This window comes from Phalacrocorax aristotelis, chromosome W, assembly GCF_949628215.1.
Source record: "Phalacrocorax aristotelis chromosome W, bGulAri2.1, whole genome shotgun sequence".
In the NCBI taxonomy this organism is placed as follows: domain Eukaryota; kingdom Metazoa; phylum Chordata; class Aves; order Suliformes; family Phalacrocoracidae; genus Phalacrocorax; species Phalacrocorax aristotelis.
In genome coordinates this window covers 30113161-30229997 of record NC_134310.1, presented here as the reverse complement: position 1 = coordinate 30229997, position 116837 = coordinate 30113161, and the positions used below count along the sequence as shown (strand labels likewise).

Genomic DNA, 116837 nt, shown 5'->3' with positions numbered 1-116837 from the left:
AGCCCTGGGAAGCAAAGCTCAGAGACACTCCCTCCGAGGGTCTCCCCTCCCTGAGCGTGCTGGTGGATGGGGCGTAGGGGAGGGGGTGAGACGCTGAAAACTGGGCGCTGGTGGGAATCGCCCGCGTAACGGGTCGGTAACAGGTCGGTGACTTCTGGAAGGGTTTTGGTCATTGTGTGGAAATTGCAACTGCAGGACAAATTTGCAGTTGTTTAGTCGCTGATTGATGATCCCAGCTGTTGATAAGATGCGTTAGCAATTATTTACAACTGATGAGGAAACTGCTACCGAGTCCTGCAACTCTTTTATTTGGGAGGTGGGTCTAGACAGCCCGGTGGGGCCCAGCCCCAGAGCCAGACGGAGCTTGGCTGCCCGCAGAGTGGAGCCCGTGGCCCCGGACGGGGCATTTCACACCCCGGAGGGAAGTTCCCTTCCACGCTGAGGATGTGGATGCATTTCTCCTTGCCCTGTTTTATGGTTGGAGGACAAGTTGCCACTTGATCAAATGGGTGCTGGGTGCCTGTGGGATGGGGAGGGAAGGATCAAGGATCCGGCTCCACTGACTTTGTCCCTCTGGAATTCCCTGACGCAGGAACTGAGGAAGCTGAACGTGGCACCACTCGTCGGGATGCAAATGGCAACGGATATTAATGCACGTGGAGATAGGGGTGGCCTGCTGCCTGCCGCCCCAACACCTCCAGCACGTAGCAGTCGAGAAGAGCCCCCCACCCCGAGCCCCTTGGCTAATTGTGATGTGTTTGTGCAGGGAGAGGTGACTCAGGGTGAGGACCCTCTGTTGCAGGACCACCTTGTCCCTTAGGCTGAGGGAGCCCAGGCAGGTAAAAAGCTCCATGTTAGAGCTGCGGCTCCTCTGGCACTTGGCCTGTTCCCCGTGACCTGCAGGCTCTGGGCTCACACAGAATCTCCTGCCCAGACCTTGACCCTCCGCATCCCTGATGCTGAGCGTGGAGAGGGGGTCCCACGCAGGAGCCCTTCTCTGGGGCTTGTGGTTCCCGCTGCCCCCGGGCAGCCCTGTACCCTGCCTTCAGCCCCGGCTGCAATTCCTCCCCGTGGGGGACACGAGGGTGCCTGGGCAGATGCACCCTGTCTCTGCTGTCGCTCTGGCGGGGCTGCACGTCCCAGGAATTGGGTTTCGGGCCTTGGCTGTCCCCTGCCTGCCTGCTGCCTCCGAGGGAGCTGGGTCTGGTCGGGAACAAATTTGAGTCACCCTGGGAAGCCAGCAGCCAGGAGGATTTTCCCACGGTGCTGCGGAAAGAAGCCAACTGCACCCTCTTCCGAGAGGACTGACGAAGAGGTGACACCTCCCGAATTAGTATCGATTCATCATTAGACAGAGCCTGCTCCCCAGGCAGCCGGGCGGGCAAAGCGGCCATCCCTGCTCGGGGAAAGCGGAAGGGAAAGAGGGAGGGCTTTGGCCAAGGGCAGCAGAAAATATCCCGGGCCTGTCGTTGTCCAGGGTTATGGGGTGGGCTGGGAGGCTCCTCCAGCAGCTCTGAGTCGCGATCCCACCTGGGCTGCACTGTGGAGGGGGACACAGAGGACTCTACGATCCCTGACCAGGGCTCGCGGGAACCCATGGGTGCCTTGGCCTCTGCCACAAAGTCTGCGGGTGTTTGGGAGCAGAGGCGGCGTGGGGCTGGTGGTCGCCCTGCCAGCCGGGGCTTGGTGGGAAAGGTGAAAAAACCACGGTGCTGCTCTGGACCATGCTGGTGTCAGGAGGAGGGGAGCAGCGGGTGCCACGTGGGAGCCACCCGAGGCCACGGTGCCCGCCAGTCCCGGGGCAGGGAGCGCTCCCGGCAGCCCATGCGGATGCAGCGGAGGTTAGTCAAGGCCCGTTCCCGCAGCACCCGGCGCTGCCACTCGCATCGCCCGGGCCATGGGTGTTGGCGCTGAGCTCACGTCCAGAGACGTTACTTAATTCAGACAGAGCCACCGTGCCAGGCGCTGGCAGGGGGCGGCTGCGGGCTGCGGTGGTGCAGCTGCCGGCGGGCTCTGGCACGGGGGTGTGTGTGTGCGTGTGCGTGCACGTGCCCCGAGCGCGCGGTCTCAGTGGGAGCCAACGCGCCGTACGGCCAGACTCGCCCCGTGGCACCAGCCGGGTGTGCAGGCGCCGCGCCAGCTGCGCAGGGTCCGGTTCCCATCGTGCCTGGGCGGTCAGCGGGGAAAGTTGCCCATCGCCGGGGCCGGCCCCACAGCGGCGTGTCCTGCAGGGAGCACTGAGAGCTCTGGGCAAACTCTGCTGGTTTGCTGACACGGGACCTGCAGCATTCACATCAACCCAGACACGCAGGTGTTGCTGCGCGCCGCCGTGGCATTGCACGGGCGTGTTGCCGATGGCGCTGCCCCTCCGTCGGCGCTACGCTCGTCGTGCTCTGCTGAAGCCTGGGGTCTCTGGCTCATCGTGTGTCCTATCGATGAGCACGCAGGGATGGACGGCAACGCTTCCCTCTTCAGCCCCACACGCTCCTGCCTTGCGGGGCCGGGGGCAGCCAGAGCTTTTGGCAGGTCCCGGCAACGTTTCGTGCAGCTTCCATCTCTGCTGCCAACTCCCTGGTGACTCGGGCAAGTCGTTTTCTAAAAGGTCTTGGCCTCTGGGCCCTGTGCTCTTAAATAAAGCAGTCACTGTAGCTAAAGCCCACTCGCTGCCTGGCCCAGCCGTGCCAGGCAGTGGATCCGGGGGCGGCTCTGAGCACAGGCTCCATCCCAGGCTCTGCCTCGAGCCCTTGAAAGCACAAGCACCTCCTGGAGCCCAAGCAGCTTTCCAGCATGGTTCCTGCCAAGTGAGAATAACTGGTGCAGCTGGTCTCCCCGCTCCCCTCCACCCCACATTATATATAATTGCCTATTTTAATTAATAAATTGGAGGCCACTCAAAGGAAAGCGGCAAGATTTGTTACAAACACTGCAGGGATTGTCTGCCAGCCCCGAGCCAGTCATGTCACGGCGGATTTGAATCGGTCTCCCTTTGAATTCACTCACAGACAGATCAGGAGATTTACATCGCCCACCTCATCTCCCTGAGCCTTGCACCTCCGGGCTGCAGGTCCAGATCCTGCCCCGGCAGTTATCCAGCAGCTCCTGATAACCTGCGAGCAGCGGGCACGGGCTGAGCCCCGTCCTCGCCACCGCCACGCCGACCGGCTGTGAGGTCTAAGGGGTGCTGGTGGCGTGCGGTCCCCGGCCGGCTCCCTGCACAGCTCTGATCTGGATCCGGGATTTCACGTGCAGGCAGGGGCTGAGGCAGGGCAGCGGCGTGGCGACGTGGTGCCTGTATCTTGCGGCACCAGCTGCCCCGCCGCGCCACCCCGGCGGGGAGCCCACCTGCCTCTGGGAGCGTGACGGCGCAGAGGCTCGGGAACTTCGGAGTCTCGGGGGACTGCTTTCAAGCTCCACCAAAAAATTCCCTTTTCTTTTTCTTTTCTCTTTTTGGATTCCTTGCTTTTCTTACGCTTGATTTAAACCATTGTTTTACAAGGGAAATTTTAATGTGAAAAACATGTTTTGTTTTTCTACTAACTGCAAGTCTGGGCTATGTAAGCAATCAAGCTTCTCCTCTGATGAGGGCTGCGGGGTGGATGGGGACTCCGCGGGGGGATGTGCCCTGTGGCAGCTCTGCCCTTCGCTGGCCAAATCTCCGGGAGCCAGGGACCGGGATCCTGCGGAGCCGCCAGGCTGGCGGGGCCGGGATGCCCCAGCGCGGCTCGGCTCAGCCTCAGCCCCAGCAGCTGTCATCACCGCAGCTCGTAGTGGAAACCTCCTTTTGGCGAGAGCTGGTGCTGCGAGGTCAGGCTGCGGGAACGGTGTCGGCCTGCCGTCATCTGCAGGACCCGTGTGGGATCGGCCCCTCCAGCTCTGTCGGATGGCTTCTCCCCTGACTCAGAGGGGTCAGGCTGGGCCCTCGGCGGGAGGGTTATGATCATCCCTCGGTGACCACTTAGCCTGCGCCCCGCTGTGCGGTGTAGCCTCTTGCCTTTGCTTTCCCAAGCACGCTGCCATCATCCTGGGCAGCGCTGCCCCAGCCTCCCGCAGGAGCCCTGGGCCTTGGTGTCCGTCAGCCCCTGTGCCGTCACCCGTCGGACTGGCAGCGGGATGTGGCTGCAGGGGCTGCGTCTGGTGATGGGGTCAATGGGCAGAACGAGGCCAGCACCTCCCACCCCTTCCCAAGCCGAGCTCTGCCCATGATGAGTGCTGGATTATGCTGGCGGGGCGCTCCAGGAGCACTCTGGTGAAGACACCCTGGGCAGGAAGGTGGAAGAAATGTGCTTAGGTGCCGGGCTGAGCCTGCATCATCCATCTGGCTGGTATAGGAGGAGGGTGAGCAGCAGCCCGGCTGTCCCATCCAGATAACCAGCACGTTGCTGCTGGACCAAAGATCAGCGGGGCAGACATTGCCCTTCCTGGTGCTGCTCTTCCTCCTCCAGCAGCACCTCTCCGCAGCCTCTCCGAGGAGCCAGAGAGGCTGTAATGACCCAGGTTTCACCAACTCCCAGTTCCTCTGGACCCAGTTCAGCCCCACACGATTTCATTACATTTTATGGTGCTGCCAGCTCTTCCCTCGAGGCTCGGTTTGGTCCTTCCTTCCACCGCGGCAGAGGAAGCATTTACACTGGGGAAACCGCACGGCTGGCCTGGCCGCTGACTCACGGCTTGTTTACACGGCATGCCCGTGAAAGTTACTCAGAGAAGTGTGTCACGCGTGGCGGAGCCCGGCCACATGAGCCCGGAGACCCGGCAGCCCTGCAGCTCCTGCAGGTTCGGTTTCAGAAAGCTTGGCTGAGCAGGGGGCGGCCAGGTGCTCCCAGGGAGGTGCTGGGCACACAGGTGATTCCTGCTGCAGCTCTCCCCCGGACACTTGAAGCAGCATCCTCTGCCCCGTGGGGCAAAGGACCCAATTTGCTCACAGTGTTGTCCTCGCGCCTGCCCCGATGGCCTCCTGGAGGACAGAGGTGCACAGCCACTCTTCCCTCTGCGTTTGTGTACACGGGTCGTTCTCCTGCATCACCTTCCGTGTGAAGGTGTTCCCCGCTTGGAAGCACTTGGTGTGGTGGGGAGTGACCCTGGCAGCAGCGTGGGGCTGTGCGGGGCTGAGCAGCAGCGGGGAGCCCCACTCTCCTCCCTCCCCAGCCGGAGCCGTGCCCTGGGTGCAGCCAGCACCTTCCCTCTCCGCTTGCGGTGCTCCCAGCTCAGGCTGGACCCCGGCAGGTCACCTGTGCCGGCATTTGGGGCTGCCGACACGAGCCCCATGGGCCGCGGTGGAGCCCTGCCGACCTCTCGCCCCGGCTCCCCCCGCGAGGCTCAGACAGCCACGCGGGCAATAAGATCGTTTTGTAAGGAACTCATTAAGGCAGCTATAAATCTGTGTGTGCACAGACAGGAGAGATGAAAACCGAGCCAACTGCAGGCCATAGACAAGAGACATCTGTTCTTTCACTGTGAGGGGAAACACACTTTGTCAGACCCAGCTCCTTCTCCTGGGCCAGGCAGCAGGGTCCTGCAGGATGGGACAGGACGGGATGGGACCCCACTACTGCCTCCCGGCTCCAGCCACTGCTTTCCCTCATCCCAGCCTTCCCAGTCTCAGCTCCACGCTGCTTGCACCTCCTGGCTCTGTGCACCAGCACTTCCGTGGCAAAGACAGAGCCCAGAGCATCTTCCGTCCAACACAGGGCAGAGCTGGGGACACCAGAACCAAAGATGCTTGGAAGGAGGTGTCAGGCGAGGGTGGCTCTTGCTGCGGGGAGCCAAAGCCCTGGAGAGGGGGAGGATGGTGCTGAGGAGGGGAGAGGGAGCAAACCTGCTCTGGGATAATGCTGCCTGCAGCTCTGGGCCCTGCAGTGCACAGGGCAATGCCAGGTGCCAGCAGCAGGAAGGGGGTCTGGGTCTGCCCCCCAGGCACCCCCTGAGGCCCGGCCGGGACCCACCACCCCAATGGAGAGGCGTGGAGGGCCCCGAGCTGCAGCAGCAGCGGCGGTGAGGTTGGGGAGCAGCTCACACTCAGCCGAAACCACAGAGCTGAGAGCCATCGGACGGACTCACTGGCTGGGCGTGCGGAGGGGGCGCAGGCAGCAGAACAGATCTGGGCTCTAATTAAGCCTTTGACACAGTGCCTCGTGAAATCTTAGCCGAATAATTAAATCCAATTGCCTGAGATACGAGCACTTCTACAATACACTGAAAACTGGCACAGAGATCATCACCAAATGGCAGGGAGTCAGGCTGGGGGGTGCAGGGGGGCAGCGGGTGCCACGTCGTTTAACCTCTTTCCTGCCGGCAGCCTGGAAGCCGAGGTAAAGGGTGCGTAAATTAACCACCCATCTGATGCTGCATTAGGGGCGAGTGGGGAGCCCGGCGGGGAGGGGAAGGGCATGCTGCAAGAAGCCGTCCCGCAGGTCCCGCAGCCCGCTCCTCGGTCCGGGCGTTCGCAGGGTGCAGTTGGGTTGGCAGAAAGGCATTAGCCAGAGGGATGAGTTTGATCAGGAGTCAAACAGGCCGGGTGATCAGATTTGGAGGGGCAGGTCTTGGGAAGATATGCAAGCCTCCCACCCCCCTGCCCTCCCCACACGCAAGCTTTCCCGCCCTGCCCTCCTTCATCTGCAGAAGTGGAAGTGTCCCAGGAACATGAAACGATTACTCGGCGAGGAGAATCCAGCTCAGCACTTCTTGGCATTTGTTCACGGCTTTTCATCTTCAAAGCTCCTTGCAAACATTAGCTAACTAATCCCTGCAACCTTCCTGTGAGATAGTGCAGGATCAAGCAGAGGAGCATTATCTCGCCGCAGCAGATGGGGAAACTGAGGCACGGAGCGGTGACGCTGCTGCCCCGGGGCGCGGGGCGAAGCTACGTGTCAGCGCTGGGGGTGGAGTGCGGCTGGCCGGGCCATTGAGGTGCGGATCGCACCGCTCCACCACTCTCTCCCCAACGCCAGTGATGCAGCTGTGAGCCATAAGCATCTCTCCAATTTACCTGGCTGGAGCCATGCGGACACGGCAGAGAAAATCCAGCCCCAGGGTCAGAGCTGCCGGCAGCAGCTCTGTGCCCCGAGGGGCAGCCCCCCACCAGGGCGGAGGGGCCATATGCTGTGGGGCTGCGGAGCCGTTGCCGCCCACAGCACCGAGGCCGTGCCTTCAGCTCTCTCCCTGCACGGGCGACTTGCCACGTGGTCCGAGGGATGCTCGTGGAAGGGGAGGCTGGGGCTCAGGGTTGAGCTTCACCCAGTTCCCGCTTGCTGGGCTCTCGCTGCGCTTTGGTGCTGACTCTTGGCAGATAATGAGCTGGCCCTGCTGCGCCGAGCGTGGGCCCCATCCCCGGGGGTTTCTGGGTTCTCGTGGCCTCATGGCTACGCCTGAGCTCGCGCAATGCCTTGGGCTGCGGGGATTCCCAGCTGGCAGCCCCACTCCCCGCGGGTGCTGCTGGGGTGTTTGGCAGCATCTCTGCTTGCACGGCAGAAACCTGGGAGTCCCGCTGCCATGGGGAGCATAATGGGGCTGGGACCGCTTTGCTCCGAGGGGCAAACGGCAACCAAAACACATCCAGGGACCTGCCCAACGCACGCCGTCAATATGAAACCTCTGCTCTTTGCCTGTGCCCTGACCTGGGCTCTGTGAGAAACACTTCTCAGTTGAATGTCTTGTTGCAAATTGCAGCTCTAATTGGTTTAGCAGAGTTTAATTAGGCTGAACTGATGAGAGAGGTGAGATTCTCTCCTTAAAGGAGTCCAGCATTTCAGGAGGAGAATGAAGCAGCCAGGGTTTGGGGGAGGGAGGGAGGGGGGAGGAGGAGGAGGAGGAGGAGGAAGAAGATGGTTGGCTCTTGAACCTCAGCCTGAAATCTTGCGGCAGCCCGAACTGTAGGGGGAAGCCGCCTGTCCCAGCACAATACCAGAACCCAGACGGAAAGGTCAGATGTGAGGCTGCCATTCACTGGGGCTGCAAAGAGCTCCTTTGTCCCCGCGCCAGCTCCTCCCGCCGCCCCCAGCACCCTGCCCGGCCCACGGGCTCCTTTGATTCTCCTCGGGTGCCGCTGCCACGGCAGGGCTGGTTTCTCCACGGTTCCCAGCCTGGCTCCTCTCCCCCCTCGCTCTGCGGGTGCCGCTGGGGCTCGGTTACCACCCGGGCCGTTTGTGGGAGCGGAGGGGAGCGGGGAGGCAGCATCGCCCCACGTGCGGCAGACTGGTTGGTGGAGTTTTGCTCCCAGCTTTGCCTGAGAACCAGCCTTGGCCCCTGCCTCAGGCGTGTCCGTGGGCAAGTTGCTTCCCTGCCCACAGCAGGACAGCACTTCCCAGGGCTGCCGAACCCAGGGCAGGGGGCGAGTGGAGCCCCTGCCATGGCTTTGCTGGGAGCAGGGCAGCCGCGGCAGGGCTCCGAGTCTCTGGGCACCGGCAGGCCTTCTCGAGGCAGCGCCGAGTTACGCCGGCTCTGGGGAAGCAGCCTGACCCGCTTCCCTGCCGGCCTCCAGGCTCCTCCTGCCCCACGTCAGGCGGAGCGGGAGCCCGGCTGCTCCCTTCCAGATGCAGCAGTGCCTGCTGCTCCGGAGCGAGGTCCGACCCCTTCCCTGCCAGAGCCGGCCGGTTGTGCAATGCTGCTTGCAGCCAGGGAAAATCCCTTCCTGGCCTCCACAAGCTCCTCTTGCATCCCGGAGCATGTGAGTGAGTGCATCACCACCCGCTCACTCATTGAAATCCAGCTCGGGGATTTGGCTCCCCAGCCCTCTGCCCTTACATGGGCAATTGCTCCGAGGCTGGTGGGACGGGGACGGGAGCAGCGCTGCCCAGCCCGGGGCCAGCAGCATGCCAGGAGCCTGCGCAGCTGGGGGCTGCCGACTCCATCCTCCCTTCTCGGGACAGCAAACCCTTCGCTGTCCCTCATGGCGGGACTCCCTCCCCCATACACACGCCGTCCGGAGGTACCGTGGCACTGCAGGGCCCGAGGGCTCTTCCACCAGAGCCCTACAGATTACACCAATGCCACCTGGGGTAAAACCCCAGACCTCCCCATTCCCATCCCCTCCCTGGGGGTGCAAAGGGCTGCATGGGGAGAAGAGGAGGAAGATCCGCCTTGGTGGAGGGCCAGCCCGCTGCCCTTCCCTGGGACTTGCCCTTAGGACGGAGAGAGGAACAGGGACACGGTGGTGGCAGCGGACACAACTGCTCTGCCTGCGCTGGCTGCTGGCATCTCACCCTGCTCCCCCCCGGTCGTAGGAGCCGGGCTGCTCCGTGTCTCACTGGACTAAAGCTGCATCCAGCCCCATCCTGCGCCAAACCGAGCTGCTCATGCTGTGCTGGCACCGGCTCGGAGCGAGGAGGCTGCTGCCGGGCCGGAGGGGTGGTGCAAGGTCCCCCGGGCCCTCCGGCCGGGGCCCCTCTCCTGAAAGAGCCCGGCTCAGTTCTGCCGAAAACATGACCTCAGCTGAGGCCAGTGCAAAGGGTAAAACGTTCCTCAGCTGCACAGCCGGGAGACAGACACACAAGTTCACGGGGCTGGAGAAGGGCCCTGGGCTGCAGCAGGAGCAGGGACAGGCAGACCCCCATGTCCCCAGCACTCTGCCTGGGGAGTGGGGTGACAGACGGGGGGCCCTGACTGTGCCCTGACACCCCTTGCGGGTGGGTGGGCACTCTCTGTGTGGTGGTACCGAGCAGGGAGTGAGGCCAGGCAATGTCAGGGAGCCAGACCCACCTTGCCCTGGGCTCCCCACAGCCTGCAGCCCCCCTGCCCTCCCCAGTCCTGACGGGAACCCCCAAAGCCTGGCAGCACTGGCAGAGCCGCAGCTCACCAGCCTAGGCCAGGCCGTGCAGGGTCCGGCACACGATCAGGAGCCGGGATGGAGCGGCCCTCGCAGCGATGGGGACGCATGGAGAGACCAGTGGCAGTGTGTGCCATGAGGGGTGCGTGCCCCTCAGCTCCTCTCCTCCCCCTTCTCACCTTGCGTGGCTTGCCCGGGTGAGGGCTCACACAGCTCGAGGCAGCGGGACCCAGCAATGCCTCGGTTTCCCTACTGGTGTGGTGTGGGTGATGCTGGGCTGCCGGCAGAGCTGCGCTGGCGTTTAGGGATCAAAGATGAAAGGCGCCACATGACACAGACCTTACCATAACTCTGCTGCCAGACGGGGCTGCTGTGGGGAGGAGGAGGAGGGTGGGAGGAGGCACACAGAGGGTTCACGCGAGGATGGGTGGGTGGGGAAGGAGCGGCGTGCGGGAGGGACAGGGTCGGGCGGGGGAGCTGCTCTGGGCAGTGCCCAGGCCCCAGCGGTCCCCCACGCCCCGGGGTCTCCCGGGACGCGTCTCTGCTCTCTCTGCCCCGGGCCTTGTGCCGCTGCTGGGCTCCGCCACCTCCGCACCCCGAGCACGGGGCTCACCCCCAAACCCGCCCCTCCCCATCCACATCCCGGTGCGATCTAGCTGCGGGGGGCCGGCCCCCCGCTCGGGCTGGAGGACACACGGACACATCGCCACCACGACACCCGCCCACCCGGCACTCGCAGGCGCTGGCGAGGAGACCCTCGCTGCCCCCCCGCTCCCACCCCTCCCCCCGCGCTCTCATCGACACCCCCGCACCCCCCCCTTGCACCCGAATTTCCATCCTCACCCCCCTCCCGCTCCCCTCCCTTGCACTCCAACCCTCAGCACCCGTCCCCTCGCCCCCCAACTTCCACCCCCGCCCCGCTGCCCCCGCCCCCGGCCGCGGCCCCCCCGCCGCCGCCCCGCCCGGTGATTCACGCCGCCCCGCCGCTTTATAGCGCCGCCGGCCCCGCCGCCGCCGCACAGGCAACAGGTCGCCGGAGCGTCCCGGCCCCGTCCCGGCCCGTCCCGCCGCCCCGGCCCGGCCATGCCGCTGCGGCTGGCGCTCTGCCTGCTCGCCCTCTGCAGCCCCGCCGCCGCGCACGGTGAGTGCCGCCCGGGGGGGTCCCGGCGGGGGGGTGGGGGGGGGGCACCGGGGCAGCCGCTCCCGCCTGGGCCACTCGCCCTTCCGGCCGTCGGTGCCGCCGCCGCGCCCCGGCCCGGCCCCACCGACAGGTGCTTGGGACAGGGGCGGCCCGGCCCGGGGTCCCGGCGCCGTTACCGGGGCCCCGCCCCGCCTCCGGGCGCCGCTATCTGCTCCCCCTGCCCCGGGCTGGGGGGTGCGGGCTGCGGGGCCGGGCTGGGCTCCTTCCCGGGAGGCTCTCAGGTGCCCGGTGCCACTCGGGTGGCCCCTGTCCCCCGGCTGTCCCTCCCCGGGGCAGTCGCCTCCATCAGACTCGGTCCCGGGGCTGCCGCAGCGGGAGCGAGTGCCCAGGGTCCCGCACGGCCCCGCTGCCACATCCCGTATCGTGGCAGTGCTGGTGCCCGACCCCGACATCCCGCACCCCTGCATGCCCTGGGATGGGGGCGACCACGGCAGCAGCCTGGCTGGCCCTGCCAGGCCCCCCACATTGCTCCCAGGGCGCCTCTTGGGAAGGGGGTCCCTCTCCCCAGGCTGGGGGGCAGGAGAGCTGTGCTCTGGAGCTTTGTGCGCTGGGTAGGAAGAACTGGGAACGGCGGCCGATTCATGATCTGGGTGTGGAGTTTGCAGCTTGAACCCCTCCCGGTTCGGCTGACAGTGCTGGCAGCACTTGTGGGCGCTTGGGAGGTGTCCGGGCTCTTCGGTAGCTGTTTCCTCGCAGGGAAGCCATCCCAGCACCCAGGCCCGGACCCCGGTCCAGAGCTCCAGCAGCCCTTTCCAGCGCTGTGGAGCCGTGGCTGCTGCTGCCAGCGTCGGCTCTCCCGCAGCGGTGCTGGAGTTTCCGTCTTCCCCCCACGCGGTCCCGTTTCTCTCCATCGCTCCCTGCCAGCGTGGGCAGGCGCCACGCTCCCCAGATAGCGGCAGGTCAGGATGCCCTAACAGGCGGGGAAGGCTCCCGAGAGGCCCCTTGTGCTGCTGCAGCCCCCGGGATCGCATTTGGCATCGCCCCAGCCCACGGGATTTCCGCTTGCTGCTTCGCAGGGTCAAGTACAAGTGCTGGAAGGCCCCAGGCAGGGACACGCTGCATCCCCCCCTGGCCAGAGCCCGGATCCTCCAGCCATGCTGAGCATGGGAGCGCTGCACCCTCGCGGCCGAGGCTCTGAGGATGGGGTGCCCCTAGAGCCCTGCGCTGCCCTTCTCCAGGCTGCAGCTGCCTGGCTCCGCTTGCAGGGCGGGTGGGCTCCATCCTCCCAGCCTGAGGCACATCCCCTGTCAGCGTCCCCACACCGCAGCGTGGCTCGGGAGGCGGCGGGTGCCCCAGTGCCACTGCCCGGGGCTGCACCCCAGAGGCTGGGCGTGTGGGCAGGGGGTGTGTGGATCTGTCCTGTGGCGGGTGGGATCGCTCTGTGTGCGGCTGTGCCCGCGGGTGGCAGTTGCGGGGTGAGCATGGTCCAAAGCCAGCACGTGGCTCCCAGGGAGCTTGGTACTGTTGGGGAGCTGGGGCCACGGGCTCCTATAAAGGAAAACTAAGCTTGAAAGAGCAATTGGACAAATCCATGGGGGATAAACCCACCGATGGCAGAGGTGTGTTGCCTGGCCGATGCTTCCAGACATGTCCAGGCCGCTGATTGCCGCAGCCCAAGGGTTTGCTCCATTCACATCCACCCTGCGGAGCTGCGGCTGGATGTAGCCGGGCCTGGAGCCCCACATGCTTTTGGCTGAATGAAAACTGGGTGCATGGCGGGGGGTGGGTGGGGATGACACACACCTGGGGTCCGAGGCGGGTGCTGACCTTACTTTGGAGCAGGGTGAATCCCTACTTTGAAGGGGAGCAACTCCAGCCTGGCACCGGCAGGATCTGTCCCTTCCCCCATCCCTCCCTTGCATCTTTAGCTGTTTAACAAACCTCAAACGCAGCTAATGAGAGCATAAACCCAAATAAGCGTCAGAAGAGGCTGGTTTGCAGAGGCGGAAATTGCAAAGGAATCACTCACAAAAAAAAAAAATATAACTGATTCGCTCGTGGGGTTAAGGAACAAACAAGCTTTTGAGTCAGAGGGATCTGATGCCGCTGGGCTGGCCCCGTCCCAAGGGCTGTGTCAAGTGCCCTGTTCTCCAGCCGGTGCCTCGGCCTCTCCTCGCAAAGGCTGTGGGTGTCAGGCCCCCGCACTGGGGGGACAGTGCCCAGCCTTCCGTGGGGCTGCTGGCACGTGCTGCTGGGGGTCTAGCACTCGCAGCCCAGGTGCCCGTCAGCCCTGCTTCCCGTGTCCCTGTGGGGAGGTGGTGGGGGCTAGAGCCTCCCCTCTGTGGGGTCAGGCAGGAGTTAGGCAGCGATGCAGGGAGGGCAGGGCAAGCTGCAAGCCCACACCCTGGCTTGCCAGCTGACCATCTCCCAGAGCATCGGTTGTGAGTGCAGGGATAACTGATGCATCCCTGCAGTCCCAGTGCTGGGTTTCACGCATGTTGCCAGAGGAGCCGGGCTGCCGGGACCTCGGGGCATTGGGACAGCAGTGTGGGCACAGACCTGCCGCACTGTGCCGGGGGCCCACAGGGACGCCTGCTCCGGGACAGCCCTTGTGCCACAGGAGAGGTGGGAGCCAGCATGGAGCCTCTTTAAGTTCCCAGCTTGTCCCACGCTGACCATTCCCGGGTACTGGTGCTGTCCCCATGCCTCTGCCCTGCCGGTGGCCTGGCCATGGCAGGGTCTGGCTGCCCTTCGCGTGGTAGCACAGCGCAGCGGGGGCCCCTCACCCTCTACCCTCTCCGCAGGTGGGATCTGCTGGCTGCAGCAGGGGAAGGAGGCCAAGTGCACCATGATCCTGAAGACGGGCGTGACGTGGGAGGAATGCTGTGCCAACGGCAATGTGGACGTGGCTTGGTCTAATTACACCTACCCAGGCAACAAGATCAGCCTGCTGGGCTTCCTGGGGCTGGTGACCTGCCACCCTTGCAAAGGTGAGCGTGGCTGTGGGGCGAGTGGGCTGCGGCAGGGCTGAGCTCTGCTCGGGGAGGATGCTCGGAGCCCACAGCTCCGGGTGAAGCAGCAGCGATGGGGCTGGGCTGCCCCTCCCCAGGCAGGGCTGTCCAGTGCCCTCCTGGGCTGTCTGGGATGGCACAGGGACCCCAGGGACTGCTGACCCCATGCTTCTGCTGCTGCAGCTCTGGGACAGATGCTGCCAGGGGGCCAGGGCTCATGGACAGCCTCCATCCCCTGGCAGCTCTCACTATGTGTATCTTTGTATCCCCACTCTGGAGTGGGATGCGTGACCTGGGGCTTGGCTGGGCAGCCCGAGTGGAAGGAGTGGAGCTGGGGCTCCCTGTTCCCAGGTTAATGCTGCTGTGCCTGGGGCCTCCGGCCCCTACCCTTGCCAGGTCTGCTCAGAGGGAAACTTCTGAAGTTTTTTTTAAGGAAAAAAAGATCTATTTCTCTCCCTCTGCTCCCCCTGCCTCCTCCCAGCATGTGTGTGAAATGGCTTTATGTAACGGGCAGTTCCAGAAGTGGAAACTCTCCAGCTGTGAGTTCCAGCCCCGCCAGATGTTTTGGCGTGCACCAGAGGCACGGATCCCCCAGTTGCACTTGCGTGGCCGTGTGAGAACATGCTCGAGGACCTGCTGACCATAGTAGGCAGGAGCAGGTCTTTGGAAGGTCACGTTGTTATTTGCTTAAAGCTGGCGGGGAAGGCTCTTAAAACCACTTCTCCTGACCCCTCTGCACCCCTCGGTGCTGCTGCCCTGGCTGCTCCTCCGTCCTGTCCTGGCGAGGCTCGGGGTCACACGCAGCTGAAGGGTGAGTGAGATCCTGGCCCTGGCTTTCTGCCCCGTCTCCCACCATGGGCTCAGCCCCGTGGCAGCTGGGCAGGCTGGCCCTGCTTGGTGGGTGCCAGGAGCACCGAGACCCTCTCCAGGGGCTGGCCAGGGAGCGCGGCTCCCCCCCTGCCTGGGGCAGTGTGGTGGGGATGGGCAGCCCTCATCCCAGGGGTCTGCCCTCATCTCTCAGGGAGGCTGGGGGATATGGGGGGCTCTCAGTGGCCACAGACAGCAGCGGGCACTGGGGATCATCGCTGTGTGGGAGCAGAACCTTTGCTGAAATTGCCGGAGAGCCTGGCCAGCATGTACACCGCAACTCCCCACCCTTCAGAAAGCCCCTGACTGTCCCATCCAGATGGAGCTGGTGCTGCTCCCCACCGGGCTCGAGCGAGCTGGAGGCCTTGGAAAAGGGTGGATGAGAGGAGCTGTGCTCCCACTCCCCGGGCTCGCAGCGCCAGGAGAGGTTACTCCAGGATAAAGTGGGCTGCAGCCACCAGCCCTGCGCCAGCAGCCAGGGCGGCCGAGCCCCGCGGGAAGGTACTGGCCAGACCCCTGGGGCTCCACAATGGGCCTCCGGTGGGGAGGCAAAATTCCTGGCTGCAGCTGCTGGGGACACAGCGTCCCCCCCGGGGACCTGGCGCAGGGCGGGAGAGCCGGGCTGTGGGGTCGGGGTCACGGACGTATGGCCCCGCCGCCTCCCTGCCTTGCTGAGGCAGTCTGAACGGACGGACCCTGCCATGCAGCATCCCAGAGCAGAGGGCGACGAGGGTCCCGCTTGTTCCAGCAGTCCTGGGGCACAGGCCATGCCCCTCTGTCCCAGGGTCTCATCCCTGTGGCTTTCAGCAGAGATGCTGCTGGGGCTCAGCCTGCTGCTCTCCCCTTCCCTTGGACAGGCCCCAGCTATGGAAATTAGGGAGCAAACTGGGAAACTGTCTGTTTCCCACCAGGGAATTTCCCCTGGGGAGAGCTGGGCCAAGCAGACGGGGAATTTCCCCTTCCTCCTCCCCCTCCTGCCCCCCTCCCCCCCCCCCCCCCCCCCAATGCTGTCTCCCAAAGTGACCCATCTCCTGCAGGGAAATCCCCCTCTGTACCTCCCAACAGCTCCCAGCACACACCCTGTCTGCGGGAATCCCTCCTGCTTGGGGGTGAATCCCTGCCTCGGGAAGTTTCTGGGGCCTGCCTGGCCTTCCTCCCTGGGGGTGCTTATGGAGCCACATCCCTGCATCCAGAGGCAGCCCTGCGCCCCCCAACTCCTGGCATCGCTCGTGTACCAGGGGGCAAAGGGTCCATTTGGGGTGAGGGCTGTATATGTGCTTGGGGGGAGCGAGGGGCTTCCGGCTGCCCCAGCCAGTAGCCCCTGTCCCCACCGTGGGCTGGGTGCTGACCCCTTTGCCTCTCCCCATGGAGGCACCAGCATCCAGGATGGGCCCCTGGTCGGAGCCAGCGGCCCCTCTCCATCCCCGCCAGCGTGGGCACGGCCCCGGGGCAGTGCCGGGAGCTGGCAGGACCCTCTGAACCCGGCCCCCGTGCTGGCCGGGAGGCGACCCGGGGGACAAAGCGGCCGCCTGTCTGGGGATCTGCGCTCGCTGCTGCGTACCGCTCTTGTGTTCAAGTCACGGAGGCCTGGAGTGAAACAGGGCTGGGTATTGTCTGGTGGAAGCGGAGTTCTTGATTGCCCAGACAACTTGCGAAGCCCAGCTCCTTCTGGAGGAGCTGGGGCCTTACGGAGATAGATTTTTTCCATTGCACAAGAAAAAGAAATGTCTCCTTCCAAAAAAATAAATACGTAGAAATGAGTTAGCTGGTGCTGAGCGGAGGGCCGGGGCTCTGGCTGGGGCGAGTGCTGGACGATCGTGCGGAGCTCAAGCCAACGACCTGCTCCTTGGTGGAGCTGAGCAGATCCAGATGCTGCTCAGGGCAGCTCGGCGTCAGCATGTGTGTTGTGACCCCGGGAGGGATTCGGGACCCTGAGGGCTGATGCCAGGCCCGTCCTGGTTGGTGCTACGCGGTGTGGCCATGGGGTTGGGGTGCAGGCCAGCCCGGGCAGGATGGATCCTTCCCTCGTGGGTGGCAGCCGTTGCCGCTTCCTCACGTGCTGCTCCCCTCTGTCCCCAGAGAGCTGCGAGGGGGTGGTGTGCGGCCCCGACAAGGTCTGCAAGATGAAGCACGGGCGTCCCCAGTGCGCCTGCGCCCCCGACTGCTCCAGCCTGCCCCGCAAGCTGCAGGTCTGCGGCTCCGACGGCTACACCTACCGAGACGAGTGCGACCTGCTGACGGCCAAGTGCAGAGACCACCCTGACCTCGAAGTGATGTACCAGGGCAAATGCAAAAGTAGGTCCGGTCGTGCCCCCACCCCGTTTCATTCCGTCCCCATCCCCTGTGGTCCTTCTGCTCCCAGCTCCATGTGGGACTGGTCCGAGCTGCGCCCATGCGGAAGGAGATGAACGGCAGCGTGGGTCCCCAGGCCCACACGCTCGCCGGCTCTCCTGGCGCACCGCAAGCCGCTCTGGTGCGCAGAGGAAGGGTCGCCCTGCCGTGTCGTGCTAGCACATCCAGGCACGTCCTCCCCTCTCCCACCCGGGAACCCGGGCCTCCCCTGTCCTCCCCACGCTGTGGGCAGCGTGTCCTGCCCCGAGCACCGGCTGCTCCCATCGTCCCGAGGCTTCAGCTCCACCAGCACGGCACCGAGGGTTTGTAACCGGTGCCGGTCCCTGGCTGTGCCCGGGGCGGGAAGGTCTGCCCCGGCGCAGAGCTTTGCCTGCGGCACACGGGGCTCTGTGCCTGGCGAGGGAGCGTCGCTCCGCAGCCAGCCTGGCGCTGACGGGCAGCTGTGGCCCCCAGCCCGCAGGGGAGTCACGTCCCTCAGCGTCGCCCTCGTTGTGCTGCCCGCAGCCGGCTGGAGCGGCTCCGAGCTGGCAGCCGCCCGGCTGGCACCCGCCGGCTGCCCACGGCCCTGGCCCGGCCACCGCGGCGGGGACGCGGCAGCGAAGCCGCCTGTGATGCCGACGCAGCCTGTCAGTGCTACGGGGGTTTAGCCTCACCGCGGGCTGAGGAACAACAGTCCATCAAATGTCACTTACAAACATCGAGCCCCTTTTTTTGTTGTTTTGTTAAAGAGAGCAGCAATCCTCCTTGCCCTGCCAAGAACTGTCAGAATTATTATGATTATTTTTGCCAGCCCTCCTCTCTGAAACGCTTTGCCTGTCAGGCTCTGGATTGCACAGGGAAATGCAGGGCAAGAAATGTGAGTTGCGAACTGGGAGTTGCAGATGCCAAATCTCCTTCCAATCCAGCAGGGAAAGAGAGGAAGGCGGAGGGATGGCGTTATGAAGTGTTTATGGTGTCCGGGGAGTGCTGTGGGTCCCGCCGTGTCCCCGCTGCTGCTGCGGGGTTGTGCCAGGGCAGGGGGGCTGGCAGGCTGCGTAGACCCCAGGGTTTTGCTGCGGGATATGGGGGTGCATGAGCCCCCTGCTCTGTGCCAGCCCAGCAGAGCTCTGTGCAGGGCCTGATCCTGTCTGTGCAAGCTCCTGCTGCCCCCCGCCCCCGTGCGCCCTCGCTCGCAGGGCTGGGTCGAGTCCAGGGTGACCCTGCCCTTCCCCTCTCGCCGGGGCGCGCGGCGGCTGCCAGGCTGGCCGGAGCGGCTGCGGCTCCCTCTGCCAAGGCACCTGCGTGGGCTGTGCCCCTCTTGCCCCAGCGAGGTCCCACTGTGCCAAGCCAGGCTCAGCCCCACGCGCTCAGGCTCTGCAGCCGGACGTCAGCTCCCCCTCCCCAAGGGCTGCGGGGCCACGCTGACCCTCGCGCCTGCGACATCGGCCCCTGCCAGCTCCTGTCCTCAGCTGTGGCGGCGGTGGGGGAGCTTGGGACCCTCCGCCCTGGCTCCACTCTGTCCCCCGGTAGCTAAAGGGGACCCGAGCTGCCCGGGTTTCCCTGGGATGATGCGTGCTGCCCACCGGGGTCAGAGGAGCCGCAGCGGGAGGACGGCTGTCCCCGGCTCACCTCGGCCGGGGAGGCTCAGCCACGGCTGCGTGTGCTTCCCCGCAGAGTCCTGCTCCAGCGTGGTGTGTCCCGGCACCCACACCTGCGTGGTGGACCAGACGGGCAGCGCCCACTGCGTGATGTGCCGGACGGCTCCCTGCCCCGAGCCCACCAGCCTGGACCACGCTCTCTGCGGCAACAACAACGTCACCTACCCCTCGGCGTGCCACCTCCGGCGGGCCACCTGCCACCGCGGCCGCTCCATCGGCGTGCGCCACTACGGGAGCTGCTCAGGTGAGCGGGGCGTCCTGGGGGCGGGGGGGAGTGGGCTCGGACCCCCTGCGCCCGGCTGCCCCTCACGCCCCCCTCACCGCCTCTCCCCCTTCTCCCGCTCTGTTTCCAGCTGCGGCCAAATTCTCGTCGGAGACTGGCAATGCCGAAGAGAACTACGTGTGAATCCTCCCTCGCCGCAAGGCTGGACCCAGGAGACAGGGGCATTATGTGTATATTGTACAAACCGTATACCTGATATTTATTAAGATAAAAAGATCCTTATTTATACCTGTGTATGTTATGCAGTTGCAGGGGGCCCGATTCTTGGTCCTGCCAGCAGGGGAGGGGGCTCCCAGCCCGTGTGGCTGGAGCGATGCCGAGCCACCCCAGGGATGCTCCGGTGCCTGCAGAGCTCTCCACCGGCCGGCGCCCGCTCCCGGCACTCGTACAGCCCTTCCTCATGGCCGGCACGGCGCTGAGGGGGCATCCGTGCTGCCGCGCGTTTGGCCCCCCCACGTGTCCTTGGCCGGCAGCCCTGGGCCTATTTATTTTTGGATTGAATTCTTGGTACTCTGCTGACGTTTCTGGCCAGGACCTCGAGGTCTAGAGGGAATCTGCGCTTTTGCCTTCCCCAGAGGGGCTCAGCTCCAGCTGCCAGCAGCAGGAAAGACAGCATGGTGCTGCATCTGATTGGAGATAGATAGATATATGTTTTATGTATTTTTTTCCTCCTAAAGTTTTAGCATGTGTATGTTAAAACAGATTTTAGTTTAGGTTTTCCTGGGCCCATTCAGACCAGGCTCCCACCCATCCTCGGAGGGGATGCCAGTGCCCGGAGAGCTGGTGTGATGGCGGCTGGGCAGCGCTGCCCACTGTGGGCCATGGCAGCCCTGAGCGGGGGGCACGACTGTCCCCCCAGGCCCACCGTGCCCACCGCTGCTGCAGGTGCCCCTGCCCAGAGCCCACTGCCTGGGGGCCGGCCTGCCCAGACCCCTCTTCATCCCTCCCTGCCAAAACCCCTTTGAGAGCATCCCAGGCTGCTGGGGGGGCGGGGGGTGTCCACAGACCCCCAGGCCGTTTCCAGGGCTGGCACTGGGCAAAGCAGCCGTGCGGTGCCCCGGGACAGCGCTCCGCTCCCAGCCCCGCTGCAGAGGGGCTGCGGGGGCACGGGGCCGGGGTGGCCGTGGGGAGCACGGCTCGGCGGAGGGGGACAGGAGAGGGGTGATGGCCCTGCCCCCTCCCCCGGGGACCCCCAGCCTGGCTCCCCCTCGGCTGTGCAGTCCCAGCCCCTGCCTGCCCCCACCTCCCACACCCCCTGCTCTGTCGACACCGTCTGTATTTATTTTTACTACTTCTCTCATTTGTGTGTTGTCACCCATGTAAATACCATCTCATCTCTGACACCAAGAAGCTATTGCCTTTATATAAATATCATATATATAATATATATAAAAATACCCTATTTTCTATTTTTGTATGATTGCGTTCTGATTCCTGAGGCAGACGCTGTGGGAACATATACATTTCCTATTCTGTATTGTTAGGGGCATTTTACAGCTGTGTTACAATTTGGAGTATAATTAAAAAAAAGAATAAACGGTGCTGCGGGTCCAGTTTTGTTCAGCAGGTTCTGGGGCCGCAGGAAGCGGCTGCCTCCCCTGGGGCAGTTTCCCGCAGGGCTGTGCTGCCTGCGGCATCGCTGCTTGCCCCTCGCTGGGGGTCCGGGGGTCGAGGCAGGTACGGGCAGGGGGACGTGGGGGCACATGGGGTGGGAGAGCCCCTGGCAGCAGGTGAGGAGCTCGGCCCTGCTCCCAGGCTGCATCTGCTTTGGCTTGGCGCTGGGGTTTTTCCAGCCCGGCCGAGGCTGTTCTCTGCAGCGGGAGGAAAGGGGAGAGCGGGGAAGAGCAGCGCAGATAAATCTGTTCCCAATATCAGGCCGTGCCATGAGGGTTTGGTATTTCACAAAACAATTCCTGCCATTAATTGGGTCCTGATGTGCGATGCTTCCCCGGCGGTGGGAGCCCGGGCGGCAGCCTGCGGCTTGGCGCTCCGAGCTCAACAGGAGCCGCCGGCGCTTCCCCCATGCCGGGGAGGGGCATGGTGCAGCCCCCAGACCCCACCGAGCCTCGCATAGGTCAAGCCCTGCCCGGCCTGTGTGCCCAGCTCAGGACCTGTGGCGTGGATGGGCTCCGGCACGGCCCTGATGGCAGCGGGGAGCTCCCGGGGCCGGGCTGGCTCTGATAGACCCCCAACTGCCCCCCAGACCTGGGCAGGGGGGTTACACAGGGGGAAACTGAGGCACCGTAAAACAGTGCTGGGGAGCGAGACCTTTGCTCCTGGCCGCACCCAGCACCCTCAGCCCTCCCTGTGGTCCAGAAGGGTGCTGAGCATCGCACAGGATCCAGCCCAGGCTGCAGCCAGGCTTAAACCCAGGCGCCTCGTGTGCCCCAGAGCTGCGCTAAGCCCAGCCAGGCACCGCTGCCGGGCAGCAGCACCTCAACCCTGGGTGGGCACAGCAGGGGCTCTCCTGCAGCCCCTCTCCACCCACCCAGCTCAGCCATACACACCCCCCCACCCATGGATTTTGGGGGTGGGCGTAAAGGAGCTGCCAAAACGCTGCGCAGGACTTTCCCTGGTGCCAGCGTTTCCCACACGTGGTGGTGTGTGGCCTCTACAGCCCGCCGGCAGCGCCTTCCTCCCCGAAGCAGCTCACCTCCCTCCGCCTGCCCCGGACAGAGGGTTTGGCCCCTGAAGCGCCTGGTGCGCTGCCACATGCCGAGCCCGCGGGCACAGGCTGTGGCGGCGACGTCAGCTCCCACCGATGAGCGGGAGATTTCGGCTTCCAAAACACGGCCGTGAGTCAGGCGCCGCCTTCTTGCCGGTTTTTGGGTGGTCTGGGACAAGCCGGGACAGGCACCAGCTCTCCAGGCTTCCCGGCAGTGTGCAGAAGCCCCGGGGCTGGCAGCCCTGCCCCAGCATCCTGGGGGGGTCTGCCCATGCTGCCAGTGCCAGGAGCCCAGAGGGAGTTGGGGCTTCCTTGGAGGCTGGCAGCCTGGCAGGGGTCTGTCCTCTGCTGGGTGTCCCCCGTTGTCCCCAAGGCCACTGATGCCCGTGGCTGTGTGCCCCTGACCTCACGTAAAGCTCCGCAGTGGGGAGCCGGGAGTGCATCTGGAGAGGATGGGGCAGCCAAAGCCCCTGGAGCCCCCAGCACAGGCACCATGGGGACCACAGAGGGGAGGGTGCCTTCTGGGGACCTCTTGGCATGGTGTCCTAGCCTGGCCTTCGTCCCCCCCAGCAGAGCCCCCGGGGGTGGGTAGATGGCCCGAGCCGGATGCTGCGGTCGGCTGCAGCCTCCTGCGGGACCTCCTGGGGGGTGGGGGGGCGCGGCCCCCGGCCACAGCCACAGCCACAGCAATTTGCAGATAAAACAAACAACCAGGAGCAGGGAACGCCTGGGTCTGTCCCAGGAGATGGTGGCGACACCGGGCAAAGTCGCACGCCGTGTGTGTGTGTGTGTCAGCTGAGACCTAGCAGCAGCTCGACACACGTCCGTCCGTCCCCGGCTGGCATGGGCAGCTCCTGGCCCCTGTGCCTGCGGCTGCCCAGCTCCCTCCAGGGCATGCGCCCGTCTGCACGCCCGAGCGTGCCGGGGAGGCAGGTGAGGCCTTCGATGGGATCCCCACGGGCTCTGCCAGCGCAGCCGGGCGGCTGGGAGCCCATCTGCCCCCGGGAGGTGTCTGTGGTTCCCCTGTTTGGGGGGTCCCTTAGCGCGGTGGGGAGGCTGCGGTGTGGGACGGGACGGGACAGGCCAAGACTAGACAGATGGGATGAGACGGGGTGGGACAGGATGGGATGGGGAGCCCCACCCCGGCGGGAAGGCAGCTCAGGCGCTGCTGGGGATGCTCCGTGGGGTGGCAGCGCCTGGATGCGGATCCTGGCTCCCCCGGGGCAGGGCCTGGTCCTGAGCAGGGGCTGGTGCTTCCCACCTTCCTCCTGCACCCCCTGCTGCAGCCACCTCAGCCCAGGACAAGCTGGGGTCTGGCAGGGGACCAGAGCTAAAACTGGAGCAGCAGGGTGGCCAGAGAGGGGGTTACAGTGGGCAGGGGCAGGACAGGAGAGGGGAAAGCTGGGAAACACCAGCCCCATTAGGATGGCAGCAGCTGCCTGGGCAGTGTGGGGTTAAGGATCGGCCCCAATCAGCCTCCCGGGTTCAGCAGCTGCCAGGAGATTAAAGGGGACTCAAACCCTAGCCCAGGCTTTGCTGGCTCCCTGGGCAGGTGGGTCTCAGGCTCAGTCTTAGCCTTCCCATCAGGTCCCTGGGGTAGGATCAGGGTGGGCAGGGTCTGGTGGGGAGTGAGTGTCCCTGGGGCTCCTGCCTGTCCTAGAGCCAGGGCCCTTAAGTGGGTGCAGGGTGGGGAGAGGGAAAATGAATGGACAGAGGCCTGGGAATGAAGTTTTTATTGAGGAAGGCAAATGCTGCTGCTGCGAGAGGCTGAGTGAGGAGCTGGGGCTTCTTGTACTGCCAGGGTGGGGATGCATCTCCCCTCGCCAAGAGGCAGAGCTGGTCTCCTGCCCTGCCCTGGGTTGAGGACCCCTAAATATCAGCTCCCAAGCTCCCCAGAGCTGGGAGAACCTGGGAGGCCTGGTCCTCTTTTCCCACCCTGGGCACTGCCAGACAGCCAGGATGCCTCAGCCCCTCTCCCTGCAGCCTGTCTGCCTCCAGGACCCCCTCCCAGCCCCGGCTAGGGCTTTGTCTCTGCCTTCTGATGGCGGTATCCGTGCACGGTGTGATTCACCCAGTCGATGTAGTTGGAGATCTTGGTGTAGATGTCAGGGTACCGGCGGTCCCCACATCTCTCCCCAGAGAACGAGACGATGCCATAAACCTTTTTCTTGAAGATCAGGGGTCCCCCAGAGTCGCCCTACAAAGCAAAGGGGTGGGAAGGAGACTAGTGGGTCTCCTGGAGGGGGATGGCTGGGGGGCACGGGGCGGGGAGTGCACTCACCGCGCAGACGCCCTGCAGCGTGGTGTTGCGGCTGGCCCCGCACAGCATGTTGGGCGAGACTTTGCCCTTCCACAGCGTTCGGCAGAGTCTCCGCTTGACGATGGTGGTGACAGTCTCCATCAGCTCGGTGGGCTGGTCACCATAGTTAGAGGTGTCCCCCCACCCCACCACATAGCAGACAGTGCCAGGCTTCAGGTCGACGTGCGGTGAGGGCAGGCGGGCCCGCTTCACGTACTCGTTCAGTGTGGCAGACCTGTTCAGCTGGGAGGGGAGCCGGGGATGTGGGTGGCTTTGCTGGTGGGGCAGAGCCCCCCAGTCACTCCTGCCTGGGTGCCATGACCCCCAGCACCCCATCACATGCTACCCCAGCTCCCCGATTGTGCTGGCCCGCCCCAGCCCTACCCTTCCCTCTTCAGAGGTGGGGGCCCCCCTGCCAGCCCCCCTGCCAGTCCCAGTCTGCTCTAGAGAATGGCTGCCCGGGAGTGGAGGGAGCTGCCGATTGGGCTGAGGTTGGCGTGTCCTCGTCCGCCTCCATCACACCCCACGGCTCGGTCCCGCTTCTCCGGAGAAGCACTGACATCTAGTGTCGGCTCGGGCCCGCGTGGACATTTCCCTCCTGCACCCCGCGGGGCATGGGGCACCCCATTTCCCTCCTGCGCCCCGCGGGGCATGGGGCACCCCACCCTCTGGCCAGAGGATGCTTACGACCTCCTGGCAAGCAGGTCCGTGACGGCCGGCGGCACGCGTGGGACTCACCCTGAGCAGGCGGATGTCGTTGTCCACCGAGCCGGGGTTGTAGCGTGGGTGGGCGATGGACTCCACAATGCTGAAGACCTGCTGAGACTTCTCGGGCTCCTGCAGCCTGTGGGCGCCCAGCACCACGCGCACCGAGGGGTTGCGCCTGTGGCAGAGGGGCCCTGAGTGGGTGCTGCCACGGCTGGGGGTGACTGGGGAAGGGGAGAAGCGGGCTCAAGGGGACCATGGATGGATGGGAGGAGGGTTGCTCCAGGACTGCGTAACCCCCTGGGATGGGGGTATCTGTTTGAAGGGGGGTGTGCCCTGTCCCGGGGTGGGGGGGAACAGGAGGTGCGTGCCCTGTGTGGGAGAGTGGCTCACCTGGGAATGAGGCAGTGGGCTGCTGTCATCACCCACTTGGGCCACACCAGGAAGCCCCCGCAGAAATGCTGCCCATCCATCTGGATAGAGGCGGTGAAGGGCCAGGAGTGGGGTACCGCCGCCTTTCCCCCGATGATCCGGCTGCCCTGGGTGCCTGGTGGGTGCAGGTGGTCACCAGCTGCCGGGGAGTCTGGGCACAGCTCTCTCCTGTGTCTGTCCTGCTCCTGGCTGTATGTCCCAAGCGCCCCAGCCCTACCCACAGGTGCCAAGGAGCAGCTGAGCATTGGCTCTGGCCGAGGAGGGCTGAGCATGGCAGGGCAAAGCCTCCCCTGCACTACGGTGCTCCAGCCCAGGGTCCCCATCTCCCGCCTGGGCCGTGGGGACCAGCCCTGCAGCCCTCTCAGCCCCAGCTCTCCTGTTACCTGCTGGGGCCAGTGCTGGGAGCAGGACGGAGCCTCCCAGGCTGAGGATGAACAGCCCAGCCATGACCATGCTGGCACAGAGCGGGCCACTGCCACCTCCTCTGGGGCCACTCAGGGGTGGCGGGTGCTTAAATAACTCTGCCTGGGTGCCGGTGGATATCTCCCTCCTGCTTCCTCCTCTCTGGGTGCTGCTGCCTTGTGCAATTGCTGTGGGGTGGCGGGCACTGGCAGTGCAATGCTGCGCCGGGGGTAGATGCAGCGTTGCAGCTTCCCCCAGAGCGGCTGCTTGCTGGGAGGAGAGCGGACTGGGGAAGGAAGCAAGAAAGCAAAGAGACTTCCCAACCCAGTTCTGGCTCCTTTTGTGCCTTGAGCTAATCAGGATCAAACCCCTCTCCTCTCAGCAGAGTGGTGGGAGCAGCAGGGCTCCACCACATCCCCAGACACCTCCCAGGACGTGGCAGGATCCCTGGGGATGGCTGGAGCCTGGCTTGCGCAGGCCGTGCAGGCACTGTGCTGTGCTTGGATCTTACGCGTCTTTTGGTCCCTCCAGAGGTCGCCTGGCTCTGGGATGGTGCTGTGGGCGGAGGGGCAGTTTGCTTCCCCCGGGCTGCAAGAAGGGCTGCAGGGTGTACGAGGCTGTGGGTGCACTGGGATGGGGGGACAGGGGCCCCACTGCCAGGGGCGACCATCGCTGCAGAGCTAGGCTTGCTCCAGGGCCGAGTGCAGAGCTCTTGCCCTGGCAGCAGGCAGATTTCCCAACGTCACCATGGTCGGAGGCTGGCTTGGGGTTTCCTGTGTCAGTTTGCCAGCATTTGCCCAACGTGAAGGTTGCATTGGGAAACAGAGGAGTGGCAAGGGGGGATGCGCAGTCCGGGCTCCCCCTTTCTCCATCGTCTCCCAGGTTGGCCCTCGTGCCGTCAGGGCTGCGTGCCGGGGATGCGGAGGCCCTGGCTCGGTGGGATGGATGACCGTGGCCTTTGGCCGGGGTAGTGCCCAGGGTGGGGACCCGGGGGGGGGCTGTCGGGGGGCCCACCCTGCCCGCGGCAAGGAGCCGGCAGCGTCCGCAGCCCCTGCAGCCTGCCAGCTCCGGGCACCGCGCGGCCGGGACCCCCTTTGGCCCCCCCCGCCCCGCACCCCAGAAGCAGCCGCAGCCCCGGGGGCGCCGGCGGCGGCGGGCGGGGAGCGCCGCGCCCCGAGGCCGGGTGAGGGGCGGCGGCAGTGGCGGGCCGCGCCCGGCAGACGGAGCTGTGCGGGCGGCGCGGGAGGCGGGAGCACCGGCGCGGCCCCGACATCCCTGCGCATCCCGCAGCCCCGCCGGGGATGCCGCCGCCCGCCGGGCCCTGAGCGCCGGGACGCCGGCGGCCGCCGGCCCCGCTCCGCCGCGCCTCGCCCGGCCCGACCCCGCCGGAGCCGCCGCCCGCCTGGAAGATGGAGTGAGTACCGGCTCCGGCCGCGCCGCCGCCGCGGGGCGCGGGACCCCGGCACCGGGCCGCGGCCCCCCCCCGGGCCGCCGGCTGAGCACCGCAGTACCGGGGAGGGGGGCCCCCCGGGTGCCGGGGCTCGGGACCCCCGCACCGGGTCTGCGGGAACCCCACACCGCGGGCTCATGGAGCCCATTCTGGGGGCTCCTATCCCCCCCCCCCCGATGCCGGGGCTCGGGACCCCAAAGCCGCGGGCTTGCATCCCCCGATCCTAGGGGCTCAGGACCCCAATACCAGGGGCCTGCTTCCCCCCAACGCCGAGGCGTGGGACCGCAAAGCCGGGGGTTCGCACCCCCCTGATGCCAGGGCTCGCGACCCCAAAACGGGGGGCTCACATCCCCCCAGATGCTGGTGCTCAGGGCCCCAATACTGGGGGCTCACACCCCCCAAAGCTGGGGCTCGGGACCCCGATACCGGGCCCTCGCGTTCCCCCGATGCTGCTCAGCAGGTGCCGCCCCTCCCCGGGTCCCTGCCCTGCTGTGGGGTGCCGAGGCGCCAGCTCGGGGTGCAGCGGCAGAGCCCCGGAGCGGGGGCTGGGGGGGGGGGGCGAGTCTCTGCTGGCAGCGGTGCGGGAAGCGGGGGGGTGGGAAGGGCGTTTATTTTTGTGTTTTGAACCTGTTGTTGCCTCTGCGTGTGGCTGGCGTGAGTGGGTGGCTGTAAGCCACGGACCCCTCCCTGCGCACGCACCCCCGGCCCTCTGCGAGGGACCCCGCCGCGGCGGGGGGACTCTTGCACCCCGGCTCCTGCCGGAGGGTCGCTCTCCGGCCTCGGCCTTATCCTTTGTGTGCTGCGGTGGGGCCCTGCCCGGTCAGTCGGTGCCTGCAGGCGGGCTCGGAGCCGGGCGTGGGGCTTTGCAGGTGGGAGGGGAAGGAGGGAGCAGGTGGAGGCCATTGGGAGGCTGGTAGCTGGGGGCCACCCTGCCTGCGCCCCGGTTTTGCCCCTCAGGGACTCCAGCAGCTCCCGCCTGCAGCGTGCTGGTGCTGGGAGAGCACGGGGCTGGTCGGCTGCTCAACGCGCCGGGTACCAGCGACAGCAGCCAGCCGGGCTGGCCCTGTCTCATCCAGGCCTTTCCTTCCCTTGCATGGCTCTGGTCCCCACCGTGGCAAACAAGGGTCCCCCCAGCATCTCCTGGGTTTGGCACTGGGGGGATCCATCCAGCCAGCCTGGGGTCAGCTGCCCTCAGCTCCTCGTGGGCACCTCGTCTTGCACCCTGGCCGCCTGCTAGCGAAATGCTGGGTGCTCAACAGGTCCCGCTCTCCGCCGTCTGCCTCCCACCTGGGGAGCCCTGTGGAGCTGTGGTGTGCTGGTGAGGGACGCAATGGCGGTCTCCTGGGGTCGGGGGGGGCTCTGGCTGGCTTTGGGCTGAGAGCAGCGCTGGAGGCACCGGCGAGGGCCTGGGGACATTTCAGAGGCTGGGGTGCAGCATCTGTGGGGCTGGGGAGGCAGGGCAGCTCCCCTTCTTGCTGGAGGCTTTGTGTTGCAAGAGCTCGCCAAGGCAGGTCCGTGGCTTTGGGCATCTCCTTGGTGCGTCAGTCCCTTCAGAAAAGTGCCTCTCTGGGGAGGAAAATGTGTGCATGATTTGCCAAAAGGCAGCAAGGGAAAGGGCAGAACCGAGGGGCGCCGTGGGGAGCAGGCGGAGGAGCTGCAGGGACCGGGCGCGGGGTTACCTGGGACGGAGGCGTTGAGGGCTGGGGTTGAAGTGGGGAGCGGCGCTGGGCAGGATGGTGGGTCCTGCCCCTGGGGTCCACATGCTGCCTTTCGCCCCACTCTGCTCTACCCCGAGCTCCTCCGGCAGCCGAGGCTCCGGATGGACCCTCCTGGTGAGGGCCAAGGAGCCTGTGGGGGGGCATGGGGGCTTCCCTCCTGCCAGCTCCATACGCTGGACCTGCTGATGGCTCTTCCTTTTGAGAGAAACCCTGCGAGCGACCTGGGGCGGGGGGCTCACCCCCACCGAGCTGTGGGAGCAGCGTATTCCCCGCAGTTCTGTCTGCCGGCGTGGGGCACAGCCAAAAAGCAAAACGGGCGTGCGTGGCTTCTGTGTGGGCAACGCCGGTGCGGCCCCTCCAGCCGCTCAGCCAGCTGCGGCTCTTCGGGAGGAGGCTCCCGAGCTTTTGGGCTGGAATAAACGTGCAGAAGTTAAAATGCCCGAATGTGCTCCCCTGAGTGGGTCCAGGTTTCTGGGGGGACCTGCAGCTCTGGCACCCCTGCCCCAGGTCTCACTGGGTCAGTCCTGCTCCCTCGAATCCAGAGCCTGGTCGTGGGGCTGGAGGTTTAGGAGAGTCCCGGGGTGGGTGGGGGCACAGCGAGGTGCTCCCCTGACGTTGGCCTGGCTCTGCGGCAGATAACGGGTGCTGGGGAGCGTGCTGCTGGCCTTGCCTTGGCTTCTGCTTTGCCTTGGCACTGGCACTGGCTGGAGGAGGGTCCTGGCTGCCACGAGCCGCTGGTGCCCAGTGAGATTTGGCTGAAAGCTTCCAGATCTTGTAAAGGCTGTGTTGGTCCTGTCGGGGCTGCTCGTCTGTCCTCTTCTCCCGCTGCCATTGATGCTCTTGAGCTGCTGGAGATTTTGCATCTCTGCGTCTGGCTGCTCTGGTAGTTTGTCTCAGCGGGTTGCTGCTCCCTGCTCGAGGTCTGGGGTCTCCTCGGAGCGGGGTCTGCCCTGGTCCTGCCCTCCGACCCTGCCTGTCCCTGATCTGAAGCCAACCCGGGGGAAGGAGGGAGATTTCTGCCAGAGGAGTAACCTGGGAGTCCTTTGTGGAGGGACTTGGGACCCTGCTCTCTGCCTGCCTCCAGGGAGAAGAAAAACCCAGCTGATGCTCCCCAGACTGGACCGTCACTGCCTCCCAGTTGGCTGCAGGGAGCCAGAGGGGGTTGGGTCTGTCCCAGTCCCTGTGCTCAGCCGAGGGGACGGCACCGTTGCCCTTCCCAGCTCTCCTGGAGGAAACCATAAAGCTCCACCACGGACGGCTGCACAATGGCACCCCAGCCCCGCTCGGGGATGGCGGATCTTGGGGCTCAAGAGTTCAGTCGGACCCACGCGGCTGGGCAGAAACGGGAGCAGGTTTCCTGGGAAGCTGCTGGTGTTGGCGTTCCCGCTTCCTGGCCAGGAACAGCCCCTTTCCCCGCGCGTGGTCGGTGGTTCACACGGTCTGCGCCGTGCCGGGAGCCGTGCTGGGGCTCGGCCGGGCTGTGGCGCGGGCCCGTCTCCGGCGGTGGAGGTGGCGGCAGCGAGGAAGGGCTGGGAGGAAAGCTGGGGAGGCGACGTGCGCTGGGGCGCAGAGCTCGGGGCTGGAGGCAGGGGTGTGCGCGGGAGCCCGGTTTCCTGCGTCTCTCCTTACTCCATCCGGAGGCAAGCGAGCCCCCGGGCCCCAGACAGAAGCCGCTCTCGGGGATGAGGATGAGCCCTGCAGCAGCCCAGGAGGAGAGAGAGGAGCCGGGGAGGATCCTGCCCCAGCCAGGTGTTTCCTGGTGGAGCACGGCTGGACGTGGGCTGAGCCCAGCCCCTTGGCTTGGCGCCGAGGGCTGAGCTCCCCGCGGGTGCCTGGGTCTCACGGGGTTGCCTGTGACAGGAGTGCGGGCAGGACCCATGTTCCTGACGGCTCTTTGGAGCCTCACTCGTGCTTGTGTTCATGACATTGGTGTGCGAAAGCCACGCTGCCTCGTGTGCATGGGAATCCGGGGACCAAGTGACACGGCCGGGGCCACCCCAAAGTGACGGGGAGCCGGGCGGCGTGTCCTGGGCCGGCGCTGGGGCTGCCTGTCCCAGCCACTCGGTGCTCCCAGGTGTGGGCAGAGGCCGGCTCCGCTCTCATTCATAAATCGTGGGGGAGTTTCCTGGTGGAGCCTTTGCTCCTCTAACTGGAAGGGAGCTAGAAACCCAAGTGTTTGGAGGGCACTTGAACCATTGTTTGAAAGATCTGTAATTTTCCAATCAAACTCCCTCCCCAAGCCTCCGTTCATCAAATATTCATGGGATCCATTTTCTCCTGGCACTCCCAGCCCACGTCTCAGCCCGAAGAATCAATCAGGCAGCTCTGCTTGCTCTAATGCATCCTGTGTTTTCAGGAGCCTGGGGCTGCCATCTCCTCCTCCCGCGTCCCCATCTCCTCCCGGGGCAGCAGCACTGGATGGGGCTGCGCTGGCAGCGGGAGCGTGGGGAGGGCACGGCTCACGGAGAGGGAAGGAGCGGGACCGAGCGCTGGGGTGATGTGGCCGGCTGTGGGGTGCAGGCAGCTGGCGCCGTGGGGCAGGGCAGGGGCAGCCCCCGTGTCACCAGGCGCTGAGCGGGCGGGTCGGACCCTGTGCCCAGCCCCGGCGCTCGGTTCCTCGGCAGCAGAGCTTTCTGGCCATCCCCGCCGGAGTGTTGGCCGCTGATTTATTTGCCTTTGCGGTCGATGAGTGCCGGCCCCAGGGCTGCTGCGGCCCCCTCCCTTCCGCGCCCGCTGCCAACGAGGGCGTTCGATAGCGGCCCTGTTGCTAATGGCTTCGTGACGGAGGCTTTGCAGACTCTCCACAGGCACGCTCCCCACGGCAGCATCACTCCAGGCCTGGCCAAGGGGCCTGGCTCTTGGCACGGGAACAGTGGTGTAAATCAGCACCGGTCCCACAATTGCCACCGGTGCTGCCGTTTACACGGGCTCTGGGCCCCGCACCAGGGCCTGTCTCCCTGGGGTCGTGGCTGGCTAGTGTCAGTACGGGGGTCCGGGTGGTGGTGCCCCCTGGCTCGGAGCTGAGCGGGTGGAAAGGGAGCAGAGGTCAGGGGAGCGGAGGAGCAGCTTGAAACGGCTCTTCGCACATTTGGATGAGCTAATGGGAAAAAACAGGGGAAGGCAAATAAACATTATTGTTTCATGTCAGGCGGGGAGGAGACAAAAGGTCACAGGCTTCCCTTGTGATGGTAGGAAACGGCAGCATCAGCAGGGCTGGAAAGCTGGAGAGCCAAGGGAGAGCGCGGGTGCGTGCACGGGGCATGTGCGTGCTCACATGTGTGTGTGGATCCGTCCGTGGGCCCGGGGTCTGCTGCCTTTGCAGGTGAGAGTTCCCGGAGTGTCATCCCCTGGTGCCGCCTGTGTCCCTGGTCCTGTCAACCTCATCTCCCATGCCATGGCCCGTGTCTCTCCCTGCTGCGCCGTGCACGTGGAAACGGCTCGAGGAGCTGCCCCGGGACCAGCAGAGCCGGGACACGCACACGGTGGACGGCGGGTGGAAAAGCATGAGCCTGTTAACCGGAGCTCATGAGACCGGGTGAAATGAGGGGGCAGGAAGGGCTCGCTTTGGGTTTCTCCCCTGGGCTTCTGGTTCCTGAGGGGCTCAGTGGCCCTGGGGTCACCTTTCTGCCCCTCCCTGGCACCCAGGATGGATCTGGAGCCGGTGCTGGCATGGCCGAATCCTCCGGGGAGGCTCTGGTGAAGCCATGGCCTTGGCCCGCTGCCAGCGCCGGGCCCAGGGAGTGGCGGGGGCGGCTGCAAGGGGGGAAGCGGTGCCTCCAGCCCAGGGGCTGCCCGGGCCGGGGGCCCCCTCGGTCCCTCTGCCTGCGCTGTGCATCCCCCCTCCCGTTGCCATGGCGCCGTTGCCATGGCGCTGTTGCCAGGGAACCGCCTCCTGGCTCGGCGAAGCCATCAGTCACCGGGGCGGCGGCTGCGGGGCCCCACCGGCACCGGCCGGGGCTGCGAGACCACGGTGGTCGTGTAGGCAGGCGTTGGGACCTGGCGTCTGGTCGCAGGGCTTGGGACCCCTCCACCCTCCTTCCACCTCACCGCCCTGTCCCAGTGGGCAGAGACCTGGGGGCGCCGGGGCTGTCCCCGCTCTGCCCCAGCGCCAGGGTCTGGGGGCGAAGGATGGGTCCCCCAAGGGCGGGAGCTCCCCCCAGGGCCCCACAGCAGGGCTGGGGTGTGCAGGCTGCAGGGGCACGGGGGGCCGGGGCGGGAGGGTGCAGCGAGGGGCATCCAGCCTGTTCTGCGTCTCTCCTTGGGCCAGGAAGATTCCTGGCATTCGACCCGGGAATGCGGAGACTGTAGAAATAATGGAAAATAAAGAGGATGGAGGAGGGAGGAAAAGCAGAACAGAACGTTTCAGGAATGCTGTAAAAGTTTGGATCCATCGAACGGGGCAAGATCCAGGAGAGAAGCAGGCCCTCGTCCAAAGCGTTCGGAGCTTGGGGTGCTGGGAGCCAGGCTCTGGGGGGACCTGTGACCCCAGAGCAGGAAGGTGCCGTGGCAAAGGGCAGCCCCGGCACTGTGGGGCTGGTGCCAGCCTGGCCCCACGGCCACTCAGGGCCGGGGGGGCCGGTTCCTCCCTTCAACTTTTGCACATAATCTGTCTCTGCAGCGAGCCATCCCAGCTGCCCCGATTCCCGGCGGGTTCCTTGCTGGTTTGGAGCTGGTTTGGGGGGGGAGAGGGAGGTTTTGCCCCTTGGGCTGGAGCCCGGGGCAGGGTGTCGGGCCCTGATGTGGGTGCTGCTCCCCCCGTCAGGGCCCTGCGTCCCCACAGCCCCCACACCCCCGTGCTGGGGCTGTCTCGTGGGGCCCCGCCAGGTCCATCACCGTCCTTGACACGGCTCCATCTCCAAGTTGTGCAACTGCTTTTGGTCTGTCTTGCCTGAGAAAGACAGTTCCTCTGTGTCCGGGGGCAAGGCGAGATCCCGGGCACGGGGCTGAGGAAGGGCAGACCCCGCTTGTGGCCCCGGTGGGTCAGCAGAGGAGGCCCCCCTTGGGAAACCCTCTGTCCCCAGGCCCTCTCCCACAGGGGAGCGGCTGCCGCCACGGGGAGGGTGGTTGCAGGGTGCAGCCAGTGTTCGGGACAGTTGGGGCGGGAGCAGGATCGGCCCCTCGCCCGCCTGTGCCGGGTGCTGCTGCTCTCAGACCCCGCAGCCGGGCAGGGAGCGGCAGCAAGAGCGAGTGGGGAGAGCAAAGGGACTTGCAGACACTCTGACTCTCTTTGGGTTTGTAATTATTTAATTCCCACCCGGGGCGCAGCGCCGGGCCGCGGGCTGCCAGGCGTGACACACGGGAGGCTGCGAGCGGCGGGTGTGCGCCTGCGCCTGCAAAACAGCCACAGCGTCGCCGCAAACAGCACAAAAATAACCGCTACAAAAACGACACCTTCCCCGGTTTGTTTTTCTGGCCTGGATTTCACACGCCGCCGGGGTCCCGTGGTGCAGGGTGAGGGGAGGACGGGCGGCTCTGAGCGGCTTTCGGTTAATCGCTGGCTTTGAGGAGGTGGCAGGTGGAGGCAGGGGGTCCTGTCACCCTGGCAGAGCCCATTTGATTTGCTGCAAAGCCCAGCTCTTGCACACGTGTGTGCTGTCCCCTCCGGTGGAGGACTCGTGTGAGGGCACATGCGTGTGCAAGGGCACACGTGCTGGCAGGTGCGGCCAGAGCCCAGCCCAGGGAGGCTGGGGCAGGGTGTGTGGGGCGCAGCAACCTGTGCCCGCCCCGTGTGTGACACCGTCTTTAGTAAAAGCCCTTAATGGGAGCACCGAGATCTCCCGCCCACGCCGCCCCCAGCCCTCGGCCATCTGCAGAGCCCAGCCTGCGTCCCTGGGGGAACGGGTGATGCAGCAGTGGGGCAGAGGAGAGATGGGGAGAAACCTGGGGCGTGGGGTCGGTGCCCCCGCTGGGGTGTCTGCAGCCCACGGGTGCTGGGCAGCACCTCGGAGCCCATGTTATGTTTGAAAATGGGCACACCGAGGTGGGCTGTGGCTGCCCTCCGTGGGCCTCGGCTCTGCTCCCGTTGTGGCTGGTACCGTATGAAGCCGGGGATGGCTTCAAACTGGGTCGGCGGGTCTGTGATCCCCACGCCACCGGCTGCCCCTGAGCACGCCGCCACGGTGAGGCTGGGGTGGGACCGGGCTTCTGGCACTTGCTCCTTGCTAACGGCTTTTCCCGCTGTGCTGGGGACACAGCGCTGCCTGTCCCTCCCTGTCCCCTGCTCGCCCTGAGCCGCCCACGCGGGCTGGGACTGCCGGTGCCCCGCGGCCGCCCCTCTCCCTCCCTCCTGCCCGCTGGGAAGGGACTGTCTGCCACTCGCTTTAATTGCGCTTGCAAAGCCCTCAAGCCCAGCCAGGCGTGCAGGGACGGACCCGGGGGGAGGCAGGTGCAGGGGCGTCCCATTGACCCCCACTCATCAGCCATCTCAGCTCCACACGCTCAGCCAGGGCAGGAGCTCCTGGGAGCTGCGAAAATGGATGTGCACTTAACCACTGGCATAAATTAAGTCCAAGAGCTCTCCCTTCCGCTGCCTCAGCGCCCACCAGCTGCAGGAACAGAGACAGGCAGGGGCCAGACCCAGACCCTGCTCTGGGCTGGGGAGTGCAGACCCCCCACCCAGGTTTCTCCCTCCCGCTCGCTCAGGGCAGCCCCGGGTGCGAGGGAGCGGCCGGAGGAAGGGCTTGGCCGCGGGGACTGGAGCCCGGACCAGCGTCTCCATGCTGGCGTCTCCTCCAGGGCGGCCGCCTGTGCAGCTGCCCCCTCGCAGGCTCTGCTGTCCCTTGCTCTGGGAAGTAAGTGGCAATGATCCATCGCCTGACGATACCTCCACGCCTCCCACCCTAATTACTGTCACCGCTAAGCACTTCGTTAGCATCACCTGGCAAGCAGCCAGCCGGCTCTCTGTGGCGCCGGAGCATCCCCAGTCGCAGCCGGGCCCCCGGGCAGATGCCCACAGCCCCGCTCCGCGGCTCCCACTGCTGAACCTGCACCTGATGCTTTGCGGCATGGGGGCTCTTGCCAGGCCCCACGGGGCTGGCAGGTCAGGCTGGCCCGCGGCGCTTGCGCCACTGGGACACGGGAAGGTGGGCGCGTGGGCACGTGGCTGCAGGGGGTCAAGGCACCCCCTCCTCGCAGCACCCCGGGGCCCAGCTGCACCCCGGAGAGCTGCATCGGAGCCAGCGAGGTGGCTGCCGCCGGCAGCATCCCGAGGCACGGCCGTGGCAGCTCATGTCGTGGAGGCGGGTGCCAGGCCCAGGAGCACAAACCCCAGCTGGAGCAGAGCCTGTTGCAATCAATGTGCGCGTCTGTGCGTGTCCATGTGTCTGTGTACGTGTGCCTGTGTGTGTCCGTGTGTCTGTGCACGTGTGCGCGCGTGTGTGCCTGTGCGCGCAGCCCGGAAAGGTCACTGTCTGGGAAAGGTGTCAGCAGCCAAGAAATGGGCTTGGAATGGAAAGTGTGAGCCAGGTTGAACCACAGGGGTGGCCAGAACCGTCCCACTCCAGCCTCTCCGTGGTCACCGTTTCCATCTGTGCCGCGGCGGCGGGAGGAGTGGGTCCGGCCACGCGGGGTCGCTCCCAGGTGCCTCTCCCCGGGGCATTTGGGCAGGGCAGGGGGCCAAGGGGTGTCTGGAGGCACTGTGCGGGTGAGGGGTGCCTGACCCCAGGGGGGCGAGGGGAAGGGGAGAAAGGAGCCGGCAGAAGGGAAGAGTTCAGCCTTTGTCCGTGCGCTGCGTCCGGTTCGCTGGTGGCACAGTGTCCCCATTCACCCACCGCCCGCGCTCTTCACTGCCTCTTCTGCTCTCTTGCAGGGTCGTGGAGGCCAGCACCCTTCAGCAGGAGAGGCTGCAGGCCATCGCGGTGAGTCCCCTGCGCGCTGCGAGCGCGCGACGAGTGCGCCGGGCCTTGAGCTGGCGTCGCCTGCAGCACGCGGGGCAGAGGCCGGCGGGGAGCAGCGCGCGGGCGCAGCGGCTGAGCCGGGCCAGGGGCCGTGCGCCCGCGTTCCCAGCCCCTGCCTCCGGCCCGGGAGGCGGCTCCGAGGCTGCAGGCAGGGGCAGGAGCCAGAGAGCCCGTGTGGGCACCCAGCCCCGGGCAGGGGGTCTCCAGCAGCCAAACAAGGACTCGCGGGAGCCTGTTCCAGGGCATCCTGCCCTGCGGTGGCTCTGCCCAGGGACGTGCCACGGCTGGGGTGCGGGATGCGGCAGGGCTTGGCTCTGCGTTGCTGAAAGAGGGACGGGGCGAGCAACAGGCGGCTGGGAGTTTTAATTGATGAAGCAGCACCTTGACAAGCCCTGAGTGAGAGGGAAGTGAGTGATGATTCCCCCCTCCTCCTTTCCCAGGGAAGGGCTGAGGATCGCGCAGGATCTGGCCCTGCCTGCTATGAGCACTAGTAATTATATTAGTTAGCGAGCAGTGGGGGGCCGTGCCAGGCAGCCCCTCCCGGCACAGAGCAGGGCACCAGGTTGGTTTTAAACCCCATGGCTGCCCCGTAGCAGCTCCCCTGCCTGCCACGGGCTGCCACCTTCCCCATCCCATCCCGCTACTGGCCGATCTCCGCCGCACAAAGGGCAAATTGTTCTGGGCCAGAGGAGAAAGGAAGCGGGTGACGCTTCCCGGGCTGGGACCGACGCTGCTGAAATGATCTGGACCAGCCCCAGGGTGCGCGGCAAGGGAGGGCTGGGGAGAGGCCGTGGGGGCTGGTTCCCCCCGCGCTGGCCAGCTCGCTCGGCGGGGCCGGCTGAGGGGAAGGGGATGTTTTGAGATGGTGAACAGACTCCAGGCTCTGCCCTGATTCCTCTGCACCCTGCGTGCCTCAGTTTCCCCTGACGAGGGCAGGGGCATGACGCAGGGCTGGGGAGCTCTTGGTGGGCTGTCCCCAAGGCCAGTTTTGCAGCCCCAGGCACAGCTCGTGTCCCCATGTCTGACCCCCTGGGAGCCCCTCGCCCCCTGCACCCAGCTCCTTCCCGCTCCGGGGATGCTGCCCTGGCTGGGGGGAGGTGCCCCCGCCCCGGCAGTGCCTGGTGCCGACCCCCTCCCCATGCCGACCCCGGCTCTGCCGCTCTCATCCCTCCAGGAGAAGCGGAAACGTCAGACAGAGATCGAGAACAAAAGGCGGCAGCTTGAGGACGACAGGCGGCAGCTGCAGCATCTCAAGGTGAGGATCTCCCGGGACCGCCCCGGGCTGCCTTTGAACCGGGGGTGTGCCAGGGACCCCCGGGCTGTGGGGAGGCAGGAGCGTGACCCCCTTCTGCTCCCCAGTCCAAGGCTCTGCGGGAGAGATGGCTGCTGGAGGGGGCCCCGGCCTCAGCCTCCGAGGAGGACGAGGCCATGAAGAAGCAGATGCAGGAGGATGAGGTGAAGACCAAGGAGCTGGAGGAAACAATCCAGAGGTAATGGGGATGGTGTGGGGCCAGGGTGTAGGGGTTTGCTCAGAGGGTGCCTGGGTCCCTCCAGAGACCACCCCCCCCGACTTTCTCTCCCCCTGGGCAGATGGGAGGCTGAGATGCAGCTCGGTCCCCCGCGCGGAGCTCCAGGCACTCTGCCGTGCCGCCGCACTCACTTAGGTTCAGCTGCAGCCATGCTCGGAGGAGAGGGTCCGCTCTGGAGCACAGAGCTGCCGGGGTGGGGGTGCCTCCGCGGCGCTGCCAGGGCTCTGCTGCCCTCGCCGTGACCCGTCCGCCTGGGTTCTTGGGGCATTTGTCGGGGGGCTGCGGCCGGTCCCGGGGCCCACCCGGCCCCGTGGCCGCTCTGAGCACAGAAACCCCCAGCCGCGCTCCTGCCCGGGGCTGTCCCCACACCCACGTCCACAGCTGGAGCTGTGCAGGGCATCAGTGGGAGCTGTGGGGCTGCGGACCAGGGCTGGGCTGGGGGCTCGGCCCACTGAGGGGGCTGCTCAGTGCCCAGCACCAGTGATCACAGAGGCAGGGAAACAAGGGGTTGGATCCCCGCGGACATCTCTGCCCGTTGCGGTGGCTCGGACCCTGGGGAAGGGCCAGGGTGGGAGGTTGGCGGCGGGAGAAGCCTCAGACCCTGCCCGGCTCCCTTGTGCCTGGGCTGCCAACGGCCGGGGGCGGGGGGGACGGGAGCCCCGGCACGGAGGTGTCCCGGCAGCCCGGCTGCCCGGCAAGAATGCAATCAGTCACGGCTGCGCCGTTAATTACGGAGCATCGGTGCAGAGAGGGGTCAGGCACGAAGGGGCCTTTGTGTCCGTCTAATGGTGTGGTGCATTCCTCCGCCGGCGCCTTGCGGGGAGACGGGAGTTAAGGGGGAGGCTCTGCCGGGGGATGCTGCCACCGTGCCGAGAGAGGGGCCCTAATTTACACAGACATGAATCCGTGGGGACTGCCCTGACCTCTGCCGCGTCCTGGTGGGGCCCTGCTGCCGGCACAGCTCTGTGGCTGGGAACAGGCAGTCGCCTTCGTGGGAAGCTCAGACAGGCTTCGGGCAACACGTGTGGGAGCGGAACGGTGACGGAGCGGCGCTGCTCCATGCCACCGGGCGAGGGCACTGGCAAGCGAGTGGCGGCCTTGGTTCAGTCACTGCACAGGAGCAGCGAGAGCTGGGTGGTCGCACCGTGGGGTCAGTCCTGCTGCCTGGTGGCTGCAGTCCACTTTTTTCCGTCCGCTTTGGCCAAGGCTGTCAGCAGAGCGGCCGCCCTGGTCGCTCAGCAGCTGCAGGGCCATGACTGTCATCCTGAGCATCGCTTGCCCCGCGGAGACAGGTGGAGGCGTGCGGCCGACGGGCGCCGGGGTTAAGGGTAATGGCATCCCCCACTGGGTAAAGCCCCTGGGTTCATTCCAGCAAACACACGCTTTTGCCCTGCAAAGAGATGTCGGCGGCCGTGCCGGAGGTCTGTCTGCCTGTCCCTGTGCCTTGCGAGCCCAGGGGCTGATTTGTGCCTCCCCTCTCCCCTGCGCCACGTTGCTGGCCCATGTTCGTGGCTGCCTGCACCGCGGCTCCCCGTGGCCTCTCAGCCCCGACTCTCCCCGCAGGCTGGAGAAGGAGCTGGAGACGCTGGAGAACGGCAGCTCGGCAGCCTCCACCAAGGAGAACCTGGCGGAGGTGGCGGCACCGGCCAAGGAGGAGAAGGCAGAGGCCATCCCCAACATGCAGAAGGTGGGCACGGCCGCTCTCCGTGGGCAGGGCTGCCCGCTGCCAGAGGGGTAAAGGGGGAGAGGGGGTGCCTGGGGGGTCGGTGCTTGCTCAGCCCCCACCAGACCGGAGCTGGCTCTTGCTGCTGGCACGGAGCAGGGAGCTGCCGGGGTGATGGCACGGTGGCGGGCGGTTTGCACTGGTGGAGGGTCCAAGGGCAGGGAGCACCGGAGCGCTGGCACGGCTGCAGTGGGCCCTGGGCCCAGCCAAGCTGGGCGGATTGGCCACCCCACATGTCCCTGTCACCCTCAGACCCCCTGCCTGGTCGACCCTGTGCCAGGAGGGCTGGGCCAGGGGTGCCTTGCCCTGGTGGAGATGGGTGCGTGGGCGGTGGGTGCGCGGGCGGTGGGTGCGCAGCATCTCCTGGTAGCTCCTAACCTCTCCCTTCTGTTTTGCAGAGTCCCCTGGGTACAGTCAAGGGTAGGTGATCCCCGCCTCGGCCGCGGTTCCTGCTCTCGGGAGGCAGCACCCGCTGCCCCCTCGTGCTGCCCCGGTGCTGGGGCAGATGGGTGGGGGGAGCCGGGGTAGCCCCATCCCTGTCCCCTCCTGGGCAGCGATGCCCTGCGGTGGGGGAGCCTGTCCCAGGTGCCACCTGTGGGGGGACATGCCACCCTCCCTGGGGCGTCCTGCAGGCACATGGATGACCAGGCAATTGTTTTGGCGCAGGCGGTCACCTCTCCTCTCCATCTCCAGCTGAGAAGAAGGTCTCCAGCAGCCCCATGAAGGCGGTGGAAGGCACTGACATGATGAAGGCAGGTGGGTGCCCACTTCCCCGGGAGGAGCGCTCCTTCCCGGTCGCTTCCCCCCTCCCTTCCCACGCCGCCCCTCAGCTCGCTGCCCGCCCCACAGCCCTGCCACCACCGCTCCACACCGCTCGATGGCTTTCCAAGCCCAAGGCAGAGAACATCAGTTATTTGCAATCAGAGGGTTTGTTTTCGCTTCCACCCCACAGTTGGTTCGTGGTTCAGGGCCCCCCTCACCCTCCATTCCATGTCTCTGCTCCAGTTTCATCCTTTGCCTCCGCTCTGCAGCTTCTCGGAGCGCAGGAGAGCGAGCGGAGCATCCGCTGCCGGCATGGCTGACCCCGCACCAGCGCTCACGCCTCCAAGGCTGGCTGCCGGCAGGGAGCTTGCAGGGATGTGCGGGGCCGAGGTGCCCACGCTGGGGGGCTGCGGCCAGCTCCGCTGCTGGAGGGGTTTGCTCCGTTTTGGGGGGGATGGCTGAGATTGGGCTGCAGCACCGGTGCTGGGCAGAGCCCATCTTGGGGTCCTTGGAGCAAAGCGCCGCTGGGCCGAGGCGACCCTGGTGCCGGCAGGGACTGGCCGGGAGCTGAAGGAGAGATGCCGAGGATCGCCCATCCCACGGGGGCGGAGGGGCTGCCCCAGTGCCAGCACCCTCAGCGGGGAACACTGCCTCCCGCAAGCACGAGCCTGGCTCCCAGCCCAGGCCCCCGCAGCCAGCACCGCTCACCGGCCAGACAGATGGACGCGGCGCCGCCTGCCACGGTGCCTCCAGGGCCTGGCTGGGCCCCAGCCTGGGGGACACAGAAGCCGTGGAGGTAAGGTGATGCCAGGAGCGCCAGAACAGTGACGGCCCCGCGGGTCCTGGTAGGAGAGCTGTGCCCGGGATGTCGCACCTGCCTCTGCCCTTCACTCCTCCTCACTGCTGCCTGCTGCCTTGCTAACGCCGCTGAGCACCACGCCGCACCGCTGCTGCCATGTGCTGAGCAGGGGCTGGGGAGGGCCAGGGCCACCATAACGCGCGCTGTCCTCTTTGTGTCCCAGCCATGTACTCGGTGGAGATCACAGTGGAGAAGGACAGAGTGACTGGGGAGACCAAGGTCCTGTCCAGCACCACCCTGCTCCCCCAGAACCACTGTCTGCAGGGGGTCAAAGTGTATGAGGATGAGCTGAAAGGTACGGCCCGTCCCGCACCGCTCGGCGGCATCAGGAGCAAAGGGCAGGGGACGAGGGAGCGGCTGCCCGAGCATCCCGGCAGGTGCCGGGGCTAGGAAGGGCTGGGGACGCTCCTGGCCATCCTTGCCAGCTCTGCAGGGGAGATGGCTCAGGGCACCCCCTTGCCGGTCCCAATCCTGTGCCCTGGCCAGCCCGGCGTGGGATCTGTCCCGGTCACATGGTGTAGATGGTCTCAACGGGCCAGCCCTGGTTTGCACATCACGATCCCGTGCTGCTGGAGAGCAGAGAAAGAGGATCTGCTGTGTCCAAGACTCGGGAGCCCATCCCGCAGCAGCACTGGCACTGCGTCGGACGGACGAGCCCAGGCTGGCAGAGGGAGCATGGCTACCGGGCGCAGAGGAGGTGTAGAGACAGGGACCGGTCCCTGCCTGCGGCCCCTGCTTTTGGGAACCTCCGGGAGCCTGCTTCAAAGGGCCTGGTGACACCCAAGGGATGGCTCCTCTCGGTGGCAAGGACATGCCATGGAGGTGGGGTGCGTTACTGGGGACTGTGGTGGCTGAGTGGACTGACCGCCTCTCCAAGGAAACCGGGCTGTGCCAGCAGCTGCTCCCATTCAACATCCCCCTCTGGCCATGGCTGTGCTGCCTGGCTCGGCCCCCTGCTGCTCTGGGACCCCCAGCTCCAAGGACAGGCCGAGGAGCCGCCTCCGCAGCCATCGGCCCGGGGCAGCCGTGCGCTGGTGCCGGCCGAGCCGTCCCTGCCCGGGCTCGTTGTGCATCACCCCATCGACTGGCTGTTGAGGCTGTTGCGCTGATCATCGCATGATGCCCCAGGTCAAGTGGAAAATGAGATGAGCCAGAGGCCGCTCTCACCGTGACACACGTCTGCTGCCGCCAGCGCTGCAAGCAGCCCTGCGAAGTGTGCCGGCGGCAGAAGAGCCCTTGTCCCCTCCTGGGCACAGGGCCGCTGGGTGCCACAGGCAGCAGGATACGGCGGGATGCGGCAGGACATGGTGGGACGCGGTGGGGCAGCTCGCTGGGGTCTTACAGGTGGCAGCGGCGATCTGCCGCAGAGCACCGTGTCGGCCCCGGCCGAGCCGGGCGCCAGCCGGACGCCGCCCCGCCGCGGTGAGCGCGGCCAGCTTGGCAGGCTGTCGGTGACCTGGCAGACGGCCGTGGCTCCCGCAGGGCTCGCCGGGTCTGACGCTCGGAGGTGCCAAGGGCCAGGAACAGCTCCTCGCATTGTGCTTTTGTTTCAGCCTCCCCGTCTGCTGTCGGGCAGCGGCCAGGCAATGCTGGGCGGGGGGGTCCAGCAGCAGCCCCGGCCAAGGAGGGGTTTGGGTGCTGCCAAGGGGTCCCAGCCTCGGTGCCAGGGCCATTGGGGAGGGGAAGGTGCCGCTCCCCACCCGCACGGTATCCAGGTCTGAGCGGGTCACACCAGCAGGAGCTTTTCCAGGTCGATTTGTGCCCCCAGTCTGACCCCCCGGCCCGAGCCCCCCTCACCCTCCCTCCTCTTGTCCCCGCAGTGGTGCACGCCGTGAGCGCCGAGGACGGGGCCCTGCAGAATGGGGCCCACCCCCTCAGCTCCTCCGAGGTCGACGAGCTCCTGCACAAGGCGGACGAGGCCACCCTGAGCGAAGCCGCCGGGCGGGAGGCCCCGGCCAAGGCCGGCGAGGAGGCCGGCAGTGCCCCAGCCAGCCAGAAGCCGACGCCACGGCGGGAGATCACGGGGCTGCAGGCCAAGCCACGGGAAAGCACCACGGCGCTGCCGCTGGGCGAGGGCACGGAGCCGAGCCGGGAGCAGCCTGTCACCATGATCTTCATGGGCTACCAGAACGTGGAGGACGAGGATGAAACCAAGAAGGTGCTGGGGCTGGAGGGCACCATCAAGGCTGAGCTGGTGGTGATCGAGGACGCCGAGAGCAAGCCGGAGCCGGCGTGCAAGGACCACGCGCCGCCCAACGGCACCGCGCTGGAGCCGGCGGCCGCCCAGCCGCTGGGGGAGGAGGGCCCGGGTGGGCAGAAGCCGGGCACCAACACCACAGATGCCAAGGAGGCCGAGCAGGAGACGGACGTGAAGAAGCAGCGCTGCAAGTGCTGCACGGTGATGTGAGCCCCGCCGGCACCGCGCCGCCACCAGAGCCGGCTGCCCCCGCCGAGACCCCTCCGCCCCGGCCCCCCGCTAGCCAGGCCCGCCGCCCCGGCACGCCGGGCTCCCTCCCCCACCGGACATGGACCCTCTTTCTGCAGAGTCGGGGAGATCCAACGTGGCACCTGCGAAGCCGCAGCGGGCAGCAGCGAACCGCGGCCGCGGCACCGCTCACCCCGTCTGCCCGACACCTGCCCCACGCCGCACCCCACCAGCGCTGCCTGTGATATTTATTAGAGACCCCCTCGCCCCCTGGTGCGCCCGCCCCCACCCACGGCCCGGCCTTGCCCCACACCAGTGCCCTCTCGCTGCCGCCGCCGCTGGAGCCTTTCCTTCCTCTCACTGGCAACTTCCCACCTGCCGTTGGAGGATGGAGCCGGCCGGGCTGGGGGATCGGAGGACGCTGCCACGTCCGTAGATGACTCCTGGGGAGCCGGCGGCCAGCGGGACCCGCGCTTGGCTCAGCCTGCGGAGGGCACAGAGCCAGCCCCACGCCAGCCCCTCTCTCCACACCTCAATCATCCGCTTCTCCTGTGGGGAAAGGCCCTGGGCCATCCCCTCCGGCTGCCCGTGGATGCCCCCGCTCCATCCCACGTCCTTGTCCCCACGCCGCCAAGCTCCCCGAGCTGTGAGCCCCTCCGGGATGGAGCGTGTCCAGGCCAGGGAAGGGCGTTGAGGACAGCATCCATCGTGCCAGGAGCTCACAGGGGCCCGTGTGTAGCACGTCCATGGGGTCAGCCCCAGCCTGGTTCCAGGGCTGCAGGTGGGAGACCTGCCCCTCTCCCCTGGACTCGGCTCCCTGTGCCGGAGCTCCTCGCCCTGGTGGTCGCAGTGACGGCTGCCACCATCCAGGTACCGATGCCACAGGCTTCCGCAGGCTCCCGCGGGGCCGTTCCTCCGTCTCGGCTGCCACGCTGGCGTCGCTGGGCTCTACCAGCCGAGGGGGCCGAGCGGTGCCGTGGCCCGGTGCCCATGTCCTGGAGTGACGTAGGTGGCAGTGGCAGCGAGGGAAGGGGAGCTGGGGGGCTCCAGCCCCATGGGGATGGGGATGGGGCAGGAGCTCCGTGCCCCCTTGCAGCAGCAGGAGGGTGGCCCGGCACCGTGTCCTGCTCCTGCCTCTGCTGCCTGGCAGCAGCAGCTTTGCAGAGCTGCTTTCTGGGGCCCTGGGCTGCAGCACCAGCTCCCTGAGGCAAGCGGGGTAGCCCAGTTCAGCCCAGGCACTGGGACTGGGAGCTGCCAGGGGTCCAGTGTCCCATGGAGGGAGTCCCTGGGACACTGTGTCCGTGTTGGGACTGTGAGCAGCTTTCCCTACTCCCCCAACCCGATGCCCCAGCCCTTCAGCGGGGATTTCACCACCAGCACCAGCGTTTCCTCCCCACTGAGACCCGCTGGGGCAGGCGGGGAGGGCGGGGGGGCCCCACGGTGGCACCTGTGGGTGCTGAGCCCTGCCCAAACCCTGGGTGCTTCTGCTGCAGCAGCTGACACATCTCGCAGGGGTTGGGCTTGCGGCTCCTGCTGAGCCCCCCTCACCACCTTGAGGGTCCAGCGGGCCAGGGGCATGGTCTTGCCCTGCCCTGGCACGGGGGCTGCTGCCAGGGGCCCCATCTCCTGCCAGCACTGTCCCAAACACTCCAGGGCTGGGAGCACCATGTGCCAGCCCCAGGCCAGGGTTGCTTTTGGCGCCTGGTGCCCCACGCCAGCTGCCCGAGCCGGCTGCGGCCGTGCGGCCGGGCTGGTGGTGCCCAGGCCCCACCACCCCGGAGGCACGGGAGCTTTGGGCAGGGCGCAGCCGGCCAGGAGCGCAGCCCCGCTGCCAGCAGGCACCGCGCAGGGGTCCTGGTGTGGGGGCGAGCGGGTCCCTGCTGCTGAGCATGGATGGGCGAGTTGCTAGGGATTCCCTGAGCCCCCAGCAAAGCACACGCAGAGCAGCCAGGGATGGGGCTCAGCCCCCCCCAAGGCCTTCCCTCCCCCCCAGCCCCTCGTGTGAGCAGTGACCCCCTTCCATGACATCCCAGCTGCCCCCCAGTTACTGCCCAGGCTGCATTTTTCCCCCCAATGGAGTCTGCAGGGATAGGGGAGGGAGGCAGGGGCCTACGTCGGGGGCTGCGGGGGCTCACAGTGCTGCTGTGCCAGTCCCCCTGTGGGGAGCCCGGCCCCAAGCCCTGGCCAGGCACCGAGGGCCTCTGGGTGAGGCAGAGCTGGGGAAGGGGGTCGGGGCTGGCACCCCCGGGGTGGGGAAGGGGAAGGGGAAGCCTCCTGCAGACGGGCATCGCTGGAGCCCCATCACTGCGGCGCTGCAGAGCAGGGTGCTGGGGCTGGATGCTGCGGGACGTCTGCCCCATCGATCCTGGGGGGCTAGGTGAGGGCTAGGTCCCCAGCAGGGATGCACGTCACCTCCCACCGCCCCCTCGCTGGGGGTCCACACCACCCATCCCATCCCACCCCAAGTCCCACAATCCCACTTGACCCCAAGTCAGGGCCTCCTCCCACCCTTGGCACCCTCTGCCCCTCGGTTGGCTTCGGACCCAGCGCCGGCCCCTGGCCCCGTCCGGCTCCCAGGGCGGCAGGGAGCAGGATCAGGTCCCCACGGGGCCAGGACCGGCGGGGGCTGAGCAGCAGCAGGCGGAGGGGCCCGGCCGTGCACCCCAGCCCCATCCCGGCCAGCCCCCGCCGCCCCCCGCCTGCTCCGCTGAAGTGCACTTCCCGCGCTCCCATGCTTTTCACTTGTGCCGAAGCCGTTTGAAGTTTTCCCTCTCCCCAGCCCTCCCCGTTGTTTGTAAGACACCCGAACCGAGCAAATAAACTGTGTGAACAACCAGCCTGGCGCCTCCGCCCTCTGCATGGGGACCGGGGACGGCACCCCAACGCTTGGCACCCGTGCTCAGCACCCCGGTGTGGGCACTGGGGAAGGGGCCACGATGGGGATCCTGGGGATGGGGATTTAGGGGCTGGGATGCTGGGGATGATGGGGGTGGGGGTGCTGGGGATGAGGATGATGGGGTTGAGGATGCTGGAGATAGGGATGTTGGGGATGGGGATGCTGGGGATGCTGGGGATGAGGATGATGGGGATGGGCCCTGCTGCCCCTTCACTGCCTGGGCTGTGGCTCCTCTTGTCCCTGCCCAGAGGCTTCCCACAGCCTCACTCCTCTGGTTTGTTCATGGGTGCAAGAGCACCGTGCAGGGGCATTTGTGCAGTCACTGGGGGTGACGGAGCCCTTCCTCTGCTTGCCAGCTTTCCCGTGCTGCCCTGGCAGTGCCCCACTGTCCCTTCATCCCAGCAGAGTTGTGCCCAGTTATCAGGACTTGGTGCCATCACCCACCCATCGTCTGCAAGACCCAGCAAAGCCGATGCCAGCCCAGCGGCGCAGCAGGCAGCACGCGGGGGATGCCCACTGCCTCCTCGCGCTGCCCACACTCGCCTGCCGTGCCAGCACGAGCCCCCTGTTCCCCCCCAGCAGCACCAGAGCTGGCCGGCATGGGGCAGAGGCAGGAGCTGCCCTGCTGCCGGGGATCCAGTCCGGGCAGGTCTCTCCCAGCAGAATGAACCCCCTCGGTTCCTCCCTCCTGCAGCTAGCAGGTCCCAGCCATGGCGACGGCCAGCCAGGGGCAGGGGTACCGCGCTTTCACAGCCCTACGTGTCTCTGGCCCCGATGCTGCCTCAGAGGTGTCTGTCACCAGGCAAGGGAGATGTCCAGCTGCACCCCGCCGCGGCAGGTCCTCCGTGCCACCCCGGAGCCCAGGGCACAGGTAAGAGCAGCGCAGCTGGGATGCCGTCCTGGCACTGCCGCGTTGCCAGCCCTGGCGCTGGGGTGATGGGCACGTGGCCGCGCCAGAGGAGCGGGTAGGAAGAGGTGGGTGGGAACCAGGATGCCAGGAGGAAAGGGATGCAGGCGTGATGCTGGCAGGCGTGCCCAGGTGAAGGGGATGTGGCAGCCCGATTTTCTGCTTGTCCCAGTGGGGAGCACTGGGGTCGGGGCTCCCCCAGGTCCCGTCACTGTGTGGCCGTGGGTGTCTGCCCATCCCCAGCCTGGTGTGGGTCCCGCTTCTGCCCGGGATGCCAAGGCTCGCTCCTGGGGCGGTGGTCCCTGTCGCTGCCTGGTGCCAGCCCGGCGAGCTGCGCACACACCCTGCCGCGGGCGTGGTGTGCTCCCCGGCCATCGTCTGTGGACTTTGTCTCAACCCTGCGGTAAAACAGGCTCCACTTTCCCGGCCGGAACTGCAGAGCTGCCCGGCCGCCGCACCGAAGCCGCCGGCCCAGGCCAGCCAGTGCCAGCACCAGCAGCCCGGAGAGCGGGGCTGCGGGCACCGAGGGGCCAGGCAGGGGGTAAGTGGGACCTCCCGGGCACCCCACAGCTGGGCAGAGGCAGCCAGGGCGAGCGAGCTCTGACCCCATCACCCTGCTTGGGCTGCCACAGGCCACTGCGAAGCCAGGAGAGTCTTTCTGGCAGGCGCGGGCTCCAGTGGGGAGCAGAGCTGCCATGGCGGGGCACAGAGGACGAGGACAGGGACCTCCTGCTCCGATGCAGGCGCAGTGAAGGGCTGAGCATCCTGGCACGGCGTTGCCCGCTTAGCTGCGACACCCCGTGCCAGGAGGGAGGCTGGCTCCGGATGCTGGGTGCTGAATGCTGGTGATGCCGCCCGTTCTGCTGGGGTCCAGCAGCCGTGGCCGCAGGCGCTGAGGGTCTCACGGCCACCGTGCCGTGGTGGGTACAGGGTGCCCGAGGTTTCCCGACCAGGCTCAGGGTCTTGTCCCTGCTGGGAGGGGGCTGCTTTGATCCGCAGGGAAGGAGGGAGCTGCGCCGCTGTGAGGGGCTGGCGGGCAGCGGGGGGCCAGGGAGGGCAGCGCTGGGTGGGCGCCCACAGCCACCGGGGTGGTGGGGCCAGCAGAGCCAGGGCTGCCACAGCAGCGAGGGCACCTGCCGTGTCCCTGCCTATGCAAACACAGGGTTATCAAGTGGCCGGGCCAGGAGAGGCCCCGTGGTGTAAACAGGAGAGTACAGGCTCCTGGGGCGGCTGCTCCCGGCATGCTCCCTCAGGCTCCTCCGCAGGCTCCCCAGCAGGCACCACCGTGTCCCCCAGGGCCCAGGGGCTGGGCGCCCTGCCCTGCCCTGCCCTGGGCTGCCCGGGGGGACTTACAGGGCTGAAGGACGCTGGCGACAGAGCGGCTGTACCCCCGGGCTGCCTCCCTGCCCCGGCGCTGCCTGTCCCCCGGGAGCAGCTCGAGCTCTTCCCAGGGATGGCCGAGCTCGTGTTTGTGCTCCTCCATGGGGAGAATCGCGTGGGGCACAGGCTGCCACGGGGCACAGGGTTGGGGAAGAGCTGGACACCCCGGCTCTGCTCGGAGTTTCAGACCTCCTCAGTGCTGCAGTCGTGCCCGTGGAGAGGCAGAGCGTGCCTGCGGGAAGGTGTGTCGGCGCAGTGCCGCACCTCTGCGTCGGTGCATCGACACACCGGCACGGTGGTGCACCGGTGCGCCGCTGCGTCGGCACGGTGCTGTACGGGCACATCGGCCCATTGGTGCATCCGCACGTCGGCGTGTTGGCGCGTGCCGCGGGCTGGGGGCCAAGGTCGGCCCTCCAGGCGTGGGAGCCAGCTGCAGCATGGGTGACGGTGGCGTGGGGGGGTCGGGAACAGGTCATTGAACTGCAGCCAGCGCGGAGCCCAGCGCGGTTCTTGGAATTCCCCACAGGCTCAGGCTGAGCTTATCAAGGCCCCGCAGCCCTGCCGGCCCCCCCGGCCCCCACGCCCCACCACCGCCCGCCCCAGCCACTCCCTGGCAGACACAGCTCAGCTGGGTGCCCCACGCGGCCTCCCTGGGCATGGGGACCCCCGCCCCGACGGCTCCCCCCGACAGTAAGTGCAGCACACTCAGGGTGGGGGCGAGGGCAGCGCTGGGGAGCTCGGAGAGGCCGTTTCCCCCCGGCTGTGGAGGGACCAGTCCCTGCGCAGGGTCCGGCCGCGGTGAGGGGGTGCGTGAACACGCCGGCTCTATCTGCGGCGGGCAGGCGGATAGAGCACGTCTCGTGCAGGCTCGTGCACGTCTCGCACGTCAGCAGGTCTGGGAGCGCACGCGGCCGTTTGCACGGGGCGGGTGGGCATGCTGCAAGTGTGCAGCCCACTGCAGGACCCCCGGGGGAAGGAGGGCTCTGAAAAACTCCCTAGATGTCTCTTTATGGTGAGGGGGCCCAGGCCAGGCCGGTGGGTTTTGCAACGCCGCCTGCTCTGCCCAGCGTCTCCCTGTGGCGCTTGGCTGGGCCGGGAGCAGCCCAGCACGGGGGGACGAGCCCGGGATCCCCATGCCCCCATGTTCCTGCAGCATCAGGCAGCTGGGGCCGAGCCGAGACAGCTGGATGGTTTCGGGCGCTGCTTTGGGAGGGCTGTGCGGCTCAGCGCGGTGCCGGCCGGGAGCCCCGATAACAGCCCTGCTGGTTCCTTGGCCCCGCTCCCCTCCTGCACCGGCAGCCAGCGCTCCCGGGTGAGGAGTCCCCGCCCAGCAGGGGTCTCTGACCCCTCCAAACATGATAAGAGGTAGACAGAGAGTTTTCACTGTCTAGGTCATTGGAGGCTGTAAAAAAGCGATAGTGAACTACAGGCAGGAAAAGGAAGAGGTTGCCAGAATTCAGCTGAGCACAGGGCATCGAGAACGGCAGTTCCCTGCAGATCCCAGCCCTGTTCCTGCTGCAGGCAGCAAGGCTGAACCACCTGGGCTGAGCACAGGGCCGGGCAGCACCACGGTGCTGAGGCATCGCCCTGGAGCTGGCCCGGGATGCCCCAGCTGCCCCTGATAAGTCTCAGGTGCTCCCGCCCCAGGAAAGGCTTAAATGGCTCCTCAGCTGCAGGGTTGGCCCTGTTGGTCCCGTGGGAGGAAGGGCACAGCCTGGGAGGTGAGCGGGGGGGCTCCGTCACCACTGTCACTGCAGGGAAGGAGGCATGTCCAGGGCACAGTGCATCCATCCTGGGGATGAGCAGGGAGCCGTGGCTGCCCGCCTCTGTCCAGGGGAGCCTCACCCCGAGCCGTGCTCACCGGTACTGCAGCACCCAGGCTCTGGGCTGCCCCTGCCATCACCGTAGCCTTGCTCCCGGCTTCCCCACGTGCTCACGGGAGGCTGCGAGTGCCTGGGGAGCGGTGCCCGGCGCTGACACACCCCGACCTCAGTCACGAGCGGCGATGGCAGGGTTGCAGCTACGCCTCTGCAAACAGAGGGTGAGGATGTGGTGCTCGCCTGCAGCACACCCAGCTCGCCTGGGACACACGTGCGTCTCGCTGGCACGGGGCTGGGCCGGGTATGGTGTTTGCGACACCATGAGAGCTGCTGTCTCCTGGGGACCCGCCTGCGCTGCTCCCCTGCCCCAGCACCTGCTGTCCCATCCAGCTCCGGCCCAGTTAGTGCAGGAGGATCGACACCAAGGTTGGGCAATTTACTCTTGCTTGGCATGATATGGGGGTTAAAGTCCTCTCCTTTTTATGAGCCATGAAACCATTTTTATGACCCCACCGTTTCTATAGCTCGGCTATTTGGAGCTTCCTTCCCGCAAACACGCAAGGGGAAATTCCAGGCAGAGGTGGGCCCCGTGCTGCCACGGCCTCTCCCTGCCGCGGGCTGATGTTCCCGGTGCTGCCCGTGGCTGGTGGTCCCTCCCTGCCCGGTGTGACAGTAAGGCACGAGGGCGGCCATGCTGGAGCGGGGAAGAGGCGGCGGGGGAGCCTGATGCAGCCAAGCCCCGCAGCCGTGGTCTCGCCTAAAGCCCCGCAGCCGTGGTCTCGCTGCCCTCTTGGTGGTGCGGGCGATGCTGGCTGCCCTGCGGCATGCTTGGCTTTGCTCGCCTGGGAGGTGGCCAGGCTGGGGGACAGAGGCAGGAGGGGGATGTCAGCTTTGGGGCAGTTCCCACTGGGAATGGTGCTTCATGCTCTGGCTGCTTCTGTCCAAGACCTGGCGTTTCTGGGTCAATGGAGCAAATGCCTGCTGGGACATGGCTCATTTGTGTTGGTGGTGTCTGTCCCCTGGGCACAGGTATCTCTCGGTCACTGCCCGGGTGAGGACAGCAGTACCAGGCTGGGAGAGGGAGCTGCACGCCCCTGACCTCTGCTCTTTTTGCTGCTCTTAATAGCTGCTCTCCTCTCCTGCTTGCAGGGCCAGGCAGGTCCTGCCCCTCATCCTCAGGTGACCCAGGAGCCCAAGGGCGACCTCGAAGCTGAGCAGCATCCCCGGTCCAGGGTGAGGTTGGCAGAGGGTTGAATGCTGACTCTTCCCAGGAGATGGACAGAGTCACCAGGCACCTGGTCTTCCAGCTCCCGCAGACCTCGCACAAGCACAGCCATAGCGATGCTCACCAAGCTGGCTCATTTGCAGAGCAGAGGGCCGACAGCGATGATGACGTGTTTGACTCCGCTCAACAGAGCAGCCAGGGGGTGGAAAATGGCTATGATGGGAAAACGAGGTCGAAATCCTCCTCGTGTTTCCTGGATTGTAGAAGAGATGTCTGGACCCCTCCCCTGGACCGGGAGTCCAAGCTGGAAGTGGTGAGGTCGGGAAACCTGTACGACCTCAGGGCTTACGGAAGTGAGAGGAAACCCTCGAAGCTTTACGATGAGGATGAGCAGGAAGAGGACAGGGTCCCTCCACCAAACATCTCACCCGAGAAAGCCAGGGAGCTTGAGGACGAGAGGAGGGAGATCATCCAGAACCAGGTGGTACGGAAGAGCTCCACCATGGCCAAGAGATGGAGCTCCATGGACGAGCTGAGCACCAGCTTTGATGCTTCCTTGGGGAAGGCAGCAATGCCTGTTGACTCTGACAATATTGACACGGAGCAGATCAATTTCTCTGCTGCTCGGCAGCAGTTCCTGATGCTGGAGAAGACCAGCCCAAGCTCTTTTTTCAGCCTGGGGCAACAGGCCATGTCTCCAAAGCCAGAGTCGATGACAAAAGTCTCTAGGCAAGAGTGGCATAGTCCTGAGATGTCCACGAAGCCCTCAGGAGGTTATGGTAATGCCGGCGCATCCAGCCAGAGCTGGAGAGACAAGACCATTTATCAGGCTCATAGTGTGTCCTACAAGACACCTGTGAAGGAGGAGGTTTATGATCCCAGAAGGGCTGATGCTGAAAGGTCATATCCCACTGGGAGAACACCCAGCTTGACTAAAGCATCTTCCAGAGAGGACGTGGACTCCAGCTTGGGTGAGATGTACAGCAAAGCCAATGCAGGCTACACTAGCGATGGAAGCACATCCAATGAGATCTTCAACGGCCTTGTGGATCTGAAGGCTGACAGCAATGGCCTGGACACGGAGACGAAGGTCAGCAACGAGACACCCATCGAGCGGGAAATCCGCATGGCGATGGAGAGAGAGGAAAACCTCTGGAAGGAGAGGGGGATCCAGCGGCTGACCTCCAGCAGTGAGCTGGTGGAGATCCAGACCAAGCCTCTCCTCTCCACGCACACCTCTCCCAGCTCAGGCAGGAAAAGGAAGAACAAAGGCCGTGCTTCCCTTTATGTCCAGAGGGAAATTGAGCAGGAAACCAAGCGTGAGGAAGATCTGAAGAAGGAAGGGAGGCTGCTAGGGACGTACGACAGAGGGACGCAGCAGGAGCTGGACGAGCGCAGGAGGGTGTTTGAGCAGGAGGAAGCCCCTCTGCAGAAGCCCACCCCCACGAGGAGGGCCGATGAGCGGAGCAGCTGGGTTAATGAGTTTGCGGCGGAGCAGCCCACGAGCCACGGCCTCTGCCCCGCAGAAGACACCAGGGGTGGGAGAAGCCTTCCCAGCTCTGCAGTGAGCATCACGCACTTCCAGAAGTCCCAGCCCCGCTTTGTTGCCAGCGAGAAGAGCCAGGACCAGCCCCTGGTGTCTCAGCACGTTTCCGCCAGAGCCAGGAGACAGAGTAGTGAGGATTCCTGGGACGGAAGGCTTCCCAGCTCCACCCCGAGCCCCACCGGCAGAGCTGTTCTGCCCAGCGAGTACTTCTTCTTCTCCTTCTGGAAGCCCAAGGTCTCCTTCGTGGATGACATGGGGACACAGAACCCGCTAAGGAGGGAGGACGGCCGGCAGGAGCAGTACAAGCTGAGGACCTGGAAGCCCCAGACGCTGGTGCTGATCGAGGAGGAGATCCGGAGCGACTTGCAGAGGGAAGAGGAGCTGCAGGAGCAGCGGCGGCGGCGGCAGCTGATAGACGGCTACTCCCTGGTCGGCAGCAACGGCTTTCCCCAAGAGGGCTCCCACTCACGGCACAGCTCCGGTAAGCGTAGGAGAGGAACGGTGGGATGGGCCAGGGCAGGGGTCAAACCCTGGGGCAGAGCTACTGTGGGCATCGCTCTTGCCCTCCCGTTCCTTGTGGCTCCGAGTCTCAGCAGGAGCAATCAGAGGGGGCAAAAGTGGCACCACGAGGTGCCTGTTCCAAGGACCTTCGTGGGGTAGGTCCCTCTCCCAGGCACGGGAAGCCGTTAGGCAGCAAACCCTCACGGTGCCTGCAGTCAGCATGAGGTGCCTCTCGTGGGCAGCAGCCAGAGGCAGCCTGGGCTCTCGGTGAGAGCAAGAGTGGCTGTGGCAGGGACCAAGAAGGACAGAGTTAAGGGTGGGAAGCATCAAGCCCCCACCTGGGACACGCTGGCTGCAGGGGAGGAGTCCAAGCTCCTCCCTGTAAGGATTTGCTGAGATGCCTGTAAGGACCCCTGTGTGTTGGCAGCAAGTTGTCCTGGGAGAAATAATTTTCCTGGGACAGGGATTCTGTGGTCAGCAAGCAGGAGTGCTTGATGTGAAGTCCCTGGAGCCAGCTGGACCAGCCCAGCCTGCCGGGGGGAGCAGATGCAGGGAACTGATGATGATGAGGGGTGGGCTCCGCAAGAGTGGCACAACCTTCAATTCTAGAGCTGCTCAGATATTGATGATGATGTGTCACACCATCACAGAAAACAGTGCTGGAAGGGCCCAGAAGTGTCCAGCTCATACGCTTCCCCTCTCTTGCTCCTGACAATCCCTGGCTGGCACCCAGACATGGGGTCCCAGCCGTGACCAGACCCATTGGACCTGCTGAGAGGGCTGGTCTGGGGCAAGGGCCTCGCTCTCCTGCGGGTACCCCAGCCCACACGAGCGCTCCTGGGGTCCCTCACCCCCTGATGTCTCTTTCTCTTGAAGCTGCCTCAGGTGTCAGTGGCAGCTACTCGGTGTCTGGGTCTCCCGTCTCCACTCCTGCCTCACACCAGCCGGGGATCCTGGGGCTGGTGTCGTCCTTCACCCCGCTGACGGTGGCCGGGCCCTCCCAGGGCAGCACGGAGACCCTCACCCCCGACTCGGCTCGTTCCAGCCCCTTCGAGGAGCGGAGGAGGAGGGTGAAGGAGGATGGAAAGGTGAATGCGCCCGCCCTGCACGCGCCAGGCAGCATGTGGTTGGGGGCAGCAGCACGCGGTTGGGGGGCTGGAGCCTGGGAGAAGGCTGGTGGCTCTTGGGCCGAGGGCAGCTGTGCCCAGCTCCCGCCCAGAGCTGGAGGTCCAGCTGCTTGGCTAGGTGGGAGACCCCATGGTGTTGGCACTGGGAAGGGGCCACACGGGGCCCCCGGGGCAGCGCCCCACAGCTTAGGGGTGCCAGTGCTGGGTGGGACTGCAGGGGAGCAGCAGCTCCCTCCTGGGGGGGGGGCCTGGCCTGAACTGTCCCCCCGCTCCGGTGAGGGCATGACTGCACATGCTACCTCACCTCGCCTCTCCCCTGCCCGGCAGCCGGACCCCCCGTGCCCTGTACACGGCTGCCTCTGGGTATCTCCCTGCGAGGCTGCCGTCACCTGAACCTCTTTTCCCCCTTTTCGCAGTACGCAGGCATTGAACCTGTTGACAAGATCAACACGGAGGTAAAGTCCTTTACGTTCTCGTGGGCTCTGCTTGTGCTGCCCTCACTTCTCACTCCCTGGCCCTGGAGGCTGACGGGGTGGGCGGGGGTCTCGGCTCCCATATGGCCACGGGCACCGCTCGGGTGGGCATCGCACCGGGCAGAAGGTGCCGTGGCCACTGTCAGGCGTATTTCACCCAAAGAGGGGGGTGCTGCTGGCTGGGAGGGCAAGTGGTGCCAAAAAGACTGTTTATAAGAATATCTTTATAAAAAGACACCGTGCCTTCTGGTTTCTTTAGGTTGTGGAAAGCACCAGAGTGACTCGTCACAAGAGCGCCATGGCCCAGCGCTGGGAGGCAGGGCAGTACGTCAGGGACGACGACTGAGGGAGCCCTCGGGGCCGGGGCCGCCGGACTTCGCTGTGTCCTTACCCCGACTGGGATCCACTGATGCGCGATCGAAATACCTGCTCAGTCCAGCTCCTGGTTATCACGAGAATCAGAGACTTGTACACTGCAAATCGCATCCATTTTTAATATTACAGGTGATCCTTCCAATGCATTAGGTGTGCTCGTTCCTTCCCCCTTCCCTTTGAGGTGCGTAATATATTTTTTTTCTTAAGAGGGGAAAAATGGATCATTTTCTTTTAATCAGTTCTGCAAGGAGACAGCTAGATTAAATCATACGGTAATTTAACTTCTTTCTCAATGGAAGCTGTGCCTCTGGCTTACAAAAAAGCTATTTTATCTCTAAGTGGTTTTAGGTTTTTAAGTACCACAGCATCAGGCATCGCGAGGAGGGTGCCCAGGCGATGCACGCCTTCGGTATCCGCGTCAGACTGGGAAATCAACGTTTCTGCTTAACTCATGTCATCTGCTGAGATGCAGCAATACAATATATATATATATACATAGAACTGCTGTTTATTTTGCTAATTTATTAAAGCATCATTGCCATCCCTCATTCTTCCAGGCCTGTTCTGTCTGCCTGCTCCTTTGGTTTTCATGGAGTCACGGAATGGTTTGGGTTGGAAGGGACCTTTAGAGGCCACCCAGTCCATCCCCCGCACGGTGAGCAGGGACAGCTTCACCCAGAGCAGGTTGCTCAGAGCCCTGTCCAGCCTGGCCTTGAGCGTTCCCAGGGATGGGGCATCGACCACCGCCCTGGGCAACCTGGGTCGGGGTTTCACCACCCTCAGTGTAAAAAGTTTCTTCCTTATATCCAGTCTAAATCTCCGCTCCCTTAGTTTAAAACCATCACCCCTTGTCCTGTCACAACAGGCCTTGCTAAAGAGGTTGTCCCCATCCTTCCCACAGCCCCCCTTTAAGTACTGGGAGGCCGCAATAAGGTCTCCCCGCAGCCTTCTCTTCTCCAGCTGAACAACCCCAGCTCTCCCAGCCTGTGCTCGCAGCAGAGGGGCTCCAGCCCTCGGAGCGTCTCTGTGGCCCCTCTGGCCCCGCTCCAGGCAGGTCCATGACCCTCCTGTGAAACACCCACTTTGCGGTAGGCGTTTCGAAGGAGCCCCCGGGGCTGGGGGTGCGGGACCGGGACAGGAGCCTTCTGCTGGACGGGTCGCGGGAGTGGGGGTCCCGCCGGGGAAAGGACGAGCCCCGCCGTCCCGCCGCCAGCCCCGCAGCCCCGCTGTCGCTAGGTGGCTCCCGGCGAGCGCGGGCTGCGCAAGCCCCGGGCACCCGCGGGGCAGCGTGGGGCCCGCGAAGGGCGAGCTGCGGGGCGCGGGAGCGGGGCTGCTGCCCCCGCCGGACCCCAGGCCGGCAGCGGAGCGGGGGGTCACAGCCCTCCGCGCAAAAAAGAGGCAAAGCAGAGGGGTTTGCGGGAGCCGCGGCGCCCCCGCCCCCGGCGGGGCTCGGGCCGGGCGGGCCCGGCACAGGGCGCGCTCCATCGCCGAGCGGCCCCCCAGGGGCCCGGCGGGGGGGAGGTGGGCAACGACCCCACCGCCCCCTGCGGGGAGCGGGCTGCGAGCGCGGGAGACGGACCTGGAGCCTCTGCCCTTCGCCTCATCCACGGCCTTGGCCAAATTACTTGGCGTCGTAGCTTGGTCTCTGCCCTAATTAATCATTTTTTCTCACGACACAATGAAAAGCACGTGTGTAACCCTCGGGTCATCCCGGGCGTTTCTCCCTTCCTCTGGAGTGCTGCGATGAAGCACAGGGACGGGTGAACAGCGAGGGCTGGAGCAGGACCGCGATGGCCCCCGTCTCCCCAGGGCACGCGCTCTCCGGCCGCCCAGGCGCGGGAGCACACCGGTCCAGCGGCAGCTCCGCCGGCCCCGAGGGCTGGAGGGTGCCCCGCTGAGGAGCCAAGAGCACTCGGTCTCCCTTCTTGCAGAAGTTCCTGGAAATCCTTTTCCACCAAATATATACAAAAATGCATTTAATTAAAGAATCAACATTTACAAGTATTTTCATCCTGGCTTCAGTCACAAACGTTCAATTCTAAGGTCACACACAGAACAGTTTTTGTAGGAGGTTAACACGGCGTCTTCCGGCTGATAAACCACGTCTGTTTTAACCGGACATCATTAACACGCAGTAGAACCGGAGACTGGGACGCCGTTCTCCTCGTGTTCTTCTTCCAGGGTAAAGGTGCTCCCGGAGCCCTCCGGCCGCGATCCTCCAACAGCCCTTTTGCCGCAGATACGGCTCCTAGCGACAGCCTGCTATGGGTCACTTCCTAATCATGGGAAATGAGGGTTTACAGTCTGGGCAGCTAAGACAGGCCCTGGGACAGTAATTCAGAACCTCTAATAATGCTTCGCCCTTGCTTTTATAGAATGAAACCGTTCTCTGATCTCTCCTGTGAGCAGCAATTAAACCCTGATGAGGTCTAATATGCATATTGCATAGGATGCTGCTCATTTGCATGACGAGCCATTAACTAGAAACGTAGCTTCAACCCACCGTAAGACACAAGTCAAGGGATCCGCAGATGCCGCGCGCACGAAGAGGCAAGTGGCTCGCCCCGACGAGCAGCGCGCGGCCTCGGGAGCGCAGCACGTCAGCGGCGGGACGACCGCTCGCCCTCCTCGGGCTCCCCTTGGGCACGCCTGCCGCCCCCGGAGCCTCAGCACTACCGAATCCTGCTCCCTCTTGCCGTGCCCACATGGCAAAGGCCCTGAGCCCGGCGCGGCGCCGCAGCCCCGCTCGTGGCTCGGCCCGGCGGTGCCAGAGCACCGGGAGGCAGGGCGAGGCGAGGGCTGCTGGCTGATCGTGCCACCCGCTTGTTAAGGCAGCAGCCTTTCACTAACAAGCTTTGGGGTGTGGACTAAATACATCAGCACAGAGGAAAGAAGAGCCTCATCTGGTCGTTATCTTTGGTAAAGCCCAACTGGGCAGGGAAGGCTGAGCTCTGGCTCTCCGCTGCGGGCACAGAGCTGTGGCTGGGCTCGCCCTGGGCACGGACAGGTCCTTCTGCGATGGCTGCAGCAGCCGTGCTGCCGTCTGCGCTCCACAGCACGAGGAGGGCTGGAAGAGGCCCCCTGGGCATTTGAGTAAGTGAGTTTGTCTTTTTTATGGCTCTTTAAACATCTCTAAGTTATTTGGTGATATTAAATGTTGCTTGAACGGGACCAATGCTGGCAAAGGGTTTGGCCCCAAAGACCTCGTTAAGAAACCAGGAATGTGGCATTTCAAGCAGCCCAGATCCTCCTCGGGGTCAGCTTAGCGCGGAGTAACGACAGGCTCCGAGCAGGAGAAACCCGAGCACGAGAAGCGAACGCGCTGGCGCTTCGGGAAGCCGTTACCTGCTGGTTTGGGGTTCCTGGCCTCGCCTCTGCAGAACAGACGAACAGCCCAGCCAAACCGGACTGAGTGAACATTCTTTTATTAGGTTATGTCACCAACTCAACCCAACAACTCGACCGGGCCGTAAGACAATACATTGACTGAACAGTACTTGAACAGATGACAAAAAGTTGACTGTGCCTACCGAAGTGCGCGTATGTAGCTATGGCCAGCGCTCTGGGGAATCGCTGGCCATAAAACCTTTCAACGCTGCCAGCCATTTTAAATAACTTTTTAAAACACGGTCACAACTTCTTAAACCTACAACTCTTTCACTAAGCAAAATGACATAGACCTTGTTGAGAGCATCCCCATGAGGTACGGATCAGCAGCTGGCAAACACAGCGCGTCGCCATTCTCCTTCCAGCCCAGAACTGACTCGGTTACTTGCCTTTCTACGATCGGCTTACCCGACAGACCGAATGCTGTTTACAGGCATCAGCTTCCCTAAATATGAGGGCAGCTCAAACTCGTAGCCAAGCTATCCAGCTGCTGAGCCCTCTCCCTGTTAACACCAGCTGTTTTATCATCCCATTAATAATAGAGTATTAACTTGTCTTACAAATGGGAAACCCAAGATTTTAATATTTAACTTACTGAATTATCAATTCCATTAATGGAAAGAACAATAGAAGTTTTTCACTTAACCTGGAAGCTAAGGTGATGCGAATTGGTAGATGACTTATGTTCTAAGGTGTTCTAAGGTGTTCTAAGGTGACGAGAAGGATGCTCTCCTCGGGCTACGCTACATATTGCCACTTCAGCCTTTCAAAGGCTTCTTTGAAATGTACTCCTACCAAAAAGTGGCACAGCGGAAACTAAACGGATACCTTTATTTCTTGGACTTCTTTAGAGGTCCTTTGACTTGGTGGATAATAACTTTCAAGATCTTTTCCATTTTGGCTTTTGTCAGTGACTTTCTGCAGTACCATATTTGGTCCCATATGGAGCACAGAGGCTTGGGCGCTAGATAAAGCGGATCGTAGTCATGAAGCATATCCAGCGGCCTCCTCTTAGCGTACTCCTTATAATCTGCGACTGGACAGTTATCTGGGTGGTCAGGCCTGGCAAAGAGACAGGGACCCGACTCCCCTGTATTTACCTCTGCGCTCAGATCATTCTTCCACCCCAAGTACTCCAGCTCCCCCTCATTCTTTCTCAGCACAAGCTGTCCCCAGTACAGATTATGGCTCCGACTGTGTGTACTTGCCCCAAACCCCCTAATGATATTTGTCAGCATGAGGTGCAAAAAGCCCTGAGGGTGCATCTTACTTAAAAGTCCCTTCTTACGAAGATTTTCCACTTCTTCATCTGTCAGGTTCTCCAGAATACGCCACTCTCCCTCTCTCTCTTTTTGAGATAGGTGCTGGTACTTCAGTTTCAAGGCTTCCTGAGACGCTTTGAATTCCAGCCCTTTAACCACGCTGTACTCGTAGTTGTGATCCTTGAGGTATCTCTCTATGCTGCTCTGAAAGAAGTGCAACGAACTGGCGGAAAAATCTGTGCCGTTCTGTCTCTTTGCAGAAGTGTAGAACAAGGCCAGGTAATTATCGAGGTCTTTGGGTGGCAGCTTATAGATCTCGTGCGTTTCGGAAGGACAATGTAAAACCAGCCAGTCCTTGAAAATCTTTATATCGCCAGCGTTACGTCTTCTCTTTTTCTCCCACTTCTTCAACACATCTGAAAGAGAAGACACAGCTCTGTGGTCAGCGAGAACTTACAAGGAGATCAGTGAAATACGAGGAGACGCAGAATAATGTTCACCTGCCTTCTAAGAGTAACTCAGAGTCCTAGGGACTGTCACACACCCCTTCCTTTAAAGCTCTGGTTTAGATCTGTGTCCTCAACAAGCCAGCCAGCACCACCTGGCAGCGCCAGCCTCCACAGGGAAAGGGCTGCCTCCTTTCTCGGTCTTTCTCGCCTGGCTGGTGAGCCTTTATTTAGGAATTATGTTTAAATGGGAGGGAATGAGTTCCTAATGAGGTTTAATCACTGAGCCTCATGGTGGGGTGCACATGTGGAAAGCATCGGTGTAAGTCCTACAGCCTTCTCAGACAGTAACGTAGGACTGGAGACGGGACCTGTCGCTGGTGCCTTGGCCTGGCATTGAACTTCCTTTGGCTGCTTTTGGAGCCGACCCTGAGTGTGCTCGTAGGGTCCCACTCGCGGGACCAGCCGTGTAACCAGCGGCTGCGGTCCCGAGCCTGCAGCGCTGGCTAAGGAGCCCAAGCAACCCGAATGGGCTTGAGGTACTGTCATTAATTTGCATCTACTCTGGCACTTGTTTTATGGCGACTGCAGGGGCCAGACTCTGCTCTGCTAAAGTAGATGAGAGCTGGCCTCTACATGGATCTTGTGATCTGCCTCAGGACTAAGTAGCTTCCATTTCATATGTTCAAAGTGCTGTGCAATTTAGTTTGCAGTATGCAAAATATATTTCAAAGCATTCTGCTTTACAAAAATCTCTTCAGGCAGGAGAACTCTCACTGTGAAATAAAAGCATTAACCAAAAGTTAAGGGTAGACAGTGAGGGAGAACAAAAGGATAAGTAAAAGTTGGTTTGTTGGGGGGGTTTTTTGGGTTTTTTGTTTTGTTTTGTTTTTAAAGGATTGCCAGGATTCCAGTTGGGTTCTCTCTCAAGTTGCTATGGCAATACCACATCTACCTAGTTTGATGTAGCATGAGAAATTAATTCTTTGGATTGCTGAAAAGCTCCATCTGCTCGCCTGTGACTTTTCCAGGGCTGAAGAGGGGTAGGTTGAAAAGGATTCTAGAGCCAACACCTAGAGATTCCCCTTCTTGCACAGAGTTGTTTTACACATGCTTAGTTGTTATCTTAAAATGCTGTGGCTGGACTGAGGTGGCTCCTACTGATCCCTGTGCTGCTGTGTTGGGATTCTGCTTGTTTTGTTACTGACTGCTCTATGTGATGAGATGAATGGCTTGTAAATCAATACATGCAGAGGCCTCGCTTGAGCCACAAGCATTTATCTTGGCGGAAACAGCTACTACGCAGACACTCCCAGATGAATTCCCCGTCCCTTCTGATGATATATGTTGTCAGTTACAAAAATAGTCCAATTACATTCACAAAAACCAACTGTGCCAGTTCGTGCAGTTGTGGCTCCGTACGCAACATGGATGTCTGTAACCCCGAGTCTATTCAGGAACGCTGTTATTGCTTTATATGTAAGTGCACCCTCGTTGCGTTACAGACAAACCCCAAACTACTACTCCCTTTTCCTTTGAAGGACGTTGTCCGGTCCCCTGCGCTGCAGAACACTGCAGTGGGCTGCTGCTCTTTAACGCTACGGCTAGCTGAGATTAGGTCCAACTGCCTGGTGCAGCGGGACAGGTATTCGGGGTGGGACGGGGGCAGCACAGTGGTTACAGCCCTGCCCCGCAGCCAGAGGAGCCATCCTGCATGGCCACGGGGCAGCTCTGCCAGGCTGGGTGCCTGGTGTGCCACGGACGGGGCCGTGGGGCTGGACTGTGACTGCGGGAGAGAGCAGCGGTCGGGCAATAGGGAATGGGATTCTCACACCGAGCGTGTGGAAGCAAGGCACGCGCTGTTGGGGGCTGCTTCTCAGTTAGACAGAGCCAAGGCATTAAGCCACTGGGTGGAAAACATATACTCTTACCTTTTGAATTGTATTTTTAAAATCTGCCTCAATGTTTACACCTCGATACAAGCAGGCAAAACCATAGAACTGACTAGACAGCAGTTTACTTGGTATTAATGTGAAATAGCACCTGCAGGCACTCAAACCATTATAGAGGCAAATTTTGTGGCTTTACTATAACATCTTTAAAAATCTGGACATTTGCATTTTATTTGAGGTGTTTAATCATTAGATTAAATAATATATATGTGCCTGGCATTAAGGCTCCAGTGTATTACACACATCTATCAAAAAATATGATCATTTAATAAATCAAGTAAACCTATTTCATTGACAGCTTCCCCACCACTTGCAAAAGACTAGCATAACTTTGGCCATGTCCACACACTGTATGTCAGCTGTTCCTTCTTGTGTGGACAGTGTTTGCGTTATAGCAGGATTAAAACAGCCGCAAACTAGGCTTCTAAAATCTTTGTCAAACAGCATATTCTTATGATACGGAGCTATTTAGAATATGCTCTGTGCATGGCTTAGCCTTGGTGTTAAAAGCTCCCTAGTAATCTTGCAAGTTAATGTTTGAGCAATTATAACTCTCCTCACTCCAGTAGAATTCCAAGGACAGCGTGTATCAAAATCTTAAAATACTTAAAATGACTAAAGCGATTTGTTTAGCTCATGTAGTTTAATATGCGGGATTGAAGCTTTGCTCCCATTGCAATCGCTGGGATTTTTGCTATTGATTTTGGTGCAGCCAGAGTTTCAGCCACAATTTCTCTGTTTCACTGCTTTAAAAGTTACTTCCTCTTGTTTTCTTCTCTTGAGACCCAAGTTCCCATCTCTGGCTCCAGTTTCTCACAGGGACTCTCTCTTAAGTACCGCCAACATACTATGTGGTGATAGGGAGTAAAATGAAAGACCAAAGTATTCAAACTGGGTAGTTAAGGCTGGGCCGCAGCCAAGTACGCATTTGGATACCTCAGTGAAGGCGTTACCTATTGAAGTGCTGATTGCTTATGGTAGGAACCTTTTTGGTCCCTTTTAGTGGAAACAGAGTGCCCCAAATCAGAGGCATTTACTTAGCTGCCAAAATCTGTATTGCAGCATCTATATGAACTCACCTGCCTTTAATATTTTGGGGACATGATTAACAGAACGCGCCCGCACACCCCCAAGGCCCTCCAGGAATAAAACTCCAGACTCTTACTTTTGTTCGAAGATGCAGGTGGACTGTCTCTGTTCTTGCTCTCTGGGGTCAATGAGGCTGCAAGATGAGGTACATGCCCGGATCCCGACGGTTCACCCTCCTCAACGGGGTTTTCAGTAGCGTTCCCACTCGGGCCCGTTCCTGGAGTGCCGTGCTCGGGAGGGCTCAGCTGGAGCTGCTGCTGGACACCTACAGTGGCTTCAAACTCAAAGAATGTCACAGAGGCGGGTGACTCAAGTTGGGCCTTGGCTTCAGTGTTGGAGACGGGAACAGATTTTAAATGTTCTTTTGGTATTGTTGGCCCAGGGGAATTTCTTGCTCTAGAAGTTTCAGTCACGGCCCTCGCAGGATTAAAAGGGCCGAACCTCAAGAAGCTGCTGTCCAGGCTCTCGCGCTTGCTGTCAGGGGACTTCAGAACACAGGCAAGAGTTACGGGCGGGCTTCCTGCGGGGGCAAAGCCAGCTGTTCGGGTGGCTGTCGCCCTGTTAAATGCTGTCTTCTGGTTGTGATGCATTTGCAAACCTACCTCAGCAGTTACATCTGTAATTGGTGATTCTGGCAGAACATTCTGGTTGGTTCTGTCTCCTTGGTTGTCTTCATCTGATATACACTGTTCTTCATCAGAGATGATTTGTAGATCTTCGTTGCTTTCTAGCTTCACCTTATGTCTGTCAGTTTTGACTTCACCACCAGATATTGACAAATGCTGCTCTGCTGCAATGCGTGACTTTGTGGATTTGCTATTTTTTCGATTTCCTTGGGGTGAAGGTTCATTATGTATTATGTAGACTGTGTCATCTTTCTGCTGAGTGACCCCTGGAGATCTGCTGCATGGCCCTGCGCTAACAGCATCTGCTTTAGCCCTCTCAAAAGATGGGGTCATCCTGAACCTCTTCTCATCTAAATTGGCTTCCCTCGATGAAGGCTCAGAAGATACTACCCTCTTTCTCTTTTCTACAGCTTCATTCTCCTCTCTGCTTCTGACAAATAATTTTCCACACTGCCAGTGATACGCATGTCCAACTCCACACATCCACAGAACAGAATTGTCCTTGCTGGGATGACCCGTGTTCTGCACAGTTTCCAAGGCTGGGATTTGGTTGCAGATGGTCCCGTGAGTGTGCGCCCAGGTCACAAGATTGGAGAGATCCATGCGAAGTGAACTGGCATTGCTGCACCTTCCATCAGTGACACTCTCGTTCTGTAAAGACGTGTTGGAGATGAGTTAAGTGAAGGAGGATGTGTATAAAATAGCAGTCCTGGGGACGGTTTCTAGCCCCGCCTCAACAGAGAAATAACTGTAGTCAGTGATTCGTCTAATGATTCTTCTTAAAAAATCAATTTGTTCATTCTTTAAAATAAATAAATAAATTTGTCCACTTGGAAGACATGGAGGGTAGTTTGTGGGCATGATCCTGGAATTAAGAATTTATTATAGGTATATGTGTACCTATGGGCTCTGAGTCCTGATCAAGTAGCTCAGCTTAAGAATTTATCATACCTCAGCTGAGACACAGCAGCTGTTTACGTGTGTTCCAAATCCACAGCATAACTGCGATTAACGCTCTCACTGAACCACCCCAGCAGTGACCACAGCTCAGCTAGTGGAAGGGTAACTTGCTGAAGTGTAGTGCTCTGTTTGCAAATCTGAGTCCTGTGATCTGAGCAAGCTCGTACCCATGGCCAATTCTGCACCCACTTGGGGAAAATAACAAGGGAAAGTGTCAGGATTCAGCTCCTCAGCCTCCCACCTCCCCAGGGCCAACAGGCCTCATGCTGCTTTCATCTGCCAAAATAGTAGCGCTCCTTGCATCAACGGGAAATTGGATATATAAAGAAGTTGTTCGTGGGATGCCTTTCAGAAAGTAAAAACTGGACCTTGCATCCACATACCTAAAACTTGCTTTTAAAAAAACCTACAATTTTTAATGCTCTAATTGATTCTGTTAGAAACAATTTTGTACGGTGTCATTTATGCTATAAAAGAATACTCACCATGCTGCTGTTTTCTGTCTCACTGAGCCTTCTCTCAGGTGGAGATCAGTAAGTGATTCTTCAAATATTCTTTCTTCTCTCTCAGAACCTAAAATAATAATCATATGTGTGTGTGTCTGTGTGTGCATGTCTATATACATACATACCTACATATATATATGTTTTATATATATAAAATCTGGCTAGCAGATGCAACTAAGTTTTTCAATGCTCAGTCCAAAATAAATGCTGCTGCAGAACATATGCCTTCATTAAGGTGAGCTCCCATTGAGCTCGAACCAACTATATATAGAAAGCTTCTCTTGTGTAAATATTTGCAGAATTAGCCTGTACAGCTTACCAATCAAAGTTGAAACTGAATATAAACATTGAAAATAGAATTTTAAACCCCAGACTCTGCAACATGTTCCTTTCAGCCCTGGCACCCTGAATGCAGGCTGTGGTTAGCAATCTTTACCTCTCCAAATAGAGTGAACTGCAGAAACAGAAGTACCAGAAATGGTGAAGCTAGTTCGGATTCTGACATTATCTGACTTTTCAAATAGTAAAAAGAAGAGGAAGTTTCCTAACTAAAGAATTATTTGTATATGTAACTAATATTTGCTAGAGACTAAATCTGAAGTTCTCCCATCTATTTTGAAACATTCTGTGCAGCAGCCTAGAAAGCCATCATCATTTCTGTGTAACACGTTAGAGAAGAACAATCAGTCACATAACTGATCGTCAACGTACATGTTGCAAGAGAGCCGAGAAGCCTGATGACACTATGGGACTGATACCTCAGGCATTTACAGTTCATAATGGCAGTCTTTGCTGCAGGCGTCTTACTCTATTATTAATTAAAAGCTGTGCATGTAGTGGTGGTAAAAGATGCCAGACTGAGAACACTGGACACAGGAATCTTGTCTAAACTGGTTCTTTGAGCAGCTCTGGCCTAAATGTGATGGGGCTTCCCGGCGAGAACAGGCCCTTGTTGGCTTTGAAGGTGAGCATGCACATGCGGACAGCCCAGTACACGTCCTCACGGGTGCGTGAGCTCGAGCCTCCGGGTCTCCTGCTCTGCACACTCCTATTCTTGGAGCAAGCTGCAGGGAGAAGCTGTTGGGAGAAGCCCATCCCAGCTGACAGATGTAGGGCTGCTCTGTAATCCGTGAATGCAGTGTGTGTCTGCAGGGATTTATTTCATGAGAATGCCAGTTAAACGGCAGGAGGGCCTGTCGGTGCAGAGGAAGCTGCCGTGCTGCAGAAGCCCTGTTGTGCACCAGCATCCGAGGCAGGGGCTGTGCCCTTAGTACCCTACCTCCCCCGGCCGTGCTCATCGGCTCCACGTGAGGCGCAGGGCGAGGACGGACGGGTGAGGCTGCGGAGCCCTGCCCGGAGGAAGGGATGCAGAGCGTGACTGGCCAGGCTGCCCAGGGGGACCGCCAGCCCCATGTGCAGGGTGAAGAGCGGTGGCTGCTGCAGGGCTTGGCCAGCATCCGTGGCATGAGGGGGGGATGTGGAAACCACGCAGTGGAAGGCCCTTACCCTCACCCTCTCTAGCCTGGGACCAGGACAGGGTCACCTGGGGTTCCCCAAGGCCACCTGCCCTAACCCAAACCCCCTCACTGCCAGCAGGGCTGGCCTGAGGGGACCCAGGGGCACCCGAAGGCGCCTGGCTGGCTGTGGGTGGGGGCAACTGTCGACCCCCTTCCCACGCCCCCACCCTCACCACCCAGCAGCCGGGGCCTCCAGAGCAGGGCTGAGAACAACCAAACCCAACCAAAACCCGGCGGTTGTGAGCCTGCCACTTGGCCAAGCTCCCGTGCTGAGGAGGAGCCCTCCGGAAGGGTGTTCGCAAGTGCCCTGCTCTGGCAGTTCCAAACTTGCAGGAACCGAGAGGCTGCAGAGTAACAGGCTGCAGAGTTCCAAGGCTGCAGCTGGCCAGGCGCTTGCCCACGTGCTTAACTTTAAGTGGATGCTTCGGTCCGCTGATGCCAAAGCTAAACGTGCTTTGCTGGATGCAAAGCCTAAGTGAGTAAGCATGCAAAATCTTCGGGCAAAAGTTTAACTGTTCCAAGCAGGAAGGGGAGGGGGGGAAGCCGTGGAAGTGGTGTGGGCTTCCCCGCTGCCCAGCACAAGGCAGCCTCTCCGTTGCCTGAGCGAGGCAGGGGCAGTGACTGCAATGACAAATATCTGTAGAACAATTAACAAGCATTCGGTAGTTAGGCAAAGCTCAACCCTTAGAGGAAAGGGAACAAACAGGACCAAAGCATGCAAGAAGAGCCTTCTGTAACCTCAGAGACAGGGCAGGGAACTAAACGTCCCTTTCAGACTGAAGCACGGGTCAAACGTCTTGCAGCGTGCCAGCTGTACCTCCCAACGGGGAACGAACCGCTCCCGTTCCGTGGGGCTGAAACCGCTGCACAGCGGCACGGCTCTGCAGGGCCCTTCTGCCCTTACGCTAGTATCAACCCATATGTTCCTTCTTATGGCTTTCTAATGATAGTACGGATAATTTTAGCCGAGAATGCTTTGCTGTTTGCATGTGCTAGCTTGTGAAAGATGCAGAGCTAGGATTTTCAAAGCATTTTCTAACTGAAATCCGCTGCTTGCTTTAAACAAAAAACAGACAAAAAAATCCTGCTTTAAAGCTGCAAAAGCATTTTGAGCTCTCTTAATCTAGATGTTGTATAGGATCTACTGTCACTGTGATCTCACTCCTAATGAATCACAGAAAACAGGGTTGGAAGTCACCTCAAACGGCCATTTCAGCTGTCCCCTTTCCTCACAGAAAAATGAGCTCTGCCCATACTTCTCCTGAGAGGTGTTTGTCCAACCCATCTTCAAACCTCCCAAGGACAGGGAGTTCACAGCCTGTTCCTGGGCCTCGCTGTGCCTCAGAAAGCTGAACATGAAAGTTTTTCCCCTTCTGAAGTCAAGGAGAGTTTTATCTTCAGGTTCAACCTGTGTAATTCCTCCCTACAGGGCTGAGCTGCTTGGACAGCTAAAAGTAACTTTTCATGCCAATAACTTGGAGCTTACAGTTAGCGTAGGAAAAGGTGACAGAAACGGAAACTCTGCATGGTCATAAGGCCATGAAATTACTGACTTGGCAGATGAACATCTTGATTTCTATCACGGGCATCTTTAAATGGAATGCTTTTATCTCTCCTTATCTCCAAGCACACGTCTTCCTTTTCCTGATCTCTTTCAAAAAAAAAGCCTTTTTTTCTCTTGATATTTAGTTCCAAATAAAGGCTCTGGTTATCAGCTAAGGATGCTTCTTCAGCCCACTCCTGCTCTCATATTTACATCAGTTGAGAGTATCTCCAAAGAAACTGTCAAGTGCAATGAGTCTGAATTTACAGTTACAACTGAGCAGAAAAAAATGAAATATGTGTTTACCCACAACAGCTGAACTGCCATACTTCTTGTCTCTTCAATTAACAAAAATCCATCTTGACCATTGCCACAATTTTTACCTGCTTCCAACAAAGCCAGGATCCCTGAGGGGGAGGGTTCTGTTTTGAAACCTTGCGTCTGGTTCAGTATCTGCATGGCTGTGAGTGAGGCAGTGTTTTAATTATCTTTCCAGGAGAGGCTCCCATCTGATAACGGCCACTGTGTGTGCAGGACCCACACCTTTGTGCAGATAAACAGGACATTCCAGAGTTGTACGGTAAACGTTTTAATTTTTTTTTAATCCATATGGAAATTAGTGCACTGATATAACCTATAGTGACGTGAATTCATGCTCACGAGAGGAAAAAAGTTTTAAAAAAAAAATCTACAAGATTCTGCTTTCTCATGCGTCTGATCTACGTAGTGCGCTTTCAAGAAGTCAGCACAGTATATGCTTATTTTACCTCTGTATTCAAGAAAACGTGACCAAGTAATTTCAAAGAAGCCTACAGCATTTCAGTGGAGCTCTTAAAACTCAAGGCCAACTACAAGTATTGAAATGCTTCTTCTCTTTGAAGACTTTTCTGTGTCTAGTTTGAGTCCTTGGGGGGAAAAAAGCCGTACTCGGCTCTTTCTGAAAACAATTCCCTTGTAAGGTCTGTCAAACACAGGTACCTGGAATCACCTGAGAATGTAAACATCTGTATCTTACTCTTTTTACACTTCAGTGGACTCTGCAACACTATGGTATGCTGGAGGTCCTCCAAAACCCTCTGTGGCACACACAGGCTTATGCAAGCAGGATAACTAAATAAAGGCACTAATTGTATAGGCACTGAAACCCCTTTAACTGCTCTGTTCCTGTCCCTCCACCCTGTAACAGCCCTAGCTACGTTTCTCTTAAGTCTTATAACATCTATTTCACAGATTAGAAACCTGAGACACGTACAAAGCAAGTAAATATGAGAGCTTTGGCTTTTCAGCTCCAGATAAGACAGTGCAGGAAACTGGAACAATCCCGGTTGGAAAACAACAGGATACAGAACAGCAATTCTTAAACTGGACTCCCGCCCCCTTCCCCTGGCGTGGATTGTGTGCTCCCGCTCACTTGGGAAACACTCAGTGGTGGTAGAGGGCCATGGGATGGCCATAAAATGCACATATAGGAGGGGGCACATTGCCAGAGAGCTGCCAGGAACGGGGTGAGGGACACTGACGGGGGGACGTGGTGTCTGGGGCAGGAGTGGGATGAAGCTGTACTTAAACACATCTGGTCGCAAGGCGGGAGTTGAGAGCGGAGCAGAAGTAGCTCATGGCTGCCAAAAATCATTGAGCTTGTCCCACCACTTCTCAGCAAGGGCCTTTGGGGCAGATTAATCATTTCCCAGCACATCGTTTTTCCTGTTCTCTGCAATGTTTGTTTCTCTCCTCCCCCTCCCCTGTACAAGAGCCTTCTCAGCACCTCTTCAGCTCTCTTCCTGCTTCACCACGACCTTCCACCAGTGCCTCCTGCCTACTTGCAGAAATACAATTCCTGAGATACATTCTGTACTTGCTACAGGGCAGCATTCCTCCATTTTGAGAGGTGCTCCCAGAAAATAATATCCAGCATATCTGATGGAGGGCAGGGTCTAACTGCACGCACAGGCTCTGAGCGAGAGAAGGGAGACTGCTGTTAAACATTAGCCTACAGCACCGCATTCCTTAAACAAGAGCGTTTTTGTTCAAAGAGTCGGACACAATTTTTTTCATGAGTCCTAATTATCTCTTCTCTTGACGGTCTGCGTTGCAGAGCCGCTGTCCTTGTAACTGTAAGCTCTAAATCAAGTCTTCTTAAAAGAGCTAATAAAAGCCGCAGCCAGCTGGCAAAGGATCACCTGGTCCAACAAACAGTAATCAACCACTAAAACCAGCTGTAATAAAGGAAAAAAAAAAGTAAAACTGTGAACTTCTATAAATAGGTCCTAATATTTTATTTTGCCAGGAAGAAGTGGGAAAGCTGAAATTAGCGAAGGGCAGATGTGTTACTTGGGCAGAAGATGCTCCAACGCCGATGGTAACTGCGTCAGTTACCCTGTTAAGGCTGCCCTTCGTGAGCAGCTTCGCACTTGGGGTTAGTGCCGCCAGGCGAGAGCGGGCTGTTACTTTCTCGTCAATTCTGTATGCAGGCTGCCTTACTTTCCCTGGGATTTTTTACTTTCAGTCCTGCGCTACGGAAGAGTATATGATGGTATCAGCACAGAACTGACTGTGGGAACATACTTTGTTCCCCAGCAGCCATTTGTATTAAAATGATCTTCTTTCCCTTAATTAATGGAAGAAGACGTCTGTCGGCTAGAAGGCGTTTGCAGGAGCGTTTGCTACTCTCTTAATCGCTTCTCTCGCTATTTGTGGCGTTTTTCATAAAGCGCAAGCTCCGCCAGGCCCGGGCGAACATCGCCATCTCCTCCTAGAAAATCACTTTAAATCCTCACAGTTCTGTGGCGTTTGACTGCAGCAGGCTCAAAAAGAAGACGGGAGCGATGCAGAGCTTGGCTCCCTCCCCGGTTCTCTCCCCCGGGGGCTGGCCCCGGGGCCGGCGCCGCTCCCGCCCGCCGCTCCCCGGCAGAGGGTGCTCGGCCGCCGGCCACGCGTGGCCGCCCCGCCCGGGCCCTCGCCCGCCGTGGGCCGGCGGTGGCCCGCGGCGGCGTTCGCTCGCCCTCCGCAGCCCTGCCTCGGCGCCCGGTCCCCGGCACAGCCCGGCCCCCGCCGCAGCCCCCGGCCCCCGCCGCAGCCCCCGGCCCGGCGCTGCGCCGCCGCTGCTCTTCGCGCAGGGTCAAGGTCCGCCGACGCGTACCCCGAGGGCGCGGGCTCCATCCCAGCGCGCTTCCTTGTTCCTGCCGGGGAACCTTTGCACCTGGGGCTCCACAGAAAGAAAACGGCAAAAATGGAGCGCAAAGCTCTCGGCGTGGATTTACTGACCTCTTGATGCACCAACTTTATGGGAAACTTGCTATCTCGCTGCTAAAAATACAGCATAAAAATGCTGACCGGTAACGCTGCTTAGCCAAGTACGGAAACTTCTCCATTTGCAGTCCTCGGAGCAGGGATAAGGGTGTTACTGTATCTTTAGTTCTTTAGATTTCTGTTCTGCTTATGATTTATTTAATATCAAACAGCAAAAATTAACATCCCGCTTGGGAGTTTCCTAAGGGGAAGTTGCAAATCTTACTGGTTTAGTTTTATTGTCAAAGTGTTTATTGCAGTTTTATATATTTCTGAGCAGCCTTTTAAAGTTTAACTAAAATCGTAGTGTGGCACGCACCATTTTTCCTACCATCTGCTAAACCAAGATGCAATAACCCGTGCTGTAAGCCGGAGGACACATCGTGCAGAGTTTCAAGGGCTGAACTGCGAGTCGGGGCCTAGCATCCATTCCTCTGATCTGAGCCAGAGCACTCTTTCCTTCTGCTCTGCATCACGCGTTACCTATCCACAAACCGGGGTGATGTGTCACTTCGTAACACGCTCTGGGTGAAATGCGGTAGAAATTTGTTATTAAATAGTGTTTGTGGTGAATCCGTGACTTGTAATTAGAGGTAGTTGCTCACGATGAGACGTAGTAACATACTTTTTACAACATGGAACAATTTTAACAACTGACACCTCAACTCATTCCCAGGCTTGAGGATTTCACCTTTTTAGAGGCGCTTTAAATCCGCGGTGACTCAGCCTGGGGGCGTATGCAGAAGCCAGTCTCGCTAGCAGCAGGCAAAGAGCTAGCTCTCATTTTTACATCTCAAGCATTATGAAGGTTTGCTGAGGATGTGATGGTAAATGGCTCCTGGAGGTAGAAGAATTAACTTTGTTGGCGCACAGAGGAGGGAAAGTTCCCTCTGTGTGGGGTTACTTTTTACAGTCTCCGCTGGGGTCTCTCAGGCAGACGCAGGTGCCCACAGCTGGCATGGGGAGAGCCCAGGGGAGCCCAGGGCGCGGTGCCCATGTAAAGGAAAGGTGCCTGTCCCTCACCAAACACATCTTACCAAGCAGCACCCAAGCTTTCTGGCGCAGGCAAATTCATTAGTTCAGGCTATCTGGCCGTGCTGATGGGATATCAGCAGCTGTGGAGCCTTTGCTCCTATTTAGTTTTCTATTATTGTCCTTGTTTTGAAGTGCCACTCTCTCCCTTACCTCCTCCAAGGTCAGGCAAGATGCTTCAGGAAGCCTCCCATGGAGCAGAGCAGGCTGTAGAAGGACAAGAATCTCACTGGCAGCGAGGGGACAGGGAAGCCTAGGAAACGAGGGAGGGGGAGAAGGTATTAGTTATTTGGAAAAGTGATATTAAGGCAATGTGAAGAGCTCTTGTGTGGGATGGAAACAATAAGCAAAAGGCCCTGCCGTGAGCACTGAGCCCGCACTCAGTTTTTATAGGTTCTGAATGGCATGCTTGAGGGCAGGAGCTGGAATCGGCAGTATCTGGAGAGGCACCAGTAAGAGGCAGTGCCTTCCAGTTACTGTCTCCCACTTCGAGTGCTGCATTCAGCAGGAGCTGAGAGCCTCACAGATGAAAAACACCACAGATGGATGGCACCTTGCCTCTTGGAGAGGCAGCAAAACCCAGCATTGGCACACCTAGCTGCTACTTTGGAAAAGAAAAGCACACTCTGGCATAGTATCCATAAGAGGTTGCCAGCCTTTGTCCTACAGCAGTGATAACATGCTTTCCAAAGAGTGAGCAAGATCAAACAATTAAGCCCACTCTACAGATTTCAAGCACAACTCGAGCCAACAGTGGGTTTGGATCTGGAGTTCTCTGCTGAAATTGCCCTGAGAGCATAAAAGGCACTTCTGAAAATACACTTTGGAAACTTTCTCCAAGCCTTCACCACAAACCCAGCTGTCTCTTACTGGATCTTCCAGCAGACGCTCTCAGATGACTACGGCATCAGTCAATGCTTCTTAGAAAATCACCTGGGCTGCTGGCAGCCCGACGCCTAAACGGGTACCTCAGAATAGCTATCTGTGCATGGCCAGGCTCGCTGGAGCGCAGGCCTGGCCATTAGAGGCTGGGTCACAGCCACAGCCGTGCTGCTCTGTTTACATCAAATCCTTTTTGTTCCTTCGGTGACCACATGTGTACTTAAGTCCTCATGACACAAGACGGAAGAATCTTGCTAGCTGGCTTCTAAGCTGTTGCAGAAGTAACTGGTCAACTCACAGTATGAAAGTATTTTCTCAATGAAGTATCACTTATATATTTTTTTAAGTCTGGACCTTAAAGCAAGAAAATTTAGTTGAAGATGCCCCTCTGAGTTAAACTTAGTTCTGTAAGAAGACTGTTTCGGTTTATTAAAATCCTCCTGGTGGCTTTTGGTGCCTGCAGCACATGAATAGCAGGGAGCCAGTCAGGGACAGGTCTCCAGCACGTGAGACGTGCCGCTGGCTCTTCCTGTTCTAACAAGCCCAAATGGTTTGGAGTCTCTTTTGTACAATGTTGATGCTGTTTTCACCAAGAACACATATGAATTAAACGGTGTTTAGAAAATGCACGGGGTGCGTGCAGACCAGGTAGCTGTGCACAAAGCTGACAGTTCTGCAAACAAGGAGCCTTTTGTGCCTCTGAGTTTTGGCCACCCATCAGGGCCCCGTGGCTGACGTAAACCACCCCTTGCACGGTGCTCTCTGTCATCGCCCTCTGCATTTGCTGCCCTAGTGTCTGAGCACCTTACCAAATTAAATATTAAACATTTGAAAGGATATTGTGTTTCTTTTGTTCCTTTGGCAACTGAGATCTTGAGTGCTCCCAATTCTCCCTGACTTCACATTTTGCAGGTTCATGTCTTAATGTTCTTTCAATGCTTAATTTAATACCCTGGAGTTCCTACCACACACTCGTGTCTGTTACACAGAAAACTTGGTGTACAATCTACTAGACAAGGAGATGGCTGTTTAATGAGCAGACAGTTCTTATCGGCATCCAGAGCCTAACCTACAAAGGTGAGAAGTGCTGCGGGGAAGAGGTGGACGGGCTGTGCAGCGGTGGCTGGCTGGACAAGGAGCCACATTTATTCTTAGCACCGGGGGTCACACCAAACCCTGCCACTGATCAGTGACAGCTCCTCAGGTTAGCCGAGGGGAGTGCTCGCTTCCAGAGGCCAGCTGTAACTATATAAATAATATTTAGAAGTGGTCAGTCTCCACATTAAAACACCAGTTGTAGGATGCTGGATGCAGGCCACTTTCTTTTCATACACTTCCATCTAGTCTGATCAAATAAGAGCAACTCCGTTTTTAAGTCTGGAATCAGAACGTGAGATTTCTTAACATTTTCGCCATCTGAAACACAAGCAAGTCTTCATACCACAAAAGCGAAAGGCCCTTAGCTTCGTGAGCAAGGCTTCCCTGCACTGTTTCCATTGCATAACATCCTTCAGGAACATATGGGCCAGCAAACAGAAGACGTCCGCTGCATAATTATGGCACTGACAAACCAATTGAACCTCAGCAGCTGCCACTGGGGAGATTTCATTCATTCCCAGTATTGCCTTTTAAACTTAAGTGGCACTGGAACAAACACATCTTTGATCCAAGTAGGAAATCATTTGGAGCTTTGTGTTTAATAGAGCTGAAGCCCTGGGAAAATGATGTCTTTATTAGCCTGTATGACAATGCGGGCCTCATGGCAGGCACGCAGCGGTTTGGTGTGACAGTCCTCTTACTTTCTCAGATGTATTTGGACATACTTGTTCTTGGATCAACATGGAACCAAGGACTTTAATTCAGCTGCGTTGCTGAAGCACCTATGAACTGCATGCGTGACATCAAAAATAAGTACTCAGGAAGGGGGAGAGCCAGTTCCAACACAGAGCTGGTACGTCTCTGCGTTTCTGTCCTTGTGCTACGTCATGCCCTTTTTGGGGTCACTTGTTTCTCCCTTACCTCCGAGGGAATTACTGCACCAATCAGGGTATTGCACACTCAAATACCGAGGAACGCACCTCGCCAGTTCTGTGCTGTATACACACATGTACACTTAGGTATGCCTCTGTGCGTGCATATACCTTCAGATAACAGGACACCTCTGCAAATGTCACTGAAATTTCTACCAGTACATTCGCTGATAGACGTTAATGAAAACTACTAAAAAGCCACGCGAAGAAGCCAGGAAGGATGCATTTTGTGTGCTGCAGGCATGCACATTATAGCCTGCAAGATTAGAATAAATCCTGCTCGGAATGGGAGCCTAGTGAGGAGGAGGTACTGGTATGTTGCCAGGTGCACGTTCAACGCGAGGCTTTTCTCTCCTATATATTAGTTGTGATGTTATTGTATGAGCTAATCAGTGCCAGGCCTAATTATAATTATGCTCCTCTTCCTGAATAGAGCAATATCTGTTTAGCCCCGAGTACATACCCGGGCATGTTACAGGGATATTCTTAAAGGACGTCAGCCCCTTGTTGTGCATCACAGTAAAGAAGAAAAAGATTGACACCTTATATTGAGGCAAAAGTAAATATATCTTTGCAAACTTTGCAACAGTCAACTTACTAAGAAAGCAGTAAGGTCTATAAAATACTCAGTAATGATTCATGGAAAGCAGTCACAAAAAATTCCTAATTTGCTCACTTGCAGTAGTTCATTGACTTCGGTTTGGCAATATAGTTAAAGAAGCTGTCTGTGTTTTCCTCCTAGAAAGACAGCGCTGGGACTATATGCTAAAATATCATCGTGCTGTTATTTTTTTAAAAGGTATTCCCCTGGATCCTTCAGAAACTACTTAAATGCTTCATTTCTTAGAAGGTTGCTTTAGAAATGCAAGTAAGAGCGTTCTCAACAAAACCACTTTATCTTATTTGCTGCTGGAGGTAATTGTAAACATTATAAATCTAAATATTACTCTTAACTGCAAACAGTAGTATCAACTGAGAAATGGAAGCTGGCTCACGCACAGCAAAATCCGGGGTCCTCACAGGAAGACAGCGAGCAGCTTGCAGATATACACATCTCATGGAGAATTTCTAGATGCTCTGCATGTGTGTATCTATCTCTTTTAGGGCCCCTTTTTCATTTAAATGAAGTGCGCTCAGACTATGAAACTCCCCTGTCTGGAGTGATCTAGCATCTGTGTAATATCCATTTAAATGGCAGATGCAATGGGAGACAACCTGACGGCAGAGGACACAGGTGACGAGCTCGCATTTCAGTGAACAATACCTCAGCCGACAGGTGAGTGATGGAGAAGCTTTAGAAATAATGCATGAGCTGCAGGCCCCCTCCACGCAGGTCTGTTACAGTGCTGCTCACCTGGTAGCTGCTGCCTCATTTCCCACTCACGTCGCTTACGGCGTCAGCTGTGCTGCTGGCAGAATTAGCACAACACAGCAGCCCGACAGTGGGCCTGGGAAAACCAGGTTACTGGCGTGCTTTGGAGAGAAACAGGCACCAGGGCTTTCCGGTTCTGTGAGCTGCCCAGAGCCCTCAAGGTTCCAGCGGGAGTGAGACCTCTTTGAAAACCTGCTTGCTGAGCCACCGAGACCCCCAAAGTGGTTTATCAGGAAACTGGCACCATCATTAGAGGGTAGTAAAATAAAATCATTGTAAGGAAATGAAAGAGCATTCCAGTCCATTTCTGAGCAGATTTGTGGCACTGGAAAGCGACTGAACTGCACTAATCTTTCATTGCAAAAAAATGCCCGGCTAAAGAAAAAAAGAAGCGTAGAACTGCAGCTCCAGAAGAGAGCAGAAATTATGTTTATTTCCCTGCCCTAGGATAGCAGGGGGAGATGTGCTTGTAAGGACGGTTGTTTGTATAAATAAATGTTCATTCTTGGCAGTGGAATGCAAACTATGCTGAAGGGCTGGAAACAGACCACTTTGTAAAGCGGAGGCCAGGGTAAGGGAAAGATGAAGCGGGGTTGTGGGGAGGAAATTCACATTCATTTTTAGCAACTTGGAGAGTTTCTCAAGCATGTTTGACATTTTTAATTATGCTGATGTAGAGCCTATTCCAAGGACAAAAGAAGTCAGGATTACAGGATAAACAATTAGGAAACTTCATACCAGCCAGCTAGGGGTAGTGTTGCCTGTGGGTCTGGAGGCTGCTGAAACACGGAATCATCTTTCATACTTTCTAGACAGATGGAATTTGAATGTCTTGCAAAATCTTCACCTAGGTCAGGAGACTCAGGTCATGGGCTTACAAACTTTTACCAAAGGCGTATTTTTTGATAGCCCACATTAAACAGGAAGATTAGTCTGAACTGCTGCTCTTTGTCCAGGCTTTCCTGCAGGGTTTCCTGAGAGGGCAGGAAACAATCTTGCTGCGTTTGTATCAATTGTCTCAGAATCTGTAACTTTACAATGGAAAACAAAACTGAAATTTGTCATGGAGAATAAGATGAGGTCTGCGGTATCAAATCATGGAGTCATGGCCTGTTTTCCATGCTCAGAACATCCTGCATCGTGACCGCGGCATCTCACTTTACGTGTGTACCGGTGGAAGAGAGCTTACCGTGCTTGCTCGCCCACCTTCCTTTGCGAAGAATTTGCCAAAAAATGTCCCTGCATTTTAGTTTCTGTGTCACGGGTGGTATTTATGGGATCGGAATGGCAGGAGTTTCCCATTTGTTGCTGAGCAGAAATGTTTCAGAAACATCATACAGGAGTGGTTTCTAATGCACTCCTGCTCCGTTTGCCTCAGACATGCTGCTTCGTGCCCCACTGGTACCGGGGCTGCTGCTGGCACTCCTCAGATCAGTGTCCTTGAGCAGGAACTTGCATTCTCCTCGAGATAATGGAAAGTCACAGAGGAGGTATCCAGCTTCGGGGCATGAATAAGTCATTAAGGGTATGAATTATTCAGTGATCATCCCTACTACATGTGCTACATTCAGACTCAAGAGGCAGTGTCCCTATTGTGTGGGGTTTCTTCCCAAACATTACAGATGTATGACAGGCTAATGAATCTAAATATTCAAAAGAAACCATGGGAAATAAGATTAAAATAATAATTTAAAAAATAGCAGTAAAAAGCTGCTCCAGAGAGCTGAGATACCTCAGGCTGGCGTTATGATGGCCGGACAATGTTTTCACTTGGTGGCATTGTTGGAGCAAGCTGTCCACAAGAGTTAGAATCATAACGTGAAGTATGAATAAATAGTGGCTCAGGAAATCAAAACACAGGTTGGAAGAAAGAGCTGGAATTAGGGGCACAGAATCAACACAGAAACTGACCCAGTCTCCTAGTAACCTGTGTCTAACACAAACACTATGGACATTACCTGGATTTCTCAAATTCCAATGTGCAGTCTTGGTAGCACTTGTTAGATAATTCCAAATTTCTAGGCTTAGATATGTGTTGTAAGATCAGTATCTCTGCCCTAGGGTGCTTTTTTTAACGTTCCTTTTACTCTGAGCTGAAATGGGTTGAATTAAGAGAAGAATTGGGTTGCAATGACTGGAAGGATGGCACTGCTAAATCTGTAGCGCTGTAATTATTTTAATTCCACACCCAAAATCACAGAGCGTATGGCCCAGGTAAGCAGGGCAAGTCGCAATCCCTAAGCAACACTTGCTGACAGTTTATTTTCTGAGAAGGCTGCAGCAAAGAGTTGCAGTTCTGGTGCAAGTTGCAGGGGGTACAATCAAACCATAGATTAATCCACACCACTCCAACTCAGACTGGAAGGAAAAAAAAAAGTCCTGTCTTGAATTGCCAGGAAATGGCTGGTTCATCCTTCACAGGAAATGAGTCACCCAAAAGCATCCGCGAGGAGCATCGAAGACAGGGAAGTTCTGAAATAACACGGACCGATAACAACAGAATAACGCATACAGAGAAGTGTCTCACTTTGCCACAGATTGGAAAGAAGGAACAAAATGTAAAGTGTGAGCTCTTGTGATTATACTTAAAATTTTAAGTTGATATAACTACCTGCAGCACAAAAAGTACCTGTAGATACAGTCTGGCAGTCCTGTTAAAACGGAAAATCAGAATGTGCGATGGCAACACTAATAAAAGTTCCTGGTGCAGGCGTACTTGCCTGCAAAGTGCTTGTCCTGGAAGGGAGGCCTTAAATTGCCATGGTGGCACAGCTGTCAAAAATCCAGCTTAGGGAATTTGTAAGCTGGTTAGAAATATTGACTTCTATTTAATACTGAAAGTATATTAAGCTCAATTCCAAACCAATTTATTTATCAGTTACCGATTAGTACACTTTTTGATAATACTTTATGCTGCCAAACTCTTAGGATCAGTGGAAAAAATACTCCCTTTCCTACCGATATAGATGGCTTGTAAAAGCACAAATCTGTGGTAAGAAATGAACTTGTCCCAAGCGCTGGCACTAACATAGCCAGCTCTCCAGCGATCCTCCGCGTACCCACACCTCTTCCTCCAGTAACCCCAGCTTTCAGACCGCGTGGCTTATGACTTCTACCGGTGACACTCCTGTCCCTCTCCTTTCCCTTCCCTGCATCATGGGCCAAGCGCTCTCAGCAGTTCTGAGCCACGTGTGAGCCGACTGGCCGATCGGAAGCCGTATGCATCTTTTCGTTGGACTGATAAATGCAGCAGTGAGTTTGTTCCTTCTCTGCTAGCTCTAGACTAACCATTTCCAGAGCTGTGATGTGGCATCGTGAACGATGCACAAAAGAATGTTCTGGCATCCTAAGATGTTGCTAAAGCTGCAAACGCTCTTTTAAACAGAACAGCCACGTTAATTGAAAGGAGTATAAAATAAATAAAAGCAACAAAAAGAAGCAAAAGAGTTTGAAACACCCCCTGCCCCCCAGGTTTGATTGGGACTAGATGAGTAGCAAAGTTATATATGAGTTTCCTGGTTTAGGACCTTGCAGGGTGCTGTGAATAATGGGGGAGGAGGGGGACTTGCAGTGACAACAGTCATTAAAAACAGTATCTAGGCTATGCCATCATGCACAACATTTGGGTTCCTGAACGCAGACCATATTTTAGGAGGGTTCTTGTTTTCAAGTCACTGATAGAAACGTTGGGTGGAAGAGGAAGGAGAAGGGGAAAAAAAACTTTGCAAAAGAACACAGTTACGTAGAGAAGTGTCCTGTGAGTGTAGTACAGGCTTCAGAGCTATTTTAAAAACACAAAGGAAAAAAGGCAGGAAAAGGGTCCTTTTTGTTTCAGAGGGTTTTTCTTCCCCGCATGGTAAATTAAATTCAAAGAGATAACATAGGCAGGAAGGGCTTAAAAAGAGAAAAACCTGGGTGTGTCCCGCCAAGGCCTTTCTAACAAGTGAGTAACCGGAGCCAGGGGAGGGTGGGACCGTTTTGCTGGATTGTACAAAAGAAGCCGATTCGGATTTTTTTCCCTTCTCCCTCTTTTTTTTTTTTTTTTTCACATGGCCACGTTCATGTGGGTTGCTTTTTCAAAACAAACAAGATATACAGAGGCAGGTCTTTCTCCCAGCTGTTTTTTTGTATACAGTATTATTGTGTTCTTAAATGCATTTTCCTGTTTGGCCCAGAGGAAGACTGTGCATTACCCAATAGTATCGTTAGTTTGCTACCATAGTATCTGAAAAGATGCTGTCTAAAAAATTTCTGTTAATATTACCGGAAAATGCTTGATAAAATGTTGCATAATCAGCATTTTCTGCTAGAACTACGGAAAATCTAAGTGAGCTTGCATGAACTTTCAAAGAGTCTTTCCAGCTAGACCACAACTGCACAGGAGAGGTCTTTGAAAAGTAATAATTCTTTGATGGCATCCACCTGTGTTTGCTTTTCCAAAGGTATCTGAAAAGCAGCTGGGATATATGCACACACAATAAACTAATGTCAACAGCCACTAGAAATTCAGATATCGTTCTTACTAGTGTTCAATGTCCAGCATGACTGATTTTTTTTCAAAATGTGTGTCACATTCAGGGAACCCTTCTTTAGGGTACACTTCTCTACAAGTAGACTGAAACGTCCCATACTAAAAAAAGAAGAGTGATTCTGTCTCTGTACCATCCTCTACTATGGAGGGATTTCTTACAGTTTATAAAACAGATTATTCTGAAGGGAAGATGAAGTGAAACACCCCATCCATGGGAAATGTAGCTTAGAAGAGGTAGTTCAAGAAAGTGCACTGTGGCTTGTGAGATGGGAGTTAAATTCCTGCTCTGCTTTGATTGAATCACTTCATCCCTCTGGCTCTCAGCTCAGCAACTCAGAAGTGGATCGCATAATCCCATTATTTTCCCATTCTTTGCCTCATCTAAGTTGTAAATCTGTTATCTGTGGCAGAAGCCGAGCCTTTCATATGCAGCACCTAGTAAAATAACTTTGGTTTCAGATGAGGCCTTTAGTCACCTGTAGCAACAGGTAAGAACATACTTTTCCTCCATTTTAGACTACACCGCTGGAGCAAGGGCCAAATGGCCGGGGAGCCCAATAAACCAGAGATACAGGAATTGGTTACCAGCTCTTGGTAAGATCCAAGCTCAACGGAAGCTCCTGCATTTCACAAATGGTGACAAGAGTGAGGCAGTAAGCTGATGTCTGGTCCTGGCCACCAAAATATCTGAGCATTGCCCCACTCTCCGAGAAAAGATGGCATCTGGCCATAGGAACCAACACAGTAATACATGTTTGGGAGAAAATAATAGACAGTTTCTCTTTAAAATTTTTTTTTTCCATATTCACGTGTCTAGTGTACACTTCAGAAAGAAATGAGAATATAAAACGCATGTCTGTACCTGTCAAAGTTACCTGACATTAAGCAGAAACACTGCCCAAGGACAAGACTCTGAACTTCATTTGTACTGTATTTTAAAAATCTTTTTCTGAACCTTCACGAATGTACCACTGACATGGCTCAGGTGCTTCCATCAGTGGCACTGATCTCTGTTAGTGCTTTACCATTTACCGCTGACAACAGAGGCGGATTGGCAGAACTGTACAAATGTTTTCACAAAAATGTCAAAAGTGGGTGTGCTGGTGAGGTACGAAGGACCCTTTCTACAGTAAGACCAGTATTATGTTGCCTAGAAACCCTCAGAACAGGGTTGCAGCTAATGAAGCCAAGATCAATGTGGACTGGACATTTGATATTTGATTCAATGCTACCCAAGGGACTTGTAGCGAGGTCTGGGACAATTAATTCTTGTGCTGCAGTCAACGGATAGGGTTATGACAAATGAGGCAAAGAAAATGAGTAATTGCTTGTAGAATTCCCAGTGAGCAAATATTGTCTATATTTAAACAGAGACACGCACATTTCATCTATGGAAGCAAAGAGCTTTGCAGAACGATGTTAGTGGAGAGGAACTAGCAATGTCCTTGTGGACGGGGGGACGATACCAAGATCTGCCCAGGCTCCATCGGGATCCGGGTACTCGTGTGCCTGTTCCTGCTCCGGCACCATCTACAGCAGGAACCAGACGGACACTCACTTCTCCCTTATTTTTTTTTTAGAGGCCTTTAACTTGTAGCGCACGAACAAGCTCAACAATCATTTTAAGGGAGCCACAGAAAGTATCTAACACAAGGAAGTCCATTGTAGTAGGCTTAAATTTACTGCAGGTGGGCCAGCACCTGAAAAGGAAATTTTCTAGAGGTTTGAAAATCGCCAAAGATACGAAATCCATGGGTTTTACCTCAATCTCTGCAGAAGTAAGGCCTACAGGCAATGACACACATTAAGAGTGAAACAAGCTTATCTAATTAACCACTGAAGTCCACCTGACCAGAAAAAGAGCTGATTTGGTCAGCACACGGTGCCAGGACTGTAACTTAGCAAAAATATTACCCTGATGCCTGAGCAGAGCAGGTGGGTGTTACGGCTTACCTCACAAGTTCTCTCTCTCTCACCCACTGGGTAGTCTTTATCCTTAAGACATTAACTACAATTAAACAGACTTTATCCTGTATCTTAAATAAAACGTCTAGGTGCTGTCTAGCGCCATTAAAAGTCCCCTGACTGGCAGTGCTAAATAATTAACCTAATTTCGGCGAGGCGCCCGCTCTCCCTTACTCGAGATGGCAACGAACCGGAGCGCGCGGCTTCCCTGCCCGTAACCAACATGGCGGCGGTGGCTGGGCCGCTCCCGCAGGCACCGGCCCGCGCTGCGGGTAACAACACAATGTGCACGTTGGAGCCCTTGCCCGTATTCAAGATGGCGCCCAATGCGGTTATCCCATGCCCTGCCCCCAATCAAGATGGCGGATCCGTGTGGCATTTCGGCATCCTTCCCGCTCTCAAGATGGCTCCTCCCAGCCGTCTCCCTTCGCCTACCGAATCGCGCCGCGCACCGGCGCTTTGCTCCTCCCCTCACCCCGCCTGCAGCCAATAGGCTTCGCGAGGCGTACCAGGGCGCCAACCCTCGGAGGCGGGCGATCCCCGCCCCTGCTATCAAGATGACATCTCCGATAGCCAATGGGGCGTTGGCGCGGGTGAGGCGGGCCGGGCAGCGCCGCCATTTTGTGAGTCTATAACACGGAGCGGTTGGGTTCGTTCCTGCTATTCCGGCGCCTCCACTCCCTTCCCGACGGGTCTCCTCCGTGTGCAATGGACGGGTGAGTCCCCGCCGGCCCGGGCCTCGGCTCGGGCGGCACCGCGCCGGCGGCCGGGGGGCGCCGTTGCCGGACCTTTCCTGGGGTGTGGAGGAGGGGGAGAAGGCGGCCGAGGTTCGGGACCCGCGTCGGGGGCCGGGGCGTTACCTGAGGGGGGGGGGGGGGGGGGGGGGGCGCCGAGGGCGCGGCCGGGCCGCCCGGCGGAGGCGAAGCGGCAAGGGGAGGGGGCGGCCGCCGGCGGTGCGGGAGGGGGGTTTCCCGCGGGGGCCGCCCTCCCGGAGCCCCTCGCCGCGGCGGAGTGGGGGTGGGTGGGGGGGGCGGCCCCGGAGGCGGCCCCAGCTCCGCGGCCGCCGCCCCGACGCGGCGCCTCGTGCGGACCGGCCGCCGCGCGCGCTCCCGCCGCCTCCCTCCCCCCCGCCTCGTGGTTGCCCCCCGCCGGGGGGAACCGCTCCGTCCGTACCGGCTGTGGGGGGGGAGGGTCCCGCCCGGGGGGAGCCGCTCCGTGCTGGGGGATCCCGCCTGGGGCGCGGCCGCCCCGTCCCCGCCAGGGCTGTGGGCGGGGGCGCCCGGCCGGCTGCGGAGGCGGGGGCCCCCGAGCTCGGCGCGGCTCCGTGGCGGGCCGGCCCCGCGGGTAAGGCGGGGGGGGGTGGGTGGGGGTGGGGGGGGCCACACCTGGGCGGGTGGGGGGGCGCACCGGGGCTGGCAGCTGATTCACGCCGGGGCCTCGCTCCTATTGTCTGGCGCTTTCGCAAGCGGGGGGGCGGGGGTGTGTGTTTCTCGCTGGATTTCCTTTTGTGAGCAGCTTTTCGGTGAGCACAAGTTTCGCATCAGCTTCCCGGGAGCCGTGATGCCGGCGGGCGGCGGCGCTCCCAGCGCGGCGCTACCTGCGGCCCGTAGGTAAAGCCGCGGCAGGGCCGCTCCTGCTCCGTCCGCCGTCTCCTGCCCGCCCCGGGACTCCTTCCAGAGACAACTTCCCTCCGTCACTGTTGGACTCGTGTAGTTTTTCTGGAGCGCAGCGCCTTTATCTTGGGCAGCACTGATTTCTCTTTAATCGCCACCTCATCCGGTGTCTCGCTTCAGAAGCGTTGGCTTTAAAACTGACTTTTGTTAAGGCAATTCTGTCAGAAACGAGGTCTCCGTAGTTCTCTTGTCTCGTGAGGCGTGTTGTTTTAGTGATCTCCGTTTTGTTTCTTTTAGAGCGCCGTAGTTAAAATACTTCAAAAGGCCTCCGAGTAAGCAGTTTGTTTTCCCAGAACCTTAAGTACGGGAAGCCCAAATTAGTGCCTCCTCGCTTCATGCCTCGGAACACTAGTCTGGTGAGAATTAGGCGTAGTCACATGTCTGGTTTTTTTACACACTGAAAAGGTGGAGTCTCAGTGTTGTTTTCATCCAAAAAAAAAAAAAGTTTCTTAATTTTCACAGCCCAGGGTGCAGTTCAGGTTGCTCCACTTTTTTTCTTTTTAAACGAGTTGCTCATCGTGTTGAATGATATTTGAAAAAAATAAGAATCTTCAGCACGTGAGATCATACATTCTAATGGCAAAAATCAGTTTATCAGCTGCCTTCACAGTAGTTCCTAGGAAAGCTGATTTACTGTGTATGTTAAAATAGTTGTTATTTCACTGTAGAAATTTTAGTAAACATACGAGCTGATCCATTATCTTTAGAAGATCTTGGTGCATGTTCTGCTTACCCTGTGAAAGCTGTCTCCTGCTGAAACTTGGAAAGCTGCTCCTGGAAATGGTTGTAATTTTTGCCGAGCTGGCAGTGAGTGGCCTCTCTGGCTACAGGCTGCTTCTGTCTGCTGCTCCTACCTAAACCGATACCTAGCTGTGCTTTTCAAGTGATCCTGTTTGAATAAGTTGCTTTGTTGCAGTATGCAAGGAGCTCGTGAGGGGAGTGCTGCTTTGGAAAATGACCTAGGGGTTTTACTGGTGCTGCTTAATTTTCCTCCTTATTACATAGGAATTACCCCATTCCATGTAAAACGTAATTTTTGTGAAAGGCTTTATTGCCTCTTCTTTTGCAAATGCACAAAGTTCTAACCCCCTACTTAAGGTTGATGTGGGACAAGAGGATGAAGCTTAAGATATGATAATTTATTGAGGGGTGTGTGTGTGAACTGGGAGTATATCGCACATTTCTTGAACAAAAATTCTTATGTGCTGTTGGTGCTTGTTTCATGTGGTATTTGTTATCAAACAAGTTACAACAATATTCCAGGAATCGATAATTCTTGGCAAATAAAACAGCTTTTCCTGTTGGAAAATTTTAAATACTATCCCCTGTTAAGGCTACTTTATGTAAAACATTTCCTGTGTGTGAGGCCCACGAGAGGAACAGGAAGTAAGAGAAATTGCTCTGGGGTAAGTTCGAGAGTTTTGGAAGCTTGGGAGATTCCCTGTTCTTATTAAGCTTTGCTGGAAATAATTTTTTTAAGGTGAAAATCACTGGGTTTCTGTACCTTAACTGAAGGAATGCGTACTCGTATTTAGAAATTCTAGTAGAATGGTTACAATTCTTTAAACTGATATGTGCAGATGGGTTTAATTAGTTCATTACTGCTGGCCCTCAAAGTGCAGCAAAACCCATCTGTCTTCATTGGTGACCAGACACCAGGGATTGCAAAGCCCAGTGTTCTCATACAGAGCGTTCTTTAAGTAGTTCACTTAATAAAAAAAAAAAAAAGAAGCTATCGCGTGGCTTCCTGGCAGCAGCCATTGGATCAGACTGTAACTCCAGCTGTAAATTGCTGGGTTATGATGACATGGCAGGTTGGGTTTGAAGAGGAAGTATGAGGAGCTGAGCTGGCTTATACTTGTGTTACGGCTTATTTGTGGAGCTGGTGAAATGTGAATGACTCAATAAGATCGAGCAGTATTTAATTCCCTGAAAAGTTATGAGTTGTTGCAGGAGGGTAGGGAAGCAAGAACCAGTAAATGCAAGTTCTCTAGCATTAAATCACTCTGTAGAATTGTTCTTGAGTACTTCAGATTTCATATTGTTGTTTTACGAATGACTGCCCTGCCTTCTGCTTCTCTACTGTGTATCCTTGACGTTGCTGCAGGTCTGTTAGCCAGCTGCTCTGTGCTCTGAAATGATGGTCAGCTCTTTGAAAGATAGGAGTTGAAACAGGCAGACCTGCATACATGTCAATCTAAAATGATCGTTTCTGCTTTCAGTTTTATGTTGCTGCTTTACAGTGGTTTGGAGTTCATTAAAAAATCTCATCTTCAGTGCAAGGGCATAACTGAAGTCCTTAGACTTTCCATAAAAGAGTAACACGTAGGTGCTGTAATAATCTGGAAGATGACCCAGGTACAAAAAGCCAAGCTGTAGATAAGTCATTCTGATTCCATCAGTGAGAGAAGTTGCTATAAGTAGATGTATTTTGTGATATACAACGTTCACTGCTGACAAGAGCTAGCACAAGGTGCTCGAAGTACAGCTAATGCTCTCTTTCATGCTAGTTAATCGGGAAGTCTCACTTTGAGGTTTAAGCATATAGGGTACAGTTTAATAACTCTGTTTTCCTTCAGATCTGTGTTAAGGAAATACTATTTGTTTTCCTAAGTAGAAAAGAATCGATAGAGCAATCTTGTGCACAGGCATGCCCCAATCTGGGAGCTGCCTGGACCTCTTCACGGCTCTTTGTACTTGCGCTGTGCCAGTCTGGCACTGGTCTGGCTCCAGTGGTGTCAGCATGGCTGGAGGGCTGCTGTAAGCCTGGCACGGGCTCTTGGCTCGGCTGGGAGAACAGCCCAGACTGGCGTCGTGTGTGCTGTCTGTCTGTGTACCACTGCAGCTCTAGCCTTAGTAGTCTTCACTATGGGCTCGATAATATCACTAGAGATGCCTCCTTACAGCCTAACAGAGGTTACTCCTTTGAATATAAGGTTGTTAAGAATTGCAGAAGTGAGTATTGGTGATGGAGTCGACTCTTGACACTTTTGCTCTTGGTTTAGGTAGAGGTGGTGTTCTAATTGCATCGCTTTCCTGTGAAGAACGCTAGGCTGTGTTAACTGTGGGGTTTTGGTCTTAGTCCCCCATGGTGCCCTTGCAAAAAGAGCAAGCTCCACTCTAGGAAGTGGAAGAGCTGCAGTTTTCTAGCACTGCTGGGTCTTGGGTCTTCACCACCACCATCTAATATTTTTTCTTTGTATAAACTGTCCTTGGCTCACTTGCAAAGACAACTGTGCACTTTGACTTGCTTTTTTCTTACTACTGTAAACTATGCTGGATATTTGTGGCAAACCTATCTAACTTTTTTAATCCTTTTCTTTCTTTTTTCTACAGCATTGTCCAAGATATAACAGTTGGTACAAAGGTAGGCACTTCTCACTTTTTCTCTCTTTTTACACTGCTCAGCATCTGACCTAGTTTTAGCCTTACCAAATGTAGATCTTTGGCTTTAAAGGGTTATTTCTGGTACCATGTAAATTGGTTTGAACCAGAAGGTAATTTAGTTTCATGTGCATTTAAAACTTTTGTTATGGCTCAGCTTTTAGCTCTTGGCATTTGGACATTGATGATCAACTGTAAAAAAAAAACAAAACAACACCAAACCACCACCAAAAATACACCAAAACTTAATTGCATTTATAAACAGCCCTTTCCCCTGCTAAAATGTCAAGCCATGCTTGTTATTTGTGCGCTAGACAATGCTTCTCAATGGAGAAATTGGTCCTTTTTCCTTTGAAAACTTCATTTCCTTTGTTTGTGTGAATTCCTGTTCAGTTATATGTCAAAAATCCTTCTGCCACAAAAAATTGAGTGTTTAGCTGTGGATTTTTCTCTTGCGAGTACAGTAAATATGACCTTTACCCTTCTACTCTCAGGTTTTGAAAGTGTGGAGTTAGGCCTGAAACTCAGAGTGCTGACAGGAGCCTCCTTATCTGCTGTAGGTGGTAATAGGCTGTTGTGTTCACAGGATAAAAGCTCGTTCCTGTGAAATGTTAAACTGGAATGTGCAGGGTAGACTGGTGCTCCTTCATGTACTAAAGGTTTTTCATTTTACTTCGTGAACATTGTAGCTGATGCTCTGGGATCAGGATTACAGTATGTTCAGCCCTGTGAGTTCTTTTTGTTAGCTAGTAAGTGTGTGAATGTTGGCCCTCAAAGTAGTGATCTGAGAGCTTATTTTAATGGCCCAAATTTTGTGTTGTTAGTGTCTTCGTTATTAACTAAGAAATAGTTGCGTGTGGCAACTTGAACGGTCTGGTGAAGTGATGCAGTGTGTGATAGGACTGATTTGAGGTAGAGCTGAGCGTGTGTAGTGTGAGCTCTGCTAGGTCTGCGTGCAGTAGGAGCATTAGAATTTGCTCCTGGGCAGCAAATAGTGTTTTGTGTTGGAAGTACAAAATCAGATGTGGCTGCCGTTAAGCACGGGCATGTTTCTGAGTGCTTTAGGGTTTCTGAGAAGCCCTGAACACATGAAGGGGCTCTATTTAACAGCTGTAGGAGAAAGGTAATTCTAACTTCTCGTATGATATTCTGAAATTTGAATTAATCGTAGTGCCATGATAGTGTCTGCTTCTGGTTGAGAATGCTATCTGCTGCAAGGAGTTCAGTTTGCCATCGGAGGAGGAGGAAAGGTTTGAGCCTGAACAATAAAGGGTGGTTAATTGTTCACAGCCATTATAAAAGGTGGACTGAGTCATCCCTTGACCGCTGTAGAGCAGTTTGATGCAACTAGTAAACTGGTTAATCTAGGTAAGGCCCCTCCGTTGGTTTTAGCAATGTGTAATTTGCAGCTTTAGGTTTCTGCAGCTTTAAGAAGTGGTTTTACATAACTAAACTTGACCAGGAAGCTTCTGAAACTGTAATTGTAGTCCTCAGTGAATCTTGAAAAGCTTCAGGATGTGGTAGTGTGTGCCTCATCACTCCCGTCTCTGGGGGTGGTTTCAGTCCCTGGTGCAGAACAGTCAGACGCCTGAACCAAGGACTGGAGAAATAGCATCCAAGTGCTTTCACTCGTAGCACAGGACAGAACCATAACCGTGATTATGCCGGTTGTACAGCGGGTGGGGAGTGGTGAGACAAAAGCGTGTGTCAGAAACGAGGTTTCTTGACAAGTCAGGTTTTGAGAAAGTTGAATCAAAACTTAGAGTGGCAGAGCAAAAAGGAAAGTTGACTCATCTTGATGAAGGTAAGTTTTTAAATTATTTTTGACATAGCCATGTTACCTGATTATGTTTAAGCCATCGAATACGTCAGTGTAGATCGTGTAATAGTACATTTGTTAATGTTACGGTGTAACGCGTTATATGTGTCATGGATTTGCTCAGGTGAGTTGGCACCCGTTTGCACGCAGCTAGGAGCAAAGCGACGGCTTCACGTAGGCCCGCCTCCTCTGCGTGGCTGTGCGCGGGTCAGCTTCGGCCAGACAGCTTCCCCGTACTCTGCTGCTCACGGTCCTCTGACCGCAGGGCTCTTGTGCAGAGCGGGGTTCAGGCATCTCTGTTTCAAAAAGCTGTGTAATCAAATAATCTATCAATTGCTGCTTACAAGTACGTACCTGTGTGGTAAGTGCGAAACCTCATTGGCTGCAGCTCTTCTGAAGTTGTGCTGTTGCTTCCACTTCAATCTGCCCTGCTTTGGTTTGCAAGTAAGTCGTTGAAGGGGACTGCAGGAGGTTTCTGTAATATCACAGAAGCATTTCAGTGTTGTTTTTGCTGAGATAACTACCATGATAGAGCCCTGTTCATCCATCAGCATTTGTTTGATCCCTGGGGCATCGCTGAAATCACTTCAAGGATTAACAGATTCCCTCCCTTCAGAAGCAGATGTTCCTTATAATTGCTTGATAACTTAAAGTAATGCTGTGGAACAGTTTTGTGATCTACTGACTTTATAAAACATTCATACAAACGAGATTCAGGTGGAGATAGAACTACTTTGTTCATGTCTGTTCTGACAGCTGTGCTCACAGGAGAGCTTGCTGGCCCAGCTCCTCATTTAGATATGAAAACTTGAGCTGGAAAACTTTTTAATCTGAAGTGTAAACTTACTCGTTCTTGCCATGTATGCACAAAGGAGGTAGGAATGGTACTCCATCCAGTTTAAGGTATGAGAAGATTACGGTCCCCAAAAGCTGTCAGCTCTTGTCGTCCCTCAGGTGGTATGTTACCGAGACACGGTAGGCCTTTTCAGTGTTCTGTTATTGACCAGAACGTCCCAAAGCTGGAGAATTCTCAGGCAAGTAGGAAAAGTACCTGAAACACTGCTGAGCAAATTGTCGAAGATAACTTAGTGGCCCCTCGGTTGTCTTCCTGCTGTAAGTGTTCCTGGTAGCTAAGCCGAACTTTGGAATTGAGGACTTTGTGAAAGTATGTTATCATTTTGATCTACTTCACTGTTTTAAAAGGCAGGGTGCTGGCACCTTTTTCTAGCATTTTCTCACATCCTTGATTTACATATCAAGGGTACTCACATCTGCTTCTAGTAGTTGTTCTGAGGTCCTCTTTGTATCTAGGTTCTGTAACTTAGGAAGCCCCCAGATGTTCTCATGGCTTACTGCTTGAGCTTGGGACTGCCTGATGGTCTTGTTTTTAATCAGGATGGTAATTGTAGTAGCTGTTCCTGGGCTTCACATTTAGCATAGTCTGCAGGCTCTTCAGTTTAAAGTGTGTGAATTTGTTTAGGAAGCTCATTACGGTTCTGGTATGGGGCTCTTAATGCACAGCCTTTTGGAATGTCCTGCAGATTACAAACACATGATTTAAGACTTATTTCATCCCATAATTTCATTGCTGTCTGAAAAAGAAGGAAGTATGCCTTAAAATGGAGGCACTGTATTTGAACTGAGGTACTGGATCTGACCCCTGCAGTCGCCTCTTCTTAAGTAATTTGACCAAGATCACTCTCTGTATCTCTTTTCCCTTTCTTTAATTTCCCCAGATATCACTAGCTCCTTAGGCTGTAATGGTCTCTGAGCAGGACTGACTTACTAGAAAGAGTATGCACTATGATAAGTTGTCATTCTTTGAGTAAAGCTGCATTTCAGTGACTGAAAAAGTGTCAGAATCGTTTAAGTTGCGCATCTTTTTGAAAGATGATGCTTCCAGGGGAAAAAAAGTGTACTTCTGTGGCATTTGGAAAGTTAATTTTTAAAACGGGGTTTGCTAGAGTGTGATCCAGGCTGACTGCATAGAAGTGATTTGTGATCAAGCCAGGATCTTTGCCATGGGAACAGTAATTATGGCTTCAGGCAGCAGGCCAAGAATGTTGTGAGGAAATTCCAGTCCCCTCCTATGGGTTTAGTTGGAGGCTGCAACAAGCTGGCTCTTGTGGCCCTAAACAGGCATGATCACACATGTCAGCCACATGTTGGTAGTGAGGTACATGGGTGTCTTTTGGCAAGCATCGTGTTGGCTGGATTTGGTAAATAGCTCGATCTAATCTGTGTTGCACACAGGTTTTATGCACCTGTGTCTTCAATTTATGGATAACTGTCCTTTGCAGGGCAATTGGTAAGCCCTCTGGTTGGATAATGAAAACTGTTTAAATCTGTATTAAGTTTAACAGGAATTTTAAGCTCTTGGGTGAAGCACAGATGCTAAGCAAGATTGCTACCGCAGACTTATCAGCAATTAGATCTGTTTAAAGCAGTTTCTCCATCACATCTAAACCATTTTTTTTGTGGAAGCTAGCTCAAATTACTTGCACTTGGAAAGGAAACAAGCTGTGACTCCTGTTGCAGATGAAAATGAAATTGTGAGAGACTCTAAAAAATGATCAGTTAATAGTCGTAGAAAATACTCTTTTAACCTCAGGCCTACTTTGCCCTCAGTCTGTGGTGATTTAAAAAAATAGCAAAATATTTAACACACATGAATTTATTCAACTTAATCTTTTTAATCCCACCAGCGTAGGCATAGGCTCTGGTCTCTGAGTCAGACATCCATATGAGTATTGTCAAAATAGAGAACAGGGATGTGTGGTGCCATGTTGTCATCTCGCACTAGCAACGAGAGTAGGCATTCTTTGAGCCCAAATTCTATGTGATTCTGGTAGAGCTGCCTTTCAAGCTTCATAGGAAAACTTGTTGAACACTGCTTAGTTCAGCAAGCGTGTTTTGGTAATCCCAGTGTAATGATTGCTTGGTGTGTGCCAAAGCCGGTTGTAGTTGTTACACAACCACAATTTAGATGTGATTGAATTAGTGTGGAGTTTCTTCTGAACCTGTGTGTTTGATTTGCCATTTTACAGGTTTGGGCACAAAATATCCGTTCATCGGTTCCATTTTCCCAAAGTGACTCACCCAGCAGTATTTCTTTCTGAATGTATTTGTATTAAGCTTTACCAAGGACCTCTCTGATCCACTACAATGACTTCAAAAAGCTCAAGGCTGACTACTAGTTAACTTTCAACTTGGGAACAGTATATCATAAAGCTTGGGTGTGTGCTGCCTGACAAAGCCAGAATGACTGCATTACTGCAGTGCTAGGAGTTGAGGAATTTGGGGCTATTTAAAATGGCCACACCTTTTATTTGCTCAAAGGGCAGGTTTGTTTCACAGAGTGTCTCCATAGTAGCAAGGACAGAGGAAGAAAGTCAGGGAGGGGCTGATGAGATGAGTGGGTTGAGGATCCGGCTTAGCTCTAAGGCCAGTGTGTGCTTGAGCTCATCGTGCATCTTATTGCAAAAGCTCACGTGGGGTTGCGTGAGCAGTTGCTTTAATGTAGCGCTTAAGTTTCTGGTGTCTTTTAGGAACTCGGAAATCTATCTGTATACTGTAGAAATAGTACCAGCTATTGTGGCAGTATGTATGGTGGGAAAAGAATTTTCCAATGCACGGAGTTCTTTGCAGTGCTCTGACCAACTAGCCTAGTTTCAAAGATGCTGAAAGTGTGTGTGTGTGTGTGTACCCAGTATGCTATTGTGAATCTTAGTGGGAAGTTTACCATGCTGGCCCTTTTGTAAAGGTGTTAGACTAAATCTTGTCCAGACAAGAGTGAGGTTGTAACAATTTAAAAAGCTTTAAGTGGTAGGTGACCAGTGCTTGCTGGCCCTGGCTGAGCAGAGCATAGTTTTAAAAACAAGTGTGTACGCTAAGCCTGCCAGATAGGCTAATGCTGCCACCACAGATCCATTATATCCATGTAATAAGCTGACTACTGGGTTGGGTTTAATTTGATAGATGATAGAGGGCTGCAATGAGCAATTTAGTGAACTAAAATAACTTCTCCCCCCACCTCTTGCTGTTGCTTCTGATCGGGTTGTAAATTGTGTGTCTTAAAGAGGGCGCAGCCCAGGGGTGAGTGATGCGCTGAGCTTGTAGCTGCTGCTTACAGACCGGTGGGACGGCAGCATCACGCTGCGCTTCACCGCCTCAGAGGCTGCGCTCTTCAGGATCTTGGTTACTTTTTGTGTTGATCTTAACTGTCCCGCTTCACTAGGACCGATGCAGGATGCTGTCGCATTGTGTGTTCTTCAGAGATGTTTTCACAAAGAAGTTGACTCATGTCTTCTGTCTGTGACCCATGCTGGAATGTTTTTCACACTGCTCTACCTTTAATGGACTAAAGAGTGTGGAGGCAGGAGGGGGAGAATAGGAGGGCCACGCAAGGGAACATAAGGGAGCCTTGCTGGATGGATGGGAGTCTTCTGAGGCAGACAAGGAAAACTGGCATCCTTCTAGTAGTTTAAATTTAGTTCTGTTCCTAGCTCTTGAATCCTTCAGCAAAAAATGTTGGAATGTAACATGAGTGTGAATGATGATGTCATCAGACTGGATTTCTCTTATTAGTTTCTTCACAAAGTGATTTGAGCAGTGAACTGAAGTATCAAAGTGCATTCTTCCATTCCTCTGGGACTGAACTCATGCAGAGCCCTTGAAGCATACTTCAGAGACGCTCAATTCTTTCTGTGCTCCAAGAAACTTTTTTGCTTCTTTCATGAGAGCAAAGGGTTTGTGTGAGCTTCTGAATGATTTGTCTGTCATTTTACCTGTAAAATATGATGGTGGTCTTTTACTGGCTCCAAAATCTTTACAAACGTAGGGAAAGTGAAGTAGAAGAGCGATGCTTGTGTACTCTGGCCAGGCAGAGTTACAGGACTTCTGACAGAGGGGTTTTTATCTGAACTTAAGAAAAGCAGACCAAGGAGTTCTAACAGTACAGAGTTTTCTTGGTTTACTTTCAGAGGGGGATTTTCCAGGTGCAGCCGTGTCACCTGCTTTGCTTTCTGTAAGTGCATGTTGGCTGATGGCCTGTATGCCTCCCAAATCTCTTTTCCCTTGCAAGGAGGAGGGATGCAGCTGTCCTTAGTCTGTTTAAAAATGATTAGAGCATTGTAAGGTGCTCCCTATCCAAATGCAGAGAATGCTGCTGCTATGCACGATTTCCTCAGTGAGCCAGGGAAAGGTAGTTTTTCACAGATCTTAGGCTTGGCAAGCCTGTAGCTTGCTGGCCTTTCTAGTCGTCCTCCTCTTCCCATATGCCCTGTCTCTTTGCCATTGCTTTGGTTTTGCTTTCTGCCTGTAACTTGTTGCTTTCTGAAAGTTGATTGATATCACCTGTTTGTCTTGAAATGAATATTTTTATGGTGGTTCAGTTTGTATTTGTTTCCAGCCTTCTGCACAGGCAGAATGCAGTTGATTTATTGTAATCCATTTAAGATAACTGACTGATCTTAAGTAGACAAAGGATTTGTATGGGGCTGCTGAGAATTTCTGCAGTGCTTCTAGGTGTGCTGGTAGAAGCTGAGACAATCTCTGGCTTCATTCCAAACTATGGTAAAGTTTAGGTAAAATCCTAGTGAAAACGAGACAATTACAGTTTTCATATGAATTAGAAGTTGCTTTAAGCTGTGAAAGCCTAGACTAATTCAATATTCTTACTTATTTGTTAAAACTTCAAAGCCAAAAAAAGGCTTAGAGTTTTTGGGGTGGTCAAAAAGATAACTTGTAAAAAACCCCGAAATATTAGAATCCTACCTTGTGGCAGGCTCCCTTTCTCTAATTTGGAAAAGGAAACTAAAGAAGTATTGATAGCAAGTCTGCACGGATGTGTTATTAAATTAATGCAGCTTGAGCAGTAGAGCTTTTGTAGCCGTGAGTGTCGCAGACAAAAGGAGGCTGCTGTCATAGAAACGCTCCAGGCAGTGTTTTACCTGGTGGAGTATGCGTGCCGACTGGTGAGTTTGGTAGAAACAGCCTTGCCCTGGTCTAGGTAAGATCTGGCAGTGTAACGTGAAAAGTGGTATTTGTTTTCTATAAACATGAACGAGAGATTTGTTAGTTCAAATGCAGAATTTTATGTAGAGCAGCGTTACTGTGAGCATGCTGTTGCTTCTGTTAATCTTGTCATAAAAACATCAGCTGCAAAAGAATTAGTTGAACAGAAATGTCAGTGTAAATTAATGCCTCTTGTGAGCAGGGGTGTGAACTTCAGAATCCGAACTACTGCGTCTCGCATGAAGCACTGCACAGCAGGGCCTCCCCGTGGTAGTCGGAGAAGAAAAGAAGGTAGAAAAGTAGTGTTGTGGGTCAATGCTGGTGAGCAGCCGAGCACCCACGCGGCTGTTTGCTCACCTCCTCCCCTTCCCTGGGTTTACGTGGCTTTAAAATTAAATTAAACAGTATAATACCTCAGAACCAATAGCTTTTACACTGGCTTTTCCAGTATAATTCAAAATACCCGATGGATACGTTGTTGGCGAGAAACTCTTCTAAACCTTTTAAAACAACCAGGCTCGCTTAGGTTCTTCTGGCTCTACTGAAGTATAGGATACTTGGTGTGGAGCATCTCAATTTATAACATGGTTTTAAAGCTTATCCATAGCTTCTAACATGCACAGAAAGAAAAGACGTTAGAGTCCAGAAAGAGATGATGGCAATCATGAAGTGTAAAGGCAGGCGATTGACGCGGGCTCCAGCTGAAGTTCCCAATCCCGAGTGCAGATTAACAGAGCGCTGGTTCTCAGTTTGCCCCAGGTTAGGGCATTCTGAAGACCAACCCTCTGTAGAGATGTTTGCATGGCTCTCCAAGGTCAGCTCCAGTGGTAATGGAGGAAGAAGTGCTGATGAGAAGTCGTAGTTGGTGCAACTCCCTTCTGTCGCGGGAGGCTTGCCAGCCCCGGTCCGCACCGCGTGAGGACGGCAGCACCGCCGCCGGGACGCTCCCCGCTGCCTTGGGTGCGCTCCTCTGCAGTTCGCGCTTCAAAGGCCACCTTTTACAGGCAGCCTGTGTGGGATAGCTTTGGTATAACTGTACAGTACTGCGTAGGCACTGTCTGTAAACTTTCTGGTGTAGAGAAAAGACCTTGGAATAATTGCAGTTTTCCAACTGCTGCAGTCTCCCCTCTTCGTTTGCATGTACTTCCAGCTGGGAAGCTTACAAATTGACTGCTGCTGCTTTTGATGTCGAACAATCATCCCCCTCTGCCTCCTGGCTCTGGTCACAGCGGGCAGCGTAGACCGTCTCCAAGATAAGAGGGGAGTGGATCTGAAATTGTGCTTTCTTTAAAGAAACATCGCCATGTGGAAGCCAGCAGCAATGAGCATTCCTTGTCAAAGTGCCCTGCAAGTAAATTTTCAAATATGTGAGAAAATGTTTATTTTAAACAAGCCATTAGGAAAGTTAAATTCAGGGAATTTAAATTCTTTCCATAATAGTATAAATGTTTGTTTTTCCAGTTTATAGTTTCCTAGTGTTGCCTCCATGAGAGCCAAATATGAGGCTTGTTCTTCTGGTGTTTCCATGATGGATTGTGAGGGCTGCCCGACCATGCTTGCACAGAGGCATTGATTCATACTGGGAGCACTGGAGTTCTGCATGCTCAGAAACTCAAAAGTTGTTATTTAAGAACATTTTTTACAAGTTCAAGGCCTGTTAGGGCTTGATTGCAAGGGGCTTCATGAGCCCCGTAAACACTTGTCTGCATTGGTAGGGCTCTTGTTTGCTGGTGGGTGGTTTTTGTAAATAAATAGCTGCCACGGAAAGTAAAGCCGTACCTGTAGTGTTCGCAGCGGCTCAGGCACAAGAGCATTTTTACAGTGAACTTTTTTTAGCCTTGGAATTGCGCATTAATTTGAGTCACCAAAAGGATTGGATCACAGTCGAATAGCCTCCCAGACTAGCTTGCCTCTCACTGAACTTGGGAATCCAAGTGCTAATCAGAACAGCTGTTAAAAGGCCTATTCCTAATGACTACACCCTGTTGGAAGGAGACCTCGCTGGGTGCCTGTAGCCTCTGGAACCTGGTCAGTGCTTGCAGGTGACCAGCAGCAGCACGGGAACTACGGCTTTGGAACCCGGCCTAATTTGTCCTGTTCAGGACATCAAAGTCCTTGAGCCTGTCTCTGAAGAGCTCCCAGTGAGTAGTCGAACAAGAAATTCAAGATTTGAGAGGGGGAGGGAAAAAAAAACCACCCTGAACCTGTGTCTGTAATTCGGTGTTGTGGGGCTTCTGGTGTGACCTACTTCTCCAGCCTCGTTCGCTGGGGAAGCTGAGCAGAGGGCTTTTGTTGTCGCGCAGATACGGTTACTGCAGGTGCCACCAGATACGGGGCATGGTGGAAGGCAGTGTCTGGTGGCCGCAGGGTGAAGCAGGGTATGTTGCCATCGAGATGAGTGGGAGCTGGCCAAGGCAGGGATGAGCTCTGTTCCTTTTTTTTTTTTCTCTGGATGAAAGCCTTTTAGTGTGGCCTTTCTGTGCAAGAGGAATGTAGAAAATGATAAAATGCTTTTGTTAGATTTATATTGCCATGTTAGCTCACAGGTTACAATGGGATTTGAAACCTTTTTTGTACCTTGTTTGAAGTTAAGCCATACTGATTTTAAGCAGTATTATGTATGTAAGTAGAGATTGTGCTAAGAAGTGATTCTTAGCAGTAGTCTTGTTTTGCTTTTGTTGTAGTAGTGTTTTTCATACCTCCTACTTGGGTTAGTCTAGTCTTGGTCAGTTACGGTAATTTGGGTGACTTTACAGGGGAAGCTGTAATGAATTGAAACGCATACATTGCGTACAGTAATCTGATTTAAGATTTTTAAATTATTTAATATTATCTAATATAATAAAAAATTTAAATAGATCTGCTTAGCTTTATTTGCAGGGAATGGAGAAGTGCCAGGCTCCTGCAATTCAATAACTTCGTGTGAATAGGTGGAATTATACCTACAGCTACTAAAAAGCCTAGAATAAATACATTTCTGTAATTCTGCAATACCAGTTTGTTTAGGTAGTGTAATTCTAGTAGGAAGAGCTCATTCTATAATTTTGTCAAATGCTGTCTTCCTCCATAGAGCTGAAATGCACAGTGCTGCAGTAAGAAAAACCAAAGAATCAAGGTGTTGGGATACGCTGTGCTACTCACAGCTTTGTTTTGCAAGTAGCCGTGTTGAGTCTAATGTAGAACGACTCCTAGTGCAAAAGGCAAGAGAGGATGGGATTACACAGACGTTGCTCCTGTGGTGCTTCGGTTTCTCTGCTTCAGAGTGCTCGTCTGTCTGTCCACCTAAATGCACGTACTGAGGCTTTATGGAACTGTTGTCCTAGAAGTTGTTGCTGCTGCTTTGGGGGTTGTGGCTAGAAAATAACAAATCAGTAATCAGACTGGTTTGTCCTAGAATCCAAATTATTATATGCGGACCTGTTTCTGCTGTGAAATTTGAAAAGTAGCTTTTCTTTCCTGATCTGCCCTTTTTTTGGGGTAGGGAGGGGAAGACATCCGTTTCTTCCAGGTCTCAGTTTCTCCAAGTTGCATCTTCTGCTTCTAACTGGAAAATACACATCTCTGTGGTTCATAATTGCCAAGTCATATGCTAACAGTTTTGGCCAGCTTCTGATACTTGCCTTTTGCTTAAGACTGCCTTGCTCCTGGTTGCCCACAGTAAAGTAACCCCTGTCCTCTTGGTGAATGCCAGGAGGCCTATCTGTTGCCGTTCCTGATCAACTACAGTGTTGCTCTAGCTTAACCTAAAAGAATGAAGATCTTGCCTGATATGAGTAGTCAGAAACCTGTTTTGCTAGATACGATAGGAGAACACGAATATCGGCGCACAACGCTGCATTTAGTGGCTTCAGACAATTCAGCAATGCTTCAGCTGCTAAGATTCCTAATGCGTAGCTGAAAAGAGATACTGGATAGTGCTACTCAGTTACTCAATTGGATCTTACTGATATTTAATTTATGGTGGAGGTGAGGTTCACTGCCCACTGTCAGTATATTTTCACTTACACTTCAGTTTCTCTACACCTTAATCTCAATTGTTCTGCTTTAGGAGTACCTGAATAGAATTTAGTAAAAATGCTGTCAGTTTACCTTTCATCTTTTCTTTTCCAGCGGGGATCTGACGAGCTTTTCTCTACTTGTGTTACTAACGGACCCTTTATCATGAGCAGCAACTCCTCTTCTGCAGGTAATATTGCCTATAAAAAAGAACAGTAATTGTTAAGTTTTCCAAATACTGTGAGGAGGTCTGTTTTTTCCCACTTAGTTTTAAAATCGGTTAATTTTTAGTACTTAAGGTCTTTTGTAGGACAGTGCTGAATTGCCCTATACCCTTAAAAGGTTAGCAAACTGAATAAAATACTTGCAGAAATGTTGCTAAAATGATTTTACAGAATGTGCAGGTTTGCTGTAAACTGTTACACTTAAAGCACAGCTGAATGTCATGTAGGGTTACTTTGGCTGTATGTATTAGATGGCCGCTATTAGCGAGTCTTACACCATCTAGAGAGGTTAGTGATCCCACCCGAGGCCGTGTCCTTGGGTGCTCAGCCCAGGATTTTGCCCTCTGTGCTTGTCAGTGCCCTGAATTGTCTTCTGAGTCCCTCCTGTTCTGCCTGTGGCCTCCCTGCCAGACTGTATCAGCTTGTGCCTTTGGTGTATAATCCAGCTGATGAAAATGATGGGATTTAATATTTTATGTTAACAAACATGAACATTTTGGTTCATATTTGTTTTAATATCACTTGCTCTAAGGTGTCCCCTGCTTCATTGCCGAGGACACCAGTCAAAGTGAAAAGGAACAAAGCAGCGATCTAGAATTAGTGGCTCAGACCTACACAAAGTAGAAGAGTGGGTGGGTGGGTACTGCAAACAAGCTGTAAAATGGCCACTGGAGAGTTGATTCCATTGCAGTGGCATTCAGCTACGTCACTCACGTCGTGTAACTTGGAGGGAAAAAGAGTAAAACCATGTGTCTTCAGATGCTAGTTAAATTAGACTATGGAATTTCACTGTAATAGAGAGTAATAACAGGATGGGGAGCACAAACTGTATGTCAAAAGTAATGTGTGCGTATTTTTTCAAACCCACTCTAATAAGCAGTAACTCTTGCTTTTTACAGCTAATGGAAACGACAGCAAGAAATTCAAAGGTGATAGTAGAAGCGCTGGGGTCCCGTCCCGAGTAATCCATGTCCGTAAACTCCCCAGTGATGTCACGGAGGCAGAGGTCATTTCTTTGGGCTTACCTTTTGGCAAGGTCACCAATCTTCTAATGTTGAAAGGAAAAAATCAGGTATTGTCCGTATAATTGAAAGCAGGGATTATTTCAAAGGCTTGATGAGATGGTCATCAGTAAACCAGATCAGGGTTGTCTAAACAACTGTCATGCATTAGGAGTCAATAACTTCTGCGTACTATTATCTTACTTTTCTGTGATTATCCATGAGCTGTAGAAAATACTATTTTCAGACTGTACAGGGAGCTAAGTCCATAATTATAGGTTGTCACTTATAATTAGCATTATGCCTGGTTTTTAAATTACAGACCAAGTCAATTGTTTGGACAGCAGTGACATGAGTCGGCCTTTTTCACTCAGCCCGGCTTTACAGTTGAGTAACCACCAGTGTAACTTTGCATATTAAGGCCACCTTTACAGATACCAGAAATTAGCTGGGCAAAGCTAAAACACTCTTGGGTAATGCAGAAGGTGTGCACTAATTTGGTAACTAAAATTGTCCTACAAATTAAGGAGTAAAAAAGCAAGCCAACTTTAATCATTGCTTAAAATACTGTGCCTTTAATGTTAATTATGAAAAAGTGCCTCCGCTGTATTGCGTGGTGTGATTATGCATAAGGACGTAATGTAATGCCTTGCTGCAATCCCTTACGTTCCTGTTCTGAAGTAGAGAAGACCATAAAGGTACAGAACAGAGTGGGCTTACTGCCCTCTGGAGAGGTATGGAAAGCTGCTTAATGTGACAAGTGTTCAGAGTCTGGATTATTGCTGTATTCTTGCGTTCTTGCAGACGCTTCTGTCACTGCCGCTTTCCTAAATACCCGTAGCGTGGAGATCTTGGGATGAGACTGACACGTTACATTAAGTCAGTCTGGACAGTGAAGATCCTCACTCGTTCTATGTGCAGTCAGTTCTTAAACAATTCTGTCTACAAAACGTGCGTGTAAATGCAGTCGTGAAAACCAAATACAGTCACAATTCAGCTGGAGGTTCCTCCTGAGGTTCAGTCGCGTACTGCGGTGGTCGAGCGTTAATGGTGTCTCCCAGCGTGAGCTGCTCTGATAGTACGTCGGTGTTGGATTTGACTTTCGCGCAGGCTTTCATAGAAATGAATACGGAGGAGGCAGCCAACACCATGGTGAACTACTACACCACAGTCACTCCAGTCCTCCGGAGCCAGCCCATCTATATTCAGTTCTCCAACCACAAGGAGCTTAAGACAGACAACTCTCCGAACCAAGCAGTTAGTTGTTGTTGTTTTACATTGCTGTACTGGTGGGAGGGACGGGCCGTTCTCCGCTACCGTTTTGATTTTGCTGCTGATGTGGGCCTGGGAGGGTTTTGAGATCTGGTTTAACTATCAAAGTGCTAAACTGAGCGTGCTGGCTTCCAGCTTATGGAGTAAGGACTCCTACAATAGCTTTTACCCAAAGTCTTGGCAGACTGTTAAATAAGCTGCTAAAATTTCCTTAATGTCGGGGAAGAAAATGCATAGTGAATATGAGAATACAGTAACTGAATACTTACCTAAAGACTTGAGTAATGTCTAGTGCTTTAGGATGTTTGTGTCTAATATTTGAAAGACTTAACAAAAAGTGAAGCTCTGATGGGGTAAGACTTGTTTCTGCAGTAGAGTGCAACGTGGCTGGTAAGTGCTAGCTTTGAGGGGGCAGCACTTGAACACAGCAGTTCTTAAGGCTTTGGGCTGTCTCAAGTTGCTGTGCAAGATTCACTCTGCATAGGGTAAAAAGTTCCCTTTTTCAGCTCAACTGCTCTTGGCCATCTTTCAGGACAGGATCGCTGGAAAGAAGTTCAAGTTACTTGTGCCCCCTTATCAGGGATGGCTGCTGAGTACATCCAGCTTGCCTCCTCTCACTTTTCAGGCTGACTTTCATCAGGATCAGAGCATCTAATGCTGTGCAGATGAAATGCTACTATCCAGTGTGTCTAACAGAGCCGGAATCTGACGCAAACAGCGAGCACATCGTAATGTTGTATGTGTGAGGGGGGCTCCACAGGAAAACTGCCAGTCGGTTTTCACTTCTGGAACCCTGTAGCAGATATGCATTAATCTTTCAGTCTTGTCAGCTTTGGTAGTGTCCTGGAGATGGTGTTTTACCCCAGAAGAGCCCAGTTTTTCAGTTTTTCTAAACAATGGAATAATTCTGCTGCATCAGTAGATGCTGAGCAAGGTTTTAGCAGTAGCATAAGTACTTCATATTTTATTTAGTTTGTATTTTTGCATTGCTCTTACTGATTGGGGTGGTCTGTATTGTCCATGTTTAAAATGTACTAAAGTCATTGCATTCCCAGCCTTAGAACAGTAAATTGCTTTCTGATGTTCTGCTAACCGTCGAGTTCTGATAGTAGTTTGCAGATAGGAAGCTCAAGAAAAGCTGAATGTGTATTTTTGCAAGCAGAGCTGTCGGTCTAACAGAATGTTTGGTTCTGCAGCGTGCCCAAGCAGCTCTGCAAGCAGTGAACTCTGTTCAGTCTGGAAACCTAGCGCTGTCAGCCTCTGCTGCAGCAGTAGATGCAGGAATGGCGATGGCTGGCCAGAGCCCTGTCCTGAGGATCATTGTTGAGAATCTCTTCTATCCTGTCACTCTAGATGTTCTGCATCAGGTAAAACATGTCGCCGCGACTTCTTGAAGATTGTCCTGGAGGAATGGGTAGCAACAAATAGTGAATTGTTGTACTGCAATGTCTGTGTTCTAACAGCATGTGGTTTTTATCTGTATAATTCAAGCTCCGAACGTAGCTGTCAAATGTCTGCTTTCTGGAGACCCTGACACCTACATAAGATTCTTCTAGTTTCAGTCCCCATCTGGCCAGACTTTCATTTCCAGAGATTTGATTGCTGGTCCATTTTAATTGGATTAGTCTGGTACAGTGCAAGGGATAAATATTTGTGTTTTCAAGACAGCTCTCCACCTCCTGTTCAGGGTTTAGCAGAAGTAGCTGCTACACCTCTTTGCCTGGGGGTAGGGGTTAGCAGATACACTGTCCAGGGGTTAGTTAGGAGTAGCCTGTTGGAAAAGTTCCTGCTGTCTGCTGTGGTTGCTTAACTTAATCTTCATGTTTAAAATGAAAGCTTGACTGTGTTTAAGAATCCCTGAAATTCCTGGAAAAGTTCCAGTTTGTGAAGGTGTATGTGAATCTTCCTGTGTAAGAATTTGTATCAAATTTTAAGGGGGCAATTCAGTCACCCTGATGTTTTTCTAGTCTGATGCCACTGTACAAGTTAAACACCACCCATAGTGTAGTTCAAAACCTTAAATTTTTAAGTTGGAAATCTAACAAGGTGGAAGGATAACTTTTCTGCTTCTAATAATGGAGATCAATAGGAAATTAACTTACTGGAAATGACATAAGATATGCAAACGTTATCTTGCAGATTTTTTCCAAATTTGGTACAGTCCTGAAAATAATTACATTCACGAAGAACAACCAATTTCAGGCCCTGCTACAATATGCTGACCCAGTGAGTGCTCAGCATGCCAAACTGGTGAGTAGTATGCTTGCAGTGCTAAACACCTGAATTATTTTAACTTTTAGGCTTGCTTTTGTAAATCTAGGATCAATGTTAAAAACTAGCACTTTGGAGTGTTTGGCCGTATCGGGTTTACGCGAGCATTGCTCGAACGGCAGATCACGTGCGGGTGGGAGGGAGTTTCCCCACCAGGAGCAGTACGGCTAACTGGGGTGAAAACTGAAGGGGGAAAACAAAGCAGGGCTTTCTCCACACGAAGCAAGATGCCAGCTCCGTCTGAAGCTACGCGCTGGTACCTGGGATGCTGTAATGCCTTCTCTCTTCAGAGATTTGTTGCTGTGATCTTAGTACAAATGCACCTCGGGTGAAGAATGGTTTGTTTCCTTGCAGTCTTTAGATGGACAGAATATCTACAATGCCTGTTGTACGCTGCGCATAGATTTCTCAAAGCTCACGAGTCTCAATGTAAAATACAATAACGATAAGAGCAGAGATTATACACGACCAGACCTACCTTCTGGGGATAACCAGCCCTCTCTTGATCAGACCATGGCAGCTGCTTTTGGTGAGAACTCTTGAAGTGGGAGCAGGACACATGTAACTGATGTGTGTCTGTTGGGGAAGGGGAGGGGTCGTAATCATGGCATATTTGGTCATACAAAAATTTGGAATACAGCGTGGCTAACGAGGAAAGCCTGGGACCTGCTGAATCGGGCTAGTGCAGGATACTAGTAGGAACATATGGATGTGGGGGTGTGCTGTGCTTTGAAAGCTCCTCTCCATTTGGGCGAGGACTCTTGAAGGCTTTCCAGCCGCCTGTGCTTCTAGTGCCATCTGCCGTTTTGCCCACAGCATGGACTCGGTGATAATCTGGGGTGTTGCAACCTATGCTTTGAAAAATATGTTGTGGTTAAACAGTCACAGGAGCTACTACTAGCTTGTGTTCTGGTCAACAGCTCTATTGTAACAGCTGTTTCGGAATAGCTTTTGTAATTCCTTGAAACTCAATGTTGCATTAGAGGTACTTTTGAATTACTGTTTTATGTTTTAGGGTTTAGCTTTCAGCTAAATGCTTGTGTTAAAGGACAGATCAAGACATTCCAGTTAAGTCTAGAGTTTTCCTGCTTTTCGGTGTCTTTGCATAATGTGTGTATCTTTCCCAGGTGCCCCAGGAATAATTTCCGCTTCTCCATATGCGGGAGCTGGCTTTCCTCCTACCTTTGCAATTCCCCAGGCTGCAGGTACTGTATTTCGTAAGTTGAAATTTTATATAGGTTTTCCGTTGCTGAAGCGTCTTGATGTTTTAAAGCTAAGTAGTGATTATTTTTATTGGGGTTATTCATGTAAATTCTCAATTCTGGCATTTAGGTACAGAAGGGAATGGTGCTTTGGTACATAATCCTAACTAGGAATGTGAGCGTGCTGCTGTGGCACCTCTGGCTAGGCGATATCCCAGTGACAAGGGGAAACTAGGAGTAGCAGGGGAGACAGTAAAGGCAGTACTTAAAATAACTGGGGGAGGAAATGAAATTTTTTGTATTTTGAAACCACATGAGGGAATGTAGAGGTTGGGAACTGACTTTGACAGCTGCAAATGTCAAAAGCAAGGAATCTTTGTTTTTCCTAAATACTTTGAGTAAAGCTAGCATTAAACATGAACCTAATTACACACTGTTACAGTTGCACTGTGAAGTTTACAGCTCATGTAGCAATAATTTGTTACCTGCAACTTACAGAAGTAGCCAAGGGTCTGAGATTAAAGGCTTAGGTTTTAGGTGCCCAATACACTTGTTGGAGTGTTAGACTAAATTTTTGTTTTTCATAGCATACCAAACTGTGACTTTCTTTAACTTGATGGAATTTCCTTGCTTATGACAAACAGCAGAGATCAAACCGTTCAACCATTAATGTTTTGTTAGTGTCCTGCCCTGCTGGGGAGATGGACAATGCCACTTTGAGAAGCCATTTCATTTAATCGAATACTAGCAACTGTTTCTTGAACTCAAAGCTCTTCCCTTTGGAAGGCCAACACAGTGAAGTGCCAGAGGTTACTGTGAGCAACCTAGAAATGGCTTTAAATAAAACTTCAAATATTTTTCCGTTCAAGAAGAGATTAGCTGGTGGTAGCATATGAAATCTGATTATTACATGCATGGTTAAAGAACAAAGCGTTTTTGGCATGCACTGGTTGGAAAGACCCTTACAAATGCACTTGTTTGTGAAACCTTTCCTGCACCAACAGAGCTGAGGCTTTGTGCTGACTCTGCTTCTTGTGAAACATGCAGAATATTGTAGTCCACAAGATAGTGCTGAGAGGCACCTGTTAAGCACCAGGCACTGCAAGAGCAAATACTATTGGAAATAAAACATTTCCTGCAGCACCAGAATTGGAGGCTCCTGTTGCTCTTAGAATGTGTGGTCACTGTGTTTTGAATGGTTACTTGCATGTTACAAAAGGCGTGCTGTTCTCCCTTCTGGTGCAGCAAATACACTAGAGTACGTGCTGTTAATTTCTTTACTGGTTAATATTCTTTAATTTCCAGGCCTGTCAGTTCCAAATGTTCATGGAGCACTAGCTCCTTTGGCTATCCCATCAGCAGCAGCTGCAGCGGCTGCAGCAGGACGGATTGCCATTCCCGGCCTCGCTGGGGCAGGGAACTCCGTTCTGCTGGTTAGCAATCTGAACCCTGAGGTTAGTGGAGTCCTAACTTTACTTTTTTTCTCCTTCGTGTTATCTCTGCTTTCACTTTCTGAACACAGATTGTGCTGAAACTCATTGAAAGTGAAATCCTACTGTATCCTAAAGGAAACGGCAAAACTAGAAAAGCAGATGACATGCTCTGCCAGCTCTAAAACTCAAAGCAGATCAGTACTCTAGTTGCTGAAGGGAAATGAGAAAGTCCATCTTAAAATGAAAATCTTGCTCTTCTTTGGTTCAAAGCCAAGGATGCTGCCTGCCTGCTCTTGTCCCACAAAGACTACAATGCCTGTCCCTTGCTCCCTCTTTATTTGGAGTCTCCCTGCCATTCCCATGGAATAGTGTCATTTGGGTCACAGAATAGCCATGTCCATTCTTTCTTTTCCTTAGCATGTTCTAGTTTTTAATACATTAATTCAGAACTACAGAGAGAGTTCGTTCTGACCTTTGCTCTTTCTGTGTAGTGTCTGGACCCCTGCCAGCTTGACTTTGTACCTGTGCAGTATTTCCTCTGCCATGTGCTTGCACATTTTCCCTTTCCAAGATTCCTGGAAGTTTTCCTTAGCTAAACCCCTTAACAGCTCACAGTTTACATTTTCAATTCCACTTAACTTAGTGAGTTGAGCTATTTGGGTTTCTTTAAAAATAAAGGAAGTAATATTGAACAAAAATCCTTAACGAAAGACAGCATCATGAGAGAATTTGATACGGGTATCTTGGATAAAAATAGTCAGCTTTTGGCTCTCTGTTGGATTGAAAGTGTAGAATCTGCCAGTGTGTGCAGTAGAGTATGACGAGTCTCTGCTGAAAAACACTTGAACTGGTGGGACTGTGCACACAAGTTAATACTACTTTGCAAAGCTATAAAACTTACCAGTGATGTCAGAGTAACCACAAAACCTCTTCTGCATCAAAGGGGAAGCCTGGATGTGATGAACGATCAAAATATTTAACTCTTGATGAGATGAACCAATTGAATCAGTATTTCAGACTACTCTTTTTATCTGTCATTACTGTTTTCTCCAGGGCATGAAATAATGGCAGGGACTGTGACACAGGTTTGGTTTGGATGAGTTGCTCTGTCTACCTAGGAACTCCTCTGCCATTCCAGGAACTGTCACCTCTGCCTTGGTCCCGATGACTTGCTGTTCAAACAAAACTCTTAAACACTAAGAGCTGGCACCATTATTCTCGACCAGTGCGATACCCTCAAGTGTGTGTTTCCTGGGATGATTTTTTGCGTTGTCTGGATGGCAGAGACAGGACAGAGGACTGGGCTGTCTTTAATTTGCACGTGCTCACAGCTCTGAGCCATGTCTGAACGGCGTGCGCAGTTCTTGTTAAGTAGGAGCAAGCAGTTATTTCATGCCTTGTGGTTTTTGATGAGCTCTTCACTATCCATCCAGCTTATCTTTGGGCTAGAGAGACTTTGATACTTGTACTGAAGCTGTGAACTAACAGACCTGAAACTTTTTCCATTGCCTGTATAATCAGTGTTGTAGAAACTTACCTGTGCCACAACTAGTTAGTTAAGAGACAGTATTTCTCTGGAGTGACTACTCTGCGATAACGTGTAAGGTTTTTTCCTGAATTGGAATAATGGAAACTGAAATTATTCCACGTTTCCTTTCCATGATGAGCGGAAGAAGTCTGTGTCTCAGCTTGCATTGACTTTTACTTTGAATGCAGACTCTTGTCTGCGTGCAAAGCCAGCGTTGTCACTGGGAGCGGAGATGCTTTTCCTGCCTTTCTGGCTGCGTAACGGCAGTTCTGGGTGTCTGCGTGGTGAGGTCAAGCCACGGAGATGGAAGGGAACAGGCTTCTGTTGTAAAGGAGGTACTCGGTTCCTTTATGGCAAGCACTTCAAGCAGACCGTTGAGGTTTTTTGTAGTAGTACAGCTGCTCATCCGGATAATCTTCTGCTTTAAAGGCAGTGATTGGTATCTAAACTGGGCTTTGCTTGTTTTGTTACAGCTAATGCAGTAAGGGTTGCTTCCTGTTGTCACTGGCCCTAAAGCAGCAAATACGGCTGTGTTTTTTACTTGATCGATGAAGTAATTTCTTAGAAAGTCTTGTAACCAGAAAAAAGAGTCAAATTTTAGGGACTACCCTTGCAATTTAATTCAATATTCAAGCCTACAGAAGTCACTCTGTTGTGATACTGTCTCTTACTTCTTTGTATATCTTAAGTAAAAATGCCTTTTCTTTATCATTGTGTTCCACTAGGTAAAACCTATTAACTGTTTCTGTAAACAAGTTATTGTATGTAGAATTCTATAAATCTGACTGATGGAACACTACATATTTCCTTATGTATTTACTGACCTATGTTTTTTGCTACTTTTTTCTTTTCTCCCCATCCCTGAATTTTTTTTTCTTCCCCTGATCCGGAATTTCTTTGCCAACTGACTGCACGGTACTTCTGCTTCCTGTTGTTGCTTGAAACAAAAAATAAAAACATTCCCCTTCCAAAAAAAAAAAAAAAAAACAAACCCTGCTCTTCGGAAACCAACCTGCCCTTCAATATTAACCATCTTGAAAACTTCATCATCCATCAACCAATTTCGCCATTTCCTGCGGGGACTCTGCCCTTCCTCGTTGTGGACGATTTGTGCAACCTCGCTCTCCCCTTCGATTCCTTACCTCTTCCCTGTCCCTCCGCTGCCTTGCTCTGCTGTTCTCTAAAGAGAGTTACACCCCAATGCCTCTTTATTCTTTTCGGTATGTTATTATTCACACTTTTTATTACCTTGTTTTTCATTTATTTGAGATTACTTTTTTGATACTTCAAAAATGTACAGTTTGCAGTTTGCCATTTTTTGAATGCATAATTTCATTTTTTACGTTGTTTACTTAGTTTGCTATTTAATTTAGTTTGCCTTTATTTTATGTTCAGTTATGCATGGTTTATTGCTTTGCATGTCTTTTATAAGAGTTTTAAATTGTGATAGCATGCTAAATTGTCCAGTCTTCTGGCAGTAAGATTTTTGCTTTTTGCTGAAACCCAGTATCTTTTCTTTAATGTATTGTTCCATTATTATTCTGCTACATAAGAATTTTCCTTAATTAGAGCAGAATAAGTAACCATGGTTGGAATGAGATCAGTTCTGGTTGCAAATGAATGTTTTTTGCTGTTGGATTGATTAGCTAATGTTAAGTTGAATGAGACTTCATTTTTACCCCTACCTAAGACTCTTGTTGTTTCCTCTACTTTTTGAAGGGGTCTATGGTGATGTGCAGAGGGTGAAGATCTTATTTAATAAGAAAGAGAATGCCTTAGTTCAGATGGCTGATGGAAACCAGGCCCAGCTTGGTAAGCAAGCTTAAAAGTATCAGACTGTTAGCGTTGAGACATAATGGGTAATTAAAGCTTTGATATCAGTACTTTCTTCTCTTAAAAAAAAAAAAAAAGACCCAAAATCTGAATGTGTCCATGCACTTAATTGCTTGCCTGCATAGCAGTATGGATTTGGGGCAGCTCTGGAAAAGTAGGGATCGTTTGTGCAAGATGATCTAGAAGGAAAATAGAACAAACAATATAAAAAGGCAGAGTAATGATGATGCCTGTCGCGCAGCTCCTGGAGGATCCAGTAGCTGCATAGGGAAGAACTAGACTGACATTCTAGCTCTGACTTAAATGAACAAAACCAAAATACCCCTGTAGTCAGCGCTGTCTTTAACTGTTGCAGCCATGAGCCATTTAAATGGTCAGAAGCTTCACGGGAAACCAATCCGCATAACATTGTCCAAGCATCAGACAGTGCAGCTTCCCCGCGACGGACAGGAAGACCAAGGTCTGACGAAGGACTATGGGAACTCTCCTCTACATCGCTTCAAGAAACCAGGCTCCAAAAATTTCCAAAACATCTTTCCCCCCTCTGCCACTCTTCATCTGTCCAATATTCCGTAAGTATCTGCACGGAGCGTTCCTATACGGCTGAGTATAAAAATGCCCGCAAATTTAGCGAGGGATTAAATATGGTCAGCCCTTTGCTGCTAGCAGGGGGAGAGCTTGTCCATCTTCCTGGTGTTCCTCATGGCCAGGAAGCTACTGGTGGAGGCCCTGATGAGAACTGGGGTTTAGAGATCAATTTAGTCTTTCAATGTACATTTGATTGGAAAAACTATTTGTTTCAGACCTTCAATAACTGAAGAAGACCTTAAGATGTTGTTTTCAAGCAATGGTGGGATGGTCAAAGGATTCAAATTCTTCCAGTAAGTGTTTTCTTTTGCGTCCTGTCTGTACAGCGGGCTTTTCAGTATGAGAAGGGTAGAAGCACGTAGTTCTGATTGAATTCCAACTGAGGCTAAGTGAAGGGTGATCGGAATCCTCACTAATATAATATTTGACTCTCTGGAATAAAGAATTCCAGAGTAACCCTGGACTGAGCGCATGGTGAGTGTGAGCTGGTGAAGAAAACTACGGTAGCTGAGTGAGAAGTTTGGGTATGCATGTTTGTCATATAGATGTACCCTTCCATATAAAAATAGAGCATATTGCAGTTACCCAGGTAGTTCATTTTCTGCTGGCCTTGCTGAGCGCTAAGAAAACTTGCATCCAGTTAGACAAACTCTGCATGTGGACGCACTGAACGTGACTTAAACTTCTGTCTTGTCAGGAAGGACCGTAAAATGGCTCTGATCCAGATGGGCTCTGTGGAAGAAGCCATTCAATCACTCATTGACCTCCATAATCATGACCTGGGTGAGAATCATCACCTGCGTGTGTCCTTCTCGAAGTCCACCATTTAAAGCTTTGGAAGGTGTGAGAGACAAAAATGGACTTGACTTAAAACCTCTTGGGTTCAGCCTTGACCTTAAAAGGCTGAACGCTAGGGTTTCAACTTCCATCATTCCAGAAAAAAAGCCACTTTAAAAATGCAGCTGAAGTGACCTTAAAAGACCAGAGATTTTATTTTTTTAAAGAGAAATCAGTTTACCGGTTTTTAAAAAAAAAAAAATCTAATTCATATTGCTAACCTTGCGGTGATGGGTAACAATCTTGACTGTTCAAATAAAAATCACAAGTTAAAGTTTACACTTTGGAACCTGCTCTGGGAAATTCCCCTCCCCTCCTGCCCCTTCTCCCTCAAAAAGCAGATCCTAACAAGCTTATCAGGTTTCACATTGATGCCTTTTTTATTTTCTTTACCCATCCATGCCTTGAAAGACCTAAAACCACTGTGTAAATTCACTTTAGCGCCTTGTGAGTCAGGATTTTGCAAAATGCATGGTGTATAGGAGCTCCCAACTCGCCCAGCACAAAATAAGTTGCATTGATCCTACCTTAACTGTGCATCTGCTGTCCTGTGCCTTAAATCTTCTACTTCTTTGGGGAAAACATCTGAGCTGTAGGGAGTGGATTGGGGGAGTTGAGGGGAACGAGTGAGCTCCGGCTTACTGGATCAGCTTGTGGTAGTGAAGGACAAGTGAAGCTGGCAAAGTGGATAAAGAAAATATTGGGCTTTGACTCTTCAGGCAGTTGTATCCCACTGTCCGTGAAATGTCTCAATCTGCATAGTATCATGTGTCTTCATGCCACTTTCCAATCTGCTGGCGGTTGATCGCCATCTGCAAACCTTCAAGTGGGAGTTGTTTAAGATCCTTTGTCCGTAACATTCAGACTGAGTGGAAAGGTCTGGGTGGGGAAGCGTTCCCAAGACCAAATTACATTCCATTGTCAATAGCAAGTCAACAAGCTCTGCCCTTCGAGAGCATTGATCAAGATACAAAATTAACCACTGATGGACGCTTGTGAAGACGAATCATTAAGAGTTTGTCAAAATTATGTGTGTGTATATATATATCTAAATACTTGGCTAGGATTTGAAGAATTATCGGATATCCCACATCTAGAGAGGTGTTCATGTGAGTCACCTTCGTGCCCCTAATTTGAGATTAACAAGACCAACGTAGCTCTGCCGTCATTCTTATAGCATGTCTTCAGCATTTGAGCTTTTTGTTTTAATTCTTGTATTATACTTTTTGATGCCGTTGCTGTCATCTGTGCCTAGCAATATTTCCAGTTGACCAAATATTCTAATCTCTTTATATGCAAAAGAAATAGTTTAAGTACCTTTTTATAGAATGATAAGATGGTATAAACGTAATCTAAATTTACTCCTTTGTGGTATTACCCTTGTATACTGTACTTATTTTTTTTTTTTTTTTGTAATTGAAGCTGTAGGACAGGAATTTAGTTACCAGGCTGAGGTCATGACTGAGGATGAGTAATGTAATGAAATCGATAAAACACGTTAAGCAAAGCAGATTTTTAAAGCAAAGTGTTTGAGAGAACAAGCACAAATAGCTTGTGAATTTAAGTAAAAGGACCCAGGCTAAAGTTTTTACCTTTTTAACCTATAAGCCCAGATCTTAAGTTATAGGAAGGGAATTTATTAAAAGTAGAATGCAGATCGTGTTTTCCCAATGATACAACTATGATTTTTTTTTTTTTTTTTTTTTCTGGCTTACAACTCTTTCCCGGGCCATTCTGCCTTCTGTTTGTGTAATCCAATGTTGCCTTACATTTCCCTCTAACCTGCAACCTGTTCGGATGCAAAATAACAAGAATCTTGTACTTTTTTTCAGGGTTTTTCTGCAAATTGTGGACCAAAGTTTGTTTTTTAATTGTCTTAGTGTTGCAAGTTATGATTTCCTTGCTTAGTGTGGGAGCTCTTGACTTGCCTAGCACTGAGTGTTTGGAAAAGTCTTAACTTTTCTTAGTTCCTCCCTGAGCTCTTGAGGATGTGAATTATGCTGGAGAAGCGTGTGAAGTCCGAGTGAGGGTTCGGCTTGGGTTGCTGGCGTGGGATCGGGGATCCTCGTCTGCCTTAGTCTTTGGCTTGTGGCTGAGGAGTGTGACACCACCTTCAATGAAAGTGTTGCCCCAGTTGAGCTGAGAAAACTTTCAGCTGAGGAGTAGACGCTGGTTTCAGTTACCTCTAAATCTGAGTAAGCCTGTTAACGGAGCCTTGTGATCTGCCTCTGTGGAAAGCTCCGTGTTTCCTTGCCGGGATCTCACGCCCAGGAGGGCACGTTCAGGTGTCGTGGTGGTGGTGGTTGTCAATCTGCTCATCTCCCTTCCCCCCCAAGGCAAAGACCGGTCCCTCCTGCAGCCGGGGAGCACTGGCGGCTCGGCAGCGCTTACCTGGGAGGGTCCGGGCGCAACCCGAGCGGAACAGCTGCGGTTTAACCTTTGAATGCGTTCAGTCAGCCTCACCCAGGACGCTGGGAAGAGGCTGATTGGAATGAAACCTGTCTGGGGGCCTTTAACGGTGATTTGGTCAACCCACAGGCTCTATGTATTTTGCAAAATGCAAGCAAATGAATTGAGGTAACCCCGGAACCCAGGCAATCGTGGGTTTTTCCTTTGGATCCCTGTGTTTGCATGTAAAGAATGTGAGTAACAAAAGGGTGTACATATTTATAATTTTTTATACCTGTTGTAAGACATGAGGGGGCAGCAAAACCCAGTTTTTTATGGTGAACAGATGTATTGTATATTTTGATAACAGCTATTCCAGGTTCAGTATTGTGGAAGGTGGGGTGGGGAGGGTAAGCATACACAACATCGGAATTCCATTGCCTCTTTCAAAGAATGTTTGTAATGCAAAGAAATGAAATTAAAACTATTTTATAACAACCTTTGTACCTTTCTGTAGCTCCATTATTTACTGTTCAGATTGTAGAAAGCAGTTATTGGCCAGTCTGTACTTGTGCTTTCAATAAATTTCTTCTGTATTCTTTGCTTCTGATTTTCCTATCTTTTTATTGTGCCTATTTTGCTTCTGATTTTCCCTTCTCATGTAATTCCAGCTGCCTCATGTTATATCACTTTGACCCTTCGCATACCTCTGGGCTGGCAGAGCGCTTGTCCCTGTTGGCACCTCCGTGCGGAGCGAGGGGTGACGAGGCAGGGCTGAGCCTGGAGGGGTGGCTGTGGCACACGCGTCCCTTCCACTGCT

At 55.5% G+C, this 116837-nt stretch overlaps 6 protein-coding genes across 19 annotated transcripts; 4 read left to right on the top strand and 2 right to left on the bottom strand.

Annotated features, from left to right (window-relative positions):
• The first annotated feature begins 10736 nt into the window (after window positions 1–10736).
• On the top strand, window positions 10737–20583 carry FSTL3 (follistatin like 3). Its single transcript, XM_075077353.1, has 5 exons — window positions 10737–10901; window positions 13706–13891; window positions 16859–17074; window positions 18785–19012; window positions 19122–20583. Exons 1-5 carry the CDS (start codon window positions 10844–10846, stop codon window positions 19172–19174), a joined length of 741 nt encoding a protein of 246 aa, XP_074933454.1. The 5' UTR covers window positions 10737–10843; the 3' UTR covers window positions 19175–20583.
• A 2849-nt stretch (window positions 20584–23432) lies between these two features.
• Window positions 23433–25712, bottom strand: PRSS57 (serine protease 57). Its single transcript, XM_075077350.1, has 5 exons — window positions 25536–25712; window positions 25114–25267; window positions 24754–24898; window positions 23998–24258; window positions 23433–23913 (listed from the first exon to the last, which is right to left on the bottom strand). The coding sequence occupies exons 1-5, from the start codon at window positions 25603–25605 to the stop codon at window positions 23734–23736; spliced, it is 810 nt and encodes a 269-aa protein (XP_074933451.1). The 5' UTR covers window positions 25606–25712; the 3' UTR covers window positions 23433–23733.
• A 1071-nt stretch (window positions 25713–26783) lies between these two features.
• On the top strand, window positions 26784–46752 carry PALM (paralemmin). Of its 7 annotated transcripts, none has more exons than XM_075077340.1 (9): window positions 26784–26968; window positions 36530–36578; window positions 37792–37872; window positions 37977–38107; window positions 39710–39833; window positions 40268–40289; window positions 40563–40625; window positions 41654–41785; window positions 43311–46752. In XM_075077340.1, exons 1-9 carry the CDS (start codon window positions 26964–26966, stop codon window positions 43895–43897), a joined length of 1194 nt encoding a protein of 397 aa, XP_074933441.1. In that variant the 5' UTR covers window positions 26784–26963; the 3' UTR covers window positions 43898–46752. The 7 variants fall into 7 exon arrangements, with proteins under 7 accessions (XP_074933441.1, XP_074933444.1, XP_074933439.1 ...); XM_075077338.1 differs by having other exon boundaries at window positions 26785–26968; window positions 40536–40625; XM_075077343.1 differs by lacking the exon at window positions 41654–41785.
• A 1396-nt stretch (window positions 46753–48148) lies between these two features.
• On the top strand, window positions 48149–56708 carry MISP (mitotic spindle positioning). Of its 4 annotated transcripts, none has more exons than XM_075077293.1 (5): window positions 48149–48259; window positions 52068–54170; window positions 55067–55278; window positions 55734–55772; window positions 56050–56708. In XM_075077293.1, exons 2-5 carry the CDS (start codon window positions 52193–52195, stop codon window positions 56134–56136), a joined length of 2316 nt encoding a protein of 771 aa, XP_074933394.1. In that variant the 5' UTR covers window positions 48149–48259; window positions 52068–52192; the 3' UTR covers window positions 56137–56708. The 4 variants fall into 4 exon arrangements, with proteins under 4 accessions (XP_074933394.1, XP_074933393.1, XP_074933396.1 ...); XM_075077292.1 differs by lacking the exon at window positions 48149–48259 and adding an exon at window positions 49676–49788; XM_075077294.1 differs by lacking the exon at window positions 48149–48259 and adding an exon at window positions 49785–49991.
• A 2865-nt stretch (window positions 56709–59573) lies between these two features.
• KIAA1958 (KIAA1958 ortholog) lies at window positions 59574–85070 on the bottom strand. 2 transcript variants are annotated; one of them, XM_075077314.1, is made up of 5 exons: window positions 84542–85070; window positions 73927–74026; window positions 66373–66460; window positions 64378–65578; window positions 59574–61230 (listed from the first exon to the last, which is right to left on the bottom strand). In XM_075077314.1, exons 3-5 carry the CDS (start codon window positions 66373–66375, stop codon window positions 60383–60385), a joined length of 2052 nt encoding a protein of 683 aa, XP_074933415.1. In that variant the 5' UTR covers window positions 66376–66460; window positions 73927–74026; window positions 84542–85070; the 3' UTR covers window positions 59574–60382. The 2 variants fall into 2 exon arrangements, with proteins under 2 accessions (XP_074933415.1, XP_074933416.1); XM_075077315.1 differs by lacking the exon at window positions 84542–85070 and having other exon boundaries at window positions 73927–75596.
• A 44-nt stretch (window positions 85071–85114) lies between these two features.
• On the top strand, window positions 85115–116627 carry PTBP1 (polypyrimidine tract binding protein 1). Of its 4 annotated transcripts, none has more exons than XM_075077325.1 (15): window positions 85134–85269; window positions 89563–89593; window positions 101555–101630; window positions 102564–102736; window positions 103776–103922; window positions 105134–105304; window positions 106077–106187; window positions 106563–106737; window positions 107336–107413; window positions 108716–108864; window positions 111558–111591; window positions 112091–112183; window positions 112560–112776; window positions 113008–113085; window positions 113490–116627. In XM_075077325.1, exons 1-15 carry the CDS (start codon window positions 85262–85264, stop codon window positions 113620–113622), a joined length of 1674 nt encoding a protein of 557 aa, XP_074933426.1. In that variant the 5' UTR covers window positions 85134–85261; the 3' UTR covers window positions 113623–116627. The 4 variants fall into 4 exon arrangements, with proteins under 4 accessions (XP_074933428.1, XP_074933426.1, XP_074933425.1 ...); XM_075077324.1 differs by having other exon boundaries at window positions 85139–85269; window positions 107336–107425; XM_075077327.1 differs by lacking the exon at window positions 89563–89593 and having other exon boundaries at window positions 85115–85269.
• Window positions 116628–116837: the final 210 nt, after the last annotated feature.

What these genes read in the sequence shown, in the direction of transcription:
- FSTL3 (XM_075077353.1), top strand. Translation starts at nt 10,844, where the DNA reads ATGCCGCTGCGGCTGGCGCTCTGCCTGCTCGCCCTCTGCAGCCCCGCC. An exon ending in GACCTGCCACCCTTGCAAAG is followed by an intron (nt 13,892 to 16,858) that starts GTGAGCGTGGCT and finishes CTCTGTCCCCAG; the next exon opens with AGAGCTGCGAGGGGGTGGTG. An exon ending in GTACCAGGGCAAATGCAAAA is followed by an intron (nt 17,075 to 18,784) that starts GTAGGTCCGGTC and finishes GCTTCCCCGCAG; the next exon opens with AGTCCTGCTCCAGCGTGGTG.
- PRSS57 (XM_075077350.1), bottom strand. Translation starts at nt 25,605, where the DNA reads ATGGTCATGGCTGGGCTGTTCATCCTCAGCCTGGGAGGCTCCGTCCTG. An exon ending in ACGACATCCGCCTGCTCAGG is followed by an intron (nt 24,259 to 24,753) that starts GTGAGTCCCACG and finishes CTCCCCTCCCAG; the next exon opens with CTGAACAGGTCTGCCACACT. An exon ending in CGCTGCAGGGCGTCTGCGCG is followed by an intron (nt 23,914 to 23,997) that starts GTGAGTGCACTC and finishes TTTGCTTTGTAG; the next exon opens with GGCGACTCTGGGGGACCCCT.
- PALM (XM_075077336.1), top strand. Translation starts at nt 37,558, where the DNA reads ATGACGCAGGGCTGGGGAGCTCTTGGTGGGCTGTCCCCAAGGCCAGTT. An exon ending in GGCCAGTTTTGCAGCCCCAG is followed by an intron (nt 37,618 to 37,791) that starts GCACAGCTCGTG and finishes TCATCCCTCCAG; the next exon opens with GAGAAGCGGAAACGTCAGAC. An exon ending in GTATGAGGATGAGCTGAAAG is followed by an intron (nt 41,786 to 43,310) that starts GTACGGCCCGTC and finishes TTGTCCCCGCAG; the next exon opens with TGGTGCACGCCGTGAGCGCC.
- MISP (XM_075077293.1), top strand. Translation starts at nt 52,193, where the DNA reads ATGGACAGAGTCACCAGGCACCTGGTCTTCCAGCTCCCGCAGACCTCG. An exon ending in CCACTCACGGCACAGCTCCG is followed by an intron (nt 54,171 to 55,066) that starts GTAAGCGTAGGA and finishes TTTCTCTTGAAG; the next exon opens with CTGCCTCAGGTGTCAGTGGC. An exon ending in TTGACAAGATCAACACGGAG is followed by an intron (nt 55,773 to 56,049) that starts GTAAAGTCCTTT and finishes TGGTTTCTTTAG; the next exon opens with GTTGTGGAAAGCACCAGAGT.
- KIAA1958 (XM_075077314.1), bottom strand. An exon ending in ACCTGCATCTTCGAACAAAA is followed by an intron (nt 61,231 to 64,377) that starts GTAAGAGTCTGG and finishes CTTCTCTTTCAG; the next exon opens with ATGTGTTGAAGAAGTGGGAG.
- PTBP1 (XM_075077324.1), top strand. An exon ending in CAGCAACTCCTCTTCTGCAG is followed by an intron (nt 101,631 to 102,563) that starts GTAATATTGCCT and finishes TGCTTTTTACAG; the next exon opens with CTAATGGAAACGACAGCAAG. An exon ending in AAAGGATTCAAATTCTTCCA is followed by an intron (nt 113,086 to 113,489) that starts GTAAGTGTTTTC and finishes CTGTCTTGTCAG; the next exon opens with GAAGGACCGTAAAATGGCTC.